This window comes from Oncorhynchus kisutch, linkage group LG17, assembly GCF_002021735.2.
Source record: "Oncorhynchus kisutch isolate 150728-3 linkage group LG17, Okis_V2, whole genome shotgun sequence".
In the NCBI taxonomy this organism is placed as follows: domain Eukaryota; kingdom Metazoa; phylum Chordata; class Actinopteri; order Salmoniformes; family Salmonidae; genus Oncorhynchus; species Oncorhynchus kisutch.
In genome coordinates this window covers 49,152,582-49,265,551 of record NC_034190.2, presented here as the reverse complement: position 1 = coordinate 49,265,551, position 112,970 = coordinate 49,152,582, and the positions used below count along the sequence as shown (strand labels likewise).

The 112,970-nt window shown below is 44.1% G+C and overlaps 5 protein-coding genes across 20 annotated transcripts; 2 read left to right on the top strand and 3 right to left on the bottom strand.

Annotated features, from left to right (window-relative positions):
* Positions 1-20,767: 20,767 nt before the first annotated feature.
* On the bottom strand, positions 20,768-26,459 carry LOC109907807 (uncharacterized). Of its 2 annotated transcripts, XR_002257589.2 has the most exons (3): positions 26,152-26,459; positions 22,716-22,780; positions 20,768-21,690 (listed from the first exon to the last, which is right to left on the bottom strand). XR_002257589.2 is itself a non-coding variant. In XM_031793986.1 (2 exons), exon 2 carries the CDS (start codon positions 22,544-22,546, stop codon positions 21,554-21,556), a length of 993 nt encoding a protein of 330 aa, XP_031649846.1. In that variant the 5' UTR covers positions 22,547-22,780; positions 26,152-26,459; the 3' UTR covers positions 20,768-21,553. The 2 variants fall into 2 exon arrangements, 1 of the variants encoding a protein (XP_031649846.1); XM_031793986.1 differs by having other exon boundaries at positions 20,768-22,780.
* Positions 26,460-37,287: 10,828 nt separating this feature from the next.
* On the top strand, positions 37,288-50,825 carry LOC109907804 (poly(rC)-binding protein 2). Of its 14 annotated transcripts, none has more exons than XR_004203650.1 (15): positions 37,341-37,491; positions 38,457-38,508; positions 38,644-38,761; positions 40,647-40,670; positions 40,766-40,798; positions 41,041-41,157; positions 41,400-41,531; positions 41,680-41,808; positions 41,992-42,066; positions 42,791-42,850; positions 48,898-48,970; positions 49,080-49,135; positions 49,350-49,519; positions 49,659-49,823; positions 50,712-50,825. XR_004203650.1 is itself a non-coding variant. In XM_020506033.2 (14 exons), the coding sequence occupies exons 3-14, from the start codon at positions 38,693-38,695 to the stop codon at positions 49,693-49,695; spliced, it is 978 nt and encodes a 325-aa protein (XP_020361622.1). In that variant the 5' UTR covers positions 37,329-37,491; positions 38,457-38,508; positions 38,644-38,692; the 3' UTR covers positions 49,696-50,825. The 14 variants fall into 14 exon arrangements, 8 of the variants coding, with proteins under 8 accessions (XP_020361624.1, XP_020361625.1, XP_020361622.1 ...); XR_004203648.1 differs by having other exon boundaries at positions 41,680-41,811; XM_020506033.2 differs by having other exon boundaries at positions 37,329-37,491; positions 41,680-41,811; positions 49,659-50,825.
* A 1,156-nt stretch (positions 50,826-51,981) lies between these two features.
* On the bottom strand, positions 51,982-66,932 carry map3k12 (mitogen-activated protein kinase kinase kinase 12). The gene is made up of 14 exons (XM_031793985.1): positions 66,687-66,932; positions 62,898-63,460; positions 60,225-60,408; positions 59,808-59,999; positions 59,259-59,417; positions 59,012-59,170; positions 58,707-58,815; positions 58,424-58,533; positions 57,909-58,025; positions 57,495-57,629; positions 56,602-57,313; positions 56,431-56,498; positions 54,162-54,459; positions 51,982-52,275 (listed from the first exon to the last, which is right to left on the bottom strand). Exons 2-14 carry the CDS (start codon positions 63,397-63,399, stop codon positions 52,108-52,110), a joined length of 2,913 nt encoding a protein of 970 aa, XP_031649845.1. The 5' UTR covers positions 63,400-63,460; positions 66,687-66,932; the 3' UTR covers positions 51,982-52,107.
* A 6,277-nt stretch (positions 66,933-73,209) lies between these two features.
* On the top strand, positions 73,210-80,945 carry LOC109907802 (achalasia, adrenocortical insufficiency, alacrimia). Its single transcript, XM_020506028.2, has 17 exons — positions 73,210-73,343; positions 73,547-73,658; positions 74,211-74,338; positions 74,427-74,482; positions 76,343-76,434; positions 76,570-76,616; positions 76,803-76,901; positions 78,612-78,755; positions 78,877-78,997; positions 79,129-79,253; positions 79,362-79,422; positions 79,517-79,607; positions 79,730-79,823; positions 79,914-79,981; positions 80,088-80,166; positions 80,260-80,344; positions 80,672-80,945. Exons 2-17 carry the CDS (start codon positions 73,560-73,562, stop codon positions 80,825-80,827), a joined length of 1,545 nt encoding a protein of 514 aa, XP_020361617.1. The 5' UTR covers positions 73,210-73,343; positions 73,547-73,559; the 3' UTR covers positions 80,828-80,945.
* Positions 80,946-82,473: 1,528 nt separating this feature from the next.
* On the bottom strand, positions 82,474-112,089 carry LOC109907798 (collagen alpha-1(II) chain-like). Of its 2 annotated transcripts, XM_020506022.2 has the most exons (54): positions 111,778-112,081; positions 104,992-105,198; positions 103,197-103,216; positions 102,677-102,709; positions 101,754-101,786; positions 101,600-101,653; positions 100,891-100,992; positions 100,317-100,394; positions 99,511-99,555; positions 99,199-99,252; positions 98,514-98,567; positions 97,848-97,901; positions 97,525-97,578; positions 97,275-97,328; positions 97,094-97,138; positions 96,920-96,973; positions 96,418-96,462; positions 96,106-96,159; positions 95,584-95,682; positions 95,428-95,472; positions 95,179-95,277; positions 94,955-95,008; positions 94,725-94,832; positions 94,542-94,595; positions 94,173-94,271; positions 93,974-94,027; positions 93,772-93,870; positions 93,510-93,563; positions 93,263-93,316; positions 92,949-93,002; positions 92,777-92,830; positions 92,494-92,538; positions 92,240-92,338; positions 91,958-92,065; positions 91,800-91,853; positions 91,594-91,647; positions 91,439-91,492; positions 90,930-90,983; positions 90,714-90,821; positions 90,465-90,518; positions 90,303-90,356; positions 90,022-90,183; positions 89,293-89,400; positions 88,480-88,587; positions 88,039-88,092; positions 87,817-87,924; positions 87,643-87,696; positions 87,406-87,513; positions 87,211-87,264; positions 85,707-85,814; positions 85,321-85,609; positions 84,997-85,184; positions 84,466-84,702; positions 82,474-84,294 (listed from the first exon to the last, which is right to left on the bottom strand). In XM_020506022.2, the coding sequence occupies exons 1-54, from the start codon at positions 111,869-111,871 to the stop codon at positions 84,148-84,150; spliced, it is 4,470 nt and encodes a 1,489-aa protein (XP_020361611.1). In that variant the 5' UTR covers positions 111,872-112,081; the 3' UTR covers positions 82,474-84,147. The 2 variants fall into 2 exon arrangements, with proteins under 2 accessions (XP_020361611.1, XP_031649841.1); XM_031793981.1 differs by lacking the exon at positions 104,992-105,198 and having other exon boundaries at positions 111,778-112,089.
* Positions 112,090-112,970: the final 881 nt, after the last annotated feature.

Below are 112,970 nucleotides of genomic sequence, written 5' to 3'. Positions count from 1 at the left end.
ATTGAAGATATGGCAAATAGGAGTGGCAAAGTTGTCTGCTATTATCCTCAGTAATTTTCCATTCAGATTGTCAGACCCCATTGGCTTGTCATTGTTGATAGACAACAATAATTTGTTCAACTCTTCCACACTCACTTTACAGAATTCAAAAGTACAATGCTTGTCTTTCAGAATTTGGTCAGATATACTTGGATGTGTAGTGTCAGTGTTTGTTTCTGGCATGTTTGCTAAGTTTGCTAATCTTGCCGATGAAAAAAAATCATTAAAGTAGTTGGCAATATCAGTGGGTTTTGTGACGAATGAGCCATCTGATTCAATGAATGATGGAGCCTGGATTGTATTTTTTCCCAAAATGTAATTTAAGGTGCTCCAAAACCTTTTACTATCATTCTTTATATATTTTTTATTTTTATTTTTTTGTCACATGATTTCTCAATGTGCAGTACGTTTGCCAATCGGTTGTACAGCCAGACTTATTTGCCATACCTTTTGCCTCATCCCTCTCAACCATAACATTTTTTAATTCCTCATCAATCCAAGGGGATTTAACTGTTTTTACAGTCATTTTCTTAATGGGTACATGTATCAGACCCCAGGATAAGACCCAGATGCAGACAGTTCAAAATAACAAATGTTTATTTATGGATCAGGGGGCAGGCTAACGACAGGTCAAGGTCAAGGTAAATGCACCAGGGATAATGGGGAAGATGGGCGACACCTGGAGGGTGGTGGAGACAAGCACAAAGACAGGTGAAACAGATCAGGGTGTGACAGCATGCTTATTGGTAACTGGAATAAGCAATTTCATAAATGTGTCAAGTGCGGCGTCTGGTTGCTCCTCATTACACACCACAGACCAACAAATATTCTTGACATAATCAACATAAGAATCACTACAATACTTATTGTATGACCTCTTACATACACGATATTATGCCCATCCTTTAGAACTTTGGTTTTCATAGATATGGCTACTATATTGTGATCACTACATCCTATGGATTTGGATACTGCTTTCAAGCTAATTTCTGCAGCATTACTAAAGATGTGATCGATACATGTTGATGATTTAATGACTGGGCTGTTTGTAACTTCCCTGGTAGGTTGACCGACAACCTGCACCAGGTTGCAGGCACTGGTCACAGTTTCACTTGATGAAAGCCAGTGATATTTAAAATCACCCAGAAAGTATACTTCTCTGTTGATATCACATACATTGTCAAGCATTTCACAAATTTTATCCAGATACTGACTGTTAGTACTTGGTGGTCTACAGCAACTTCCCACCAGAATGGGCTTTAGGTGAGGCAGATGATCCTGTAGCCATATTACTTCAACAGTATTTAACATGAGATCCTCTCTAAGATTTACAGGAATATGGTTCTGAATATAGACCGCAACACCGCCTCCGTTGGCATTTCTGTATTTTCGGTAGATGTTATAACCATGTATTGCTACCATTGTATTATCAAATGTATTATCCAAGTGAGTTTCAAAGAGCCAGAATATTAATGTCATCTGTTACAAGCAAGTTATTGACTTCATGAACCTTGTTTCTTAGGCTGCATATGTTACTATGGGCTATTTTTGGCACTTTTCAGGGTTGCTTGATTGTTTTCAATGCTTTACTGGGACGGTTCAGTAGATCATCTCCCTACACTTCTACACATCTCCTCTAGCAATCAGCAACTGTCCCCTGCCCATCCTGAGACGGAAGAGACGAGAACACACTCAATAACTCAAACTTCAGCTTCTCTTTAGATGTTTGTGCTGGGTACACTACACACAGAGGATATAAATCAGTTCCCTGTGCCTTGCTCTCTTCATGGATTGCACAACCAATCCCTTTCAGTGAGTTGGTTGAGGACAGCGAATGGGTTGCAAGGCTTGTAAACCCCAGTGTCATATACAAAATCACTGTAATAAAACACAGAGGTCAATTTTCCACCTCCAGCGCTCATGAAGTGCAGTGGCTCATCCCGAACTAAATCAGTGTTAACACATCACAAACCAATGAGAATTTAGAAACTCTATCACAAGTGGCCTACTCCTTTCACCAGGGGAAAGGAAATAATACTAAGATATTGCCATGTATTGTCCACACATTGCTGCTCTCTAAGCTCCTAACCCCACCACACCATGTCCATTGAGATCATTGATATGATAGCTGATGCTGAAGTGTGTGAGCCCTTTACCTGCACGGAGCACAGTGCGGTGGCTCGGCTGTGGTTGATGTTCATCTCCATCAGCAGGGAAATGGAGGAGAGGTTGCAGGGGGGAGCGGACATCTTCTTGGTCACCTGCATGTTGTTCGTGGTCAGATTAGAACTCCATAGTGTCTGCAGCTGGCCCCGTAAACAGCTCCCTGAGAGAGACGGAGCACTGAGCTGCTGTATCTGTACCAACATGGAAGAGCAGGGAGAGCTGAGGCTGAACATTGCAGCATGGTTACATGAATGCAGCAACGTGAAGGCTATTTATTGAGTTCACAGTACTAGGGGTTTTACAGTGAGTTTTTCCCTGTACCTGACTCTGCTCAGGGGTCTGGTCTCTGAAGTGGGCATCACCAGGTGGGTGGCCTGGGCTGGAGGGGGCAGGCAACGGCGCTGGTGGACAGGGTTTAGCAACCACATCAGCTTGTGCGGCTCGATGGTCCGGAAGGGAAGGGAGTCGCTGGAGCAAGGGAACGAGTTTAGCAGGTGCACGTTACAGTCTAGTCTTATCTGAGGAAATTTGGAGAATTTGGTTGATTTCTTTATTTTAAAGTTGCTGGATGGGAAGCATTTTGTGGCATCGTTTACTAATCTAACCATCTTAATGTCAAAGTATAGCATAAAGTATGGTTGTACAATACAAACAATACTGTCAGGGATTTCCTCCTCTTCTTCCGAAGAGGAGAGGCGAAAAGGATCAGAGGACCAATATGCGGCGTGGTAAGTGTCCATAGTGAAATTTTAATAAAGAGAACACTGAACACTATACAAAAGAGTAACAAAAAACAATAAACCAAATATGACCGTGAAGCTACAAATCAGACCTGTGCTGACACAAGCCGCTAACATAGACAATCACCCACAAACAAACAGTGCAACCCAGGCTACCTAAGTATGATTCTCAATCAGAGACAACTAATGACACCTGCCTCTGATTGAGAACCATACTAGGCCGAAACATAGAAATCCCAAATCATAGAAAATCAAACATAGACTACCCACCCAACTCACGCCCTGACCATACTAACTAAATACAAAACAAAGGAAATAAAGGTCAGAACGTGACAAATACACTGTGAAGCTTGCCGAGCCACCCGAGGCAAGGAACTCTCTCTCGAGACAGCCAAGGCGTGGAAGCCCGTTGAGCCAGCTGAGGCACCCCCCGTTCCATCGGCAGCTGCACTCGGACCCGACGTCACCAACAAAAACTAAAAACTAAAACTCCCTGATGCTTCAAATTGTGGTGTCAGCATTCTGTAAGGACAGATGCTTGGAAACGAGAAGCAAGTACAGGGGGTGAACATTTAATTAATAAACAGACATGAAACAGGACATGACAGTGTCTGGACATGAAAAACATAACGACATTAATGTTGACACGGCGATGAAACAGAGGAACAGAAAGATATAGGGAAGGCAATCAAAAGGTGATGGAGTACAGGTGAGTCCAATGAATCATTGATGCGCGTAACGAAGGTGACAGGTATGCGTAATGATGGGCAGCCTGGCGCCCTCGAGCGCCAGGGAGGGGGAGCGGGGGAAGGCGTGACATGATGAAAATAGAGTTGATCTCTTTTAGCATGTCCCCTGGTGACTTGGTGGTGTTATCCCAGAACCCTGCCCAGTCCAGTTTGTCCTCCTCAAGCAGCATGCACAGGATGTTCTCTGTATATTTCCCGTGGAGATTATCTTGTTGAAGGAGTCTCTGATGGTTTTCTGAAGGACGATGTAGAGTTTGATGGCGTCATTGGCCTTGTCTGCCTGTAGGTCCATCCTGTGGAGCTGGCCAGCATCCCTCCCCCACTTGCCCCAGGTTTAACACTGAGGGACATTTCAATTATGTTGAACACAGATAACTGGAAGCCATCCAGGAAGTTGGTGCTCTTCTTCTCCATGGCCTCAAAGATGTCCAATTCATGGGGCTGGGGTGCTCTCTGTCTGGGGTTGGCTCTGTAAAACAAAGCGTGAATTAAAAGTACGTATCTCAGAGGGTCGTAGCACCATTAGGTGTAAAAACTTTACTTACCCAGTTGCGGCCCACTTCTTGGAGGCAGGCCACTCGATTTAGTCTCTGAGTTATATTGGCATTGAACATGTCACCCTCCCTAGGAGAGGGGGTGACCTTGATAATTTATTGTTAAAACGAGAGGCTGCCTGGATCTTTAACTTAAAGACCCTTGTTCCCTTCGGTCTCAACGTATACTTTGATCTGAAGCCATTCTTGTGATTATTGTGACCTTGCCATTGTAATTGTTTGTAAGCTTGTGTAGTCTAAAAGGAATTTATGATCGTATGCTATCCATTTGTTGTTTGTATGCTGTTATTTGTATGCCATTTTAATATTTGATAATTAACCAATGATATTAGGCCACTCTTGGCCATGATTACAGACACCTGTGTCTTTTGACACTACATAAACGAGTCATCCCGCAGTGTTTGTGATTATACTCTGATGAAGACAGCTTGGCTGTTGAAACGTTGGTAATGACATTTTTGCATCTGAGTGTGCGGCTCTCTTTTATTTTCAAGTTTTCTACTCCACTAGCGTTTCTTTTTTTCTTTATTCTTTTTCTTTTGGGGTTGGCTCTGAGGCATGGGGACTTCCATCACCTGCTCAATCACTTCAATTACAGGACCCTGTTGACCTGACTATCTTTTGCAGCTTGTGGATCTGGAACTTGGGTGCTGTGATCTCACCCTGAAGGTATAGTTCTCTCTCTCCAGCTTGGTGATCCTCCTCTTGCCCCCTTCCAGTTCTGCTTTGGCATGGGCCAGGTTGGCACGGTAGTTGTCAGCCTTCATCTCATCCAGCTGGGCCGGGGATTTGTGGGCCTCGCGTATGCCCTCCTGCAGAGCCTCGTTCAGGTTGTGGAGCCCCATCTGAATGAACTTGAAGGCCATGCTCATGGCCTTGTTGCAGGACAGGGACCTGACGATGTCGCCCAGCATGAAGGAGAGGCCAGTTGAAGACTTGGTGGCCAGGTTAGGGTCCACCAGCATGCCGTCCACTGTGGGCGGCTGAAGCTCCTGGATCTTCAGTATGCTCCTGGCGTCGACTTTTGACTCCCGCCACCAGCGCCGCACACCTCCCTTGTTGAGTGCTGCTTCTGTTTTGGTGGTTTTCTTCATGTCGAGTTCGAAGAGAAATCCACAAACCTCTTGAAGAAGTATAAATGAAACCTTGGATGTCCAACATGGACCTCTGGATCTTGTCTTGCATCTTCTCATCTCACTCCTCAGTGATGTCACCCACCTACCGGATGTCTTCACCCTCCTCCATCGTCTACTCCCCACCAGCTCCTGTTCTACAGCAGTCAACCAATTAATCACATTTTATTAATAAGGCCCTTTAAAAAACAACTGTAACAAAGTGTTTTACATTATCTAGGCCTAAACCCCAAAGAGTAAGCAGCAGAGAGAACAGCATCTATCTGGTGACATTGATTATAAAAATACACTGATCAAAAAAATAAAGGGAACACTTAAACAACCCAATGTAACTCCAAGTCAATCACACTTCTGTGAAATCAAACTGTCCACTTAGGAAGCAACACTGATTGACAATAAATTTCACATGCTGTTGTGCAAATGGAATAGACAACAGGTGGAAATGATAGGCAATTAGCAAGACACCCCCAATAAAGGAGTGGTTCTGCAGGTGGTGCCCACAGACCACTTCTCAGTTCCTATGCTTCCTGGCTGATGTTTTGGTCACTTTTGAATGCTGGCGGTGCTTTCACTCTAGTGGTAGAATGAGACGGAGTCTACAACCTACACAAGTGGCTCAGGTAGTGCAGCTCATCCAGGATGGCACATCAATGCGAGCTATGGCAAGAAGGTTTGCTGTGTCTGTCAGCGTAGTGTCCAGAGCATGGAGGCGCTACCAGGAGACAGGCCAGTACATCAGGAGACGTGGAGGAGGCCGTAGGAGGGCAACAACCCAGCAGCAGGACCGCTACCTCCGCCTTTGTGCAAGGAGGAGCACTGCCAGAGCCCTGCAAAATGACCTCCAGCAGGCCACAAATGTGCATGTGTCTGCTCAAACGGTCAGAAACACACTCCATGAGGATGTTATGAGGGCCCGACGTCCACAGGTGGGGGTTGTGCTTACAGCCCAACACCGTGCAGGACGTTTGGCATTTGCCAGAGAACACCAAGATTGGCAAATTCGCTACTGGCGCCCTGTGCTATTCACAGATGAAAGCAGGTTCACACTGAGCACATGTGACAGACGTGACAGAGTCTGGAGACGCCATGGAGAACGTTCTGCTGCCTGCAACATCCTCCAGTATGACCGGTTAGGCGGTGGGTCAGTCATGGTGTGGGGTGGCATTTCTTTGGGGGGCCGCACAGCCCTCCATGTGCTCGCCAGAGGTAGCCTGACTGCCATTATGTACCGAGATGAGATCCTCAGACCCCTTGTGAGACCATATGCTGGTGCGGTTGGCCCTGGGTTCCTCCTAATGCAAGACAATACTAGACCTCATGTGGCTGGAGTGTGTCAGCAGTTCCTGCAAGAGGAAGGCATTGGTGCTATGGACTGGCCAGCCCGTTCCCCAGACCTGAATCCAATTGAGCACATCTGGGACATCATGTCTCGCTCCATTCACCAACGCCACGTTGCACCACAGACTGTCCAGGAGTTGGCGGATGCTTTAGTCCAGGTCTGGGAGGAGATCCCTCAGGAGACCATCCGCCACCTCATCAGGAGCATGCCCAGGCGTTGTAGGGAGGTCATACAGGCATGTGGAGGCCACACACACTACTGGGCCTCATTTTGACTTGCAAATGAATTACTTAAAAATCATACAATGTGATTTTCTGGATTTTTTAGATTCCGTCTCTCATAGTTGAAGTGTACCTATGATACAAATTACAGACCTCTACATGCTTTGTAAGTTGGAAAACCTGCAAAATCGGCAGTGTATCAAATACTTGTTCTCCCCACTGTATTTATATGTCAATTCTTCAAGAAGTATCAAGAAGAACCCTTTCTGGAATGTGACTACTCGTTTAGCCCAACCCATTTCAGCAATCTCCACTCTCCTCAGTACCTCAACAGAATATGGTACTTCTTGAGGTGTAGAAAGGATCTTGTCCAAATTGATATCAGTCATAGTTGGTTTCTATGATATATAATTCTTTCTCAGAACATTATGTAAAAATAATAAAAAAATTCTAAGAAAATAGGGGTTATATAATTTACTAAATATCTCATGGGCTCTTTAAATAAATAAAAAGGCAATGAAATACAAATAAATTACATCATAGACTCCTTTCAGTTCTGGAAAACGAAATTTGATTTTCCAAGGCAAGCAGGTAACACTTTACAACAAGGTTCAATTTTAAAGGGTTTGTAATTATGTTATTAACTGTTATTTAATCATCTGTAAATGCATTATAAACCAGTAATAAATGGGTTATAACAAATTGGTCAAACTAGTGCGACAGCCAGTCAGTGCTTGCCAAATAGTGAGCCATTATTCACCTCCAGCTATTAATCATTTATAAATGCACTTACAAATGCGTATAAAACATTGAACCCTTATGTAGCATCATGCAACCTTATTTTCAATGATTGCACAGTTAAACTATAGGTATTTTCTCACTTTTGGGTGTGATGCATTGTTGCTCCGTCCCCAGAAAAGAAATGGTTGGTTTTTAGACCATTGGTCAACTCCCATGATGTGTCTTGCCCCACATGTGAAACCCTCAAGATATATTGGTACACTTCTTTATTCCAGGAATGAAGGCTTCATCTTATGGAGGACCAAACCTGCCATAATTAGAAGGAAAGAAATGCACACATAAACAGATAAATAAATGAATGAGTAAATCCACACATAATGAAATAAATGAGCAAGGAAATACAAAAATTTATTCATTTTCTCTATATATCTTTATGTATTCAATTATTTATCTATGTATTATCTAATTATTCAAACTTCAAATCAAATCAAAGTTTGTTTGTCACGTGCGCCGAATACAACAGGTGTAGTAGACCTTACAGTGAAATGCTTACTTACAGGCTCTAACCAATAGTGCAAAGAAGGTATTAGGTGAACAATAGGTAGGTAAAGAAATAAAACAAAAGTTAAAAGACAGGCTATATACAGTAGTGAGGCAATAAAAGTAGCGAGGCTATATACAGACACTGGTTAGTCAGGCTGATTGAGGTAGTATATACATGTAGATATGGTTAAAGTGATGATGCATATATGATATTAGACTACTGCAATGCTCTACTTTCCGGCTACCTGGATAAAGCACTAAATAAACTTCAGTTGGTGCTAAATACGGCTGCTAGAATCCTGACTAGAACCAAAAAATTTGATCATATTACTCCAGTGCTAGCCTCTCTACACTGGCTTCCTGTCAAAGCAAGGGCTGATTTCAAGGTTTTACTGCTAACCTACAAAGCATTACATGGGCTTGCTCCTACCTATCTCTCTGATTTGGTCCTGCCGTACATACCTACACGTACGCTACGGTCACAAGACGCAGGCCTCCTAATTGTCCCTAGAATTTCTAAGCAAACAGCTGGAGGCAGGGCTTTCTCCTATAGAGCTCCATTTTTATGGAACGGTCTGCCTACCCATGTCAGAGACGCAAACTCGGTCTCAACCTTTAAGTCTTTACTGAAGACTCATCTCTTCAGTGGGTCATATGATTGAGTGTAGTCTGGCCCAGGAGTGGGAAGGTGAACGGAAAGGCTCTGGAGCAACGAACCGTCTCTGCCTGGCCGGTTCCCCTCTTTCCACTGGGATTCTCTGCCTCTAACCCTATTACAGGGGCTGAGTCACTGGCTTACTGGGGCTCTCTCATGCCGTCCCTGGAAGGGGTGCGTCACCTGAGTGGGTTGATTCACTGATGTGGTCATCCTGTCTGGGTTGGCGCCCCCCCTTGGGTTGTGCCATGGCGGAGATCTTTGTGGGCTATACTCGGCCCTGTCTCAGGATGGTAAGTTGGTGACCGTGCTGCTGCTCCAGTTTCAACTGTTCTGCCTTATTATTATACGACCATGCTGGTCATTTATGAACATTTGAACATCTTGGCCATGTTCTGTTATAATCTCCACCCGGCACAGCCAGAAGAGGACTGGCCACCACACATATGCTCTCTCTAATTCTCTCTTTTTTTCTCTCTCTCGGAGGACCTGAGCCCTAGGACCATGCCCCAGGACTACCTGACATGATGACTCCTTGCTGTCCCCAGTCCATCTGACCGTGCTGCTGCTCCAGTTTCAACTGTTCTGCCTTATTATTATACGACCATGCTGGTCATTTATGAACATTTGAACATCTTGGCCATGTTCTGTTATAATCTCCACCCGGCACAGCCAGAAGAGGACTGGCCACCCCACATAGCCTGGTTCCTCTCTAGGTTTCTTCCTAGGTTTTGGCCTTTCTAGGGAGTTTTTCCTAGCCACCGTGCTTCTACACCTGCATTGCTTGCTGTTTGGGGTTTTAGGCTGGGTTTCTGTACAGCACTTTGAGATATCAGCTGATGTACAAAGGGCTATATAAATACATTTGATTTGATTTGATTTGATGATGAACAGAGAGTAGCAGTAGCGTAAAAGAGGGGTTGGCAGGTGGTGGGTGGGACACAATGTAGATAGTCCGGTTAGCCAATGCGCGGGAGCACTGGTTGGTCGGCCCAATTGAGGTAGTATGTACATGAATGTATAGTTAAAGTGATTATGTATATATGATAAACAGAGAGTAGCAGCAGCATAAAAAGAGGGTTGGGGGGCACACAATCCAAATAGTCCAGGTAGCCATTTGATTACCTGTTCAGGAGTCTTATGGCTTGGGGGTAAAAACTGTTGAGAAGCCTTTTTGTCCTAGACTTGGCACTCCGGTACCGCTTGCCATGCGGTAGTAGAGAGAACAGTCTATGACTGGGGTGGCTGGGCTCTTTGACAATTTTTAGGGCCTTCCTCTGACACCGCTTGGTGTAGAGGTCTTGGATGGCAGGCAGCTTAGCCCCAGTGATGTACTGGGCCATACGCACTACCCTCTGTAGTGCCTTGCGCTCAGAGGCCGAGCAATTGCTGTACCAGGCAGTGATGCAACCAGGATGCTCTCGATGTTGCAGCTGTAGAACATTTTGAGGATCTCAGGACCCATGCCAAATCTTTTTAGTTTCCTGAGGGGGAATAGGTTTTGTCGTGCCCTCTTCACGACTGTCTTTGTGTGTTTGGACCATTAAAACTAAATGCACACCTGCCCGCCCGCACAGCATCACTACTCTGGACGATTCTGACTTCTGAATATGTGGACAACTACAAATACCTAGGTGTCTGGCTAGACTGTAAACTCTCCTTCCAGACTCACATTAAGCATCTCCAATCCAAAATTAATAGATGGCATCATGAGGCAGGATAATTATGTGGATATATTGAAGCAACATCTCAAGACATCAGTCAGGATGTTAAAGCTTGGTCGCAAATGGGTCTTCCAAATAGACAATAAGCATACTTCCAAAGTTGTGGCAAAAAAAACTAAATAAAGCCCTGACCTCAATCCCATAGAAAATTTGTGAGCAGAACTGAAAAAGCGTGTGCGAGCAAGGTGGCCTAAAAAACCTGACTCAGTTACACCAGCTCTGTTCAGAAGGAATGGGCCAAAATTCACCCAATTTATTGTGGGAAGCTTGTGGAAGGCTACCTGAAACATTTGACCCAAGTTAAACAATTTAAATGCAATGCTACCAAATACCAATTGAGTGTATGTAAACTTCTGACCCACTGGGAATGTGAAGAAATAAAAGCTGAAATAAATCACTCTCTACTATTATTCTGACATTTTACATTTTTAAAATAAAGTGGTGATCCTAACTGACCTAAGACAGGGAATTTTTTACTAGGATTAAATGTCAGGAATTGTGAAAAACTGAGTTTAAATGTATTTAGCTAAGGTGTATGTAAACTTCCGACTTCAACTTTATGTACGGCAGGAGCAAATCGGAGAGATAGGTAGGAGCAAATCCATGTAATGCTTTGTAGGTTAGCAGTAAAATCTTGAAACAGGAAACCAGCATAGAGAGGGTAGCACTGGAGTAATATGATCACATTTTGTGGTTTTAGTCTAAATTCTAGCAGCCGTATTTAATACTAACTTAATTTTTTGTGCTTTATCCATGTAGTAGAGTTAGAGCAGTGCAGTAGTCTAATCTATAAGTGACAAAAGCATGGATTAGCTTTTTTGCATAATTTTTTGACAAAAAGTTAGATTTTTGCAATGTTACGAAGATGGAAAAAAAGCTCTATTTAAAATATTCTTGACATGTTCGTCAAAAGAGAAATCAGAGTCTAGAGCTACACCAGGCATAATGGGACCCATTAAGTCATACTTTTGACTCATCTGTCCATTAGTGCATTTTGAACCCACAACCAAACCCAACCCTTTCCCGTTTTTTAACTGGTCATTTAGCACCGCTTCTGTTCAATTAAACATTCTATTAAGTTTTTTATGTACTGAATGCATCCCTGACCAATTGAGCTAATGGATCAGTTCAGTGATTAGCTGAATTCAACACACCTGGTCCAGGTCAGTTAAATTCAAAAACATGAAGTGCCTGCGTAATTCCAGGACCAGGGTTGCCTAACCCTACCCTAGAGGTATTAGTCCAGGGTTTCCCGAGCTCTGTCTCTCCAGACTCGGTATCACCATGGACAGTGTGCTGGCAAACATCCTGCCCTTGGAGGGGAGTGTGCAGTCCCCCCAGTCTCCAGCACCGATTCTGGTACCACCTCCCACACCCCGACCTACCACCTTTCCATCGGTCCGTGGAATACCCCTGTCCCTCCCGGAGCGCTTCGAAGGCGCACCAGCATTATGCAAGGGGTTCCTTCTACAATGCGACCTGTACCTCGCTCGCTATGCAGGGGCTGTTTCCGGAAGATACAGGGTTGCTACTGTCATCTCGGCACTGACCGGACGGGCTCTGGACTGGGGTGCCGCGGTCTGGGAGACGGGCGGACCCAAGGCCGAGTTATATGAGTTCTTCACACACCTCTTCCGCTCTGTGTTTGATCATGCTGTGGAGGGCCGAGAGGAGGGTGAGCGTCTACTCCGACTATGCCAAGGATCTAGGACCGCCTTGGAGTTCGCCCTGGAGTTCCGGACCATCGCAGCCTCCACCGGATGGAACGAGTTGGCTCTGGTCACAGTTTTCCGCAGGGGACTGTGGGAGGAAGTACAGCTGGAGTTAGCCTGCCGTGATGACTACCTGTCATTCGACCAGCTTATCAGCATGGCAATCCGGTTGGACAACTTCATGTGGTCCCGAAGAAGACCTGCGTGGAATTCGGAGCCCATGGCTAACCCTGCTCCGTGGCCAGAGCCGATGGAGGTGGGCTCAACACGTTTGCCTGAGGCAGAGCATAGGAGGAATCTGGCCCTCTGTTTCTATTGTGGAGAAAGGGGTCCTTTCTCCCCAACCTGCTCTCTATCCACTAGGAGGCGAGGAGGTGACAACCCAGGCAATTCTCCTGCACCAACCCAGGTAGAAGGCAAAGTCTCCTCTCCTTGTCTGTCAAATCAACCAATGTGTTTTCCCGTTAAATTCCCTGAGTACCCTAGCCCTTCATTCCCTGTAGCTCTGATTAATTCCGGAGCTGCCGGGAATCTCTTAGCTAGCGCACTGGCCACTGCATTACACATTCCTCTGGTTCCCCTACATTCACCCAATCCAGTTTGAGCCCTGGATAATCGTCCAATAGGGACAGGGCTCATACATCACATTACTGTTCCTGTTTCTTTGCTGACCCATGACACACATTTAGAACAGATCATGTTCTTGATTATAGACACCCCCACGCACCCCATTGTTTTAGGTCTCCCCTGGTTGAGTTTGCATAACCCAGTTATTTCATGGTCCGAGAGGAGACTGCTGGGTTGGTCGCCGGAGTGTCAGGGGAGGTGTCTTGCGGAGTCTATCAAAACCACTACGATGGAAAGTATGGACTGTGCTCTACAAGTGGATTTACCGAAGGAGTACCAGGATCTGCACCGTGTTTTCTCAAAGACCCAGGCTACACACCTGCCTCCCCATCGCCCCTGGTACTGTGCCTTTGACCGGTTGTCTGACGCAGCCCTCCATAGAGGACATGTCTATCCCCTCTCCTATGCGGAGACCGAGGCCATGGAGACCTATGTACAGAGTCTCCAGCAGAGTTTAATCCGCCCCTCTAAGTCACCAGTCTCAAGCTTCTTTTTTGTCAAGAACAAAGAGGCTGCACCCCTGCATTGATTATCGAGCACTGAACAGGGCCACTGTGAAGTTCAGCTATCCTTTACCCCTATCCCAACCTTCTCGTAATGCCCTTTGGCCTGTCTAATGCTCCTTCAGTATTCCAGGCCTTCATCAACAAAGTGTTTCAAGACATGCTGGGACGGGCGTAGTGGTCGATATAGATAACATTTTGGTCTATTCTGCTGACCGCATCCAGCATGTCTCGTAAGTCAGGTCTGTGCTGAGAAGACTGTTAGAGCATGATCTATATGTTAAACAGGAGAAATGTTTGTTTTTCCAGCGGTCCATGTCCTTTTTGGGCTATCATCTCAACGGAGGGAGTGGAGATGGAGAAGCAATATGTCAGCGCACTCAGGTCATGGCCCATCCCCAACTCTGAAAGCAGTGCAGCGATTCCTGGGGTTCGCAAACTATTTTCTGAGGTTCATCCGGGGCTTTAGCACGGTGGTCGTGCCTCTTAACTCCCTGCTGAGAGGAGGTCCCCAGCGGCTTCCTTGGATGGCGGCGGCGGAGAGGGCGTTCGACACGCTGAAGGCACATTTTACCACTGCTCCCGTGTTGGCACATCCCGACCCCTTACTCCCCTTCATCATCGAGGTGGATGCCTCCAAAGTAGGAGTTGGGGCAGTGCTGTCCCAGTGTACCGGAACCCCTCCAAAGCTGCAGCGCTGCGCTTTCTACTCTAAGCAGCTGAGCCCTGCCCAGAGGAACTACGACGTAGGGAACCGGGAACTCTTGGCAGTCAAGAAGGCTCTGAAGGCACTGGCTTGAGGGGTCCAAACACCCTTTCCTGGTGTGGACGGATCACCGCAATCTGGAGTACATCAGGGCAGCGAAGAGGCTAAACCCGAGACAGGCCAGGTGGGCTCTATTCTTCGCCAGGTTGGAATTCCCGATTTCCTATAGCCAGGCTCGAAGAATGTGGCGGACGCCAAGTTTCGCCTCTATAATGCCCACAGGTGTGCGGGACCACCTCATTTCCTGGACACACACGGTGCCTGTGTCGGCTCATTCTGGGATAGGCTGTACCATTGCCTGCCTAACGGAGAAGTACTGGTGGCCCACCTTGGCTAGGGATGTCTGGGTGTACGTCTCTTCCTACTCCATCTGTGCTCAGTCTAAGACACCCAGACACCTCCCTTATGGAAAGCTCCTTCCCCTGCCGGTTCCACAACAACCCTAGTTTCCCCTCTCAGTGGATTTTGTCACTGACCTTCCCCCCCCTCCCAGGGGAACACCACCATTCTTGTCATTGTGGACCGTTTAGCCAAAGCTTGTCGCCTCCTTCCTCTGCCTGGGCTTCCGTCGGCCATGCAAACCGCGGAGGCTCTTTTTACACACGTATCCGGCACTATGGGTTCATAGTTCACCTGACGGGTATGGAAGGCATTCATGGAATGCCTGGGGGTCATGATCAGTCTCGCCTCCAGGTATAGGCCTTACTGTCAGGATCGGCCAGGGGAGTGGGCAGAGATTCTACCTTGGACGGAGTCCCCGCAGAATTCCCTCCACCACTCCTCCACTAACCTCACTCCTTTCCAGTGTTTTGGGGTATCAGCCGGGCCTGGCACCTTGGCATCCGGGCCAGACCGAGGCTCCTGTGGTGGATGAGTGGTTTCAGAGTGCTGAGGAGATCTGGAAAGCTACGAACATTCATCTCCAGCGCGCCGTGTGTTGGCACAAGAAACAGGCAGACCACCACTGCAGTGAGGCGCCTGTTTTCTCCCCAGGCGACCGGGTCTGGCTCTCCACCCGGAACCTGCCCCTTCGCCTGTCCTGCCGGGAAGCTGAGCCCACGGTTCAAGGGGCTGTTTAAAGTCCTGAGGAGGGTTAATGAGGTAACGTTCAGTTTACAACTCCCTGTTGATTACCGCATTAACCCAACCTTTCATGTGTCTCTCCTCAGGCCAGTGGTGCCTGGTCCCCTCGCTGAGGCTGGACCCAGTGATGCCCCGCCTCCCCCACTGGACATCAAGGGAGTTCCGGCATACTCAGTCCGGGAGGTCCTGGATTCAAGGCGTTGGGGGGGAGGGCATCTCCAGTACCTCACCTCATTGACTGGGAGGGGTATGGCCCAGAGGAGCGGTGCTGGGTTCCTGCGGTGGACATCCAGGACGCTTCGCTGACCAGGGATTTTCACAGTCGGCGCCCAGACTGACCCCGAGGCCTGTGTCTTCCCGCTGCTGGTGCAGCGCGTCCGGAGGGTACTGTCACGGATCCCCCCCGGTACTGATGCTCATTCTGTTCACCAGTCTAGTCACCGGCTTTCTAGGCTTCACTGAACAGGATTCATTATCATCAACCCCGGACTGTCTTGTCTGATTACACACATCTGGTTCCCATTTCTCCTGATTAGTATGTTATATATGTTCCCTCTGTCGTTGTCGGTTATTTTTCCCATGTCCGTTGGTGGTGCATCTGTTATGCTGCGTGCTATATATATATATATATATTGTCCCGTGTCGTTCAACGAGGTTTACCCTCACTCTTTTGTTTGGGTACAGCCCAGTATTTTTGTATACGTGTTTGTTTTGGGTGCGCCTGTCTCCTGTGTGACACAGGGCAGAAACCAATACGTACACCCCTTGGGGTTTGGGAAACATATTAGTCAATGCTTATGAACAGAATATTTTATGTGCATTTCCATATATGAAAGACACTAACAAAAGGGTTGAATTGTTGTACAGTAAATGCTAACATGACTTTGGTTGGGTACATAATGCATGTCATATCCTCATTAGGTCACTGCATACTGTGACATGGGCCTGGATACTGTCATCATCTTCAAGCTGCCTGACTGTGGCCTTCGGTGGTACCAGTAGCAAGGGCCTTACCTGGGAGTACAGCAACACTCTCTCTGTCTCACAACCATTCTGTCAACATGTATTGTTAACCACTCAAATTCATACAAACTGCTATGGGACAAGTAGACAAAGTGATTGCATCCAATCTTCAATCTTGTCTGGGATATATATTTTAGTTGACACACCTGTGTGATGTCTGATTTACATGACTAAAAATGTATTCACCTGGACATGAGACTTCAATTTACTTTAGACCTTTTGAATCTTAAGCTCTAAGTGTTATCTTTAAGTTATCACAGAAGGTTGTGTGAAGACCACCGTGACATTAAAAAGTTATTGTTTTGTAATCTAAAAAGAACATGAAACAGTAGTTTTATACAAAACTTTATTGCAATTGGTCAACCCCAAAATGTGGCCTTTGAAAGCCTTAATAGTTGCATCCTTCCTCAGGGAACTGTCTGCAGATAGCTGACAACAGAGTGGCAGGAGTTTTGATGTGCTGCTCTAGAGTTCCATGGCCCAGCAGACTCACATGAGGATAGGAGGATGGACACGTCAGTTTTGATTAAAGTCTGGGATGCTTTTACAGAGAGGAAAGAGCATGAGTTTGAGTGTGTGAGTAAATCCAATCCAACCTGTGGCCCTGATTAATATGCTATGTCACACAGGCAGACTGCATAGACTGAGAATATATATAAAACACTACATGTAAAGTGTTGGTCCCATGTTTCATGAGCTGAAAAAGATCCCAGAAGTGTTCCATGCCTACAAAAAGCTTATGCACAAATGTGTTTACATCCCTGTTAGTCAGCATTTCTCCTTTGCCAAGATAATCCATCCATCTGAAAGGTATGGCATATCAAGAAGCTGATTAAATAGCATGATCATTACACAGGTGCCGGGGACAATAAAAGGCCACTCTAAAATGTGCAGTTTTGTCACACAACACAATGCCACAGATGTCTTAAGTTTTGAGGGTGTGTGCAATTGGCATGCTGACTGCAGGAATTTCCAACAGAGCTGTTGCCAGAGAATTGAATGTTAATACATCTTCCATAAGCCACCTCCAACGTCGTTTTAGAGAGTGTGGCAGTACAGCCAATTGGCCTCACAACCGCAGACCATGTGTATGGCGTTGTGTGGGCGAGCGGTTTGCTGATGTCAATGTTGTGAACAGAGTGACCCATGGTGGCGATGGGGTTATGGTATGGGACAACGAACACAATTGCATTTTATCGATGGCAATTTGAATGCACAAAAATACAGTGAAGAGATCCTGAGGCCCATTTTTTTAAAGGTATTGGTGGCCAACAGATGCATATCTCAGCCTCCAGTATTTATGCTGCAGTAGTTTATGTGTCGGGGGGCTGGGGTCAGTTTGTTATATCTGGAGTACTTCTCCTGTCCTATTCGGTGTCCTGTGTGAATCTAAGTGTGCGTTCTCTAATTCTCTCCTTCTCTCTTTCTTTCTCTCTCTCGGAGGACCTGAGCCCTAGGACCATGCCCCAGGACTACCTGACATGATGACTCCTTGCTGTCCCCAGTCCACCTGGCCATGCTGCTGTTCCAGTTTCAACTGACCTGAGCCCTAGGACCATGCCCCAGGACTACCTGACATGATGACTCCTTGCTGTCCCCAGTCTACCTGGCCATGCTGCTGCTCCAGTTTCAACTTCCACCTGACTGTGCTGCTGCTCTAGTTTCAACTGTTCTGCCTTATTATTATTCGACCATGCTGGTCATTTATGAACATTTGAACATCTTGGCCATGTTCTGTTATAATCTCCACCCGGCACAGCCAGAAGAGGACTGGCCACCCCACATAGCCTGGTTCCTCTCTAGGTTTCTTCCTAGGTATTGGCCTTTCTAGGGAGTTTTTCCTAGCCACCGTGCTTCTACACCTGCATTGCTTGCTGTTTGGGGTTTTAGGCTGGGTTTCTGTACAGCACTTTGAGATATCAGCTGATGTACGAAGGGCTATATAAATAAATTTGATTTGATTTGATTTGATATCTGTATTCCCAGTCATGTGAAATCCATAGATTAGGGCCAATTGAATTTATCTCAATTGACTGATTTCATCATATGAACTGTAACTCAGTAAAATCTTTGAAATTGTTGCATGATGCGTTTATATTTATGTTCAGTATACATTTAAATACCATAACAGACTTGACTGTAGTAATGTTAAAATAGACTGGGTTTTGGTCCATTTGCACATCTAAAATCCTGCTATGTGGATGGGAACATTTTTGCTGGGATGGAGGTATTATTTGGAATGCTCAACTTGATGATCAGGACAGTCTAGGGTACTATTTGCCTGAAGAGGTGAAGTATTGTGATGAGCTATATGACTGTACTTCTGAAAGTTAAAACCCTCAGCATTGAGGTCACTGAGGAGGACCAACAGTGATAGGGGGATTGTCTGACAGGGACTTACATGCAAGGATGTAACATAAGGATTTTGGGCACTGGCCAGCAGACCACGATTTCTACATTCAGTTCCTATATCTGTGACATGCGATGTTTGCTGTGTCAGGCTAGTTTGGCACATTGTCTACTAGCCCAGTCTAAAAAGTAATAGACCTGGGCTAGCTTAATTTCCATCCCTGCTGACATGTATAACTGAGGCCACAGGCCATTTGATTAGTCATGTACAACAGATGCACTTGTGGAACAAAACCATTTGTGTTTTGTATGGGAAAACATTGAGCCCACAAGTACTTTGTGAGCTAGCTAACATTAACTCACTGTTCGTGTTGTCACTTTTCCACTTGGTGACATGCTTGCTAATGTTAGCCCATCAGGGCAGGAATATTTAGCTAACATTTAGCTACCCAGTTACATTAGCTCATCATTTGTGTAGTCAGACATTTAGCATGTTTATTTTAATTGTACCTTTATTTAACTAGGCAAGTCAGTTAAGAACAAATTCTTATTTTCAATGATGGCCTAGGAATAGTTGTTCAGGGGCAGGACGATAGATTTGTACCTTGTCAGCTCAGGGATTTGATCTTGCAACCTTTCGGTTACTAGTCCAACGCTTTAACCACTAGGCTACGCTGCCACCCCAATGTCACTGACTGTCGGGAAAGTCTGACGACACCACAGTGAGATACGGTGCAACCAAAGATTTTTATAAATAAATCTGTGGTGCAACTTTAGTTAATGTAGCCAACTAGCCAACCAAGGTGCCTAACTAGCTAGCCTACCAGGTGATATTTAGCTACCTATTGTTAGATTTGCGTCAATTCGAATCTGGTATCAGGATAAATATGACAATGAGTCACAGATTGTATACTATGTATTTTTTATTAGCTAAGCAATAAGTGGTAAATGCAATTTTCATATATACGGGCTCTCTGTCCCACCTCGCAGGGCAAACAGAGAACTGACTTGTTCTTGACAAAGATATTATAAATATACCCTGACAGAAAAAGTTCCTGCTTCCGAGCCGACCTGTCAGAGTAGAGACTGGGAGTGGTTTAGACTCACCCAGCCTATCGTTGATTGTTGTCGTACGAGCTGGTACCAGCCCCCGGGCGCTCCAGTTGATAGATGTAACTTGCTGTGTCGAGTATCTATGCGCTCATGCTCGATACCGTTATCTCGCACTTGGCTCCTGTTATCTAACAAAAGACTGTTTGTTCTTGCAACACTACGTTCTGAATGTGCCCCCCGCAACTCATTGCACATTCCCTGTCTTCATGTTATTCTGTATTTTTCCATCATGAGAAAGGCCCATGGCCCTGAAAATGTTAACAATGTTTCAAGTCAGCTATGTTGCAAAACACATACATACATCCACACAAGCCAACAGCAGATAATATTCAATCACATATATGGTAACGGGCTATAATGCATAACACAGAATCCTCATACTAGCTATACCCTTGCCCTGGTGGGCTACCGTTAGCTAGCTAGTCACCATGTGAAAAAGTATGACTACACAAACCCTGACTTAACCATAACTAGCTGAATACCTCACAAAGGACTTGGCAATAATAAGGTCACAACAGTCATATTGCAGTTTTATTTTTACTTGTAAGTGTTGATGAATAGATATATGAGAAACGAGACCAAGTCGAGACTTCTGGACAAGGCGGATACGGTATAGTAAAGGCCGTTTATTCAAGAGTAATGATATCTGGCAATTCGTGCGGCACGGCCCCGTTTTGTCAAGTTCTTATGGGAACTATTGGAAAAAAGAGACCGGACACATGTCGGACAGTTCATTTTATACATTGAGATTACGTAGGTAGATTCTGGTAGTCCTGGCTTCTGGTAGGTTGCTTGTAGATGATAGACAGTCAGTATCCCATTGGTTCTCGACAGAGTTCTTTGTCTTTGGAGCCCATCCAGAAGGGGAGGGGCTGCGTGTGTGTATGTGTGTGCGTTCCTGTCTTGGCAAGTCTGTGTGTCCTTGCAGTGAGTGTGTGTGTGAGAGATATCCTGTATGAGCCCTACCATGTTTTACTGTGAAAATACGTTGCTATGTGTTGTCTCAGTTATAGCAATGCAATAGCAGTAAGCTGGTCATTTGCATAGGAAATAGCACTTCATTACAAATCCCCCTTTTCACGTCTCCTAAGAGACATGAATTAAAAGCAAGTCAAATTTATAGTCCCCCTCTTCACGTCTCGAAAGGGACGTGACAACTACTCAAATGTGCATGTTTCAAACTCCACCAGAGGATCCTCCTGTTGTAGGAGGGGGAACATCAGTGCAGGGTCATTATTTGGTGGAATAGCAGAAGTAATAACACGAGAAAGCAGGGAGCGGGCACATGGGATGCAACAACAGCCACAGAGGGTTAATATAGCGACAAACACAGAGATAGAGACCAGAATAGAAGAGACCAGGACCTTATATTTACCAAATGCATCCATCCAGGAGTCCCACATGCTGGTATCAACCCCAGAGTGGGATTTCATTTTACCATTAAGGGTACGCAGGCCTTCTAACGCCACAGTGAGGCTGCCATCAGAGGCTGTGTTATTAGGGATAAATGTGCAACATTGCTCCCCAAACATAAAACATATCCCACCCTTCTCAGCCAGCAACATGTCAACGGCAATGCGATTTTGAAAAGCCATAAGGGAGGTGGCAGCCAGTTGACCATGTACGGCCTCAAAACCTTGTTGAGTCCAGTTACCTAATTTTTGGACATTGAAATGTATATAGTTAATGCGGTCAACATTTTTATTCACAGTGCACCACCAGCAGAGAGATGATTCAAAACCTGCGGCGACCTGGTCCACCAGCTTGTACTCATCAGGGACCCCCCCTAGGAACACCTATGGCATCAATATATGTGGGATCCCCACCATTCGGGGCTGCTTCCCGCTTGGTTCTGGTAGGCAGAAAATGTGGGTCCACAGCCTGTATCCGGGTCACCAAATCACCCACACCTATAGGGTAAACAGAGATAGGTAGCAGAAGTGTTACAAGCGCACAAGTACCCGTAGCATTATTGGGAGTTCTGTCAAAAAGCCGAGGTCCCCCACACCACCACCAGATGTCAGCCCTGATCACTGGCTTAAAACCACCCACTACTACGATAGTATTTGTACACCAACCCACAGGGAGCAAACCTAAATGTAGTATACCCCCTGTCATGTTAATACAGGAGAATTCGGCCCTGGCAACATCAGAGGAAAATACTGGTGCCCTGACCGTAGCGGAGACCACAGGGTAAACTGCATCCCACAAGGAGCAATTACCAGTCGGATTGTCTTTGTCCATACGGGGCATTAAACATCCGATGTCGACAGTGGCCGGGACAATGCGGAGCAATGGTCTGGCACCCATGCAAACTACGCAACTAGTGGGGGTTGTATTGGCTGCTTGTTCGGTCAATAATAACCAATTGTTAGACAAACCTGAGACACCTGTAGCAACCCGAATGTTCTCATCCGGGGTAGGGGTAGTGGCCACTAAAACAGCAGAACCCCACCCATCCCTGTGCTGGGGTAGGGTATGTGGCTTTGCCATATCGTCACGCGCCGTCACAGAAGTAGGCTGTGGTTGTGGCGTAAAGCAGATATATAGTGTGAAATAGACTTCGGCCCTGCTACTATCTACATATGGGGCCAACGTAAAAACCTGGCAACCCATAGTGGTCCCAGGCCGTACAATCAGCTTCATTTGAAAACCAGTGCGTGAAAGTGTAAGCCGTTTGCGCCAGGCAAGGACAGCCCGTCCCTTGGAATAGCTGGACCAGTCATCCTGTTTCTGCCACCAGGTTTTTCCAAGACCACTCACCATATCCCCCTTTGGTTATATACCAGTTAAAACTGGAATATGTCCAGGCAGGTAGCCCCAGACTATTTCGCGCATGACCCAAAAGGCTCCAAGGCAGGTAAGCGGTGGTGGTGGCATTGAAAGGCAAACACAAGGTGGTGCCTTTACCCTTACTCAGTCTCCAAACTTTTACCTTCAGTGGTGCTGGAGCTTCCTGCAGTTCTCTCTCCTGCACCTTGTGAACCTGGGTAGAGAGTGCTGCAGAGAGAACCGTCAGTTTTTTCATATAATCAGACATTACAATTCGTTGTACATCAAGGGCGGGCATATGACCTCCCTCCCTTGGTGGACCAGGCATGACTCTACCAGTCATTATCTCATGAGGAGAGAAATGGGCTTTGACCCATTTCAACTTCGACCCGGCACATATTTGAGCTATTTTGGATTTAAGCGTTTGACCTGCGCGTTTCACGAGACCTTGTGATCGGGGGTGGTACACAGAACCAAATCTGTGTGTTATGCCAAATCGCTTCCACCTGTCTCAGGTGTTTGTTATTGAAATGTGAGCCATTTGTCAAATTTGATTTTTCTTTGGATGCCATACCTGGGTATTAGTTTGGTTTGTTAGCCACTTAACGACTGACCTAGCATCCCCCCTTCGCTGTTGGTATTGCTTCTACCCATTTGAAGAACCTATCTCTCATAACTAGGAGATAGCGTTTATCTTTAGAATACATTGTCGGGGCCCATGTCGGTGTGGTCTATACTAATATCCTGAAAACCTGCATTAGGTACTAAGTATGAGCCCATTGTTGTTTGATATGATTTCAATGGGTTGTGTCTGTCACAAACATTGCATTCGTCATAAAATAAATCATCGTCATAAAAATAAAATAATACAATTTTTTAAAATCTGTCATATTTTCATGTGAGGGTGCCACCAGATGTGAGACACCTGTAAAGTCCTTAGTTTGCCTTCGTGGGTGGGCCCTGTGCTTCTCGTAAAAGTTCTGGGTCCATCAGTGTGGACTGCTCCATGGGCATAGGCTGAGTCTGTATAGATATTCACAGTCTTTCCTTTTCCTCTGATGAGGGCCTGCGTCAATCCGATGATTTCAGCTAATTGGGCAGGTGCTCGTTGAGGGATGATGGCTGATTCAAGGGTAACGTGTGAGCCGTCTGGGCCTGCTGCACCACTGCATAGTCCGCCACATTACCATTATCTCCTTTGTAGCAGCAGCCATCTGTGTATAACCATAGGTCAGGTTTGGTCAGTGGTGTATTTCCCAGGTCGGGTCTTAGTTTCAATTCTTGAGCAGCTGTTTCGGTGCAGGAGTGAGGTAGCTCTTCTTCCGCGTTGAGAGCGTCGGCCATGTTCTTGTCCGTGTTATCTAACTTGGAGGAGTGGTACAGCAGGACCCTACGCTCCCCCTCTTGTTTCTGAAAAAGGACAGAGACCGTGAACCCCTCCTTTTCAGAAACATCCAAATGGAAACTCTTGGAGTAGTCAGGGGAGGTGAGAGAGGCATCCGTAGCGAGGTCAGGTCCTTCTCACGTGGTGATGGTGGGCAGCTTCATTGCCAAGGTGGGTATTCTCCTGACATACCCTGGAACGGCGCCTGCTGTGGTGGGAAGGAGGCAAATGGCACTGGGTGGTTGTATGCAGGTTGTTCACTCTGAATTCTTGATTGCGGCTGTGGTTGTGGCTGAGGGGATGGCCTGTAGCCACCCCTCCCTCTAGGTGGACCGTAGAAGGGCCTTCCTCCCCTGGGTGGGTGCTGAGGTCTGCTGGACAGTTTGTTGCTGCATCATCTGGGTGACTGTTTTAGTGACTATATCGGCAATGTCTGTAGATGCCTCGGCCACCATCTGTTTCTGTGGTTTGTCTCCCCTCTGCGCGTCTTTCAGTTGAAGTTTCAGAAGTTGTACCTGTAGGGAATGGATTTTGTGAATAGGGAGGTGTCACTGCAGTCTTCTCTTCCTGTGGCAGTGGCGGGTATAGAGAGGGCGGGGCTGATGGTGTGGTCACAGTGGGCGGTGGTGTGTTGTGGTTGTTGATTGTGCCTTCGCTGACGTCAGCTGAGACCCCAGCAAGCACGCCCATCATATCAGGTTTTTTGTGTGGGCGTGTCCTTTTTGTATTGCCCATTTCCATATTCTCAGCTCAGCCTCCGCTCTCTCCCTATCCTTTGTCCCTTCAGTTTTGAAAAAAATGGCTCTTATTTATTTCTGCTTCACTCTTTTTACTGTGTTTCACTGCTTCCTCTAATTCTCTCTCCATAGCGCTGAGCTGCTCCCTTGACGGGGCGACTCCACTAATGTAACCTGCCTGTGTCCATCTCAGCCTAATTCCCCCCCATATCTTTTTTATCGATTTATACTCCTGTTTTCCTCCTGCCCTTTCCTGTATTCTCTGATCTAAGTATTCGTTGAATTTGAGTTATGGAATGGTAGTTGTAGCCATTCTGTCGTTTAACTATGTCTGGGTTTTATGACTATCTTGGTGCACTTAGCCCGTCACTTGGTCAAAACCAGCGATGTATTCACGGTGCCGACACAGACTTATCTCTTTTGCCTCACCCTTGTGCACAAAGAGTTTTGTAGAATTACTATACTATAATATCGAACAGGCATATTCGCGAGATAATTATGCGTCTAGGATAGTTTATTGGAGTAGACTGTACTAAAATATTGAAAAGGGATATTCGCGAGATAATTATGCGTCTAGGGTATTTTTTTTTTGTAATTCTACAACTACACACATTTCTACTGCCTGGCCAAATGTTAGTGTCCCTAACGCCTACTTTTGGGTCAGTGACAATGTATTCAAATGCCTTCTATAATATTGGTCGAATTAATTCTAGGCAACACCAACAGCACAAAGGGGACAAAAATCAACTCGTTACACAGCACGGCGGCCGCACAACCCCGCCCCACTTTTGACCAGGCGGTCAATTTTAGAGTCGGTGGTCAGTATCACTCGGTCTCATGAAACGGTCAACCAGTGACATTAATCTGGAGAGATCAGGTTTAATTCCTTCACTCCTAGTCCAATTTTTTAAAACTTATTAACTGATGCTCCCTAGTGGGATGGGAACTCCTCTAGTCCCAGTCTTGGCTATACGTCTCGATCAATTTAACAAAACATTTCATAATCACATTCATAATTTCATTTCACAGAGTCATCAAATCCCTCACTGTCACACCTAGTCGATCGCCACACCCACTAGTGCCAGGCTATATGGATAAGATTTGAGAATATATCACATTTCACATTTCATTTCATTATGTCATCAAATTCCTCACTGTCACACCTAGCCGATCGCTACATACGCTAGTGCCAGACTATATGAATAAGATTTGACAATATATTTACATTTCACATTTCATTTCATTATGTCATCAAATTCCTCACTGTCACACCTAGCCGATCGCTACATACGCTAGTGCCAGACTATATGAATAAGATTTGACAATATATTTACATTACGGAATGCCTTTTGTTATCGGATAATTTTTCCATAAATTTAACAGGAATTCATACTCACGCCTTTAGTACTTCTGATCAATAATTTGGATAATGACTATGATATAATATGCAGATTTTGATTTAACAGGTTTCTGCTTACCTTATAGTGTCGAGCTCTTTGATCAGGTTTCCTAAGGCGAGTTGAATCCCCGATGGCTCCTAGTAAACAGGTCGCCCGTCCTTTGAATCTGTCGTCAACTTGTCTTTTCTCTCATCAACTCTCTATGGACCGAATTCATGGGTTTAAACCATCCTCTGCTACCAATTTGTTGATGAATAGATATATGAGAAACGAGACCAAGTCGAGACTTCTGGACAAGGCGGATACGGTATAGTAAAGGCTGTTTATTCAAGAGTAATGATATCTGGCAATTCGTGCGGCACGGCACCATTTCGTCAAGTTCTTATGTGAACTATTGGAAAAAAGAGACCGCACACATGTCGGATAGTTCATTTTATACATTGAAATGACGTAGGTAGATTCTGGTAGTCCTGGCTTCTGGTAGGTTGCTTGTAGATGATAGACAGTCTCCTCCAGCCTGGTGTCAGTATCCCATTGGTTCTCGACAGAGTTCTTTGTCTTTGGAGCCCATCCAGAAGGGGAGGGGCTGAGTGTGTGTATGTGTGTGCGTTCCTGTCTTGGCAAGTCTGTGTGTCCTTGCAGTGAGTGTGTGTGTGAGAGATATCCTGTATGAGCCCTACCATGTTTTACTGTGAAAATACGTTGCTATGTGTTGTCTCAGTTATAGCAATGCAATAGCAGTAAGCTGGTCATTTGCATAGGAAATAGCACTTCATTACATTAAGTGAGGCAACGTGCGTTGTACACGTAACTACAGTCGGTGGTTATCAATCTAGCTAATTTGCACAAGTACCTAGCTAACCACATATCTTTGACCTAACCAAAATAGCTTGTTACCTGCTAGCAAACAGGGCTTACCTTATCACACGGCTCCTGCTACACCCCTCGAGGTCAGAAAACAATAAAATGAATGTGCTTATTGGAGTAGTGGTTACAATCGGTACAAACGCAAGAGGGATGGCGTTAAAACTTGCAACAGGATGTGTAGTTCTGTATGATAGCCACATTAGCATTAAAACATTATTATAGTATTTTTTTTGGGGGGGGGGGGTAATTACAGGCAAATATATTGTTAAAAGTTACCTTGTCTGAGAGAGATTTGAGCGGTTATCAAAACGTCATGCCAGGGTAAGCCTACACAAAACTTATATAGGGTATTTGTAAAATCCATGATGGAAAAAGTGAATGGGGAAAAAATTATTAGAACCATTTCTGGGTTTATTTTGTATGGGTATTATGACTCATACTGTGGTACTCAATAGCTAGCCACCACAGATGAAAGGGGTTAGCTAGCTATCCAAATGTTTGCTAATACACTAGCTCACTAGTAAGTTAGTCTTAAAATTGGAACCACTCATGTTAGTGTGCTGGGAAGGACGCACCTAGCTAGACTGTTCAAAGGTTAGATAACTAGCTAGCTAGCATGCTAATCCACAAAAGCTAAACAAACTGCATGGAAACTCTGTCATGCTAGATAAGTGGCACCTAACGTTTGCTAGTCAGACAGAAAACGTGATCTAGTTAGCTATATAATGCCAGAGTATCTTGTGTTAACTCATCTAGCAGAATGTTTATATTCAAAAATAAGTTTTAGGTTTTTACCTAATGCTAGCTAGCTGGCTAGCTAATGTTTCCAAGCTTGCTAGGTAGGACAGAGCAGGTGCTAGCAAACATTAGCTACTTAGCTGAGCAGCATGCTAAATCATCCAGCAGAACTTCTGTATTCAAAAGTGAAACAAATTGGATAGAGAATTTACCCTCTCTCCTCTGTCAACATTTGTATCTTGTGAACAATGTTTCTTTCGCACAATCTCTTCTGACTGGCCTTTGCACACTTCTCATAGCCACATCCATCAGGATTATTTTTATTAACTTTTTTATCATTTAATTTGAAATTTTATTACATCCGTCAGGATTCTTCATGACGCACTGTCACATCATGATGTCACTGTCAACACAACATGGTCGTCTTTTTTTACAAGCGTGTTTCACAGATGGGCAGATCTCACAAAGTCTGGGGAATTTTTCAGAAACCAGCGAACCATACCAATAATATGGCTTTAGATCTTGAGATGATCTTGGAGGACCAAATCTGCCTTAATTAGAAATAAATTAATACGTAAATAAATGCACACAGAAATATATAAATACATTAATACATACATAAATGCACACATAAATAGATAAATAATTATTTAAATAATTAATCCCACTATCTTTCATTTTATTAATTAATATGATTAATTTATTTATTTACGTATTTCTTGATCCAATATGATAATGAAGGGGAGTCAAGCAAGCACAAGTGGGTGGTATCTACAGTGCCTTCAGAAAGTATGCTTATCCCTTGACTTATTCCATATCTTGTTGTGTTACAGCCTGAATAAAACATGTATTAAATATGTATAAAAAAATCACCCATCTACACACAATACCCCATAATAACAAAATGAAAACATGTTTTTAGACATTTTTGGCCATTTATTGAAAATGAAAGAGAGAAATATCTCATTTACATAAGTATTCACAACCCTGAGTCAGTACTTTGTCGAAGCACCTTTGGCACCAATCACAGCTGAGTCTTTCTGGGTATGTCTCCTTTTTTTATATAATTCAAGCTCTGTCTAATTGGTTGTTGATCATTGCTAGACATTTTCAAGTAGATTTAAGTCAAAACTGTAACTCAGCGACTCAGGAACATTCACTGTCTTCTTGGTAAGCAACCCCAGTGTGGATTTGGTCTTGTGTTTTAGGTTATTGTCCTGCTGAAAGGTGAATTCATCTCCCAGTGTCTGGTGGAAAGCAGACTGAACCAGGTTTTTCTCTAGGATTTTGCTTTTGCTTAGTTTCATTCCTTTTTTTTATCCTGAAAAACTCCCTAGTCCTTAATGATTACAAGCATACCCATAACATGATGCAGCCACCACTATGCTTTAAAATATGGAGAGTGGTACTCAGTAATGTGATGTATTGGATTTGCCCAGAACATAACACAGGACAAAAAGATAATTGTTTTGCCACATTTCTTACATTATTACTTTAGTGCCTTGTTGCAAACAGGATGCATGTTTTGGAATATTTGTATTCTGTACAGACTCCCTTCTTTTCACCCTGCCAATATGGTTAGAATTGTGGAATAACTACAATGTTGTTGATCCGTCCTCAGTTCTCTACTATCACAGCCATTAAACTCTGTGACTGTTTAAAAGTCAACATTGGCCTCATGGTGAAATACCAGAGTGACTTCCTTCTTCTCCGGTAACTGAGGTAGGAAGTACGCCTGTATCTTTGTAGTGACTGGGTGTATTGATACACCATACAAAGTGCAATTAATAACGTCACCGTGCTCAAAGGGATATTCAATGTCTGCTATTTTCAATTTTACCCATCTACCAATAGGTGCCCTTCTTTGCGAGTCGTTGAAAAACATACCTGGTTTTTGAATCTGTGTTTGAAATTCACTGATAACATATAATTGTATGTGTGGGGTACAGAGATGATGTAGTCATTCAAAAATCATGTTTAACACTATTATTGCACACGGAGTCCATGCAACTTATTAAGCACATTTTTACTCCTGAATTTTTTTAGGTTTGCCATAAAAAAGGGGTTGAATACTTACTGACTTAAGACATTTCAGTTTAAATGGTTTTATTAAATTGTAAACATTTCGAGAAACATAATTCCACTTTGACATTGTGGGCTATTGTGTGTAGACCAGTGACAAAAAAAATTATATTTAATCCATTTTAAATACAGTCTGTAACACAATAACATTTGGAAATTTTAGATAAAATCTATTCAATTTTATCTCCAACGCACGCGCACCATAAAAACATACAAAAAGAACAAATGGAACATTGTGATTGTCGTAGTTTTTGAGACCTGTCGCTGGATGAGAGAAATCAGCGTCCCTTGATAGGGCAACAACGAGATGCATGTTAGGAGAAGTACTATATTATCATAAGCAGACATATAATTGGAATACGGGCGAGGAATGGAGGAAAAAATAGAGGCAGAGGAGGTTGAAGAGAGAGAGGAAGGAAGGAGCTTGAGTTGGGTAAAAATGTCGGGTAAAAGTGAAATAGTTTGTCGAAGAAGAATGGTAGAAAGTATAAGCAGAGTGAGCCTTACTCCGCATCGAGGTCTGGAGGAAAAATAGAAGTGAATGAGGGCGGATTATCAGAAATGGTGAAGTCCTTGGAGCCAGAGGCTTGCACTGATGGTCAGGATAAAGATGAGTCTGTGACGCTAGGAGTGACATTTTTGGAGAAAGTGGATCCCTGCCTTTTGGCTGATCCATTTGTGGTTTCAGTGTGGGTGAAAACGGAGTTGGGTGCTGTGGAATCGGTAAAGATACCTGAAGTGGTCTTGTGTGTTTGTGTTTCTGCTGGCCAGAGGGAGCAGGCGCTTTGCGCCTAAAGAATTGGGACAGGAAATGTGACTTATTTTGCACTCAAGAAAAGGGGACCATTGAAAGGAGTGATTATTAGGGTAGCAGTAAATGTGAAAGAAGACCAATTGAAGGGAAAGATTCCCTTTGTTTGTGCTGCTCCTAGTTTGGTGTGACACAGACGTGGCATGTGATGAATCAGAAGCCTCATTGACTGTTCTTTTGAGTTTAGATGTTGAGTCTCTGCTCGACAAAGTTAAGTTAGGATATTTCAGTTATCCAGTACGGGCTTGTGTGCCAAATACATTATGTTGTTACAGGTGTCAAGCTTATGGGCATGTGGCAGCAGTGTGTAGAAGGGAGTTTCTTAGGTCTGGGACGTGTGCATAAGGGCATGAGACAAAGGAATGTGTAGCATTGTGTCACGTTCTGACCTAGTTCCTTTGTTTTGTCTTTGTTTTAGTATGGTCAGGGCGTGAGTTGGGGTGGGCAGTCTGTTTGTTTTTCTATGTTGGTTTTTGTGTTCGGCCTAGTATGGTTCTCAATCAGAGGCATGTGTCGTTAGTTGTCTCTGATTGAGAATCATACTTAGGTAGCCTTTTTCCACCTGGGTTTCGTGGGTGTTTATTTTCTGTTCAGTGTTTTTCCAGCACCATTCAGGACTGTTCGTTTGTCGTTTTATTAATTTTTTCAGTGTTCAAGTACTTTATTAAAGAATATGGACACTTACCACGCTGCACCTTGGTCCTCACCTCCTTCCACCTACGACGACGCTCGTTACACATTGGAGAAAGAAGCAGTATGTGTCCAGTGTGTGGGAAAGGGGGATACCTTGTGTTGAGATTCAGAGTTCAAACCACTTTAAACGTAAAGCTGCAGCTCTACGCCTCTCTGATCGGATATGTTCATTCTTAACCCATCATTTCATACAGTTTGTTCGAAATAGCAGTTCCATCAGGCTGACAAAATCTGACCTCACTCAGGGGCATGACTTGTCAATGTGCAAAGTTTATGTTAAACAATTATCGCTTATAGCTCCTAAAATCATGTCCCCCTCTTAACAAAAACACTTTCATCATTTTTCATATTTCATACTGTCACATTCTGACCTTAGTTTCTTTTTATGTCTTTGTGTTAGGTTGGTCAGGGCGTGAGTTGGGGTGGGTTGTCTATGTTCTTTTTTCTATGTTATATTTTCTACATGTTTGGCCTGGTATGCTTCTAAATCAGAGGCAGGTGTCGTTCGTTGTCTCTGATTGAGAATCATACTTAGAGGTAGCCTTTTCCCACCTGTGTTTTGTGGGTGATTATTTTCTGTTTTGTGTGTCTGCACCAGACAGAACTGTTTCGGTTTCATTCTCGTTCTCTTGTTGTTTTTTGTCATTAAGTGTTCCGTTCTATTAAATATCATGAACACTTACCACGCTGCGTATTGGTCCGATCTCTCATACTCCTCGTCAGAGGAAGACGAATGCCGTTACACATGCACAACGCATAAGATGGAAACTTTGTACATGTAGTGGGTATACTTGAACAGGCTGGTAATAGGGGTTGCGACAATGGCGGCGGATAGTTTCAGAAATAGAGGGTCCAGATTGTCAAGCCCAGCTGATTTGTACGGGTCCAGGTTTTGCAGCTCTTTCAGAACATCTGCTATCTGGATTTGGGTAAAGGAGAACCTGGAGAGGCTTGGGCGAGGAGCTGCGGGGGGGGGGGGGGGCGGAGCTGTTGGCCGAGGTTGGAGTAGCCAGGCGGAAGGCATGGCCAGCCGTTGAGAAATGCTTATTGAAGTTTTCGATAATCATGGATTTATCGGTGGTGACCGTGTTACCTAGCCTCAGTGCAGTGGGCAGCTGAGAGGAGGTGCTCTTGTTCTCCATGGACTTCACAGTGTCCCAGAACTTTTTGGAGTTGGAGCTACATGGTGCAAACTTCTGCCTGAAGAAGCTGGCCTTAGCTTTCCTGACTGACTGCGTGTATTGGTTCCTGACTTCCCTGAACAGTTGCATATCACGGGGACTATTCGATGCTATTGCAGTCCGCCACAGGATGTTTTTGTGCTGGTCGAGGGCAGTCAGGTCTGTTCTTAGTTCTGCATTTTTTGAACGGAGCATGCTTATCTAAAATGGTGAGGAAGTTACTTTTAAAGAATGACCAGGCATCCTCAACTGACGGGATGAGGTCAATGTCCTTCCAGGATACCCGGGCCAGGTCGAATAGAAAGGCCTGCTCACCGAAGTGTTTTAGGGAGCGTTTGACAGTGATGAGGGGTGGTCGTTTGACTGCGTCTCCGTAGCGGATACAGGCAATGAGGCAGTGATCGCTGAGATCCTGGTTGAAGACAGCGGAGGTGTATTTGGAGGGCCAGTTGGTCAGGATGACGTCTATGAGGGTGCCCTTGTTTACAGAGTTAGGGTTGTACCTGGTGGGTTCCTTGATGATTTGTGTGAGATTGAGGGCATCTAGCTTAGATTGTAGGACTGCCGGGGTGTTAAGCATATCCCAGTTTAGGTCACCTAACAGAACAAACTCTGAAGCTAGATGGGGGGCGATCAATTCACAAATGGTGTCCAGGACACAGCTGGGAGCTGAAGGGGGTCGGTAGCAGGCGGCAACAGTGAGAGACTTATTTCTGGAGAGAGTAATTTTCAAAATTAGTAGTTCGAACTGTTTGGGTATGGACCTGGAAAGTATGACATTACTTTGCAGGCTATCTCTGCAGTAGACTGCAACTCCTCCCCCTTTGGCAGTTCTATCTTGACGGAAGATGTTATAGTTGGGTATGGAAATCTCTGAATTTTTGGTGGCCTTCCTGAGCCAGGATTCAAACACAGCAAGGACATCAGGGTTAGCAGAGTGTGCTAAAGCAGTGAGTAAAACAAACTTAGGGAGGAGGCTTCTGATGTTGACATGCATGAAACCAAGGCTTTTTCGATCACAGAAGTCAACAAATGAGGGTGCCTGGGGGCATGCAGGGCCTGGGTTTACCTCCACATCACCCGCGGAACAGAGAAGGAGTAGTATGAGGGTGCGGCTAAAGGCTATCAAAACTGGTCGCCTAGAGCGTTGGGGACAGAGAATAAGAGGAGCAGGTTTCTGGGCATGGTAGAATATATTCAGGGCATAATGCGCAGACAGGGGTATGGTGGGGTGCGGGTACAGCGGAGGTAAGCCCAGGCACTGGGTGATGATGAGAGAGGTTGTATCTCTGGACATGCTGGTTGTAATGGGTGAGGTCACCGCATGTGTGGGAGGTGGGACAAAGGAGTTATCAGGGGTATGAAGAGTGGAACTAGGGGCTCCATTGTGAACTAAAACAATGATAACTAACCTGAACAACAGTATACAAGGCATATTGACATTTGAGAGAGACATACAGCGAGGCATACAGTAATCACAGGTGTTGAATTGGGAAAGCTAGCTAAAACAGTAGGTGAGACAACAACAGCTAATCAGCTAGCACAACAACAGCAGGTAAAATGGCGTTGACTAGGCAACGGGGCCAACAGATAAAACAAACAAGCAGAATGGAGTACCGTGATTAATGGACAGTCCAGCGTGCATCAGCTATGTAGCCAAGAGATCAGTGTCCAGGGGGCAGCGGTGGATGGGGCAGGGAAGCTGGACTGGCGAGTGTTATCCAGGTAAAAAAAACTAACAATGACTAAATAGCTTGTAGCTAGTTAGCTGGTTAGCTTCTGGAGGTTCTTGAGTGTGTTCTAAAAATAAAAAATAATAGCGATTCCATATCACATTGGGTGAGGCAGGTTTCCGGAAGGTATAAACAAATTAAAAATCAAAAAGAGATAGAAAGTAAATATGGGTCCAGTGAGTGTTTGGGACGCGGCGATTCAGACGGTTAGCAGGCCTGTGCTAACAAGCTAACAGTTCGTAGGCCCGGGCTAAACAAGGTAGCAGTTAGCGGACCGGAGCTAGACAAGCTAGCAGTTAGCAGGCCGAATTAGCAAGCAGGGAGATAGCGAGGGCTAGAGAGTTAGCCTTTGGGGGACGTCGCGATGGGGTGAGTTTGTTTATTCCTCTTCATGTGGTGACATCGATAGACCGGTCGTGGGCCCGGCTATTGTAGCCCAGGAGTATGCTACGGTCGTAGCACAGGTGCTCTGGCCGGGTTAGCTTCAAGCTAAGTGGGTGGAAACGCTAGCCAGGAGTAATCATCCGGGGTTGCGGTTTAGCTAGATAGCTAGTTGTGAAGATCCAGCTGAAAAATGTTCCGTTTGCGGTGGGAATCCGGGGATGAATCCGGGGATGAAAAATAAATAGGTCCGTTATGCTCTGGTTAGAGTCGCGTTGTTCGAACTGGCGAAAGCTTTCCGAGCTAAAGTTGAGGGGTTCCGAAGTAAATATAAATACTTTAGGAAAAATAGCTACATTGGGTGAGGCGGGTTGCAGGAGAGTATTTGGAAGCTTAGGTTTAGCAAAATGATTTTAAAGAGATATGCGAAGAAAGATATGTAAAAAACGAAAAAGAAACAATATATACAAAGGACACGACACGACAGGACGACTTACTGCTATGCCTTCTTGGATAGGCCAACGAGTGATATATGCTTCAGTTAGATTGGCTTTTTAGTGTTCATAGCAATGGTTATCAACTGTACTGCAGTGATGGAAAGTAAGTCGCAGAAAATAAAGGTTGGGGTGGCAGCTGCAGATAAGTATTTGGGTATGAGAGATTTAACGTCAGAAGAGTTACAGGGTGTGTTGAGTGGTGGTGTTCCATCCTTTCAGACTGTTGGCCTGAGGTAAGACTGGATGCCAACTGCCGATAAACCTCATCGAAGAAGAAGTTGTCCTGGCTTGACGACGTAGAAACAGGCGAACAGTTTTGGAACAATGAGCCATTGACTGCACCAGGTGGCTGTGTTACTAGTGGGTTGCTTTTGACAATCAAATAAAATCAAACGTTATTTGTCACATGCGCCGAATACAAGAAGTGTAGACTTTACCGTGAAATGCTTTACTTACAAGACCTTAACCAGAAGTACAGTTCAAGAGTTAAGAAAATATTTACCAAATAAACTAAAGTAAAATTAATTTTAAAAAGTAACACAATAACATAACAATAACAAGGCTATATACAGGGGGTACTTGTACCGAGTCAGTGTGCGGGGGTACAGATTAGTTGAGGTAATTTGTACATGTAGGTAGATAATAAACAGAAAGTAGCAGCAGTGTACAAAACAAATGGAGGGGGGGGGGGGTCAATGTATTAGTCCCATTTGATTAATTGTTCAGCAGTCTTGTGGCTTGGGGGTAGAAGCTGTTAAGGAGCCTTTTGGTCCTAGACTTGGAGCTCCAATATCGCTTGCCGTGCGGTAGCAGATAAAACAGTATGACTTGGGTGACTGGAGTCTCTGACAATTTTGTGGGCTTTCCTCTGACACCGCCTAGTATATAGGTCTTGGATGGCTGGAAGCTTGGCCCCAGTGATGTATTGGTCCGTATACACTGCCCTTTGTAACGCCTTACGGTCATATACCAAGACGTTACCATACCAGGCGGTGATGCAACCAGTCTGGATGCTCTTGACGGTGCAGACAATAAAAGGCCACTCTAAAATGTTCTGTTTTATCATACAACACAATGCCACAGATGTCTCAAGTTTTAAGGGGGCGTGCAATTGGCATGCAGACTGCAGGAAAAACTCATTCTGATTAGCTGGACCTGGCTTCCCGGTGGGTGAAGCACTCCTGCCCTATCATATGAAATCTAAAGATTAGGGCCAAATGAATTTGTTTAAATTGACTGATGTCCTTATATGAACTGTAACTCAGTAAAATCTTTGAAATTGTTGCATGTTGTGTTTATATTTTTGTTCAGTATAATTTCAGTGTTCCGGATTTCCATTTACTATGTTACGTCTAGTCTATGAAACCAGGCTGGGTAATCTGGTAAGGGGTAATGATGGTTGAAATATTTTCTGGATGTACATTTTGCCAGGACATCACGGTTTCAAACCAACCTCTTCTGTTCCTGGGATGACAACAATGCACCACACCCAAAAGTGAGAAAATAAATATTGTTCAACTGTGCAGCTATTGAAAATAAGGTTGCATGATAATACATAAGGTTTGATTTTGTAAGTGCATTTATAAATGGTTAATAACTGGAGGTAAACATTGGATTACTATTTGGCAAACACTGACCAGCTATTGCAATATATAACTGTTTATTCCTGGTTTATAAGGCATTTACAATTGATCAATTAACCGTTAATAACGTAATTAGAACCTTTTATAAACCCTTTACAAATGGAACCTTATTGTAAAGTGTTATCTGGAAGCCTTTGTGTATCTTTGTCCAACACCATTCTGAATAACAGCTTTTGCCCAGACATACTTTGCTATTTTTCCAGTAATGAGCTAACTGTGCATGGCCATCTGGTGAAATTACTCTCACATCAGTGGCTTTGCTACATAAGGCCACAAACCTATATTGTATTCCCTGCTCTCTTTTAACACAAATGTAAGACCCTTCTTTACTGTTAATTCACAACAAAAGAATAAGATACCAAAAAAATTGAAGAAAAGTACAAATATATATTTCTTAGCTCAATGCGTTTCTTGTTGTTCATATGGCCGTCATATAGTCACTCAGCGCAGCCAAAATATATATTTTATATTTTCTAAAATGGTTTGTAAAAATCGATCTATTTACCAGCACCAATGCGTGGGACTGTGCCCATTACCTCAGTGTGTTTGCCAACTGAGAAATATTATGACGTGGGCCAAGGTTTTTAGTGGGCGGGGTTAAATCGTGGGGGAGGATCGGGTTAAAGGTGAAAGTTGAACGATTTTCATTTTGTTGTCTTTTGTGCTAAGCAGGAGAGTGGAGCCCGATCAAGCAGCAGCGTCTCTTCCCTCTTCCCCGAATCCTTTTAAAATTCCCTCCCGAACCTCTCCCCTTCTACCCTCCCCTTAAACACACCTCACGGGACTGTTCGGGTAAGGCTGCCCTAACTAACTCAATTTTCTTTGGAGTGTGAAGGACAGAGTTAACTGCGCCTGAGTGATTCAGGACCTAGGCCGCAGCATTCAAAATAGCGGATTAATCGTCACATACTAGGCTAGCTTGCTAGCATTGCGCTCATTCTGATTTGATTAGCTACTACTATCCGTTTCTATCTAGCCATTGAGCAGTTTGCACAATATTGCTGAAGCTATCCACATTCTACCAAGACTGAGTAGGGACCGTATTTAATTCATAGGTTCATCAACTTTAGGTTTTAAATCTTTAGGTAACTAGCCAATGTCACCAGGGTTACTAGCTAGAAATGCTGCTAGCAGGCAAGCTAACGTTAGCTAACTAATTATCATACTAAGTTACATACAGGCAACTGGAACTAACTAACGTCAGTTGGCTTTTTAAATACAATTTTTCCGTTATAACGAGCAATCTTGTTATCCAAAAGTAATGAACTTACAATTTTTTGCCATGCTTAAGTAATTTAAGTACAGACTAGTACTAGCTAACTAGTAAGCAAACGTTGGCTTTGATAAATCAGTTTTATGTATTTTCATGGTGTAAATAAATGTAGCTAACTAGTAGCTACGTCTGGTTTTCTCGCTGCATAATCATTAGCTAAACTATATCTGAATCAATACACTGTAATATGAGCAGAGTTAGTGAACCTTGGGTGTAATGAATCAAGTTAAACAATGGGATTCACTTATTCGATTAACATAGTCTTAGGATGATTTTAAGGTAACAATGCCCTGGTCAGCACTCTCAGTAGCTAGTTTCACTGTTTTTATCAGAACCAATATAAGTAAATTTGCTAATTAAGGTAACAATGCCCTGGTCAGCACTCTCAGTAGCTAGTTTCACTGTTTTTATCAGAACCAATATAAGTAAATTTGCTAAATCCTGTAAAATGTACTTATGATTGAAATGTGGTTTTCTCACCTAGCTATTGTAAGATGAATGGACTAACTGCAAGTTGCTCTGGAATCTGTTAAATGGTAAATTACTAAATATAAAAATGTAAGTCAGTAGGACTAGTTGGTTTCTTGCTTGAATATTTTTTTTCATCAATTGTTTGCCATCTGTAACTTAACACTTCTGTTTTTTTTTCTCTGCTCCCTCTCGTCTTGAAGACCAAATACTACTTCTTGGCGAATATAGACTTCAAACACTACAACAACTATGGACACCGGTGTGATTGAAGGAGGGCTCAATGTCACCCTAACCATTAGACTCCTTATGCACGGAAAGGTGAGTGTGCACAGGAGATGGACGATAAAAGATATGACCATTACACCGTGGTTGTTCCATTCACACACCTCATTCATTACTGTGTAGTCAGCATAAACATAGCATCGTCATGAACCAGGAAGCCTGGGGAAGTTCCATTGCAAAAATCGTCTAGACGGGCCAGAAGCCGGTGTAACAGACTCCTCGCAAAACGTCAAACTAATGAAATGCCATGCTTGAGCGGAGCTCCAAAGGTGCGCACCAGATTAGTACCGTAGGAGCAACAGTACATAGGGACTAAAAATATAAACGAAACATTTTAGAACATTTGCAGCACGCTGGTTTTCACGGCATTTCTCACGATACATGGCCCCATTCATTCTTTCCTTTACACGGATCAGTCGTCCTGGTCCCTTTGCAGAAAAACAGCCACAAAGCATGATGTTTCCATGCTTCACAGTAGGTATGGTGTTCTTTGGATGCAACTCTGCATTCTTTGTCCTCCAAACACGACGAGTTGAGTTTCTACCAAAAAGTTATATTTTGGTTTCATCTGACCATATGACATTCTCCCAATCTTCTTCTGGATCATCCAAATGCTCTCTAGCAAACTTCAGACGGGCCTGGACATGTACTGGCTTAAGCAGGGGGACACGTCTGGCACTGCAGGATTTGAGTCCCTGGCGGCGTAGTGTGTTACTGATGGTAGGCTTTTGTTACTTTGGTCCCAGCTCTCTGCAGGTCATTTCTGGTGTCCTTTGACAGCTTTTTGGTCTTCGCCATAGTGGAGTTTGGAGTGTGACTGTTTGAGGTTGTGGACAGGTGTCTTTTATACTGATAACAAGTTCAAACGGGTGCCATTAATACAGGTAACGAGTGGAGGACAGCGGAGCCTCTTAAAGAAGTTGTTACAGGTCTGAGAGCCAGAAATCTTGCTTGTTTGTAGGTGACCAAATACTTATTTTCCACCATAATTTGCAAATAAATTCATAAAAAATCCTACAATGTGATTTTCTGGATTTGTTTCCTAATTTTGTCTGTATTAGTTGAAGTGTACCTATGACGAAAATTACAGGCCTCATCTTTTTAAGTGGGAGAACTTGCACAATTGGTGGCTGACTAAATACTTTTTTGCCCCACTGTATATTTGTTTTACATGTATTTGCTTATTGAATATATTCAGCCGCCATGTGGACGAATGGCGGAAAAGGTCTGTCACCGGAGCACAGTCTACTTGAAATTTCAATAAATATAAATCGCAGACAGTCGGCCACACTTGATAGCTTGGAAACTAGCACTAGCGTAGGCAACAACTACCCGGGCGGAAAACGGTGATGCACATAACACACATCACCCCTTCTACAGGCGTGTGGGAGGAGGGTTATTTTTATTTTTAACCTTTTATTTAACTACGCAAGTCGGTTAAGAACAAATTCTTATTTACAATGACGGCCAAACCCTAACCCGGACGCCACTGGGCCAATTGTACGCCACCCTATGGGAGTCCCAATTATGGCCGGTTGTGATACAGCCTGCAATCGAACCAGGGTCTAGTGACGCCTCTAGTACTGAGGTGCAGTGCCTTAGACCCGCTGTGCCACTCGGGGAGCTTCTTGAAATGTAACGTCCAAACAAAATCTTCGAAAAAATTAAATGTTTGCAATAAATCCTCTAGACCTCCAACGGCGGCATGACGACAACGTGTTTTTGGAGGTATGCCAACGCGAGACTAATATAAACCTTACACTGCACACTACATAGATAACTTGCATATGGTAGAAAACACTACTTCATGGGGTTCTTTCATTCTTGAGTAAAGCTTTTGTAAAGTGAGTATATATATCTAGAGGATAATGATGATGATGTATTACTGATTTTAATATGTTATTGCTTTTCTTGTCTGCAGGAAGTTGGAAGCATTATTGGAAAGGTGAGTGTGTCTTCCTGATGTTTCTCACTGTGTTCTGCTTTGCACTTTTCATTCATGGCTATGACTGTTGTTTAAACATTGTGCTTTCTGTGCAGAAAGGAGAGTCTGTGAAGAAGATGAGAGAGGAGGTGAGTTGTCCGTCATTGCATTGATTAACGTATTGAAGGAAGTTTGAGAGTAGTGGCCACTTCTAGACATTTTCTACCGATTCTGATGACTCATGCTTGAGGGTTGACAGATTGCAATGTTACAACCAAATTTTGGCCAGCGCTGAATGTGCAATTAAATATATTGTCTTAATATTTTAGCATTGTAATGAGAAAACACATGAATAACATGTCACGACCACGTGACTGTTTGCCTTGTACAGAGTGGCGCTCGTATCAACATCTCTGAGGGGAACTGCCCAGAGAGGATCATCACCCTGGCAGGCCCCACCACCGCCATCTTTAAAGCCTTTTCCATGATCATCGAGAAGCTGGAGGAGGTTTGACTCCTAACTACAGATTTCAAATAAGCCATAGAACATTTCAATCAGGCTGGAAACCTATTACTAAGAAATTTAAATGTTTTTCACGCACCCATGAACAATACACCATTTTTGAGTAAGATATGTAACGATTCAGATTTTGCATAGTAAAGATCATGAGAAAAAATCTGTAAGTCCACGCCTTTGGACCGAAGCCATCCTCAGCAGTGTATCTTGTTTTTCCGTTCGATTCCCTACAGGACATCAGCAGCTCGATGACTAACAGCACGGCCACCAGCCAACCGCCAGTCACCCTGCGCATCGTTGTGCCTGCCAGCCAGTGTGGCTCCCTCATCGGCAAGGGCGGCTGCAAGATCAAAGAGATCAGAGAGGTACGTACAGTACACCCACACAAGTATGTTATTATGCTAATTAGAAATGATCACCCACGGTCTCTAGATGAACTGTGCCACCAGATATTCTAAAGAGAACTCTGAACACTTAATGTTGACCCTCCCTCCTTCCTGTCTCTCTCTCCAGTCGACAGGAGCTCAGGTACAGGTGGCAGGGGACATGCTGCCTAACTCCACAGAGCGTGCCATCACCATTGCAGGGACCCCCCAGTCCATCATCGAGTGTGTCAAGCAGATCTGTGTCGTCATGCTCGAGGTAGTAGTATGGGAACCATTGCACACTCGTCTTTTTTTCTATTTCATCTGAGATGTTGCTTAGGTTCCTGATTTAATTTTTTAAATTTTATATCATTGTCCTACATTTTGAAGTGTCTCCAAAATAACTACCGCTTATGTACATTTTCCAGTTCCTAATGGTTGATTTTGTTTCTCTCCTCAGTCTCCGCCTAAGGGTGTAACCATCCCTTACAGGCCCAAACCCTCAGGCTCTCCTGTCATATTTGCGGGAGGTCAGGTAAATAAACCAACCTTATTCATCTGTAATTAATCAACTAATTGGTCTGTAATTCATATGTCAGTTTTCCCTTTCTTTAAATGATAGCATTGTCAGTTGTTTAAGGGAAGTTGAATAACACTGTACTTTTAAGTCTCTTTCTACATTTCAGTAGTGTGTTATTCTGCACTGTGCAGACGTCAGCACCATTGCCAAATGGCCTCCAGAGTTTCTATGTTAAGGGAGAGAAATCCCCTCCAGTAGTTGTAGAGTAGCTGAGCTGTCAGATGGGTTGAGTACTAGCTGGAGGGCGCATATTTTTTAAATTTAACCTTTTATTTAACGAGGCAAGTCAGTTATTTAACTAGGCAGGTCAGTAACCTTTCAGTTTCCGGCCCAACGCTCTAACCACTAGGCTATATGCGTCACCCATATGTCCATATCCTTGTTGTGTATGGTGTTGTCTGAATTACCCCATAGCGTTCTCATTCCAGACATCCAAGGACTTGGCTGCGTTTAGACAGTAGCCCAATTCGGATCTTTTTTTCCCACTAATTCGTTTTTACACCAATCACATTTTTGTCAGAGCCGATCTGATTGGTCAAAAGACCAATTAGTGCCCAAAAGATCAGAACTGGGCTGCCTGTCTAAACGCAGCCATGGGTCTCCAGGATACTAAGTCTGTAAGTGTGCTTTTCGTGCCCATTTCCCACGTACCCTCCTAAGTGCTTTTCTCTCATTGCAGGCCTACGCTGTCCAAGGACAGCACGCCATTCCACAGCCTGACGTAAGTGAAGGTCATTCTGTAAGTGAGCCCATATATCTACACATCAACACTCCTGGGTAGTCATGGCACCCACCCTCTCTTACATGCTGTACCTTCTCTCCCCCCCCCCCCCCCCCCCCCCCCAACCACTCTAGTTCAATTTTTTTAGTTTCAATCAGTAAATGCACTGCAGTGATGCATCGCTAAGACCTTCTGGTACTTTTAAATGTTTTGTTTGTTGCCATGTGTATCGTTTAATTTCTTTTGCAGCCCTGATTATGTTTGGGAGAAATTCTGAAATTAGGCTTTGTCAAATTTGTTTGTGGTGCTAGCCTTAACTGTCAAATCAATCTATTGTTTTGTGTTGAGGTGCACCGTTTTTTGTTTTTTTTGGACTGCACATTTTTGACTGTTGCTGTGAAGTAGGGCTGCACAGTATTTCAGACTTTGTATCGGTTGATAATTGCCTAAAGAAATATCAGTATCGGATGATTTCATAGCCAGTATTTTGTCCATATATATCAGTGTTAAGTCTGAGCCACTAATAATTTATCGGTGTTGGACAGAATTTTTATGTGCATCCCGAATGGTATGGCTATATACAGTTGAAGTTGGAAGTTTACATACATCTTAGCCAAATACATTTAAACTCCGTTTTTCACAATTCCTGACATTTAATCCTAGTAAAAAGTTTATTTTAAGAATGTGAAATGTCAGAATAATAGTAGAGTGATTTTATTTCAGCTTTTATTTATTTAATCACATTCCCAGTGGGTCAGAAGTTTACATACACTCAATTAGTATTTGGTAGCAATGTCTCAGGTAGCCTTCCACAAGCTTCCCACAATAAGTTGGGTGAATTTTGGCCCATGCCTCCTGACAGAGCTGGTGTAACTGGGTCAGGTTTGTAGGCCTCCTTGCTCCCACACAATTTTTCAGTTCTGCCCACAAATGTTCTATAGGATTGAGGTCAGGGCTTTGTGATGGCCACTCCAATACCTTGACTTTGTTGTCCTTAAGCTATTTTGCCACAACTTTGGAAGTATGCTTGGGGTCATTGTCCATTTGGAGGACCCATTTGCAACCAAGCTTTAACTTCCTGACTGATGTCTAGAGATGTTGCTTCAATATATCCACATAATTTTCCTGCCTCATGATGCCATCTATTTTGTGAAGTGCATCAGTCCCTCCTGCAGCAAAGCACCCCCACAACATGATGCTGCCACCCCCGTGCTTCACGGTTGGAATAGTGTTCTTCGGCTTGCAAGCCTCCCCTTTTTCCTCCAAACATAACGATGGTCATTGCGACCAAACAGTTCTATTTTTGTTTCATCAGACCAGAGGACATTCCTCCAAAAAGTCCGATCTTTGTCCCCATGTGCAGTTGCAAACCATAGTCTGGCTTTTTATGGCGGTTTTGGCACAGTGGCTTCTTCCTTGCTGAGCGGCCTTTCAGGTTATGCCGATATAGGACTCATTTTACTGTGGATATAGATACTTTTGTACCTGTTTCATCCAGCGTCTTCACAAGGTCCTTTGCTGTTGTTCTGGGATTGATTTGCACTTTTCGCACCAAAGTACGTTCATCTCCAGGAGACAGAACGCGTCTCCTTCCTGAGCGGTATGCCAGCTGCGTGGTCCCATGCTATTTATACTTGCGTACTATTGTTTGTACAGATGAACGTGGTACTTTCAGGTGTTTGGAAATTGCTCCCAAGAATGAACCAGACTTGTGGAGGTCTCGGCTGGTTTCTTTTGATTTTCCCATGATGTCAAGCAAAGAGGCACTGAGTTTGAAGGTAGGCCTTGAAATACATTCACAGATGCACCTCTAATTGACTCAAATTATGTCAATTAGCCTATCAGAAGCTTCTAAAGCCATGACATAATTTGCTGGAATTTTCCAAGCTTTTTAAAAGCACAGTCAACTTAGTGTACGTAAACTTCTGACCCACTGGAATTGTGATACAGTGAATTATAAGTGAAATCTCTGTAAACAATTGTTGGAAAAATTACTTGTCATGCACAAAGTAGATGTCCTAACCGACTTGCCAAAACTATAGTTTGTTTACAAGTGCCTTTTGAACGGGGTATGGTAGTAGGTGCCAGGTGCACCAGTTTGTCAAGAAGTACAACGCTGTTTTTGACGCTCAACAGTTTCCCGTTTTGCGTCAAGAATAGTCAATCACCCAAAGGACACCCAGCATTGGAGTCATGGGCCAGCATCCTTGTGAAACGCTTTCGACACCTTGTAGAGCCATGTCCCGACGAATTGTGGCTGTTCTGAGGACAATATTACGAATGTGTTCCTAATGTTTGGTATAGTGTGTGTTTGGACACCTACTCGTTCAAAGGTTGTTCTTTATTTGAATTATTTTCTACATTGTAGAATAATAGTGTAGACCTCAACTATGAAATAACACATGGAATCATGTAGTAACCAAAAAAGTGTTAAACCAATCAGTTTTATATTTGACATTCTTCAAAGTAGCCTTTGCCTTGATGACAGCTTTGCACACTCGTGGCATTTGCTCAACCAGCTTCATGAGGTCGTCACATGGAATACATTTCAATGACCAGGTGTGCCTTGTTACAAGTTAATTTGTGGAATTTCTTTCTTTAATGCGTTTGAGCCAATCAGTTTTGTTGTGACAAGGTAGGGGTGGTATACAGAAGATAGCCCTACTTGGTAAAAGACCAAGTCCATATTATGGCAAGAACAGCTCAAATAAGCAAAGAGAAACGACGGTCCATCATTACTTTAAGACATGAAGGTCAGTCAATGCGGAAAATTTCAAGAACTTTTAAAGTTTCTTCAAGTGCAGTCACAAAAACTATCAATTGCAGCCCACATAAATGCTTCACAGAGTTCAAGTAACAGACACATCTCATCATCAACTGTTCAGAGGAGACTGCGTGAATCAGGCCTTTATGGTCTAATTGCTGCAAAGAAACCACTACTAAAGGATACCAATAATAAGAATAGACTTGCTTGGGCCAAGAAACAAGCGCAATGGACATTAGATCTGTGGAAATCTGTCCTTTTAGTCTAATGAGTCCAAATTTGAGTTTAAAAAAATTATTATTATTTACCTGCCCTGTCTTTGAGAAATGCAGAGTATGTACTCTCTGCATGGAGGTGTGATGGTGTGCTTTACTAGTGACACTTTCTGTGATTTTATTTAGAATTCAAGGCACACTTAACCAGCATGGCTACCACAGCATTCTGCAGCGCTTTGCCATCCAATCTGGTTTGCGCTTGGGACTATCATTTGTTTTTCAACAGGACAGTGACCCAACACACCCCCAGCCTGTGTAAGTACTATTTGACCAAGAAGTGATTTAGTGCTGCATCAGATGACCTGGCCTCCACAATCAGCCGACCTCAACCCATTTTGGGATGAGTTGGACTGCAGAGTGAAGGAAAAGCACCCAACTAGTGCTCCGCATATGTGGGAACTTCTTCAAAACAGTTTGAAAAGCATTCCTCATGAAGCTGGTTGAGAGGTTTGCCAAGACTGTGCAAAATTGTCATCGAGGCAAAGGGTGGCTACTTTGAAGAATCTCAAATATAAAATATATTTTTTATTTGTTTTAACACTTTTTCATTACATGATTCCATTTCATAGTTTTGATGTCTTCACTATTATTCTCAATGTAGAAAAATGTATTAATAAAAATAAAAGGAAAACCCTTGAATGAGTAGGTGGTTCCAAACTTTTGACGTGTGTGTTTTAAGCAATAAGGCCAGAGGGGGTGTTGTATGTGGCCAATATGCCACAACTAAGGGCTGTTCTTAGGTGCAAGGCGGAGTGACTGGAAATAGCCATTAGCCGTGGTATATTGGCCATATACCACAAACTCCCGAGGTGCCTTATTGCTATTATAAACTGGTTACCAACGTAATTTAAAGCAGTAAAAATAAATACTTTGTCATACCCATGGGATACGTCTGATATACCATGGCTGTCAGCCAATCGGCTCGAACCACCCAGTTTATAAATATTTATATATCACAGAAACATATATGGACACCAAATAAGTGGGTTCTGCTAGTTCAGCCATACCCGTTGTTGACAGGTGTATAAAATCGAGCATACAGTCATTTAATCGCCAAAGACCAACATTGGCAGTAGTATGGCCTTACTGAAGAACTCAGTGACTTTCAACCCTGGCACCGTCATCGGATGCCACTTGTTAAGCTCTCCGCCATTGGACTCTGACGCAATGGAAACACATTTTCTTGAGTGAGGAATCAGGCTTCAAGATCTAGCAATCCAACGGACGAATCTGGGTTTGGCGGATGCCAGGAAAACGCTGCCTGCCCCTATGCATAGTGCCAACTGTAAAGTTTGGTGGAGGATGAATAATGGTCTGGGGCTGTTTTTCATGGTTTGGGCTAGGCCCCTTAGTTCCAGTGAAGGGAAATCTTAACACGTTTGAGTGAGGTTTTGTTCTCGCCTGAGTAGCCTCGTTTCATTGCCAAAAATAAAATTAAACCATCCGGTGTTCTGCGAAATAACAACCCAATGTCAAATACAGGTAGCCTAGTCAAATAATTAACATCCAATGACATTAACCGTTACTCTCTCACGGGAAACCTTCACTCTTGCGCAGACATTTAGAAACTAAACATGACAATTTGAGAAATTAACCACGGGAGTTTTTTGATCAAGAATAAAGATGACTTTTGACTAGTAAGACTTAGAAAAGCAATAGATACCATTAATAAGAAGGGGCTAGAATCATCTTATATGGTCAGCTACCGAGTGGCTAGGACAGGCAAGCCCATACGATTGTGGAAGACTTGATTCTTCCTGCTGCTGATACGGCTGGGGGAAAGGCCAAAACTATACAGACAATGCCTTCATCAAACAACACTGTTTCACAACGCATCAGTGACATGGCAGGAGACATAGTGGAGTGGTAACGCGTGTGCAAGCAGTTGCTCCCGACGCCACTTGGGTACACTGCAGCATCCACCGAGAAGCTCTTGCTGCCAAGGCTGCCAATGACTGACCGCTTATGCAATGATATGGGCAGCGACCATGTAATGCTTTTATAACATATAGAAGTGCGCTGGTTATCAAGTATTGACACTTTTTAAAAAACAAATTGAGACAAGCATAGTTTTCTTTTACTGACAATTTTCACTTGTCTGACCACTTGCATGATGACTAGTTTCTCACACGACTGGCCTATCTGGGTGACACTCAACTATATTCAATGTGCGGGACAAAATTGAGGCTATGATTAAGAAGTTGGAGCTCTTCTCTGTCTGCATTAACAAGGACAACACACCGGTCTTTCCATCATTTGTATTTTTTTGTTGTGTGCAAATAAACTCAAGCTTACAGACAATGTCAAATGTGATATAGCGACGCACCGGAGTGAGCTGGGTGCGCATGTACCTATGTGAGAGTGGATTCTCAGCCCTCACTAGCATGAAACTAAATACAGGCACAGACTGTGTGTGGAAAATGATTTAAGACTGAGACTCTCTCCAATACAACCCAACATTGCAGTTATGTGCATCCTTTCAGGCACACCCTTCTCATTAACCAATGAGTTATTCACCATTTTTGATGAACAAATCAGGTTTTATATGTAAGATGGCTAAATAAAGAGCAAAATGATTTATTATTATTTGTGCCCTGGTCTTATGGAGCTTTTTGTCACAACCCGGATTGTGGAAAGTGACAAACTCACACCCATTCTTATGTTTAATATGTTCTTATGTGCGCTGACCCTGGTGCTAGAGGGGGTACGCAGCTGGAGATTGACTGTTTTGAAAGGGGTACTGGCCTATAAAAAGTTAGGGAACCACTTATCTAGTAGAAAGCCTTCCCAGAAGAGTGGAGGCTGTTATAGCAGCAAAGGGGGGACCAACTCTATATTAATAGAGTTGGTGATTTTGGAATGAGATGTTTGACGAGCAGGTGTCCACATACCTTTGGTCATGTAGTGTATACGTGTGTTAATGCAGAACATAACCCTGTGTATCTCCTGGCTTTATAGTTCCTGTCTTTCTCCTTTCATCAACCCTCTCTCTCTTCCTCTCCATGTATCCACCTCTCTCTCCACAGCTTACTAAACTCCACCAGCTGGCCATGCAGCAGAGCCCTTTCCCCATCGCTCCCAACAACCAGGGTTTCCAGGGTAGGTCAACAGAGGAGGAAAAGAGACCGGAAGCATTTTATTGATTTTTGTTGCATTCTCTGCAACATTTTTGTCTTTGTCGGCACTGACTTGTGTTTTCTCTCTTTAGCTGGGATGGATGCTTCTGCACAAACTGGTTCCCATGAGCTGACCATTCCAAATGATGTAAGTATCCCCGTCCACTCTGGAATTCTCTTCCCTACTTGTTCTTGATACTTCAGCCCAAGATTGATGTAAATCTTTCAGGAATTTCTTTAGTGTTAGTTGTAGCATACTTGTCTTATCTGGGTTTTTAGTTTAAAAACCATTTCACTCCTGAGAAGAGTGGTTGAAATGTCTTGTATTCTGAAACTTTCTCTCTTGCCTTCCTTGGCCTAAGTTGATTGGCTGCATCATTGGCCGTCAGGGGGCTAAGATCAATGAGATCCGCCAGATGTCCGGGGCTCAGATCAAGATTGCCAACCCAGTGGAGGGCTCTTCTGACAGGCAGGTGACCATCACCGGCTCCCCTGCCAGCATCAGCCTGGCTGAGTACCTGATCAACGCCAGGTGAGGGACAACACGCTGGAACTACTGATATGCCAAGTCATGGTTCAGAATAAGAGGACCAATATGGCTAGGAAATCAAAGCGGCTTGCATTTAAGGCTAGTTTTTGAATCTCCTCTTGTTTTTTTTATGTTTCTGTAGGCTGTCATCTGAAGCTACTGGACTGGCAGCCAACTGACATGGAGAATCTTCATCAGCACCTGACGTAACCCCCCCTACTTTTTACCGAGAGGTCCCTCAATAAAGTTAATGCAAAAACCAATCCTTTGGTTAAACACCTACCTACTCAGCTGTAATTACATCAAGGTATTTTATTTATTTATTATGTTAAATTCCCTTTGCATATAGTTTTTTAAAGATATTTTTTTGGTGTATTTATGTTTTGACCTTGGTAGCCGGGGAAGAAACATTTTTGGAAAAATCTGAAAAGGAATATGTTTTTTTTTTTTTATGTCAGATTTTTCTTAGAAAATGTATTTAAAAAATGAAGGAAAAAAAGACCCAATAATAACAAGCTGTTGTGGACTGTTCCTTCCCTGTATTTGATGATTTGTATTTATTGTTTATTTAATACACACCAGTCCTCCTGTTAGAATTCACTGATATTTACCATTCTTTAAAGCTGAACTTCCTAAATGAGGCATTGTGGGTAATGGGTATACGTGGGGTGTAAATGATGTACTCTTAAGATGTAACGAAAGACAAGATCAGGAACTAATTGAAATGTCTCTGAAGTGGGACTATGAGGAGTGTTTTTAACTGAATTCTGTCACCTCTTTTATTTGCTGTATAATTATTTTGTCATTCCTGTTTTCATCTGTTTAAATGTTTTCCTTATTCAGGACATTTGAGTGTTGTTGTTGTTGTGTACTGGATTCTGATAGGGTGGGTGGGGCATGGTAACCCGGAGACAACGGGCCAGAGGGATGAATTTATTTTCTCTGAAATGATTAAGATAGAAGATAAACATTGATAACGTTGGAATATTTGTTTTGAATAGAGAAAATATTTTTTTTAACTGCAGGGGTGGGAGGGTGCTGCAAGGGGTAAAACAAAACAATTATTGCGTGTCTTTATAGGATAAGACTTGAGGTATTCATTTCAAATAACTTGAAGGAAGATTCTAAAATTAACACTAGTTTCCTGCTATCTCCTTTGCCTGGATCAGATTTAATTTTTTATTATTCTTTGCAGGATGAAGAAACTCACGTTTTTGTGCACGTTTTCAAACTATTGTAGATTCGGGTGCAAACTGAATTGTTGAAGAACTTCAATACATAAATAAAAAGATGTGAAATGCTAAAACTACCCCTGGATGTAACCTGTCATTTTTTAAATTTACATCTTTCCTGGGGTAAAAATACGAGGAACTTTCCTACTGCTAATGTAGAAACCAAATGTGATTAAAACAACTGCCTGAGCCCACTGAATGAAATGGAACAAAGCATGTTGTGCTGCACATTTCAGTTTGGTTTCCTTTTTCACTTTACTTCACTTGTCATACAGGGGCCTCACCTAAGTTCTGTAAGAAGTTGACATGTTCACAATATAACACACCCGTCACACCTCAGAAGATTTACCAATACAGTATTTATTTTCTTGCTCATATTTTGATATAATTCCTATGTTACAGTACAATGTGCAATGCTGTATTAAAAACAAAAACCTCTTGAAATTCAAAGGATACTTACTATTCCACTACTACCACCAGAGAGCAGTATTCTATCTTTGTTCTGGCTAGTTTCTCTGTGATCTTAAAGGGTTGTGTATTCAAAACTCTGTGGTAGGAGAGTTAAGATAAAAGTATGACTTTAACATTACCAGTTGAGGGACCTATCGAAGGTTCAAACATTTTACTGAGCTGTTCATTCACCTTTGATATAACCTTTTTAAGTGCCAACCTCAATTCATTAACAAAAATTCTTATGGAAATGAATACTTTCAGGGTAAAAAAAGTGTAAACCTTCTCACAAAATATAAAACGGACACATCCAAAACTTAATATAAACGTGTAGTCATGCATTTGTTAATTGGGCTGCATACTGCTTTATTTTTTTTATACATCAGTTCTTATCTTACATGTAAAATATATTATTTTTTGTAACGTGATATGTGAATATCTACATTATTCATTTGCATGGGAGAAATTAGTGAATTGGACATTAGGCTCCTCCAAGAGCTGTGATGGTAAAGTACCAGTTGGCAAGGGGACAGTGTGTGCGCATGTCTGTTTTGTCGGTGTGCAAGTTTTTTTGTTGCTGAACTGGAGCAGTGTCTAAAGGTACCTGTATTAACACTTGATCTAAACTCTCTATAAAATGAAATCTAAACAAGTCATATTACAAGCTGTCCTAACAACTGCTGTCAGTTTATAACAAATCACCTGTGTTATTTTATGAAGATATGCTAACTAACAAACCCATATTGCTGCACGAGACACTGGTCGTTAACTTGTCATAGCCTGAGCTCAGTTGATGTGACCACTCATCACAATCAGTGAAGTCCTGTTTTAGATACTGGCGTAGGTAGGCTCTGTGATGGTTGTTTACTGTAAGGTAGCTGTCGTTCTATAGTGTCCAGTGTGTTGGCTCTATGGAGGCCCTGTCTGGTGCCCCTGAGGAGACCCTTGTTGGGGCCCAGAGGGGTACCCTGATGGAGGTGCCCAGGCCCCAGCGCTGGGTGGACGACTGGGCTCCCCACTTCCTGACTGGTCGAGCTCAGCGCTGTCGCAGTCCGAGTCGTCGCACAGGGCCCGACTCTGAGGTAGAGGGAGAGAAGAGAAACATTATGCTAGAGGTAGAAGACAAACAACTGAAACCTCAGAGTTATGAGAGGTGTTAATGGTTCTTGTATATGGAAGTAGTGTAGATTAGAAACTAGTGGTGGGGAACAGATAAACTAGACTGAACAAAAATATATGAGCTGAAATAACAGATACCCAGATCATTTCCCATGTGCACAAAAAGCTTATTCCTCTCTAATTATGGTCACAAATTTGTTTACATCCCTGTTAGTGAGCATTTCTCCTTTGCCAACTACAGACCACGTGTCTGGCGTCATGTGTGCGAGTAGTTTGCTGATGTCAACATTGTGAACAGAGTGCTCCATGGTGGCAGTGGGGTTATGGTGACATAAGCTATGGACAACAAACACAATTGCATTTTATCGATGACAATTTGAAAGCACAGAAATACCATGATGAGATCCTGAGGCCCGTTTCTTTTAAGGTATCTGTGACCAACAGATGCATATCTCTTTTCCCAGTCATGTGAAATCCATAGATTAGTGCCTAATGAATTTATTTAAATTGACAGATTTCCTCATATAAACTGGAACAAATTGTTGTATGTTGCGTTTATATTTTTCTTCACAGTAATTAAAAATATCACGAGATATACAGTGCATTCGGAAAGTATTCAGACCCCTTCACTTTTTCCACATTTTGTTACGTTACAGCCTTATTCTAAAATGGATTAAATTAAACATTTTCCTCATCAATCTACACACATTACCCCATAATTACGAAGCGAAAACCGGTTTTTAATAAATAAAATAAAAAACTTATTTACATATGTATTCAGATCCTTTGCTATGAGACTCGAAGTTGAACTCAGGTGCATTCTGTTTCCAATGATCATCCTTGAAATGTTTCTACAGCTTGATTGGAGTCTACCTGTGTCAAATTAATTTGATTGGACATGATTTGGAAAGTCACACACCTGTTTATATAATGTCCCACAGTTGACAGAGCAAAAACCAAGCCATGAGGTCGAAGGAATTGTCCATAGAGCTCTGAGACAGGATTGTGTCGAGGCACAGATCTAGGAAAGTGGCAAAAACAATTCTGCAGCATTGAAGGTTTGGAACCACCAGAGACTCTTCCTAGAGCTGGCTGCCCAGCCAAACTGAGCAATCGGGGGAGAAGGGCCTTGGTCAGGGAGGTGACCAAGAACCTGATGGTCACTCTGACAGAGCTCCAGAGTTCCTCTGTAGAGATGGGAGAACCTCCCAGAAGGACAATCATCTCTGTAGCACTCCACCAATCAGGCCTTTGTGGTAGAGTGGCCAGACGAAAGCCACTCCTCAGTAAAATGCACATGACTAAAGATTCTCTGGTCTAATGAAACCAAGATTGAACTTTTTGGCCTAAATGCCAAGCGTTACGTCTGGAGGAAACGTTGCACCATCCCTAAACCTGATCCAGAGTGCTCAAGACCTCAGACTGGGGCGAAAGTTCACCTTCCAACAGGACAACGACCCTAAGCACACAGCCAAGGCAACGCAGGAGTGGCTTTGGGACAAGTTTCAAAATCATCCTTGAGTGGCCCAGCCTGAGCCCGGACTTCTCTGGAGACCTGAAAATAGCTGTGCAGCGACGCTCACCCATCCAACCGGACAGATCTTGATAGGATCTGCAGAGAAGAATGGGAGAAACTCCCCAAATACAGGTGTGTCAAGCTATTGCTGCCAAAGGTGCTTCAACAAAGTACTCAACAAAGTACTGAGCAAAGCGTCTGAATACTTATGTGAATGTGATATTTCAGTTGTTTCTATTTAATATGTTTGCAAAAAATTCTAAAAAATACTCTGAATACTTTCCGAATGCACTGTATATCCAGTATCAGAGAGAGAGAATTGTGTTGCCTCATTAGGATTCTGTGAAGCATCCAGCAGGGCTTTGACCTGGCCCAGGGCTCCCTCCCTCTCAGACAGCCCGCCAGAGGCCTGCACCGGGTCAGTGTTGTCTGCTGGGATCTCTGACCCCTGCGACAGGAGGTCATCGCTACGGTCGCCCAGACGGTCGTCCGTGTTGGTGCTGACGACGTCCGGCGTGCCGCTGTGGGAGTGGTCGGTGGTGTGGCCCTCTTCGCCATCCGACACAGAGAGGTTCTCCGAGCTGAAGGTAGACACCAACTGGCACTTGGTGATGCTGGTCGGACGTCTGAGGAGGATGAACGAGGGAGAAGAGGGGGATGAAAGAAGAGAGGAATCCAGTTTAGTTTCAGTTTTGATCCATTCATTTGATTAATATTGAATATTCATATTTTATAGTCATATTTAATAGTCATATTGAATTGTAATATTGAACAGCCATACTGAACATTCATATTGAACAGTCATATTGAATAGTCATACTGAACAGTCAAACTGAACAGTCAAACTGAACAGTCATACTGAACAGTCATATTTAATAGTCATATCGAATAGTCATATTTGACAGTCATATTGAGTAGTCATATTGAACAGTCATATTTGACAGTCATATTGAATAGTCATATTGAACAGTCATACTGAACAGTCATATTGAATAGTCATATTGAACAGTCATTAAATAGTCATATTCAATAGTCATATTGAACAGTCATTAAATAGTCATATTCAATAGTCATATTGAACAGTCATGCTGAACAGTCATATTAAATAGTCATATTGAACAGTCATACTGAATATTCATAGTTTATAGTCATATGTAATAGTCATATTGAATAGTAATATTGAACAGTCATACTGAACATTCATATTGAATAGTAATATCGAATAGTCATATCTGACAGTAATACTGAACAGTCATATTGAACAGTCATGCTGAACAGTCATATTGAATAGTCATACTGAACAGTCATACTGAACAGTCATATTGAACAGTCATATTGAATAGATATATTGAACAGTCATATTGAACAGTCATATTGAACAGTCATATTGAATAGATATATTGAACAGTCATATTGAATAGTAATATTGAACAGTCATATTTAATAGTCATATCGAATAGTCATATCTGACAGTCATATTGAACAGTCATGCTGAACAGTCATATTGAACAGTCATATTGAATAGATATATTGAACAGTCATATTGAACAGTCATATTGAATACTCATATTGAACAGTCATATTGAACAGTCATATTGAATAGTCATATTGAACAGTCATTGAATAGTAATATTCAATAGTCATATTGAACAGTCATACTGAACAGTCATACTGAACAGTCATATTGAACAGTCATATTGAATAGATATATTGAACAGTCATATTGAACAGTCATATCGAACAGTCATATTGAATAGATATATTGAACAGTCATATTGAATAGTAATATTGAACAGTCATATTGAACAGTCATATTGAATAGTCATATTGAACAGTCATACTGAACAGTCATATTGAATAGGCTTATTGAATAGGCATACTGAACAGTCATATTGAAGTCATACTGAATATTTATACTGAACAGTCAAATTGAACAGTCATATTGAACAGTCATATTGAACAGTCATACTTAACAGTCATACTGAATAGTCATATTGAACAGTCATTTTGAACAGTCATTTTGAACAGTCATACTGAACAGTCATACTGAATAGTCATATTGAACAGTCATACTGAACGGTCATACTGAACAGTCATATTGAATAGTCATATTGAACAGTCATACTGAACGGTCATACTGAACGGTCATACTGAACGGTCATACTGAATAGTCATACTGAACATTCATATTGAATAGGCATATTGAACAGTCATATTGAATAGTCATATTGAACAGTCATACTGAACGGTCATACGGAACAGTCATATTGAATAGTCATATTGAACAGTCATACTGAACGGTCATACTGAACGGTCATACTGAACGGTCATACTGTCATACAGATTCTAAAGATGGGCTAAATGACACATTCTGTTAACATCTGACTCCAGAGTGGTCTGTTCTTGCAATTTGTAGTCTATGACGTTTCAGATTTAGATATGAAAATGTATCACAAAGTAGATTGGATGTAGTGAACTACCCTTTCAACTATATTTTTCTTAAGGGTAGATTTAGTGTATCTTAACTTCTTCCAGTGTGAAGTAATCTGTAGCTTGGTAAACTATATTTTCCGAGTAGCTTCCCCAACACTGCTCACCGTCTCCGTGGCAACTCCACCTCGCTGTCAACCTCCCCCTCCTCCTCCTCTGAAGACACGCCACGCCTCTGTGGACACAGCAGGGAAAACAGAATGGGTTAGCTAACAGATTCACAGAGATGAAAGGAGAGAGTACATACTGAACATAACTAGCTTCCATTGGGACTGTACCTGTTTGCGTGCGATGGCCGCCCTGTACAGGATAGCTGAGGGAGTGAGATGGCCTGATGCCCCCCGGGGTAACCTCATGCCACTCACTCCCTCTTCCTTATCATCCCCATCGTGGGGCAGGCGTGGGCCGCCCAGCACAGACCCCCTCCCGGCGGCCGCCCCTCTTCCACATGGCGAGTCTGGGCTGCTAGAGAAGGGGAACGAGGCTGCGTCCTCGCTGGGCGTGTCGCTGCGTGGGGTGGTCTCTGTGAGGTCATCCAGACCCCCCACGCCCCCCTCGGACCCCCCTAGGCCCGCGGAGGCGCTCAGGCTGCCGCCCCTCTCAAGCCCCCCAACAGTAGGTTCTCCTTTCCCTTGACCGTCAGCCGCCAGTGTGGTGCAGATGAGGTCCGGGCTGGAGGAGGACAGCTGCCTCTGCTGCTGCTCGTGGCCCAGGGCCCGCAGGGCCACGCTGGGTTCCTGGAGCTGCTTGGAGGGGCCCGTGCTGGAACTGTTGGCCTGGGCAGGGTTTTCCCCGTCGGGAGAGGGTTGAGTGGCCTTCAGGCCGGCAAGGTCCCCGCTGCTGCCCTTGCCAGGCTTGCGGTGACGGGTCTTGACCCTACGCGAGCGGCTAGGAGACGTGGAGCCCCTGTTGGAGCAGGAGGGGATAGTGACCTGCATCACGGAGGAATCCATCTTGGGAATGATCACCTCTGACTTGAGGATGTCTGGCCTATGAGAACAGAATAGAATAGGAAATGATGGTCAGATGTGAAATAATTGGATAATAAATCTTCAGCTATTTATAATGGTTTCAATCGAGTATTTAGTTTTGCATGATCCACCTCCTTATAGGGTTCAGATAAGAACTACCCTTGTCTCCTATGCTTTTGGCTCTCGGAATGAACTCTCACCTCTTTCCAGAGGGCAGTTTCTGTGGGACATTTCTCTTCTTGATGAGTTTGTCCATGGAGTTGGAAGAGCTAGTCTGTCTGGAGCTGTGGTGCTTGAACAGACCTGGATACTTCTTATCTAAAGACTGCTCTCTCCTAGGAACACATCAATACCATTCATGTTGATTGCATAAGAAATCGAGAAACGAGTCTGTTCTACATATTCTATTTCTATGACTTGTATCCTCTATAACCCGAAATAGCAGAGACTATTTATCAACTCATTTTGAAACACTGCATGTTCAGAAGGTCTATATGCCATAATAGCTGACATGATTCATGTGATAAATTTGACTTTTCCTTATGCAAATGATCCGAGAATTAGCTAAACAACTAAATAAACATCAAAGTGCTTTGATTGAGGGAGCCACCTACTTCTGCAGCTCTTTCTCTTTGAGCTCCAGCTGCAGCATGACAGCGTTGAGCTCCATGTAGAGGTTGTTGGTCCTCTCCAGCTTCCTCTCATAGTGCTCCCGGATGTCCAGAGCGTGCCTGAATAGACAAGAGCGCACAAATGACATCATGCTCCGCATGAAAGGATGCAAGAAGTGTGCCCTGAGACTATTATTTTCTATCTCTTTCTTTTTTCTATCTTCAAAGATAGATAAGGGAAGGGCATTGGATAAAAAGGAACGGTAGACATTTGATGTTAGTGAAACTGCCTGTCGACATGACCATGCGATTACTGTACTATAGTTTCACAGCTCATAACAAGGCACTGCCCACTGGGCACACACTGGTTGAATCAATGCTGTGTCCATGTCATTTCAATGAATTGAGTCTGGGCCCAGTGGGTGGTGGTTTTTCTCTGACACTATCCTGGCATAGCATCACTTCCAGCATCTAAAAGGGAAGAGTAACTCTGCCTGTCAGAGTGTCGTGGTACAGACCTGAGCTCCTCTCTGCGCCGGTTGATCAGTTCCTCGTCCAGTCGGTGCAGACAGGTCCCCTCAGACTTAATCTTCTCAAAGTGCTGCTTCACCTCCTCCCGCCACTCAGCCTGCGCAACACACACACACACACACACACACACATACACACTTAGACACTGGGTATGTGTGTGAGTGTACACGTGCATGCACATATTTTTGCACTCATATCTGTCACTTGGGAATGTGTTTGCTTGTGTATGAGTTCATCAGGTTGTGTGAGATATAGTGTAGAGTAGGCTACCTGAGACTTGAAGTATGTCTCCTGTGGGGTGGAGAGTACATCAGCTGAGGCTATATCCAGATGGAGAAGGATCTGACGGAAAGAGGGTCTATTTCTGGGTTTACAGTTCCTGCAAAGCCAAGGAGATATTTTCAGCCAGAGACAACTTTGGTATATCTACTGTATAATCAATATGGTTCTACGTGGGACAAGTCTTAAAGGTTTAAAAGGACAGAATTTCCCGCTATCTATTTCCACTGCCGCCTCTCACCTCTCTCTCCTCTTTTCCACCATCCCTCTCTTTCCCCTCCTCCATCTCTACTCACCAGCACTGCCTCAGGAGGATTTTGAAGCCGTCTGGGCAGCTCTCGGGGATAGGGAGGTTCAGGCTGTTGTTGCCCACCCCCCAGATGATGGCAGAGGAGTCCACATCCTTATAGGGGACCTCCCCGGTCAGCATCTCCCACAGCACCACCCCGAACGACCTGCAGTTCACAACACTCCTTAGGTTAGTGATCACTGAGATGGGATTGCATTGGTCATCTTTTCTATGGCCAAGAATCTTTCACTTACCAGATGTCCACCTTCTCCGATACGGGTTCATTCCGAATGACCTCTGGGGCCATCCAGGCCACCGTACCAGCGAAGGACATCTTCATGCTCTTATCAATGAGCTCCTTGGAGGTGCCGAAGTCAGAGATCTTCACTAGGTCATCATGGGTAATCAGCATACTTCCAAGGGTAGAAAGAAAACCACTATTATTGTAGATGTTCTTAAGCCAGAAATAGCTAAACATTTTATTAGAAAGAGCTCACTGATTCACTTTGGAGACTTCTAGTCTCTATAAGCCAGGGGTGGACGACATACAGCCCGCCGACCGGACTTGGTCCGCGAGTCCATTCAATACAGCCCACGGGTGGAATTATAATATTTTGGGGTGTTAAAAAAACACTCCGGGACACTCTTGAACGGACTTGGTTTTGACTAACAAATCGGTCGTACAAAAAATATGTACGGCCCTCGGTTGAATTTGGAAATCGCGATGGGGCCCTCGAGCCAAAATGATTGCCCACACCTGATATAGGCGGACGGTTATGATAATATCGAGCACATGGACTCACTTGGGGGACTTGAGGTCTCTGTGGATGATCTTGTGGAGGTGCAGGTAGTTCATGCCCCCGGCGATGCCCATGGCCCAGTCAATGAGCAGGGAGGGGGTGATCTTCCTGCCTGCTCTCAGCACCTCGTACAGCTGGCCCTGGGCACAGTACTCCATCAGGATACAGTAGCAGGGAGCCTGGGTGCAGATACCCCTGGGGGACAGAGAGGTAGGGAAGAAGGAATGGAGGAAGGGAGGGACAATGATAAAGAGGAGAATACTAGAGTCAATGTCTGATGATGTCATGATGGTTTGCCTGGTCTAGGCTACAATAGCTCGGACCAACAGTTGGGTATATGTTTATACTTTCTACCACTATAGTCATATACATCTCTACATCTCTGTTCTCTTGGGGTCAGGGTCAGGGAGTTTTTCTCACTTGAATGTGATAATGTTGGGGTGCTTGAGTTTGCGTAGGTGCTTGATCTCCGTCTCCTTGATGTCCCGGACTTTCTTGACGGCCACATCCTCTCCGTGGAACTTCCCCAAGAAGACTGCCCCCTGGGCCCCGCTGCCAACCCATTGCAGGTCCGAGATCTCTTCAAACGGAACCTCCCAGGATTCTAAGAATGCAACATCAACACAAGGAAGCAGTAAGTGACAGGCAGTGGGTGGCAGACGGCTCTAAGCAAACCAGCTGAGATGTATCATATAAACGACCTCATCTGTTGCATTTTAATGGTCCACAAGGGAAAGAGATCTACATAGAGTGGGGAGAACAAGTATTTGATACACTGACGATTTTGCAGGTTTTCCTACTTACAAAGCATGTAGAGGTCTGTAATTTTTATCATAGGTACACTTCATCTGTGAGAGATGGAATCTAAAACAAAAATCCAGAAAATCATATTGTATGATTTTTAAGTAATTCATTTGCATTTTATTGCATGACATAAGTATTTGATCACCTACTAACCAGTAAGAATTCCAGCTCTCACAGACCTGTTAGTTTTTCTTTAAGAAGCCCTCCTGTTCTCCACTCATTACCTGTATTAACTGCACCTGTTTGAACTCATTACCTGTATAAAAGACACCTGTCCACACACTCAATCAAACAGACTCAAACCTCTCCACAATGGCCAAGACCAGAGAGCTGTGTAAGGACATCAGGGATAAAATTGTAGACCTGCACAAGGCTGGGATGGGCTACAGGACAATATTTGAAAATGGAAGAAGTTCAAGATGACGGTCAATCACCCTTGGTCTAGGGCTCCATGCAAGATCTCACCTTGTGGGGCATCAATGATCATGAGGAAGGTGAGGGATCAGCCCAGAACTACACGGCAGGACCTGGTCAATGACCTAAAGAGAGCTGGGACCACAGTCTCAAAGAAAATCATTAGTAACACACTACGCCGTGATGGATTAAAATCCTGCAGCGCACGCAAGGTCCCCCTGCTCAAGCCAGCGCATGTCCAGGCCCATCTGAAGTTTGCCAATGACCATCTGGATGAACCAGAGGAGGAATGGGGGAAGGTCATGTGGTCTGGTGAGACAAAAATAAAGCTTTTTGGTCTAAACTCCACTCGCTGTGTTTGGAGGAAGAAGAAGGATGAGTACAACCCCAAGAACACCATCCCAACCGTGAAGCATGGAGGTGGAAACATCATTCTTTGGGGATGCTTTTCTGCAAAGGGGACAGGACGACTGCACCGTATTGAGGGGAGGAAGGATGGGGCCATGTATCGCGAGATCTTGGCCAACACTCTCCTTCCCTCAGTAAGAGCATTGAAGATGGGTCGTGGCTGGGTCTTCCAGCATGACAACGACCCGAAACACACAGCCAGGGCAACTAAGGAGGGGCTCCGTAAGAAGCATCTCAAGATCCTGGAGTGGCCTAGCCAGTCTCCAGACCTGAACCCAATAGAAAATCTTTGGAGGGAGCTGAAAGTCCGCATTGCCCAGCGACAGCCCCGAAACCTGAAGGATCTGGAGAAGGTCTGTATGGAGGAGTGGGCCAAAATCCCTGCTGCAGTGTGTGCAAACCTGGTCAAGAACTACAGGAAACGTATGATCTCTGTAATTGCAAACAAAGGTTTCTGTACTAAATATTAAGTTCTGCTTTTCTGATGTATCAAATACTTACGTCATGCAATAAAATGCAAATTAATTAGTTAAAATCATACAATGTGATTTTCTGGATTCCGTCTCTCACAGTTGAAGTGTACTACCTATGATACAAATTACAGACCTCTACATGCTTTGTAAGTAGGAAAACCTGCAACATCGGCAGTGTATCAAATACTTGTTCTCCCCACTGTATATATGACTTTCATATGGAAAAAAGTACTTAATATTGACATATTAATAGGTGTTTTCCCCGTTATAGCATCATAGCTCACGATTGGATCAATATGTGCAGTGTACAGTAAGATTGCAGTTGGAGAGACATATAGAGGCAAACAGCTGCACGTCTCCCCAGAGCTAATCTTTCATCTCCCATAATCTGTCATAAGAGTACAGTAGATAGTTGAATAACTGAGAGTTTGGTCACTGTGAGAAGACAGACGCCAGTAGGCGGAATAAGAGAGACAAGCAGATTAATTCTGCATGAGGTCCACTGAAGTTTTGTGGTCTCAAGGGACCTGCTGCTGTAGAGGCAGCTGTTCTTGTTGTCTCGTTAACCAGCTGTGAATCCGCTACCGTAGATAAGACTGTGAATGAGGCTAGTGCAAAGGTAACATCAGCCGCATTATGGCGGAGAGTAGGGGATGGTGGCAGGAAGGCATAGTGAGAGATATAAAAAGTGAGAGAAATGTAAGCCATTTTAGTGAATACCCTCCAAAATGAAAAGTAGCAAGGAAGAGCAGCATCTTGAAGTTGAACCTTTTTATTGGATATATAATACATCACCATGGTTACGGATTTACCTCAACATCTTTCACAGTGAATGACTAACATTTCAAGTGACAATAGATTCAGTATCCTACATGACATCGCCATGTATTTCTGTATTGGTTAAGGTATTCAGTATCCTAAAAGTATAAAAAAGTTGTTATTAAACACAGAAGACCTTGTGCTGAAGTGACAAAGAACTGGCTGTTATACTCACTCCACACACCTTCCTGGTTATGCTTGTGTTCGGGGGAGTACGCTTTCCCGATCATGGTCCAGACGGGTTTCAGGCAGCCAAACAGCCCCTCCAGAAACCCTCCACCTCCTTGCTGCATTCGGATGTTGTCTGATTGGCTACGGACGGCCCCAGCCTCCGAGCTAAGCCCCGCCTCTGCCCCGCCCCCACACTGGCAGGCCTCATGCTCGTGTAACTTCAGCACACTGTTGTCAAAGTGGGCCGGGGGCCCGTCACTAGGGGTGGGGCTGCTGCCGCAGGTGTGGGGGCACCCCTCAACCCCGCCTGGCACCCCTGGTGCTCCACCGGTGTCGATGGACAACACGTTGCGGAGGACACACTGGGTGGGGGTCAGGTCGGTCTCTGGGGTGCAGGCAGGGGTGTCTGCATCCAACCTGCGGAAGGGGGGCTCTGAGATGGGGGTGCTGAAGCCTGAGAGAGAGGGGGAGGGGGCGCGGGGCTCATGGAGGCAGGTCCCACTCATCAGGGGGTCCCACAACACAGTAGCCAAGGATGGATGGGAGTACAGAGGGAGAAGGGGAGGCCTGGATGGAGAGAAACAAAAATGAAGAGGGAAGAAAAAATCAAATGAATCACTATAAATCAGCATAATCCATTAATACCTGCTCTTTTGGCTGTTTGGAGCTGTCCAGTGCTGAAATATACCTGTATTTCAGTTTCTCATTCAAAATAGTGTTTTCTGAATGTTTGGCCTTGTCAGTATGATACATATACTCTCAGAAAATAGGGTACGGTTAGGGTCAGAGGCATACCACAGTTTTGCGAGCTTGGCAAACCTGTATTGGGGAGTTTCTCCCATTCTTTTCTGCAGATCATTTCAAGCTGTCAGGTTGGATGGGGAGCGTCACTGAACAGCTATTTTCAGGTCTCTCATCAAATGTTAGATTGGGTTCAAGCCCGGGCTCTGCCTGGGCCACTGAAGGACATTCAGACTTGTCCTAAAGGAACTCCTGCGTTGTGTTGGCTGTGTGCTTAGGGTCATTGGAAGGTCATTGGAAGGTCATTGCAAACTCCAAGCGGACTGTCATGTACCTTTTACTGAGGAGTGTCTTCTGTCTGGCAACTCTACCACAAAGGCCTGATTGGTGGAGTGCAGATTGGTGGAGTGCAGAAGGAGTTGTCCTTCTGGAAGTTCTCCCGTCTCCACAGGTGAACTCTGGAGTTCTGCCAGAGTGACCATTGGGTTCATGGTCACCTCCCTGACCAAGGCTCTTCTCCCCCGATTGATCAGTTTGGCCAGGCGGCTAGCTCTAGGAAGAGTCTTGGTGCTTCCAAACTTTTTTAATTTAAGAATGATTGAGGCTATTCTTCTTGGGGACCTTCAATGCTGCAGAAATGTTTTGGTACTCTTCCCCCGATCTGTGCCTTGACACAATCCTTTCTCGGAGCTCTACGGACAATTCCTTCAACCTCATGGCTTGGTTTTTGCTCTGGCATGCACTGTCAACTGTGCAACCTTATGTAGACAGCTGTGTGCCTTTCCAAATCATGTCCAATCAATTGAATTTACCACAGGTGGACTCCAGCCAAGTCGTAGAAACATCTCAAGGGTGGTCAATCGAAACAGGATGCACCAAACTCAATTTCGAGTCTCATATCAAAGGGTCTGAATACTTATGTAAATAAGGCATTTTTTATTTTTATTTTTAATGCATTTGCAAAAAATGTCTAAAAACCTGTTTGCTTTGTCATTATGGGGTATTGTGTGTAGATCGATGAGATTATTTTTTTCAATAAGACTGTACCATAACAAAATGTGGGAAAAATGGAAGTGGTCTGAATACTTTATGAATGCACTGTATAATCTCACATGGTACTGTTCTGTACCTTTGTTCTGTACATTTGGGGATAATCTAGTATAATGTAAAAATGTTGTACCCGATATTTGGAATATAAAAGGTACAATCATAGGAGGCATGGCTGAGTCGGGGTGGCATTCAGTTAGTTATTTTTGGCCACCTGTGATTGAAAGTGGTGTACCAGTTTAAGCAGTCTATGGTTATGTTAATTAAAGTTTGAGCATGTCTGCTGCTAGTTCTGACGTCTTTATAAAGGCTTACATAAAAGCATGTGACAATAAAGAGCTGTAATTCATATTTCAGCGACGTTAACCCAACACTGATCAAACTAGTCAAGAGGTATATGGACCTCTTAGCGTACTGATTAACGTGTTGACTTGACAGTTGCTGGACCCAGGTTCGAATCCCAGGCTACCCCCACGAACTGGTGTCAGAAGCGGGATGGCGGAGAGGTGTGAACACATGAGGAGCTTGGTATAGAGAAGAGGTACATTTTTGTCACTTAAAAGGAACACACGGCTTTGTCACTGTGATGGTACTCTAAAAAGGGAAATTTGTACAAACTGCAAGGATATATACCTATAACTAACAATGGATTTCGCTTACAGGTACCACTACAGTGACAAGCGTTTGGAACCCTTTAAGTACAATTTGGTACCTTCTTTAAGTTTAAGTAGAGTAGAAATGATTGTAATCAAGTCAACTACAAAGGTGTTGTTCACTCAGCAGAAAGACTGTCTGTAACAGACTAAACATCAGACAGATGGGCCTTACTTTGTGGGAGAAGAGAGGGAGAGAGAGAGAGAAAAATGACTACAGGGAATCAAAAAAATCTTGCTCTACCTTTCTTTAAAAAAAACACTCCTGTGAGAACAAGTCAACCGTTTCAATGCAATTTCTCCTCAATATAGACTCAATTATTCAGTAAACCACATTTTAATATCTATGAATCTATGAACGGGATTCGAGGCAGTCAAACAGGGCCAAATCATCTGGAATGGGAAATAGTTTTATGAATGAACCAGGAAGATAGCACTGACTACAGAATAAACCTGACCTTTATCCCCAGGGTGATTCCCTTAGGAGTGTCACCATAGGGCAGGAAAGCCTATATATTTGTTACATTATGGATATGGATAGTACTCTGTTGGAATCAATAAGGATGAGTAAGCTGCTATGCTTCTTCTGGTACTGTATGTATTGAGTGGTCCTGTTACATGCTTGGCTTGACAGTGTTATGCTGCAACCAATTCATTTACAATACTGTACAAGTCATGGCATTGTATCTCTGTAGAATATGACGAAATTGCATAACTAACCCATTGAGGTGTGTGTGTGTGTGTGTGTGCGTGTGCGTGCGTGCGTGCGCGCGTACGTGTGCGCGTACGTGTGCGTGTGTGTGTAAGTAAGAGAGAGAGAGAACTGCCACATGTACCCAATTTACATTATACGGCAGCCCCTTACTCTGTACTGCACCACCGCATGAGAATCGCGACGCTCGAGCGAATAGAGAGCGTTAAATGGGAAAAACACTGGGCCACAGTGGGAAGGAGCACTTTCGCTCACAAATGCAGGGAGATCTATCTTTAAATAACCAAGGATGTGATGATGACACTCACTAGCATCACAGTCGACGTGCATGAATTAAAGCCCGAACCGTACGAGTCCATCCATGCCAAGTCTAACTGCCGCATCGTCTGTAGATTTACTTAATGTTGGCACCAACACAAACAAATTTCGTAATAGATTATCACGCTGCTGCATAAATATGATCTCTCGCATTAATCAGCGATTATGCATTTTCTCCTAGATTGACGTGCTGTTACGCTACAATGTGAACAGAGTACGAACAGAGTACATTGCATGAGGCAAAGACAAACCTACATGAACATCTCATAATACCTGATTTCCTATTTGATCTATAATACTTGATAGCATGACATTCCCATACCTTTCTGCCTGGTTGATGTCGCGTTGTCAAGTACGGGATGGGTTCAGCTTGCTACATGCGATAATTAAGAACAATTGTCGTTTTTCCTCTCCGGACTTACAGTCGTTTTATTGCGTGAAAGTCCCTTTCCACGAGTTCACGTTATCAGAACGAATCCCAGCGGGCAAATTGTGTTATCAATAACCGGGGAACCATGGAACGTGAGTCGCGCGCTGTGTTGGGGGAGGGAGCTGTCTCCTTCCCAGTGCTGAATTGACGTCACGGAGGAGCAAGCTACCCACAAGGGGGCGCGAATATCGCCCCCACAAAATTGTACAGTGGTTTCCATCTTTTCAGCAACGTTTCATAAACTGTCTTCGAGTCATGTGAGTTCCACTGACTTCTTTGTTCTTTGCTTGAGATGATGCCTTTGGAAATGTTTTGCACACACAATTAATGGTTGAGATACGGTAGGATAACGTGGGGTAACTAGCACTCCCCAAGAACAATGTCCAATTGCTGACACAAGAAAAGCAAAGTTTGGTAAAACATTTGGAATATGGATGATGGTCATGCTTAGAAAAACAAACTATGAAGGCAAGTAAGTGACTACAGTTTACGCTTTTTTAATCAAATGTTTTTTTTTAAATAAAATATTTTGGGGTAACATGTCAAAATCTATTTTTTTTTTTAAATGTGTTGAGTGATTAACTAAATTAACTAGTGATTAAGTTAAAGTCCAAGTATCAAATATTGAAATAAAATGGCGTCATCTCACTGTTAATATCCTCACTATGATGAGGTTTTGATGTAAGGTCCCTCTTTTTATTGTCCCATCAAATCATGTCCACATCCTAAAGTATCTACAAAATGACTATGTAACTCATTTAAGTTATTTGGACATGATTTGAACATGATTTGGAAAATGCTAATTTAGTCACTATTGACTTACATCGGATCTAACTTAATTGGATTATATATACACAGTACCAGTCAAAAGTTTGGACACACCTACTCATTCAAGGATTTTTCTAGATTTTTTTCTATTTTATACATAAATAATAGTGAAGACATCAAAACTATGAAGTAGTAACCAAAAAAGTGTTAAACAAATCAAAATATATGTTATATTTGAGATTCTTCAAAGTAGCCACTTTTGCCTTGAAGACAGCTTTGCACACTATTGGCATTCTCTCAACCAGCTTCACCTGGAATGCTTTTTCAAACATCTTGAAGGAGTTCACACATAAGCTGAGCACTTGTTGGTTGCTTTTTTTCTTCACTGTGCGGTCCAACTCATCCCAAACCATCTCAATTGGGCGAGGTCAGGTGATTGTGGAGGCCAGGTCATCTGCTGCAGAAATCCATCACTCTCCTCCTTGATCAAATAGGCCTTACACAGCCTGGAAGTGTGTTGGGTCATTATCCTGTTGAAAAACAAATGATAGTCCCACTAAGCACAAACCAGATAGTATGGCGTATCGCTGCAGAATGCGGTGGTAGCCATGCTGGTTAAGTGTGCCTTGAATTCTAAATAAATTGCTGACAGTGTCACCAGCAAGCACACCCACACCATCGCACCTACTCCTCCATGCTTCACGGTGGGAACCACACATGCGGAGATCATCCGTTCACCTACTCCGCATCTCAAAAGGACACGGCGCTTGGAATCAAAAAATTTGACTCGTGAGACCAAAGGACAGATTTGCACCAGTCTAATGTCCATTGCTTGTGTTTCTTGGCCCAAGCAAGTCTCTTCTTATTATTAGTGTCCTTTAGTAGTGGTTTCTTTGCAGCAATTGGACCATGAATGCCATATTCACGCAGTCCCCTCTGAACAGTTGATGTTGAGATGTGTCTGAGGCTGGTCACTCTAATTAACTTATCCTCTGCAGCAGAGGTAACTCTGGGTCTTCCTTTCCTGTGGCATGTTGACATTTTCCCCATTCACTGACCTTCATGTCTTAAAGTAATGATGGACTGTCGTTTCTCTTTGCTTATTTGAGCTGTTCTTGCCATAATATGGACTTGGTATTTTACCAAATAGGGCTATCTTCTGTATGCCACTCCTACCTTGTCCCAACACAACTGATTGGCTCAAATGCATTAAGAAGGAAAGAAATTCCACAAATTAAGTTTTAACAAGGTACACCTGTTAATTGAAAAACATTCCTGGTGACTACATCATGAAGCTGATTGAGAAAATGCCAAGCGTGTGCAAAGCTGTCATCAAGGCAAAGGGTGGCTTCTTTGAAGAATCTAAAATCTAAAATATATTTGGATTCGTTTAACCCTTTTTAGTTACTACATGATTCCATGTGTGCTATTTCATAGTTCTGATGTCTTCACTTATTCCACATTGTAGAAAATAGTAAAAATAAAGAAAAACCCTTGAATGAATGGTGTATCCAAACTTTTGACTGGTACTGTGTATATATATATATATATATAAATAACTGCCTCTACATTAAGAAATATTCAATCAAATTACAGCTTTTTTTGGGGGGGGGGGGGCTATTTACACCACGTTACCCTATAGTCTATAATTGATCCCCCAAGATCTAGACACCATGATGCATGCACTCCTCAAAACGTCATTTGAATTGGCAACAATCAGTGGCGATTTTGCCATGTGAATCTTGGGGGGGGGGGGGGGGGGGAGAGAATGTGGGATGCATGCCAGCAAAGCCACTACACAACACAACACTAAACAATACATGAATTGCACTCTACCACTGCTTCACCTGGCTATCAGCGGAGCCTTGTCTGGCAGTGAAACAGTTCATTCAGCCTCATTTATTGCCTTTTTTTTAAACAGCTGGTATGGCTGAGTGTTTAAACAAATGTGGTTTCTATTGACAATTGAGATGTGCAAACTATGGCATAAGGGGATGACAAGCGGATAAGAGGCAATCCGTAATTTCGATTAAGACATTAATGAGCGAGCTAGGACGGACGTAGTCAATATAACAATTTTAAGTTATACTAAGGTATACTTACACACTTTTGAAGTGTACAGCGACAGAATTCAGAACATGGGCCATTCTTACCGTGTTGTCCCTGTACACCAAGTCAGAACTGTAGGATAATTAAAGTGGGCATATAAGCAGACAATGAAAGCTCTTACAATATTAGATGATTACACTTTTCAAAAACAGGTTATAGGCTACATGTGCACCACCAAGTCAGAACAGTAGGTGAAATTAAGAGGTGAAAATATACCAAATTATTAGGGTGAGGCACATGGGCTACTAACAGCTTGCTACACAACATACACTTAGTATTACTTTCTTAGCTACAGTATACATATCTCCCTGGCATATTACATCATTTATGCAGCAGCATACAAGACATTTTTGGACTCACCTTCCCAGTTAGCACAGTGGATCTGGGCCGATTCCGGCTGAGAGTCGGGGCACTCGGCTGAGATCATTAACATTTCATATTTATTTATTTTTCCATATTTTCTCATTGTTTCTGTGATCAAAAAATACAATTAACATTTAAATTAAATTATTTAAGAGTCCTGTTTAAGTTGTATTTTAGTATTTTGATACCTTGTGTAAGGCCACTGATAAGCATTAAAAACTTTGTGGATGGAGCCTCCTGGGTGATGCAGCGGTCTAAGACACTGCATCACAGTGCAAACTGCATTGTTACAGATGCTAGTTCTATACCCATGCTGGCCACGAATGAGAGACCCATGAGGTGATGCACAATTGGCCAGGCATTGTCCGAGTTAGTGGAGGGTTTGGTTGGCCAGGATGTCCTTGTTGCATCGCATTGTAGTGACTCCTGTGTCGGGCCAGGTGCAAGCACGCTGACACGGTCACCAGGTGTACGGTGTTTCCTCTGACATCATTGTTTTGGGGATGGATGAGTATGATTTGTATGAATAAAATGTATAAGAGCAATATTTAAAATGACTAAATTGGTTAATTTTGTATACATTTATTTAAATTTGCATCGGGCCACTTCTAGGTGGGATTCTGGTAAGATGTCGACAAAGTCGTCTGAATTCCGGTAGACAGAAACGGCCTGATGTACTTGGGCTGATTCTGGGCAGTCATTCATTTTGATTCCGGGCCAAGTCTGAAACCTGATTCCGGAAGAGGGCCGCTTCTGGGCCGATTCCTCATTGCTAGCTGGGTTGTTGTGCTGTGCTCACTTGAACAGAAAGGTGGAACGGCGGTCCTTCGTGTGCAAATTTTGTCTTCAAACTATCAAAGTCTGCTATTTTCTGGATTTATAACTTGAAAAAAAAAGGTTGAATCATGATGACGTCAGTGATCTGCAGGTCTTAGCTCTAGAAAGAGGCATGAGTTCCCGATTTACAATTCCGTTGGATGAAAGTTCAAAACGTATTTTCCCAGTCGTAGCTCGTTTTTCCCGAGTTCCCAGTTGTCTTGAATTCACTAAAGTCCGATTTTGCAGTTCCGAGTTAACAATTGTTTTTATCGTGGCACAAATCATGCTTCATTGACAGCATGGCCAATGTTGAATGTTTATCATTTTAAACTAGGAAAAGATACCCTTATTCTTAGACCTGGGACCACACAGATACAGCCACTCCATTGAATAGCAGTTAGCCACTGATTCCTTCCAAACCACTCATTGTTGAATTTGCGATTTCCAACTTGTTGTGTAATGTTTATGTCCAATGGCCGATGAGCACCAATACATTTTATCTATCATTTCTCTTAATTATTTATCTTCATATGACAAGGATTAAAAAGGATTTGCCAGTAGATTGTCGACTTGATTCTTGATGATGACTGCTAGCTAAGATTTTGAAAGTATGATGTTGACATGATCAGTCCAATCAAAGTTACTGTAGATAAAACGTGATTTGATGGCATTTTATCGGTGGCAAGTGACCTTTAGCCTTCTTGGATGGGCACTTCTAATGTAACTCTGTGGCAGCACCCAAGGGGCTAGAATTTCCGATGTCTACCCTTAGACTTGGCTATGATGTAGTGTCCATATGAGTGACAGAACACTGAGCAAATCACAGTGCAACTCTCTGCATTTTCTGCTGGCTTGCCCCACCACAACAGAAAACACTGAGCTAGGCTGAAACACCTGCATTTTGGAGCTGCCTTACTCAAGAAAACAAAAACGAGACCATGTTTGTATGCAGCTTTATTAACTCAGTGATATATATATATATATATATTTTACATTGTTTGCAAACTGATATGTGATATGTATTAATGCCAAAATAACATGCAGAACAGGCAAGCCCCCCCCACCAAAAAAAAACATGTGAATAACAGGTCGCCACTGCCAACATTCAATGTCTACAATTCGTTTTTACAATGTGTTTGGTTCATCCAGGCCATGTAACAAACAGCATCAGTGTGAACCAGAGTATGCGAGCGGAGTTGAGCGGTTGGAAATACCGCACTGCTCAGGTGCTCCAGGTCATTTTCAACGTCTCTGCTACAAACCGCTCTGTGCTCAGAAAAGAAAACTGCCGCTCGATATTTTCTCCATTCATTAAAATCACAATTTAACCAACACCCATCTATTTTTGTGACTACCCGGGCCTACTATTTGGTTTTGAAGTATTGAAACCAAATCATATGATTCGAATGAAAAGTGTTTGAATAAACATGAAAAGGTGAATGTAAGAAGCGAACATGTCATATTAAACAGCATATAAACACTCCAAATAGGTCAGGAGCCAGACAGGGAGCCCAAGAAGGAATGGAAAGGAATTATTTAGCCTATATTATTTATATTATTTCAAGGCTATAGCCTACAAAGAAATACATTGTGAAGCATTTGCGAGTGTGACACAAAAGGCTGGTAGGAACATAAAGCATTCAACATTGTTGTATTAAATCATTATAGTCTATACATTTCGTATATAGTTTGTGACTTTACGTATAATTAAATTCAAATTAAACGAAAAATGACATTATTTCCTTTGAATTTATTTTTAGAATACATTTTTAGAAACATGAGTTTGGCCTGTCTGTGGCTTCAGGGCTCATGCGATGGTGTCTGGAGATCGGACCAGTAGCGGAAAATATCCATTCCACACTTGCAGGACGCTAAACATTATTTTCGCCATTCTTGACAGGCTGGGCAGAGACCCTGAGTTTTGTATGTATTTATATAGGTAGGCCTAAAGGTTTTTTAGGCAAAATAACCCAATCAAAACGGAAAGCTTCTTGAATACCGGCATATACCAAGCCTATTGGGCCAACTATGGCCTATTGTATAGATAGATAATAGAACAAACATGAACGAAACTTTTAAGATATGTGTTTTTTTGTTTAGAAACACTTTGCTCAATGACACATGTAGTTATATATCACCTCATTCCTTTCTTTTAGCATGTGAATGTAGTACACCACCATGCCTCGTGACACGTGCGAAAAGGCCGACGCTCCAGCCTTTGAGAATCTCGCTCCGAGCTCCTGTTAAACTGGGATCGCTCTGCTCCAGCTCTACCCCCCAACATCTGGTGTGAACAGAAGTAGGATGTAATGCTGCTGTTTTTCCGGTAGATGACAGCAGCGCATGCACCATTGGACAAAGTACGTCCGCGTTGTGGAAATTCTCCGTATTGTATGCCTTTTACAGGCCTCCGTAGTTTACGAAACTTTCCTGACGGACGCTGACCTGCGTTTTGAAGCAAACTTAGCTACATTTTACAGGAAAAGGAAGGTAGTTAACATCAGCTACATGGGCAACTGAGTAGTTATTTTTAGTAATTCTCGGTCTAGCTTGCTAGCATGGCTAAATTGCCAATCATAACTAAGCGTACTAGCTAACGTTTAGGACTAGCTAGCAATCTAGCTAACTTCGCTAGCAGCTGCATGTGATGGCTGAATGTTGAGCTTGCTAAATGTGATGTGTCTTTTTTTCAGGAGGAATGTGGTTATGATGTGTTCTTTGGCTCTGTTCCCCCCACCGCTGTCCGGCGATGGAGAGACTTCTCAATACAACGAGTCCAACACAGATCCATCCGTCTGGTTTGAGGTGGGCGGGCTACCGTATCATTGTCAATCCCTACTACTGTTAACCGGGTGGGTAAAATTTGTGGAACTTTCCAACAGGAATCTGTTCCAAAAACTTCGCAAATAACAAAGGTTGCCAACAAAACAACGCATACAATTTTGAATAGCGGCAGAATAAGATGCCGGGTAGAGAGTGGGCTATTTCATAACGTTTTTCACTCACCACGTTTATTTCCCGAAAAATGTCTTTCCTCACTCTGGTAGCCTATGGGCAAACATTAAGAATAAGATACGCGGTGAGTTGATCATGCTACTTTGTATGCGTTGTTTGTTGGCAACCTTGTACTTTACGTTTTTGGAACAGATTCCTGTTGGAACGATCCACAAATTATACCCACCCCTGTTAACTTACTAGTCACCACTAGCTACAGTGTAACTTACCGAGTTGCCACAAACTGTCTGCCACTGCATTGCTTGGCTGTTTAATGTTATCACCTAATATTAGGCAATGGTGTGTGTGGAGAGCAAGAGCTACAGTATGAATAATGTTGTATGCGTTTCCATTTTGCTGTAGGATTCACCTGCTCTGAATCTGTACTTCCCGCGAGAGTCACTGAAGCCTCACAGCCGCCAAGAGAGCAGCAGCAAGTCGGCCTTTAGGGACCACTGTGAGACGCTGTACACGAGGAGTGCAGGGGCTTGGTGTGTGTGTCTCTCTCTCTCTCTCACACACACGCGCAATTCCGAAGCCCTGTTTGTTCACTAATCCCCACCTCTGTCTGTCTGCTAGGCGTGATGCCGGCCTGTCTGGACTCCTAAATGAGATCGCCAACTCCAGTGCAGAGGGTGAGTGCCATGTTATCGTCGTTCTTTCACTCTCACGAAAGTATGGGCGAGGGGACGGTCAACTAAATAAGGGAACCAGGGACCCTCTGCACACATCATCAACAGTCACCCACGAAGCATCGTTACCCATCGCTCCACAAAAGCCGCGGCCCTTGCAGAGCAAGGGGAACTACTACTTCAAGGTCTCAGAGCAAGTGACGTCACCGATTGAAACGCTATTTAGCGCGCACCGCTAACTAAGCTAGCCGTTTCACATCCGTTACACAAGCGTGCGCTTTAGATAAGAAATTATCATGCAAGACTTTGTATCTTTTTAAAAATGCACTGTAACATTTTTGGGAGTTAAGGTCATTTTGATAACCAAATGTGATAAAGGAGCATATTCCTACACCTAAAACTGCTCCAAAACAAATTTATGTTCAAACATTTAAACGTTGGCCTCAGCTGATTACTGCATGCCGCCGTTTTGTTAACCCATCAACACTGACATCACTTGAATGGTTGGTCTGACAAGCAGCCCCGATTACAATGCATGTTATTAGCCTCATTGAGTGTTTTCATTTTGACAATTAAAAACATAGGAAAATAAGTGCCATTTTTAGAAGGCAGAAATTAGTAGTGTAACGTGGCATGAGTGATAAATTGACAAAAATATATACCCTGCAAGGTTGGCTATCCATAGCTAGTCCAAACCACAGCAAGCTCAGCTATCATTGATGGATGTTTTGCCATCTAGTGACGTTAGCGGGACGTCTTGCTACAGTTATTTTTACTATGGACATTGGCAGCATCATTTGTTAGGTCTCACCAATAGTTGCCATTGATTTAACAGGAGTGGACACTGTTAACAACCCTGCATATTGGTAGCTAACTCTTTCAGAACAGACAGACACCTAACCATCTTGCATTGACTGAATACTCGCTTTTCTAGCCCAGGTATCTAGCTAGCCTCTCCTAGGTTTGGCACATCTGAAGTCCCTCACTGCAAACCATATTGAATACCGTTTTAATGTGTAGTGTACATGATCTGCCAGCAAAAGTGACTTCGTTATTGTGGGCATTACCGTGCAGTTAGCCTGTTGGCTAGCTTTGGCTAACGCAGTTCGTCCCGTTACCCATGTCAAAACTACTGTAATGTTTAACACAGCTAGAGCTTACCCTCCGAATGAACACAAAAACATGTGTAAGTGAGTTTTTGAATGAACAATAGGCGCTTATTCGATGCTAGCTACCTGCTTTGAATGTGATTGTAGACATCATGCATTTAGCTAGTTTACTAATGACGTGTAACAGTAGATCTTGATGCCTCTGCCCATGTAACGTAGCCAAGTTGAATGTGCTCATATATGCAAATGCATTTTTGACCGGACTATACAGGCTTGTTATCGTGGTTGTGAGTAATTTGTTGTTTTTCGATCTCAAATGGGTTGTTTTAGCTTTTCGTTTATTCACTTGTTTGATTATGGCTGCTCCTGAGTGGTGCAGAGGTCTAAGGCACTGCATCTCAGTGCAAGAGGCGTCACTCCAGTCCCTGGTTCGAATCCAGGCTGCGTCACATCCGTCCGTGATTGGGAGTCCCATAGGGCGGCGCATACTTGGCCCAGCGTTGTCCGGGGTTTGGCCCGGGATAGGCCGTCATTGTAAATAAGAATTTGTTCTTAACTGATTTGCCTAGTTAAATAAAGGTTACATTTTTTTTAAATAAATTAAAACATCTCTCGAAAAACGTGTAATATTATCTTCTAAAAGCATTTTCATACCATCACGTTCAACAAGGTTACCTATAACCTTGACATGTAAACCAATGTTACAGGTTGATTTGAGTGTTTCAGTCCGTCTCCTAATTGAGTGTGTTCCCAGTGCCCAAGTGGCTAGGGGTGAGCTCGAGCTGTGTCCTGGCCTTGCTACGCTGGGTTTCCTCCTTCCACAGCTCTCTGTTTCCTCACCTAACAGTAAGTGGTCCAGTATGTCGTTTCACATGGCTAATTCTCAGGCAGTTCCAATCAAACAATGCAGAACTTGCCGGGGTGTGTTGGATTCTGCAGGCTTCTCTAAGTGACTGTCATTATTTTGCCCTTTGTCTTCAGTTGAGCAGCGAGGAAATGACCGCCGAGTTTTCCCAAGTGCTGGACTGGTAAGACTACCTTATTTAGTTGATGAATCCCCAATCGGATCCTTAAATATACTCTCTTATGTTATGTATGTCCTTGTCAAATGTGAGGTATTTGTTTACTTTCACAAAAGCATGCTCTCTGAAACCATGGCTGAAGTATGCTATGTATCTGTAGTTGTCCTCCTGTTCTTGCTCCCTGTGTCTCAGGTCGGACTGTGCAGTGCGGAGCTTTGCCTGGCACCCACACACTCAGAAGTGTGCCGTGGCCCTTTCAGACGATTCCATCAAGATCTACAACCCCAAGAGGTTAAGTCTGTCGCAATGGTTCTCTCTCTGTCTCTGTCTCTGTCTCTCTGTCTCTGTCATTGACTATCAAACTCTACGGGCTGGCTTTGAAACCTACAGTGCATTCGGAAAGTATTCAGACCCCTTGACTTCTTCCACATTTTGTAACGTTACAGCATTATTCGAAAATTTGATTAGATAAAACATTTTCCTCATCAATCTACGTACAGTACCCAATAATGAGAAAGTGAAAATGTTTGCAACTGTATAAAAAAAAACCTGAAATACCTTATTTACATAAGTATTCAGACCCTTTGCTATGAGCCTCGAAATTGAGCTCAGGTGCATCCTGTTTCCATTGATCAGCCTTGAGAAGTTTCTACAACTTGATTGGAGTCCACCTGTAGTAAATTCAATTGATTGGACATGATTTGGAAAGGCACACACTTGTCTATATAAGGTCCCACAGTTGACAATGCATGTCAGAGCAAATACCAAGCCATGAGATCGAAGGACGTGTCCGTAGAGCTCTGAGATAGGATTGTGTCGGGGCACAGATCTAGTGAAGGGTATCTGCAGCACTGAAGGTCTCCAAGAACACAGTGGCCTCCATCATTCTTAAATGGAAGAAGTTAAGAACCACCAAGTCTCTTCCTAGAGCTGGCTGCCTGGCCAAACTGAGCAATTGGGGAGAAGGTCCTTGGTCAGGAGGTCCAGAGTTCCACTGTGAATAATGATAGAACCTTCCAGAATGACAACCGTCTCTGCAGCACTCCATCAATCAGGCCTTTATGGTAGAGTCACCAGACTGAAGCCACTCCTCAGTAAAAGACACATGACATCCCGCTTGGAGTTTGCCAAAAGGCAACTAAAGACTCGCAGACCATGAGAAACAAGATTCTCTGGTCTGATGAAACCAAGATGGAATTCTTTGGACTGAATGCCAAGCATCACGTCTGGAGGAAACCTGGAACCATCCCTACGGTGAAGCATGGTGGTGGCAGCATCATGCTGTGGGGATGTTTTTCAGTGGCAGGGACTGGGAGACTAGCCAGGATCGAGGGAAAGATGAACAGAGGAAAGTATAGAGAGATCCTTGATGAAAACCTGCTCCAAAGCACTCAGGACCTCAGACTGGGGCGAAGGTTCACCTTCCAACAAGACAACGACCCTAAGCACACAGCCAAGACAACGCAGGAGAGGCTTCTGGGACTTGAGTGGCCCAGCCAGAGCCTGGACTTGAACCCGATCGAATATCTCTGGAGAGACCTGAATATAGCTGTGCAGCGACACTCCCCATCCAACCTGACAGAACTTGAGAGGATCTGCAGAGAAGAATGGGAGAAACTCCCCAAATACAGGTGTGCCAAGCTTGTAGCGTCATATCCAAGAAGACTCAAGACTGTAATCGCTGCCCGTCCTGTTTGTACATTGTCATTACGGGGTATAGTGTGTAGATTGATGAGGACAAAACATTTTGTTAAATCCATTTTAGAATAAGGCTTTAGCGTAACAATATGGAATAAGTCACGGGGACATTCCTTCCCAATGCACTTGTATGTCCTCAATCATATTGTCAGACCAGCCTAGTGCAGTGCAGTGTTTAAACTCTGGCACCGTTCCTGCAGTGTTTACGTACGGTTTGTGAGTGAAATTCTCTCTTCTCTGTCTCCCTGCCTTGGTCTCCCTGTCTCTTCGTCTCTCTGTCTCTCGCACATTCTCTCTCCTCAGTGCTACTACTCCCACCCTGAAGCACCGTCTGCAGCGCAGTGTGGCGGCTCTGCAGTGGAAGCCTTTGTGTGCATCTGCCCTGGCCGTCGCCTGTCACAACTGCCTGCTTGTCTGGCACGTGGACCCCACCTCACTTTCTACCAGGTACACACACACACACACACTTGTGTGCATTATAGAGTCATTTCTATGTCTTGAATGTTCTTTTTCCTCTGCCCTCCCTATTTCTCTCTCAATCCTTTTTTGGTCTTCGTCCCTCCCACAGGCCTTCCTCTGGCTGTGCCCAGGTCCTGTCTCACCCAGGCCATTCCCCCGTCACGTCCGTCGCATGGTCACCTAACGGACCTCTCCTGGTGTCGGCCTCTCCCAGGGACACTGCCATGCTGGTAGGAATCGTCTCAATCCACACACACAAACAGGATCTGCTACTCGACTGTGAAAGTATTTTACTGTGATGTCGTAAGGGCTTCGTGACTCTTGTCTGTCTCTCTCTTTCTCGCCGTCTCCTCTCTGTCAGGTGTGGGACGTCGCTGTTGAGAGCTGTGTGCCTCTCCACCGCGTGGGAGGGGGAGGAGTCACGTACCTGTCCTGGTCTCCCGATGGCAGTCGTGTGCTGGCAGCTACACCCTCCTCCCTCTTCAGGTCAGAGACGGTAGTGCAGGAGAGCTTCATGCTTCGTGTAGTGTTGGTCGGATTGACGTTTCTGTATTACTGTATGTGTGTGTTATTTATGTGTTTGTGTTGCTGCAGGGTTTGGGAAACCAGGATGTGGACTTGTGAGCGGTGGCCTAGTCTGAAGGGACGCTGTCAGGTGACACACACACACACACACACACACACACACACACACACACACACACACACACACACACAGTGTCTGGCTAACTGTCTCTCTAACTGTCTAGTCTGGCTGTTGGAGTCCTGATGGGAGTCGGCTGCTCTTCAGTGTGCAAGGAGAGACCGTCATCTATGCCCTGACCTTCACTGACAACCCAGGTGCACACACACACACAATTCCATGTACAATATAAGGCACTTAAACCTTTTTATAGTTGTTTACACTGTGCTGTGTGCTTGCGTTGTTTGTTTTGATGTGTGTTCTCCTCTTTGTCCACTAGGGGTGCCCTTAATGATGTCAGGTGGGCCAAAGGCAGCAACAGTGGTGGCCGACCTGTCCGAGACCACCTTAAATACACCCGACGGAGATATCATGTAAGGAAAGGCCCGAGTTAACTCGTCCTTTACGTCACTAGTTGTCGATTACCCTCACCGATTGGATTGTTGGATTTGTCTATGTGTCAGGGTCGGAGGAGAGATCCAGTCATTGGTGTGGGATCCGAGAGGAGAGCGTCTAGCCGTGCATGTCAAAGGTCAGGCTTGTTCTGTCTCTTCCCACTTTCTCCGACTTGAGAGATTGTGTGTGTTTTGACGTCTTCTCTCCTCCGCTCACTCCCTCCCTCTCATCGGCTCCGCCAGGAGACGCCGGAGCAGGCCGCCCTGCCATGATCGCAGTGTTCAAGACTCAAATCAGCCCCGCTTTTAAGCTTCTGCCATGGTATGTGCTCTAGTATGTTACATTGCCAGGAAGGTATCTCAGTGGTAATCAGTTGTTTGTATCTCAGTGGTAATAACTGTGTGTGTGTGTCAGTGGTTTTGTCCAGGGGGAGGCCGGGACAGAGCCCAGACTGATGCAGTTTAACCCCAACTACCAGCATGGAGCCCAGCTCACTGTGGTTAGTCTCTCTTCAAACTCTTCTTTACATTCGCGGGCCTCCAGTCATTTAGACGACCCCTCACAGTGCTGCTTAAACTGGTCTTAATAAAGCTAGAGTTCACTGATAAACTTGAAATGTAGAGCTGTTTTCGAACCTCAAGTTGTTTCTGCCTTAATTCCATTCGTATGGGGAGACATGGGCAACATAAAATGGTACATGGTCCACACACAAATTCCCTTTTACATGACTATTGTTGTACAGTAGTGCATCAGTGACTAGAGCAACAGGTGTAGTGAGGTGTAACTTAACTCATCCTAGTGACTGTAGTGAATTCTCTCTCTACAGTGTTGGTCCAATGGGAAGATTACCCACGTGCCTTTCTGCTTTATGAGTGCTGGGAATCCCCAGCCTGGCCTGGGAGGCAGCCCGTCTCTCCCCCTGACCCAGGGCAGACCAGCCGACTACAACAACCAGACTCTCTACACAGAACTCATCTCCTGACCACAAACCCACACATACACACACTCAAACTAACACAGAAACCATATTTCAGTACAATTTATACTTTTTTTTTACACTTTGTAAATAAACGTGCACAAAGTGTAATGCAAATTGTGAATGATTGTGTCTTTTTGAATTCCTAGACCAAGACATGGTAAGGGGGTTGGTGGAATGGGGTTAAGGTCTAGGCAGCGCTGGCCCGTTCTTTCAAAAGAGATAAACAAGGTGATTGAGAGTTTGGAGCGTTTTAATGGAGATTTTCATTAGTCTTACTTAGACTTAAAGTATTCCCATGCACAATAGATACTCACCTGGAAGTTTAATATAAGTACACCCATCTAGTACAGGGTCAGACTCCCCTTTGGCTCCAGAACAGCCTGACTTCTTCGGGGCATTCTACAAGGTGTGGGAAACGTTCCACAGGGATGTTGGTCCATGCTGACGCGATGACATCATGCAGATTGGACGGCGGTACTTTCATGCGGCGTACAAGCCGTTCCATCTCATCCCAAAGGTGCTCTATTGGGTTGAGGTCTGGGGACTGCACAGGCCACTCAAGTACTGAACTCACTGTCATGTTCCAGGTGGTGTTTTTCCACTACCAAATTGTCCAGTGTTGGTGATCGCGTGCCCACTGGAGCCCTCTTTTTAGCTGATAGAAGTGGAACCCGGTGTGGTCGTCTGTTGAAATAGCCCATCCGTGACAAGGATCGATGAATTGTCCGTTCCGAGATGCCGTTCTGCACCCCACTATTGTACTGTCCCATTATTTGTCTGTGGCCCGCCTGTTCGCTTGTGCGATTCCTGACATTCTCCTTCGACCTCTCCTCAACAAGCTGTTTTCACCCACAGGACTGCTGCTGCTGACTGGATGATTTCTGTTTGTCGCTCAATTCTCTGTAAACCCTAGACACTTGTGTGTGAAAAGCCCAGAAGGGTGGCAGCTTCTGAGATACTGGATCCGACGCACCTTAAGTCACTCATTTTGCCCATTTTAACATTAAATCGAACAGGAACTGAATGCCCCGATGCCTGTCTGCTTGCTTTATATAGCAAGCAACATGACTCACTGTCTGTAGGAGAGATCTAGTTTTGTGAATGGGGGTGGTGTACCTAATAAACTGTCCGTTGAGTGTATATGATCGTATACAGATGGAATCAATGTTTGACATTATTCCATTCTTGTCATACTGCATCTGTTTGGGGTTCTTGCGGTCAATTTGCAGTCTACAGATGATTTATAATAATGTTCTGACTTCGCTCAAGAAAAAATCATCCCGCGGCTGAATCTATTTGAGGATCCCTGTCTAATTTAATCAAGTCTACTGTATATTCTCTTAATCTATGTTTATCTTGGCAATAATGTTTTCAATCTTTAAAAAAACAAAAAAACAATCTGGCATTAATGGTATAGCTTTGCTTTCGGGCAATAACTCGAAAAGATGTAGGTCTACGAAGATGATATTTGTAATGAGAATAATTTCCCTTTAAGAAGATATCACTGTTTAGTCTTCAGTCTAATTTGTATTGCTCAGCAGAAAGATATGGGAAGGTAATTGTGGGGAAAGCACACAACGGCAAACACCTATGTCAATGTGTTGATGCGTCAGTAAGACATTACTGTTTATAAACAAAATACTTCACAATTCCATTCAGCACAATTTCTTTATTTATGCTTATTAATTCAAACAAACAGAAGCCAACCATGCCCGGCCCAACCCTGAAACCGGTGAATGATTACAGACAGTACTTTCATTCCTGTGTAATGAGATTTTCTCAAAGCTAAAACACACACTCACGCACAGTCTCGCATACTCACACACATACCATGCACTCACAAACATAAAAAAAATAAAAAAAAGTTAACTGAACTCCCAAGAAATACAACTACAACAAAAACCTTAAAGTATACAGACCTTGGGTTCAGTTACCAAAAAAAAAGCTATTCAACTCCCATGCTATGTCCGTACTTACTCAAAAGAAACGCAATTAAAAATAAACTTCATTGTTACTTGGTTTTTCCTTTTTATTTCCAATTTACATCAATTAAAAGTGTAACAAAATTAAAATAGACAAGAAATGATCATAATAAAAATGAGTAACAACAAAAGAAATGACACACCCTCTCACACAGACCGAGACGAGCCACCCTGGTTGTTTTGGGTAGCTCTCCTTGGACTCCCGTGATTCTATTTGTGGGGCGTAGACTCCATAGGAGAATATCCAGAGTCACTTGGTTCCCTGCCTTGAATGGCTGCACCTGTCTTCCGAGGTGGGGTGTGTGTGTGTGTGTGGTGTGTGAGGCTAGTGGGGGTTTGGGGGAACAATGACTGAATTCTAGAACTCATAGCACCTTCTGAAGACAGCAAAGCAAAGATAGCTGTTCAGCACCAGTTCCACCCGAAAGCTCATTTGGGTCAGCTCAAGATTTAAGGTCAACTTTTTCTCTTTGTTTTTCAGCGTGAGGTAGCTTTAAACAATCCGGATGACTAAAACAAAACTGATTTAATTTCCCAAATTTTATTAGAATTTTTTTGGGGGGGTTGTTTGTCAACCGAGTAAGACATTTTCCTCTAATGGGCAATCAAGGGGTCAAGGACAAACATATCCAAATTTAACCTCACTTTCCAAAAAGTGTTGGTGTGCATATAGACACATGTACACACATAATGTGGAAATATATATAAAATCATCTGGTTGTTTATAAACACAGACTTTTGCAACAATAGAACCAAGTATTTTTAATACACAGTAAAAGTTTAGCTCCTGGTCTTGATGGTAAAAAAAAAACACATTTTGAAGCACCTTATAATTACTGAAAATATTTGATGGTCTACATTGATTCAAAATGGCGTATTTGTAGCTAGGTCTGAGTGGGAGGTTCTAGGTGATCTGTAGTGGGAGGAGCTTGTGCTGTTCTTATGGTGAAGTCCCCCCCCCCCCCCCCCCAGTCCCACTGTACCTCATCTATGCCCCTTTAAAGTTTAGACAATAAATAAGTGACATCGAGTCATGTTTCTGTTTCTCCATCACTCGTCCCTTGGCTTGGTCCCTTTTCCTTCTGGCTCAAACTCATTCCCACCGACTGTGGGCCACAGGAAACACGACTGGGGAATGCTGGAATTACGTACAGATATTGCTGGTGTCTTTCAGTGCTAACATCCAGGGTGTACAACTTGGAGAGCACTTCTTTGTAAGAGAGAATATCAATTATAATTTTTTTGTTTTTAGTTCCGGTCTTCATTTTTTGGAGCGTGTATTGTTTCATAGTTATTTCTTTCATGTTTTAGTTTTTTTTTCTCGTCTTGTTTCTCCCACTTTTACAAGAAGCAGACTGCGCCCACGTCCACGCCGAACTCCTGGTCCGCTCCTCCGATGTCCATGGGAGCAATGTCCACGATGGGCAGACGGGAGGTCTTCTGTGTTTTGTACTCGAAGACAGTCTTGCCCCACTGGCCTGTGTGTTTCTGTGGGACGACAACAGATATGTGTTGAAACACTGTACATTCCCATAGGCTACAATGACATATTTTTGGTTTGTTTACTGTTTAACTGGACTGTGCCTTCCCCAATAGGTCCTACATTACTATGTCCATCTTTCCCCCTGTCCCTACTTTGACAGTGCCTATTCCCCTCACCTTGCAGCCGTCCTCCGCCACGCTGTAGGTGAAGCGGCTGTTGCCCTCAGCTCGGATCTCCACGTCGTTGGAGCCCTGGAGCAGCAGAGACTTCTTCAGGTTGCCCGTGGATGCGTCCATGTAGGCCACGCTGTTCTTGCAGTGGTAGGTGAGGCTCTGAGACGCTTCCGTGGACAGCAGCCTCAGGAAGGTCAGCTGGATACTGGCGGCGTTGGTACCGTCCTCAGCGTAGCTGAACTGTGGAGGGAGCCAGAGGAGGAAGAGCTTAGGGTTAAACGGGACACGGGGCAAGGAAGGTGTGGAGGAGGTCATGGAGGTCACACACAGGTTTATGGGTGGTAGGATTTTATGTGATGTCTAGAACTTATCTGCAAGCCGGAAATATAGGTTCAGCCTGCAATTCATAAAAGGAAACACTGAGAGGAAGTGCTCTACTCGATGATCAGGGTAACCCTTGAAATGAAGTTACCCTACTAAAGCAGTATTTCGCTCAAACGTGCCAGTGAAGTGATTATTCATGTCGAGACTCACGTGGAATCCTCCATTCATGGTCTCTCCGAACCAGACGTGTTTGCGGTCCTTGCTCTTGCTTGTCCACCAGTTCTTGTGCGGCACGTTGGCTATGCTGGGGTACACACAGGTCTCGCCAGTCTCCATGTTGCAGAAGACCTTGATGGCATCAGCTGTGCTGCCAATGTTCGGGTCCACCCAGTAGTCACCTGGCGAACAGGAGGGGGAGAGGACAAATGGTTCAAACCTTAGCATGGTTTGGACTGATCACGTTGTACACATCTGTGGTCTTTCCTTTCCATTCACTCTCTCTTCTCCCTCTCCTCTAACCATTCCCCCACTCACCACTCTTCCACTCGGGGTGGGACAGTTTGATGTCTCTGCAGGTGCGGGCGGGGTTCTTCTGGCTACCGTCGGGGCTGCGCAGGTTCTCGATCTGGTAGTTGAGGGACTTGAGTGTGGAGTCCACCTCCACGTCGTGCTGCCTCAGGGAGCTGGATGCCTCATCAGCCCTCATGTACCTCAGGGGATCCGGAGACTTCTCTGGCTGAGACAGGCCAGCGAAGGCAGACATGTCGATGCCAGGGCCGGGAGGACCAGGAGGACCAGGGGGTCCGGGGTTACCAGGAGGACCCTGAAGGAGAAGAGGAGACGATTGTTACAAGGTGGGACTACATGAAGACTAACATATTTGTTGCTATATGCTATAAATGTTGCCAAGCGTTACTCACAGCAGCACCAGTCTCTCCAGAACGACCACGAGGCCCCGAGGGTCCGAGGGGTCCAGGGGTACCGTTAGATCCATCCTTACCAGCGGGACCGGCTGGGCCAGGGGGTCCCTGAGGAGATAGATAGGGTGGGGTCAGTCACAGCTCACACACATGGATGCTAGCATAACATGTATGAATGGGAGTCTCTTTGTAGAGGGGCTGGATTCACAGTTAGTTTGAAACTTTTACCGGATGTAACATTGTTCATGTTCAATTGTCCTACAGTGTACACTCTTTAATTCAAAAACAACCTGCTTATCGGACATTACAAACTTAGCAGCTACACTAGATGACCAAAAGTATGTGGACACCTGCTCGTCGAACATCTCATTACAAAATCTTGGGCATTAATATGGAGTTGGTCCCCCCTTTGCTGCTATAATTGCTGTGGGGATTTGCTTCCATTTAGCCACAAGAGCCTCAGTGAGGAGGGGCACTGATGTTTATCACTAGGCCTGGTTCGCAGTTTCCCTTTAAATTCATCCCAAAGGTGTTAGATGGAGTTGAGGTCAGGGCTCTGTGCAGGCCAGTCAAGTTCTTCCACACCGATCTTGACTAACCATTTCTGTATGGACCTCGATTTGTGCACAGGGGCATTGTCATTCCTGAAACAGGGAAGACTGCTCGGCCATGGAAACCCATTTCATGAAGCTCTCGACAAACAGTTATTGTGCTGACGTTGCTTCCAGAGGCAGTTTGGAACTCGGAAGTGAGTGTTGGAACCGAGAAACAGACGATTATTATGTGCTACGAGCTTGCTATGCGCTTCAGCACTCAGCGGTCCCGTTCTGTGAGCTTGTGTGGCCTACCGCATCGCGGTTGAGCCGTTGTTGCGCCTAGACTTTTCCACTTCACAATAACAGCACTTACAGTTGACCAGGGCAGACATCTAATGAACTGACTTGTTGGAAAGGTGGCATCCTATAACAGTGCCACGTTGAAAATCACTGAGCTCTTCAGTAAGACCATTCTAATGGCAATGTTTGTCAATGGAGATTGCATGGCGGTGTGCTCGATTTTATACAACTGTCAGCAGCGGGTGTGGCTGAAATAGACGAATCCACTCATTTGAAGCGGTGTCCACATACTTTTGTATATGTAGTGTATCTCTCTATGGGTGATAATTATTCACATCCCTTTCCTATTCTTTATCATGGAATTAATCTTTATGGCTACATTTTTTAAGTAGTAGCCTCTCCTGTCTTGTCTTCCTCTCTGCCACAACATGTGGTAATCACAAAAGCATTAGCCTTCCCTGTTATCCTAGGACAGACTAATTAAAACACAGTGGCCATTCTCATCCTCTACCTTATCACGGTGTTGGAGGATTATTTAAAAAAAACTAGCCTTTGACCCTCATTATTATATCACGGGATAACTACTGTATAGGAGTAGTCCTTTTGTCTTATCATAAGTCAGGAGGGATTAGAGAAGTGTTCTGTCCTTCTCTCTCGCCTGGACTCACTTTAGCGCCACTAGGTCCGGCAGGTCCAGCAGCTCCCTGGTCTCCAGCGGAGCCCTGTTAGTTTAGACAAAGACGACTGGAAGTCAGGGAACAGAACTTATTCCACACGCAGAAGTGTCATGAATACAGATCTATGAAGATGGAGAGGTATAATGGCTCAAGGTCCAGCGTGGCCAGAGGACTTGGGTGACTTACGGGAGGTCCGGGAAGACCCTGCAGACCAGTGAAGCCACGGTGTCCCTTCTGTCCCCTCTCTCCTGTCTCGCCAGCCTCTCCCTTGTCTCCACGGGGTCCTTGGGGTCCCTGATTTAGAGAGGCAGAGAGTGTCAATCAGCAAAAAAAAGGGTGTGCCAATGCCGGTGCAGCTACAGTTGGTAATAGTTCACTAGAGAATGGTGTGTGTGTTTCAAAATGAGCGATATCGAAACTCACAGCCATTCCTCTAGCGCCAGCTGGTCCAGCGGGTCCGGCAGGTCCTTGAGCACCCTAAAAACAAGAGTGAGGTTCTTCCCATTAGACAGGCTAACAACACCCAAACCAGTGTGAATTACAAAACACCGACATTTCTCTCATTCATATTGTGTCTAGTTTTGTATGGGTACTCACTCCCTCTCCTCTGTCTCCCTGCTTGCCCAGGGGGCCGACAGGGCCGGGGGCACCGGGAGCGCCCGGGGCACCAGGAGCACCAGCAGGACCAGTGTTACCACGCTCACCCTACAGGGGGAGAGAAGATCATAGGATATAAGGCCATCAAAGCGCATATGATAGCTTATCCATCAATTGGACTGATTGGTTTGGTCTGATTGGTGTATAATGCAGGTGTCTCACCTTGACTCCAGTGGATCCATCTCTACCAGGGGGTCCATCAGATCCAGCGTTGCCCTGTAAGTTAGAGACAGAGATTTATTCATTAATTGAAATGTATTGCTTTTTTGTTGGTTGCGGTTGTTGTTGTTAGTGCTGTGGTCATTGTTTACAATTCTGCTTGGCGGTTATTGTGACTGTGTGGGGGAGGGAAGTTCTTGTTTTTGGAGGTTGCTGTTGTTGTGTGGTGATTATTGATATTTATGTTAATGTTGTTGTTGCTTATGCTGCTGCTGTCGTTGCTATGGTTCTTGCAGTGGCTCAATCCAGAGGTGTAATTATATTGGCCAGCAGGTGGCACTATAGTGCAGCTATGGCCCACACCTCTGTCATTGCTGTGTGCAGCTACAGTGGCCTATAATTGTTGTTGTTGTTCTGGCCTTGCTGTTGTGTTTTAGTTCTGACCTCTCTTCCGGGCTCTCCTGCAGGTCCAGACAGTCCAGGGGGTCCCACAGGGCCAGGCGGTCCACGGTCACCACCAGCACCAGAAGCTCCCTGCTTACCGGGCTCTCCCTGTGACACACAGAACATGGACATCAGACTCACCATCAAGGAGTGAAGTGTCAGATGTCACCACAGTCCAATAACTGCAACGATGTAACATGCGACTGACTAGTCAATGGACTCATGGACTTCAATATTGATCTGCATGGTAAGTAGGACATCAGCAACTGTCTAAAAGCCCCTAGCTGGTAAGAAAAGCATCAAAACCCTCAATATGACGTAGTATGATGGACACTTAGTTCTGAATGCATCTCAGTTACAGCCAATTGGTCACTGAGTGATCGACTTCTTTGTGGCCGTTTTAAGGAGAAAGAAGTCTGGGTATAGATCTGTCATATTGAATGTATGTGGATATCAGGACTCCATGATATTACACAGGCAATCACTCCAGGCATCCCATATATGATTTTAGGGGACATATGTTGTTTAGTTACCACTCAATGGTGCATGACTAGTGGGAGTTATATGAGCCTGGACTTAGAAGGTTCTCAGGCCAATTGTCATTCATATTTTCTATCACTATATGTGGGTATGTCAGCTTATAGAGAGACCTTAACTTACAACTGGACCAGTAAGGGCAATGGTTCTCTAACACTGACCTGGCTTTCAAAGTTCACCTCTCTTCCTGATTCAGAAAATACTGTGACAATTTTTTACTCACTAATCATAGCCTAATTCAAGTGTGGTAGTTACTATCAGGGGTGAGGTACTCACAGACGGTCCAGGAAGACCAGGGAAGCCCCTCTCTCCACGCTGCCCAGGCAGACCAACAATACCACGAGACCCAGCCAGACCATGGGGACCTGAAGGACCATCAGGGCCCTAGAAATGGAGGAGACAATTAGGTCAAAGTTCACTACATTGACTTTACAGCCCCAGCTCATCGAGTTCATAACTGCAGTTCCAGAAAAACCAGGCACATTTTAAATGAAGTGGTTGACTATCAAGGTGGGTGAGTTGGTGTTACCAGGCCGACAAGTTACATCCATGAAGCTTAAAGTAACTGTTCAGTGAAAATCTCACTTTTTAAACGTTTATATTCGGTTAAATCATACCCAGATAATGTTGCTGACTCGTATTTGTGGCCAAAGCTTAAATTGGAGAAAAGACACTTCCAAAACACCACCTCAAAATTGTATCGTAAACAGACCATTTCAAAAAATGCTTGCTATTTCCTCGTAGAGAATGCTTCATTGGATGAGCTGGCCAATCAGCGGTCTACTTTTTATGACCGGTATACGCCCACACCATTCCAAGACAAGCTGCTTTTTAACATACTTAATTAAAAATGTTTGGAAGGAAAGTATTTCACTCATTGTAATTCATTAAAGGTCAGATTTCCTAGAAATCTGGAAACACTGGACAGTAACTTTAAGAGGCTGGGTGGCATTACCTCCGTGAGATATCATTTAGCCAATGTAAGAGTGGATGGGGAAGACTCACAGGGGGGCCGTCTTCTCCAGCATCCCCCTTCTCGCCAGGGGCTCCAGCAACTCCACGCAGCCCGGCATCTCCCTGTCTTCCTGGGGTGCCAGCGTCACCGCGAACTCCCTTAGGACCGTCTTTACCAGCAGGACCAGCGGGGCCAGCAGCACCAGGGTTACCCTGAGAGAGGGAACAGAGAGATGCAGCATTTTTTCAATCACACACATATACACAGGTAATCTGAATGAAAAGGTGAATTTCTGTTGTCTATGGAAGAGTTGTGAGGATGTGATACTCACGTTGGGACCGGGAGATCCAACTCTTCCAGCAGCACCAGGGAAACCAGTAGCACCCTACCAACAAGAAAGGGACAAGACAATATTTCAATAACAGAACATATCATGTGATATTTTCACTTACTATTGGGTAATAATCTCTTATCATTGGAACTGTTGACTTACAGCGCCACCCTGGGCACCCCGGCCTCCTTTAGATCCAGAAACACCAGTGGGACCCTGGAACAAAAAGCAACAATAAACACAATTAGACAAAGAAACAAGAACAATGAAACAAGAAGTGCATCAATTGTGTTCTCAAATACTCTCCATTTCTTTTTTCCTCCGAATGGTAACGTCTTGGGTCATAAGATATCTGTCTCAGGGACATACAGGTTTTTTGGTATCTCAAAGTGCATTTCGATGGGTACCTACCACAGGTCCAGGGGCCCCAGAGGGTCCCTGAGGTCCAGGGGCACCACCATCTCCCTTCTGTCCAGCCTCGCCAAACTCTCCCTTGGCTCCAGGCTGACCATCTGCACCCTGGAGTTTAGTGGATGGAAAAATACAGGTCAATAAAGATCCAACATTTGATATGGATGATGTGAATGTTTTCCTTGAAACGTATGCGACTGCTGTGGTTCTACTCACAGGAGGCCCAGCGAAGCCAGCAGGCCCAGGAGGACCACCCTCACCACGGTCACCCTGCAGGAAGAGAGAGACGGACTCGAGACACAGGCACCACAGAGAAAGGTTTTCTAACTGCACAGGTATATGTGGCCCTGTCCGTCATGCTGCAGGTGCGGTGGTTGAAAGAGGAGGAGGCTGTACTCATCGGAGATCAAGCCTTTTGGAATGGAATATATTCTGAGGGACTAAGTGTACTTTAATTTAGTGTACTTGGAACTTCCTTTATTATTTATAACTGTTGCCGGGCTACTTGGGAAGTGGCCATCAAAATGTCTGGTGACTTTGAGTGATCTTATATTTTGATCTGTCGAGCTCTGTTTCCTCTCTAGTTTCTTCCTGCTCTCTGTACTGGAGGGGAGTGAGTTTGCGCGAAGGTACATTTCGAACCTGAGCACGTCGACAACGTGGCTGATTCAATACAAGTCTAAAAACGGACGATATGACACTGGAGGTGGAAAGACCCAACTTACAGGAGCACCACGGGCACCAGCCGCACCAGTTGGGCCAGAAGGTCCACCCTCACCCTGAGAGGGAAGGAGAGAGAAGAGTGAGAAACCATCTGTCAAATGAATATTACACCGTACACATAATAACAGGTGTGTTTGATCAGTATGGTAATTCATACCTTCACGCCGTTGGGACCAGCTGGGCCAGGAGGACCAATGGGACCAGACAAGCCCTGAGTGGGAGGAGAGAATAAAGATGGAAAGGAGAGAGATGGAGTTATTATCAACCTCACTTGGTCATTGGATCATTGTATTTCCATTGGGACTTTGGATCAGAGTTGCCACAGAAGAGTGTGGCTATTTTCTCTGCTTCCGCGGTACTCACTCTGGAACCATCCTTTCCAGGAGCGCCCTCAGGTCCTTTCTCGCCGTTGTCACCCTGCAAAACACAGAAAACCATGACATGTATCATGATATAACCTTGCAGTCCGCCGTCGAATTTTCTACAACAATGATTCAATATTTTTGACAGTTGTTACTCACTCTGTCACCTTTGGCTCCAAGGATACCACCAGCTCCTCTCTCTCCTGGCATACCCTGCAGGCCGGGGGGTCCCTGAGATCCAGCACCACCAGTTGGCCCAATGGCTCCCTGTCAGAGAGGAGGAACGTGGAGTTAGAAGATGGCCCATCACACTGTTTCTGATGTTTCTCTCTTCAGTAGTGGCACTGTGATTGCCCGACTATAGGAGCTCAGGACTCCGTCTCCAATAGCAACGGAAACTCTTATTGAAGACGAGGTTGGCTGAGGGGAGGGGCTCCTCACCTTGGGTCCATCGGTTCCGGGAGTTCCAGGAAGTCCACGAGGTCCCTGCAGACCCTGAGATCCTGCACCGCCCCTCTCACCAGGGAAACCACGTTCGCCCTATCAGGGAACAGAGAGACAGGAAGTGAGAGGCAGAAACAGGAAGGACTACAGACATAAAGGTTTGAAGTATATGGTGGTGGCTAACTACATGATTGTGACAGTAAGTGAGGAAAAACATCTAAATCAGACTTATTGTAGAAATGAAAACTCACTCTGGGTCCCGTAACGCCTGCAGCACCAGCCTCTCCAGGAACACCCTACAGAGAGAGGAGAGAGACATTATAGCTGCACACTTTTACAGTAGATAAATGATACCTTGAGAATACAGCCTGTTCTTGTGTTTGCTAGAATTACATGATCAGGATACAGGCCTGAGGCGTGTGATGACAAATGTGACGTGAGTTAGCAGGGTTAGATGTTCCTAATGTGTTCAATCAATCAATAAGGGACCTGAACAGGTCGACCTGGTGTACTGCTGTGACCGTGGACACTCACCGCATCACCAGGCTTGCCTCCCTCTCCCGGGGGGCCAGCAGGTCCAGGCAGACCCTGCACAACAACAGGACCAATCAGTGACTTCCTATGACGTCATCAAAAATAGACATCAAGTTGTTCGGAATAGAATTATTCCTGTTCTAGCCATTCCAGAAAAGTAAGGCAAACTCACCTGGAAGCCAGATGGCCCAGCAGCTCCCTGCTCTCCTCTCTCTCCAGCAGGTCCCTAAGAGGAGAGCCATCAAAAGTGATCAACACAGGTTAGACAGCGACAGCACCCTGTGGTGCTGTGTGGAAAGTCTGGGAATTCCATTGCAATCCTCAAGTGCTCAAAGGGAGACGCTAGCTTTTTACAAATACTATGGCTACACGTATTCTGTTATGGGTGCATCGCAACAAGAGATTCTATTACTACGAGGTGCAGTTTTCACTCCTCCAGAACCGTCTATTGTCTTTCACAACGTCGGTCAGAGGTTGAACACTTACAGCAGGGCCGTTAGGTCCGGCAGCGCCAGTCTCACCATCTTTACCAGACAGACCCTGTTCAGAGAGAGAGAGGAACATGAATCAGTTCATTGTGAACCACCGCTGCAAAGGGATGGCGATCGATATCCGGTTCCTCCACCGTGTCATTCCTTGAAATTTTGTGGGGCTGAAAATACCAAAAAATTCCACAGAGGTGAACTCAACTTTGCTAAGACAGGAAGTTCATCTGAAACGCTGATCCACTTACTATCAGACCTTGACGACCCACAAGACCCTTCTCTCCTGCCTTGCCAGGCACACCCTGTTGGAGAAAAAAAAACACAGTGGTCAGTCACAGGGAAGAAGAAAAGACAAGTGCAAGGGGGCTTAATGGGGATGTTTCCATACACTTCCTGTACTGTATGTGTCTGCACTGTCAGATACTCTGTGTCTAGAGCTGGAGGAAAATCGACTGGCAATTTCTTCCCTCTGGGTATCACAACTTTACTGGAAACCCCTGTGACACTTACATTGGCTCCCTTTGGTCCGGGGAATCCCATCACACCAGGCTGGCCACGTGCTCCCTGAGGACCAGGTGGGCCGGGGCGACCGTCCTCACCAGCAGCACCCTACAGTACCACACACGGAGGAGAGAAGGTTTAATTGTATGGCAAAATGTTTGGTAAGAGTGGAATACTAGGCGGTGCTAGCCGGTTAACGAGGCATACTTACACCAGGGCCAACTTTGCCTTGAGGACCAGCATCTCCGGGGCGACCAGTGAGACCCTGTGAGCATCACACACAAAGACAGTGTCAACATTATACATGTAGATGGAAACCGATTTAAAGCCACGATGAGCCCCAGCTCGTATCGATGGCTGTTTTGGCTGGTTGTGGTGGTGGTGGTACCAGAGGTACTACGACTACTCACTCTGGCTCCGGGAAGACCAGGCTCTCCTGCGCGGCCGGGGTCACCAGTGCCTCCCTTAGGCCCACCCACGCCGGGAACACCACGGTCACCAGGGGCTCCCTGAGGAAGAAGAGGGGAGACAAAGAGAGAGATTAGTATTGTTTTGACAACATTGTTGATGAACTGTGACTAGCTAATTGTATTAATCATAGCTGGTTTTGGACAATCTATTTGTATTTGTTTTTTACTCATTGGTCTACATGGCCGTCTTCTTACAGTTAAGGACTCATTTAGTAGAACTAGTTGTTATGGTGATTTTGCTCCTGTCCATTCCTGTTTATCAGGTGAGATAAAAGTGTCAACATGTCAAATCAGCATTGTAAGACCCACCTTAGCACCAGCAAGACCGTCCTGACCCGGGAAACCACGGTTACCGGGAGCTCCCTAGAAACAAGGACAGAGAGGACATTTCCGTGATGAGGAATAGGATGTGGGAACAACTGATATGACCAAATGACACAGGACAAAAACAGAGCAAACTGCCGCGAGGTCTGTGATGGTTCGGATCCTTACTCTCTCGCCAGGAGGTCCAAGTGGTCCAGCAGCACCCGGCTCTCCTCTTGCTCCTCGTTTGCCCTCCTCGCCAGCGGGGCCAGGGCCGCCTTGGGGACCAATAGGGCCCTACAGGGGGTGAGCAAGAAGATGCCGGATTAATCCCAAACATACTTCCAAGTCCAACTCAATTGAGTGAAAATATCCATGTGTGGTTATGATATTATATGACCCATCAAAACAGAACTCACAAGCTCTCCCTTGGGTCCAGCCTCTCCTTTGAAACCAGGAATACCAGGGTCTCCCTGTAACAAACGCAGGGGCAAAGTCATCATTCTAGAAATCACTCAGAACAGTTGAAATAGGAATGACTTGACTCACCAGAAACATGGGTTTCCCCCCTAAGTAAAACCAATAAGCACCACCAACATAATATTAGGGTGTCCAGGTTTTGGGGGGAACATGGGGGACCTACCGACTGGCCCTTGGGCCCAAGAGGTCCTGTTGCTCCCTGAGGTCCGGGGGGGCCACGGGGTCCTGGGAAACCAGGTGCACCAGCAATACCAGAAGCACCCTACAGAGGGTGACAGAGGGAACACAACTGAGCGTTACTGACTGAGTAGTAGACCGATAATGGTGACCAAGAGCACTGTTTATTTCATGCTGAGTATATAAAGAGTGTAGAGGGTACTTTCTAAACCATATAGTGTAAGAGTATACTTACAGCAGATCCTTTAGCTCCGGGGATACCATCAGTACCAGGGTTGCCCTAAAGGAAGAGAGTGAAGAGACGAAAACAATGCATCAGTTTAATTATGAGATAATCAGTACGAGATGATGCACTTCGGACTGTATCACACAGAGCCTGGGTGTTACGTACAGAGGCGCCAGCGGGACCGGGAGATCCGGGTGTGCCAGCCTCTCCGCGGGGTCCCTGTGCGCCCTCAGCTCCACGGGCACCAGTGGGGCCAGCTTCTCCCTGTAGGATGGAAGCAATTCAGAGGACCATTAGGACTGCTGTTGCTTCTCCGTTGCTTCTAACTGTTCTTCAAACTGCCCTCGGCGACAAAGTCAAATGGTGTGGTGATTAGAGCTCATTGTCTCCCTGTGATAGACCGGCATACAGTCACGGTTCAATGTGACTCTTCCGAGTCCTTGACGTCGAGTGACTGTGAGAATCTCGCCTCGTTGCAGCTTATCACTATGGATCACCTCGTCAGAGTTTGTCACCCGTGGTCTAGGGAAATGAAGTGTCTGACCGCCGCGATTGGTGGGAATTGAACAGACCCATCCTTTATCGCACCAATAGGTTTCGATTTGGTTCATGGCTGGCAGGATGCACGGCAGAAAGAAATGAAGAATGTCAAAAATGTTACATACTGTAATTGTAAATAGTACAAACCTTGGAGCCAGGGGATCCAGGGAAACCAGGTGCTCCAGCAGGTCCAACAGGCCCCTGTAGGAAACCCAGTTCAAAGGTCAGAGTTCACAAACTCACTAATTCCTGTTTTTGTTATTATCGCACAAATACAACATGGACTGGGAGAAACAGACAAAGCGGTCCAAATCCATTTGAAATTATTTAGAAAATATGCACAATTGTGATGCAATAGGTGTATTATTGATTTCTGCATTACGGTTATCTTGTACGACAATGATAAAAGCTAGATGTCTTTGAAACAGTGAGGAACCAACATGAGGAGCTCATACGTACAGGAGGACCAGCAGGGCCAGGCAAGCCATCGTTACCACGGGCACCCTGAGGAGAGAGCAGACACGGGAGACATTATGATGGTGTTTAGGTACCGTGAGGTGTTCATGGATGAACACGTTCACACCGTTGTGTTTCAATATTCCGTCTCCAAAGGCCTAAGGTCGGCTTCATGAGACTACCATTCGGCAGGCTTTTCAGAATTGCCATTTTGACTGTAATTGATTTTGCTACACAGCCAGATTGAGAAGGTCTTTATCATGTGGCAACATTAACCAAAAAGAAAGTCCCAAACTCTAGGCTGGGATTGTCTGGTAGGCAAGTGTACAGACTATGATTGGGTCTGGTGAGGATTGATTGAGATTGGGGACATAAATGGTCGAAGCTATACGGCACATCATCTAGGGCTACACCTTAGCTTTGGTGCATTGCTAGCTTGTATTGTTCAGGAGTGTAATAGTTTAATCGGAGAGTGTTAAAGGTAAATGTCTGCGTTGTTACTCACAGCAGAGCCAGAAGCTCCGGGACGGCCTCTCTCGCCAGGCAGACCACGTGGTCCCTACAGGAGACAAGTGACGAACACTCAGCTTGGTAACATTCAGGTAAAAGTTACAGTTGGCGAATAAAAGCATTATACTCATACTATTCAGGTGCTGCACAGGTGTAAATGCTCTCTTACCATTGGTCCAGGGGCGCCGTTCTCTCCGGGAGCGCCACCCTCGCCCTATAGAGAGGAGACAGTCAGTCAGTTAGCCAATCGGACGGCTTCTCAGACAGTCCGTCAGATAGACAGACAAATAGACACAGAAATAGAAAACTCAAAAGATTGGATGAGTAGAAGACCGAGGCAGAAGTCTTACCTTGGCTCCAGCAGCACCACCCTCTCCCTTAGATCCATCAAGACCAGGATGACCCTACACACACGGACGGACAGACAGCAGTGAGCCACTTCATCAGGACTTATTAGTCCTACATCAGCCCCATTAGACTGATTTAATGAACACTAATGAGCTAATCTGTTGCGTTGCTAATCATGCTGGGACGTGTAACATCATAATATCCATGCGGATGGAGTTGTGATTGTTAAAATAAGCACGATGAAGCACCCACTCTGTGTCCTTTGATTCCGGGAAGACCAGGAGTTCCGGGGAATCCACGAGCTCCCTGAAAGAAAGAGATAAATGAGGAAATTGGATACTAAAGGATTCTGTGTGGGATTCATCTGTAAACGGAACTCCTACCTTAAGATATTGAACATTGAATTGATCAGTATATAGTAAGACGTAAAGAAAGGCAATTGATGATAAAAAAAAACTTAAGTCTGTAGTACATAAGAGAACTGTTATCCATGGCATTGTGCTCTGATGTTATGGACATAGATTTCTTTTTTTTTTCTCTTTCTTTCTACTATAGTCTAATCTTTCAGTGTTTACCTGAGGTCCTGCAGGTCCACGTTCACCAGCCTTTCCAGGTTTGCCAGCCTCACCCTAGTAATAAAGAAAGGGAGACACTTGAAGATATGATTCAAATCAGGAGCTTATCAACTGAATAGTAAATGTCTTAACGTTTTACATTTAAGATTCGAATTAGTTTACTTCAGCGAGAGAAGGCAAATGCCCTCTGGGGTGGGGTGAGTGTGTGGGTGGGTGGGTGGGTGGGGAGTTCAGTGTGGGAATGTAAATGGCTAGAAGTTTAGGATTTTCTAAAGGGACATTTAATGAAACAATTGTATTATAAGTTAGAAATGGTAGGTCAGTGCTTTGTGGACTGCTTCGCTGGTACTGTGTCAAAGACGATCATGCTTGTGTTTTTGTAAACAGTGGGAGAAGAAACAAGGTCCGCCTTTCATGATGGAACGAGGGGCACTGGAGTCTGACCTGACGAAGTCAATAAGATAATGATAGTTTGGGCAGGTGGCAAGAGCTTTGTTGAGGAAATATGAGGAAATTGAAGTAACAAAGCGTGTTCAGAGCTCTACATCTGATAGAGCTCGCGCTCTACTCGAGCACGGCTTTGACAACCGAGCTCAGGCCTGAGCCGTGGATCTGGTCCAAGCCTGGCATGGTGCTGGTTCGGTTGCTGAAGAAGGCAATACTTACATCACTTCCTGGTTTGCCAGAAGGTCCAGGGGGTCCTTGGGGTCCCAGTGCACCCTGTCATAAGGGCAAAGAGCTTGTTGTCATTGATGTGTAGGCCCAATTGCTGTGACTTAGAACAGACTAGTGCAAGAAGCTACCTTCCCACAGTAAACTAAAAGGAAATCACTTCATGATTTCGGGGCCTTTCACCTAGTCTTTGAATTCTCACTGCCAACTCTAATGAAAATGTTATGTCACAGGCAGTCATGTTAAAAAGGTACCCTGTCTATTCCTGTCTATTTATATCTGGCATTCACAGCATGTAGAGGAAGGGGCATTTTCCTGTTGCTTGTGGTTTGATTTTAATGACGGGTAATGATGTTGGTGATTTTCACTTGAGCTCTGAGGGGGACGGAGCTCCATGTGATCCTCACATGGATAGACATTCCTACCACTTCTAGGGGTCAGAGGTTAGAGGTCGAACTGGGTTGAGTGGATTTATGAGACACTTTCACAGTAAACACTCATTTCTCTATATTTCATGTGGTTAGTACGCAATCATACAGCCCTCAGTCGAATACTGCTCCCGAGATAGCTGATACTAGAATGCTCTGGTGCTGCTGCCAAGCTCTACGTATTATATTTCTATATTGGCGTTGTGGCACAGAGATGTATGGTGCACCCTGGGATAGTTCTGGATACTCACAGCAGGGCCTGGCTCTCCAGTCTCTCCGGGGTTACCTTGGAAACCTTGTGGGCCCTGGAATTGATTATAAGGGACATCAAGTCAAAGACATCCTAATAGTCTGCATATTTCTATAGGCGTAGGGTGTCCACATTAGGGACCAACATAGTATATTAGGACACAGGTAGACCATAAATGTTTATCCATCCGATACAGAAGGTCAAAGGGTCAAGCACTAATCTACAGCACTGTCCACATTCTCCTTCTGTTGTGGTTATTACTAGGGCTTAGAGAGGTGTCCAGCCCACAGTTATGAAGGTGGTGTATACTTACAGGGGCTCCAGAAGGGCCAGGTGGACCACGGGGACCCATAGGGCCCTACAGAGGAAGAGGGAGAGAGATAATGAGAGGAAATGCATAATATTGATAGCAATTCATAGCTCAAAGACTATTGGGGGTATTTGCTATTTAGTCATGTCTTCTAGGGAGAGAAAGAACACTTAAAATTGTCAGATGTCCCATTGTAATTCAAATAACATGGCCTGTGGGTCTTCCGATGTTGTGCAATAATTAGTTACGGTTGTGGTGTAATAAAGGTTTGAGGCCATGGTTATCTGGTCGTATGAAAAAAAAAAAAATGTGTATTTCAATGAGTCGTCGGGTAGAATAATAGACTGTAGGTTGACTCTTATTTGGGAATTGGGGGAGGGGTCATATGCTTCCAAATGCTGCAGGGCGTGTCCATAGATACGTCAATTCATCGACCATAGGTAATATAAATAGCATATGTTTCATGATCATTTCTATGTCTTTGTTACTGACTGCCGTTATAATATAGCTCATATTCCATACTAACAGGACAGCATTAGCTATCGATTTGGTATGCCAGCACAATCTATACTACAGTATGTTCCATTCAGTGGTTCATTTCCATGACAAGATTGCAGTCTGCAGTACTGTCTTCAAGTCTGTAACACAGCATGCCACTACCGACCGACATTTACCACATACCATATAGCTCTTTAGTTTACCACTATGATTTTATTTGTTTCAATCATTCATTTGAGTCTTTTTTAAACCCCCCCTCTGGATTCTGTGAAGTTCATGTGACGGTACAGTAACATCTCTTGTCCTCTAACCATAGGTCCTTGCATCACTCCCATCTGTGCGCCTCCGGCTTTCTCATCGAATCCACCAGCCATCTGAGCCGCGAAGTTCTGCAGAAACACAACACGGGTCAAGAGACATTGTTCGTGAGTCGACGGTATCTACAGTAGATGCTACAGTGGTGACCTCACCAGGGCTCCGAGGAAACAAAAACTCTGGTGGCACGTTTACAGTTGTCAGAAGGGATTACATTGGTGATATTGACTGTGGCACAGTAGCTTACCAATGTGTCGTCCATTCTTCTCTCTCTATTCTACTAACTAACACATAGATGAGCAAATAGGCGTATGGCTTAGTCTCTTTCACACACGTGTGTGTGCGTGCGAATACACACATACACACACACACACACACACACACACACACACACACACACACACACACACACACACACATCTGACAGTGAGAATATGGCGATACTGTACTGCTAGTCCATCAACAGGGAGTGCTTCTCTGCAGCACAACGACATAAACAGAGATTATGTGTGGTGGTGACATACTCTCTCATCTACTCTCCTGTCCTCTCCTCTGTTTTCTACCACTTACCCCGCCAAGACCTGGGGGTCCGTTGGGTCCGGGAGGGCCAGGGGTTCCGGGGTTCCCGGGGGTTCCAGGCTCGCCATCTCTGCCTCTGGGGCCAACATTTCCCTAGGGAAAAGGCGAGAGGGACAAGCACATTCAACAACGGGGTTCAATACCTAAACATGTTCAGTGTTTATCAGCTTTCATTGGGAAAAGTGAGGGATCGGTATTGTTGCATGGCTTTGATGGTGTTGTCTGCCTTAGGAGACTATGTTACTGAATGTAATTCTGTTGGCAATCAATCAATCAATCGATCAACCAACCAATCCATTAATCAATCAATCAACCAACCAACCAATCAACAAATCAGTCCATCACCCAAACAATAAAACCAATTAACCAATCAATCAACTGTAATGCATTTGCTACATAACTAGCCTAGCCAGTGGTTGAAGAACTGCAGAGGACGTATTGAGGTGCTTTGCGGAATATGCCACTGTTTCGTTACAATCTTATTGTACTATTTATAGATTGGAATATATTGGATTTTCCACAATAAGGTAGCGTATACTGTAAATCTCACTATCCTGGATCTTAATGCAAAGTCTCACACATGATAAACTAGGCAGCAATTGAAGATGTTGAATGGTTAGCCCTTATTTCAGTCCATACCACAGACAGATTTCTAAGCATAACCTACCTGCACCAAGGTGACTGGGATTTACTGTCTTACCTTATCACCCTTAGCGCCAGCTTCTCCACGTGGTCCCTGCTCGCCCGAGGGGCCCTGCACAAACAAACATGTTAGGATGAGCAAGATGCTTGACAAACAGAGCACATTATTCACAAAACAAAAATAGCAAGTAAATATTTGAGAATATGTTTACCATAGGGCCTGCTGGTCCATTCGGTCCTACAACCTGGACAACAGAACAGAAAGAGACACTTGTTCAGTTCTCAATACTTAGTGGGATGAAAGTAGTCTTTTCAAAGCCCTGATGTCTTTGATAAGGTTTCGGGTTGCACTGCTTTGAATTGCTAAGATGCTGGGAATAGCAGGAAGTCCATTGACAATTTACTTTGGCTGAAAAAAACATCTTCCGCTTGTCAGGGTTTGTTCATTTCCCAAGAAGCCTTGCATACCAATGAATAAAAAAAGTTACTAAATGGATGTAAGACGATTGGTTTCGGTCCATTATGTCCTAGGAATGTCGGCTTCCTTCCATGTTTTGACAACAAAACAAAAAAAAAATCTGTCTAAAACCACCAGGTTCAAAGCATGGTAGCTAATCACTTATCATTCGGAGGCCTTGGCTCTCTTGGAATCATATGATTCCCCAAAAGAAGAAGAACACAAATAGCCAAATTAGTAGTCCGTTACACTCCAGAGAGTCAACCCCGATAATGACTACAAACTGACTTGGATAGCTATGCTGCATGTATGTGACTTTTAGGTGAGGCTATTATAAAAACGCGTGAAAGTGTCATCATTAGAAGTAGACATGCCATAGCCTCTTCTTGACTAATGCTTGGCAATGGCATGCATAGGTACCTAAAAAAGGAGCGTCAGTGCCTTCGTTGACCAAAAATCCCTATGTCACTCTGATTTGAACGGACAAACAAGTCTTCTGATCTCTTTCTGAGTGAGCGTGAGCTGTAGTGCATGCCTTTGCATACAGCAGCTCATCATTGACTGTACGCTTGAATAAGGCGGAGAAGAAATAAGTACATGAGATAATAAACACCCTGTGTCCCCGGAATACTGGCGCAATTATTTGACCATACAGTAAATCCGAGTGTGCATACTTACATCTGCAATCTCGCCTGGTTCCCCTTTCTGGCCCTAATAGGAACAAATGAAAGTCAGTGGTTTTAATGGTGGTCAGTGGTCTTAATGAAGGTCTCTGGTCTTAAGTCTGTGGTCCTAACGAAAGTCTGTGGTCCCAATGAAAGTCTGTGGTCCCAATGAAAGGCTGTGGTCCCAATGAAAGGCTGTGGTCCCAATGAAAGTCTGTGGTCCCAATGAAAGTCTGTGGTCCCAATGAAAGGCTGTGGTCCCAATGAAAGGCTGTGGTCCCAATGAAGACTTTATCAGTATAAAGACACATAATATTCACATCATGTAAGTCTGAAGTATTTTGGAGCCTGAGTGTGTGGATGGTTATACACAGTGTTTAGATGATCGTGTCGGCGATAGTCTGATAAGCATTGTCTAAATGACACATTGGTTTGTCCAACAGAAAATATGATTGTATTTTGCCAACTTATTGTTATTCGTTCATAACAGCTTTCAGGGTGGCATATCACATCATCGTTTCCCATGGTCTCACCTTAGCACCAATCACCGCCTCTGAGGTTGCATTTGAGGTGGATGAGGAAGAGAGAGAGAGAAAACAACATTAAAAAGGGTGAAGTTGAGACTGCTGATATCTGTGTGGGGGCCAAACCTCCAGAGTTTGAACCCTCCAGATTAAAAGGAAAACCTGTGGAAACCAAAGACCAAACTCCAAGGCCCTGACAACCCATCCCGAGTGGGTTTGAGGGTTAGCTGTAGATCCATGTTGAGGGGATGGGGCCAAAAGCAAAGCAAAGCAAAGCGTGTGGGTGGGACAGATGTTTGGATCAAATTGTCTGTAGGTGAAAAAACATTTGTCAATATAGCATATTTTGGAGCGAACAAGAGTTCATTGTATAAATGGCTTTAGCGAGGAGCATATCATGCGACGAAATGGCACATTTCATGGTTATTATGATAGACTGATGATGGATTGTTAGAACCAAAATGTATATCTTCTCAAAAGTTAAAGTTTAGTATACTTGACAGAATAAAACATGACGCATGAAAACTGTTTTTTTCGTTTTCAAAGACACATTTTTCAAAATGCTCAAAAATTTTGTCTCAGAATATATATACGCTTTGTTCAATCATAAAACATGAACAATGTGAAATGTGAGAGCAGCTTTGGTTTATTTGTGTTGTTCGGAAAGCAAGTATGAGTATTCTATGTTCAAAGTGAATATACTGTATCTTTGAATATTGATAGTAATAGCACATTGGCACTCTATATTATCATGTGTTTGCCTCTCTTCTCTTTGCATATTTTATCTCCTGTTGGTGAGCCTGGGAGTACACTCTTAGGAAAAAAAGCTGCTATCTAGAACCTAAAAGGGTTCTTCAACTGTCCCCATACGAGAACCCTTTGTAGAACCATTTTTGGTACTAGGTAGAACACGTTTGGTTCCAGGTAGAACCCTTCCCACAAGAGGGTTCTACATGGAACCCAAAAGGGTTCTACCTGGAACCAAAAAAGGGTTATCCTATGGGGACAGCTCGAATAAGCCTTTTTTCTACGAGTGTAGGTTGGGTCAAGTCTGGTGAAGTGAAGAACAATAATGACTCCCACATGCGTATGTCCCTGGAAATAGGATCATATCCAGACGCGATGGGAGTAACGTGGGACCGGTGTTGAAAAAGAAGGCAAAGCAGTCAAAAATGTTCACGCTTAGACACTAGTGATGGAGGAAATGAGACTTCAAGAACCCCAAAAGTGGGTGGGACTATCATGTCTTGTCAATCATTTGTCTTTTCTCACCCCAATAGGATCGCTTTGATGGGGTGGGAAAAAAAGCTTCCATTGGACAAAAAAAAATGACACAGTGATTGGCAGCTCAGGATAGCTTCTTAGTCACCCGCCACTAGTTAAAGCAAACATAGAAGTGTCTTGTTTTCAAGATTGACCCTGGTTGTTTTAAGTGGAAACCAGATGCCACAACTGTAGGAATAAACTCCTCATGAAGTGAACATCCATAGAGCGAGATTATCCAGAGGATGTTGCAGGTCTGGTCGCCAATCCAAAACAAGCAGGGAAAAGGGTAAAACTTTTGAATAGGGAACATCACACCTAGCTACTTAAATCCCTTTAATACAAATTTATGAGCCACAAAATCTGTCCTGACTCCTGTCCAGACTCATGTCTGCACACCAAAGTCCTGAACATAAGCTACTGAGGACCTGTTAAACCCAGTGAACATCTTAACTACCATTTAGTTCCCCATTCAAAAGTTTTGGCATGTTAAAAGGGCACAGTAATTTATTCATGATTGTGTGAATAAATAAATTACAACCAGTTGGGGCGCTGGCGTCCGCAGGGCAGATGGGGCAGCACTCTCTAGGTTGGATGATGGGGTTGGCACACTCTCTGATCTCCTCGCAGATGATCTCATCACACAGCACTGACCCGCTGTCACACACACAGATACGACACGGCTCCGGCTTCCACACATCCTTATCGTTATAGCGTTGGGCATCCTGGATGCAGCTGCCTGCCTCCTCTGTGACCACCGGCAGGAGGTGGTACAGAGGCCATGGGGCATGCCGGGGGCAGAGACAGGGGTGGAGGGTGGTGGTGGATGTGAGAAGTGGCAGGAGAGGGATAAATAGGGATGGGTGGGTGTCAAAGAGGGCATGACAGTGATCATGGTGTATAGGTGCGGGGGAGGAAGCATGAGGGGGCACATGTATAAATGGCAGGGTAGGGTGGAGGGCAAGCAGGAAGGGCATTGAGTGCAAGGTGGGGTGGAGGAGAGGGGTGGGGGTCAGAGTGAGATGGGTGAAGGTAAGTGGAGGCAGGTGGGAGGAGGGGGGAGAGACAAGTTATCAGCTTAGCATGAGGCCTCATTTACACCACTTGCACGGCACACAGCATCACAGCACCCACACTCATGACTACACTCACAGCTTGGGACAATCAACAGGTTTCACATATCATTTGTATTTTATTTTATTTAACCTTTATTTATCCAGGTTAGTCTCATTGCAATAAAATCTATTTTTACAGAGAGACCTGGTCCAACCAAGACAGCAGCAGGGGGGAACAATATTTGAGACAAATGTCAGACATACTAAAGGAACTTACATAGACACACCATAAAAAGTATATACAGTACCAGTCAAAAGTTTGGACACACCTACTCATTCAAGGGTTTTTCTTAATTTGTACAACTTTTTACATTGTCGAATAATATTGAAGACATCAAAACTATGAAATAACACATATGGAATCATGTATTAAGCAAAAAGGTGTTTAAAATATATTTGAGATTCTTCAAAGTAGCTACCCGTTTCCTTGATGACAGTTTTGCAAACTCTTGGCATTCTCTCAACCAGCTTCATGACGTAGTCACCTGGAATGCATTTCAATTAACAGTTGTTCCTTGCTACAAGTTAATTTGAGCCAATCAATTGTGTTGTTACAAGGGAGGGGTGGTTTACAGATTTGACCCTATTTGGTAAAAGACAAAGTCCATATTATGGCAAGAACAGCTCAAATAAGTAAAGAGAAACGAAAGTCCATCATTACTTTAAGACATGAAGGTCAGTCAATCTGTAAAACATTTCAAGAACTTAGAAAGTTTCTTCAAGTACAGTCGCATAAAACATCAAGCGTTGTGAGGAAACTGGCTCTCATGAGGACCGCCACAGGAAAGGAAGACCAGAGTTTCCTCTGCTGCAGGGGATAAATTCATTAGAGTTACCTGCCTCAGAAATTGCAGTGTGTTAATGTGTGTTAATCAGGCCTTCATGGTCGAATTGCTGGAAAGAAACCGCTACTAAAGGACATCAATAATAAGAACAGAATTGCTTGGTTCAAGAAACACGAGCAATGGACATTAGACCGGTGGTAATCTGTCCTTTGGTATTTGGTAAAATGAGAGATTTTTGGTTCCAACCACCTTGTCTTTGTGTGACGCAAAGTAGGTGAACGGATGTTCTCCACATGTGTGGTTCCCACCGTGAAGCATGGAGGAAGAGGTGTGGGGGTGCTTTCTGGTGACACTGTTGGTGATTTATTTAGAATTCAAGGTACACTTTACCAGCATGGCTACCACCGCATTCTGCAGCGATATGCCATTGCGCTTATTGGGACTATCATTTGTTTTCAACAGGATAATGACCCAACACACCTTCAGGCTGTGTAAGGCCTATTTGACCAAGGAGGAGAGCGATGGATTGCTGCAGCAGATGACCTGGCCTCCACAATCACCTGACCATACCCAATTGAGATGGTTTGGGGTGAGTTGGACTGCAGAGTGAAGGAAAAGCAACCAACAAGTGCTCAGCATATGTGGGAACTCCTTCAAGACTGATGGAAAAGCATTCCAGGTGAAGCTGGTTGAGAGAATGCCAAGAGTGTGCAAAGCTGTCATCAAGGCAAAGGGTGGCTACTTTGAAAAATATAAAATATATTTTGAATTGTTTAACAGTTTTTTTGGTTACTACATGATTCCATATGTGTTATTTTGTCATTTTGATGCCTTCATTATTATTGTATAATGTAGAAAATTGTAGAAATAAAGAAAAACCCTTGAATGAGTAGGTGTGTCCAAACTTTTGACTGGTACACCATGTTTTGACGCAGACACAAATATATTTCAATTACAGACATATATATTTTTTAAATCTATCATGTACAGTTGAAGTCGAAAGTTTACATACACTTAGGTTGGAGTCATTAAAACTCGTTTTTCAACCACTCCACAAATTTCTTGTTAACAAACTATAGTGTTGGCAAGTCGGTTAGGACATCTACTTTGTGCATGACACAAGTAATTTTTCCAACTGTTTACAGACAGATTGTTTCAGTTATAATTCACTGTATCACAATTCCAGTGGGTCAGAAGTTAACATACACTAAGTTGACTGTGCCTTTAAACAGCTTGGAAAATTCCAGCAAATTATGTCATGGATTTAGAAGCTTCTGATAGACTAATTGACATAATTTGAGTCAATTGGAGGTGTACCTGTGGATGTATTTCAAGGCCTACCTTCAAACTTAGTGCCTCTTTGCTTGACATCATGGGAAAATCTAAAGAAATCAGTCAAGACCTCAGAAACAAAATTGTAGACCTCCACAAGTCTGGTTCATCCTTGGGAGCAATTTCAAAATGCCTGAAGGTACCACGTTCATCTATACAAACAATAGTACGCAAGTATAAACACCATGGGACCACGCAGCCGCCATACCGCTCAGGAAGAAGACGCGTTCTGTCTCCTAAAGATTAACGTACTTTGGTGCGAAAAGTGCAAATTAATCCCATAACAACAGCAAAGGACCTTGTGAATATGCTGGAGGAAACAGGTAGAAAAGTATCTATATCCACAGTAAAACGAGTCCTATATCGACATAACCTGAAAGGCCGCTCAGCAAGGAAGAAGCCACTGGTCCAAAACCTGCATAAAAAAGCCAGACTATGGTTTGCAACTGCACATGGGGACAAAGATCGTACTTTTTGGAGAAATGTCCTCTGGTCTGATGAAACAAAAATAGAACTGTTTGGCCATAATGACCAACGTTATGTTTGGAGGAAAAAGTGGGAGGCTTGCAAGCCGAAGAACACCATCCCAACCGTGAAGCACGGGGGTGGCAGCATCATGTTGTGGGAGTGCTTTGCTCCAGGAGGGACTGGTGCACTTCACAAAATAGATGGCATCATGAGGAAAGGAAAATTATGTGGATATATTGAAGCAACATCTCAAGACATCAGTCAGGAAGTTAAAGCTTGGTCGCAAATGGGTCTTCCAAATGGACAATGGCCCCAAGCATGCTTCCAAAGTTGTGGCAAAATGGCTTAAGGACAACAAAGTCAAGGTATTGGAGTGGCCATCACAAAGCCCTGACCTCAATCCTATAGAAAATTTGCTGGCAGAACTGAAAAAGCGTGGAGAGGTCTACAAACCTGACTCAGTTACACCAGCTCTGTAAGGAGGAATGGGCCAAAATTCACCCAACTTATTGTGGGAAGGCTATGCAAAACGTTTGACCCAAGTTAAACAATTTAAAGGAAATGCTATCAAATACTAATTGAGTGTGTGTAAACTTCTGACCCACTGGGAATGTGATGAAAGAAATAAAAGCTGAAATGATTAATTATTTCTACTATTATTCTGACATTTCACATTCTTAAAATAAAGTGGTGATCCTAACTGACCTAAAGCATGGACTTTTTACAAGGATTAAATTTCAGAAATTGTGAAAAACTGAGTTTAAATGTATTTGGCTATGGTGTATGTAAACTTCCGACTTCAACTGTACCACTGCCTCAAGTCCTAATGCCAATCACATTCCTCAATAGCATGTGAATCAACCAAACTTTTAAACTCCTCCTAGATGAGAAGATCCTGGAGAGAATTACAAGACTACAGAGCCGAGTAGCTAAAACACTTTTTGCCTTGATCCGATCTGCTCTTTAAAAGTAAGTAGGAGTGACCTTATCAAAGAAGAACAGAGATGTCCAGAATCACACAAAAGCACTTATTATCAACCACATTAAAGACAGAAGCATATCAGCATAATGTATAATAATGTATGGCATCATTATGTTCATCATATCCAGGTATTATGCCTAATAGACTCATCTCAACACAATGCAACATGGATTGGCAGCATGGCAGACTGGATCTTTCAAGGTACTGGTCTGGGTGGATGCTGATTCTACCTGGGGGCCGCAGTCTCACAAAATCTAACCACCGGTCTGTCGCTTGGTTTAATCTAGAAGCATACCACCATGTACCCCACTGCAGGTTGGTTTCTAAAGCTATGCAGGGTTGGTCCTGGTCAGTTTCTGGATGGGAGACCAGATTCTGCTGGAAGTGGTGTTGTAGGGACAGTAGGAGGCACCCTTTCCTCTGGTCTAATTATTATTATTTTTATCCCAATGCTCCTGGGCAGTGATTGGGGACATTGCCCTGTTGTAGGGTGCTGACTTTCCAATGGCATGTTAAATGGGTGTCCTGACTCTTGGTGTCACTGAAGATCCCATGGCACTTATTGTAGGAGTAGGGGCTCTTAACCTTGGTGTCCTGGATAAATTCCCGATCTGGCCTTAATTATCTCCAGTTTACAATTGTCTCATTCATCGCCTCTCTCCTGTAACTATTCCCCAGGTCGTTGATGTAAATGAGAATGTGTTCTCAGTCAACTTACCTGGTAAAAAAAATAAAAGCTCAACAAGCCTCACCCAGGTTTATTTCTCCTGCACTCAAACGGCTAGATTCGTTAACTCCAACGGAAGATAAAGCATCTATTCAGATCACAGTAATCATATGCAGGAGGATTCTGAGGCAGCCGACAATGAATGTATATAGCGGTGCCATTTACAGTGGAAATAGTTTTTTTTGCATGGTGGAGTTAGTATGTTTAACCTGTATGCCTACTGCGCTCCCTGGTGACCAGTAGACCTGTTATGAATGAGTCCCTCACACTGGGCGACTGTGCCCAATTGACAAGCTGCTGCCCTAAGTAAACAGGGAGTCCTTCTAAAATTCTCCATCTGGATCGCACAGCTGTGTCAGGCGCCAGTTCAAACACATTGGAGAATTGAGAATGGGTAGCTTTCATGCACAGGGTCTAAGGTTGGATCTATGAGGCTAAATGCAGCTATTTGTTTGTGTTGCATTTATGTGAAAGTGGTTATTAGCACGTACCTGCTACCAAACTATACTATATAACACACAAGTAAACCATTTAAGCTTTCCCCACAAAAGGTGGGTTCGGTTGGTGGCATGTTGTTCCACAACTTTTCTTTGAGTTGTGGCAATATGTATACGGACCCACAATCTCTAATTCCTTACTAAATGCTTAGAACTACTAGCAACAATGGACATGTGGCCCCTAAAATCTGTTCTTTGGAGTACTTCAAGAGAAATTGATGAACCATTTTAGGCTATGTGGAAACAAGCCTATGAATATGAGGATTTGGAAAGCAACACATGATACATTACACATTGCATAGTGTGGTGTAGCCTATCTCTCTAGCGACAGTAGTATCCTGTTCCATAGTTTCTTCATAAAATAAAATATCTTATTGAGCGACCAACTGCCATTCACTTCCTGCTACCCTTTGAGCCTTCTAGTCTGGGGTCAAGCTGTGTCTGACCCTGTCTTTTTAAATTATGAATATAATTAACCTTTTCAAATATTTCAGCCACAGCATGAAACACAAATAATTACGCTTTTAATCCCCCTCATTTAACAAATAGTCACCTTAAACAATTCAGCTATACTTTTGAAATCAGAATGTTTTCTCAGGGAGGGTGTGGGGGGGAGGGGTGTAAATGCCAAAGTAAACGTTTTCTAAATTGCCCAATAAGCTCTTGAACTGTCAAAGCATCTCAAGTGAGCCACTGTGTCTCGTCTGTTGTCTCCACCAAATGGATTTGTGTTGTTAAACACTGGCACCACAGCTAGAGAGAGCACACTGACGTGTGATTGTTCAGAGACAGGAACCACAGTGAGTATCCTGGAGTGAAACAAACGGACACTTGTTCACCTGGTTCTCCATCCCACACAGATGTGCCTTGATAGCCTCACCTATCCTCCCAAAAGAAAGGTCAACTCTTTCATAGGCCCCTTATATCTGCAAACACTTACAATGTAACCAAAATGTAGCAATTAACAATGTCAATATCAAACCAGTATTAGGATGATAATGTTCAATTCAATACCATTATTTACATAGTTAAATAGTAATTTCTTAAATTGATATAATGTACAGTATAACAGTCCAGATAATTAACATTTCACCTCTGAATTGTATCTGCAAGAATTCTAATTCATAATTGGGCAATTCCTCCAATGACCGACAGATATGTTTGCATGAGTATGTGCCCCTCCACCAATGCCAATGTACACAAGTGGTTCACAAAATCATATCCAATTCTCATATATTGTTTGCTGCAGTTTTACCAACACTTGCCCTATTCATTGTGAAGGTAAGATTTGCGCAGGAACTTTAGATGCCAAGGTAGTGTGCCACAGAAGCGCAGAAAGTAAAATATGAGTTGATAAAATGGCATCAGCAGAAGAATCGAAACTTTTGCAAAAGACAATTCAACAGAATTATGTAACTTACGGTCATCCTCTTCCTGGCATCTGACAATGGATATTAAAACAACTTGGGATGCTACAAGTAGCAGAACAGTCCGTGAATCCACAAAGCTGAACATGTCTAAATTTTAGACATGCAGGACCTTGGGTGAAGAAAAAGATGGGACGGATCAGACGATGCTCTCTTTTAATGGAGTGTGTTTGTGTGTTCCCAGAGACTACAACCGAACCATGCAGTCAACCTTCCAAAATCGAAGTGGAATCCAACGCGGGGCCCTAGCCGGCACTTTACACCCACCGCGTCAGAGCAAGAACCGCGGTTTTATGTCCACAGTACCTTCTACGGATCTTCGTATATTCCAAAATACTAGACCTCCCCCCGACCCCCAGTCGAGCTTGAAACCCAACCCACATCTCCCTCCCCTCAGCACCAGCAGAATCTATTCTCCCAGGGACCTCTTTCTTTCTCCTATTCCTCCCACGCGCTGCGAGGACGAGGTAGCCTACCTATAAATCACACTTTTTGGTTCGCTTTCGACCCCCCATTACAATAGCGTGGAGTATAGCCACTCACCACAATTGTGCATTACAATACTTGAAGTAGACCTTTTCCGAATGTTGCTCAATAGGCTACAATAACCAATAACAGATTTTCCATTTTACCATTTGCAGGTGGATTTAGTCCTTCACGGATAGGCCTACATTCATATTCAACTCATGTTTATTCATACACTTAAAAAAAAATTGGCACTTAAAATAGGCAACTCTCTTATATATGAGCTTATAACAAATGTGTAATGCAGTAATGACCAGATGTCTGAATTACATCATGGCTCTTTTTGATGCAATAGTATCGTAAGTCTACCTGGGATCATGTCCATAGACTTGCAGTTTAGATTTAGGACCCAGAACAGAACTTACTCAGGTCAATAGATGAGAGACAGGCTTTTAAGATGGATCAGCTATTGTGCACACAAATATAGGATTACTGTATTGAAGTCCATGGATTCCCCCAAGAGGAAACCGATCCCCTCATTGAGAGTGAATGACACTGTCGACCTGTCCATGTGCCCACACTTGGCAAATGTTGGAGGCCTATATTTAGAAAGTTTCTACATTTCAATATTCTCTCTCTCTCTCTCTCTCTCTCTCTCTCTCTCTCTCTCTCTCTCTCTGTCTCTCTCTCTCTCTCTCTCTTACTCTCTCTCGCTCTCTCTT

What these genes read in the sequence shown, in the direction of transcription:
- LOC109907798 (XM_020506022.2), bottom strand. Translation starts at nt 111,871, where the DNA reads ATGTTCAGCTTTGTGGATTCACGGACTGTTCTGCTACTTGTAGCATCC. An exon ending in GAGGCAAGCCTGGTGATGCG is followed by an intron (nt 92,539 to 92,776) that starts GTGAGTGTCCAC and finishes CTCTCTCTGTAG; the next exon opens with GGTGTTCCTGGAGAGGCTGG. An exon ending in CTGGAGAGACTGGTGCTGCT is followed by an intron (nt 85,610 to 85,706) that starts GTGAGTAACGCT and finishes CTTCTCCTTCAG; the next exon opens with GGTCCTCCTGGTAACCCCGG.
- LOC109907807 (XM_031793986.1), bottom strand. Translation starts at nt 22,546, where the DNA reads ATGGTGAGTGGTCTTGGAAAAACCTGGTGGCAGAAACAGGATGACTGG.
- LOC109907804 (XM_020506033.2), top strand. Translation starts at nt 38,693, where the DNA reads ATGGACACCGGTGTGATTGAAGGAGGGCTCAATGTCACCCTAACCATT. An exon ending in GACTCCTTATGCACGGAAAG is followed by an intron (nt 38,762 to 40,646) that starts GTGAGTGTGCAC and finishes TCTTGTCTGCAG; the next exon opens with GAAGTTGGAAGCATTATTGG. An exon ending in TTGGAAGCATTATTGGAAAG is followed by an intron (nt 40,671 to 40,765) that starts GTGAGTGTGTCT and finishes CTTTCTGTGCAG; the next exon opens with AAAGGAGAGTCTGTGAAGAA.
- LOC109907802 (XM_020506028.2), top strand. Translation starts at nt 73,560, where the DNA reads ATGATGTGTTCTTTGGCTCTGTTCCCCCCACCGCTGTCCGGCGATGGA. An exon ending in CGCCAACTCCAGTGCAGAGG is followed by an intron (nt 74,483 to 76,342) that starts GTGAGTGCCATG and finishes GTGTGTTCCCAG; the next exon opens with TGCCCAAGTGGCTAGGGGTG. An exon ending in ACACCCTCCTCCCTCTTCAG is followed by an intron (nt 79,254 to 79,361) that starts GTCAGAGACGGT and finishes GTGTTGCTGCAG; the next exon opens with GGTTTGGGAAACCAGGATGT.
- map3k12 (XM_031793985.1), bottom strand. Translation starts at nt 63,399, where the DNA reads ATGAGTGGGACCTGCCTCCATGAGCCCCGCGCCCCCTCCCCCTCTCTC. An exon ending in ATCCTCCTGAGGCAGTGCTG is followed by an intron (nt 58,816 to 59,011) that starts GTGAGTAGAGAT and finishes TTGGCTTTGCAG; the next exon opens with GAACTGTAAACCCAGAAATA. An exon ending in AAAGAGAAAGAGCTGCAGAA is followed by an intron (nt 57,630 to 57,908) that starts GTAGGTGGCTCC and finishes ATGTGTTCCTAG; the next exon opens with GAGAGAGCAGTCTTTAGATA.